This window comes from Xiphophorus maculatus, chromosome 19 (genome assembly GCF_002775205.1).
Source record: "Xiphophorus maculatus strain JP 163 A chromosome 19, X_maculatus-5.0-male, whole genome shotgun sequence".
NCBI lineage: Eukaryota > Metazoa > Chordata > Actinopteri > Cyprinodontiformes > Poeciliidae > Xiphophorus > Xiphophorus maculatus.
Window position 1 is genome coordinate 18,488,615 of NC_036461.1, and position 100,928 is coordinate 18,589,542.

A 100,928-nucleotide genomic window follows, 5' to 3' on the forward strand; every position below is an offset into this window, starting at 1 on the left:
TCAAATGTTTGTTGACAACAAACAAAGATAAAGTAATGGTAACAGGATCCACAAAATCTAAATTCCCAGAGGGTCATTTGATGAGATCCTTAGAAAAAACATTGCAACACTTATTAACCTTTTTGGGGGCAACACTTTCATTAACAAATTAACAAATTATTGTTAATTTAACAACAAAATTATTTTTAATTTCACAGAATCTAGGACAATTCAGTGACTTTAACACAAAAGCTGATTTCTACCCACCTACTCATTGTACTTGGCTAAATTGCCAGCGTTTTCAAAGGGCGACCTACTTTTTGTTCTTGTTACCAACTATAGACATTTTTCCCCCTGATGTCCTTTTGTTAAAAAAGGGAATTGTGTGAGGATTTGGATTGATACTTCATCTTTGTTTCATTACAAAGCAGGCTAGAAAGAAATGACAATAATATTGCTTTTGCTTTTTAATACAAAACATTAAACTAAATCAGTACAGATTGGTGTATTTTAGATTGTTTAATCAGACGGTTTGAAATCTTTTGTGGTTTTTGAGGAATTCAATCCTTACGGAGTTTCATTCATTTCTATTTTACTGAATTAATACATGGTTTTTTGATTAAATCCTCGCAGTAACTTCCCCTAGAGAGAATATTTTTGACCCTTATGGCTTTCCATACTGCTCGGACGCTATTCATGTTAGAGCCGCCACTGGAGACAACGCGACACATTAATCACGAAGTAAAAGAAGAAAAAAAAGAGGAAATGTTATTAGACAGAAAGCTTGGAGGATTGGGGGAAAAAAAACCCCACAAGTTTGAGAGCGCTTCCAGTTTGAGCAAAACCAAACCCCGCCCGGTGACAGGCGTGGTTTCCCGAGGAGGCAGTGCGCTCTCCTCCCGTCTACCCTTGCATACCGCCTGGCTGTCACAGCAGCAGCAGCAGCGCCAACAGAAGCCATCCATCCTCCGCAGCGCTTCACCTTTCCCAGTGTACCTCCTTACATCCCGGCAGACATGGAGCTGTTCTCGCCCTCCGCATTCCGCGCCTTTGCGCTTTAGCCGTGCGCTCCCGTACCAAAGCACTGCTGGGCAGAGCGAGAGGCACCAGTGATATTCTCTTGGTCCAGCACGAGAGATCACCGTAGAGCGGAGGGGAGCCCAGAGAGGAGGACCACACGCTCGGTCGTGACAGCAGAGGCCGTTCTCGGATATTTGGCAAACTAAGAGTGGCTTCTTTTTGTTGTTCTCCATCATGGCGTGTGACTCTCCAGCTCAGAGCCAGTTTGAAATCGACCTGTCGGCTTTGAAGGTGAGACGACATCCGCAAAATTCTCTTTTGGAAACATCTGAGAAATAGCTCTTTCATTTCTTGCACCTGACCGTGCAGCCTCAATGATAACAGCCGGCAGTAGAGTAGAGCAGAGGACTGCTTGAGGCGGATATGTGTGTGTGTGTGTGTGTGTGTGTGTGTATTGGGGGGAGGGAGGTTGGAGGCATTGCTTTGCCACAAACCTCACATATTAAAGATGACTTTTATAAATAGAATTGACAGACATAACACCTGGTTTAACATCTCGTCTTTACACAACAAACGTGATGTTTGATTGAGCATGTAGCTGTGATTTTTGCTGACCTGGATTTTGTTCATTATAGGTCCACCATTCTAAATGTTTTAGATAAATATAAACTATTTCTGCCACTCCCTGCTGATTCTCCTGAAGATTTTTTTCTTATTTTGTAAAAATGCATCTAGTTTTGCCCCAGTTCCTTTTTTTTTAAATGTTTTTTTTTTAGTAGATTAACGCTTGTGAGGGTGCTCCTCTAGCCTACCTGTGGTTACTGTAACCTCTTAGTGAAAGCTGTGCATTTGTGTGATGTAAAAGGATTCCGTTTTTGGAGTGTGTTTTTTGCACTTATCTAATGTGTCTGTGTCAATAGCAGAAGAACAAGGAGGCTGTAAATAGGATCTCTGAGAAACAAAACCACATCTCTACTGCCTTCTCTCACAGAGCAGTTGCAGAGTCTGCATGCAGTAACCTGATTTCCTATGCACTCGATTGCGCCTGTATGGCCATTTTTATGCCATTATTGGAAATACTGTAAGTACCTGCCTCCTCATGTGTCTTTATTATTTCAGAAGAGCGTATAAGTTCTTGCACCTGCACTCTGTTCCCCTTTTCTAGCAGTTTTGCTCCTATTTACTTCAGTTAGCCTTGGCTGGGCTTGATGTTAGTAGCTTTCCCAATCTGTCTATCAGCCGCTTCACCACTCTTCCCGAGCCGGTCAACAAAAAGAAAAATGTTTACAAGAGAGGTGTATCGTGTGTTTGAATAAAGAAAAGAGTGGCTAGCGTCGTTGAAAAGGCACCAAGGTTTCACTTGGAAGGATAGGGGACATGAGAGATGAAGATGAATGAGGAAGAATGGGGGAAGTGTCCACGCACTGGGACTCACTGCATGCATGTCTCGTTCTTTTACAGGGGTGTCAAACTCCAGTCCTCAAGGGCCACTGTCCTGCAGTTTTTAGATCTGCCACAGGTACAAAACACTGGAATGAAATGGCTTAATTAAATAGCTGGAGATAGGCACCAGCAGCCCTCCTGACCCCATTAGGGACAAGGGTGTAAGAAAATGGAAGGATGGATGGATGGACCTCCTCCTTGTGTAGATCAGTTCTCCAGAGCCTTGCTAATGACCTAATTGTTCTATTGAGGTGTGGTGCAGCAGAGGCATGTCTAAAAGTTGCAGGGCAGTGGCCCTCCAGGACTGGAGTTTGACACCTGTGTTTTAAAGGCATAATGCTAGACTGGCTCACTTGGTAGTCCTGGGGCCAGCTCCAAGGACACATGCACAAATTGCAACATTGAGATGATCATTTTACAAGATATTCAAAACTACAAATTGTCCATGAGAGTTCATTGGGGAATGTATTGTCTTCTTCTAGGCGTGCTTTGCATGCTTCTGCATGACAGGTGAGTGCAAAGCTCTGTATGAGAAACGGAGTGTGTCTAAGTGTTCCCTCTGTGACAATGTTTATTTATGTGGTTGTTAAAACAATCAAATATATCAAGACCTGAGTTATAAAGGCAACCAAATTGGATTATTTTGCCAATCAAGTTCCGGATAAAAAAATAGTACAGTATATTAATTCTAAGTTGAGTTCCAGAACTTGAATGCTCTCCAGATGGCAGTCATTGACTCCCTCCACAAGTGGGGTATCCAACGAAAGTCCAGTGCCTAAATAAGATGGCATTTCATAATTCATGAAAGGTTGAGTGGAAGGAAAAAGTGTGGAAGACATGCGGCACAAGCAGCAGGGAGTTGAAACGAATAATCCAAAGTCTTGCTTTCTAAACAAAGACTATTTGAGCATTTTTTTTATTTTAGGTTTGCTTTGCATTATAGATGATCAGATTAAAACAAAAGAAAAATCTGTAATGACTCAAGATTAAAAACTTTTATTGAAAAACAGTTTTAATTTAAATAACTGTGTAATGTGTAAAATACTGTAAATTGCTGTGCTCTCTTTAGTGTTTCTTTGGTCAATATTTCAAAGCTAATTTATTACTTAAATCAGTCTATATAAACAAAACGACAATGCTGAAAAATAAATTCAGGAAATCGTAACAACAACACTAAACTATCTTGTTATTGTGTCTGCGTCGACTTTTTGACACACTCTTTGGTCAAAGTGTGAAACTTGAACTTCGCCACCAATAGCTTGTGGTAGCTAATTAGCGGGTGAAAACATTACGTTTATTTTAAGGAACTGACTTGTTTTCTAGTAAGGCTAAAACGAACACTGCAACCCATTGACGTTACAACATGATATATAGGTGATATACAACATAATTCCCTCATCTTAGTGTTTCTTCTCTCAGACTTTGGAAGAAATTCAATCAAGTCTGATCAGTCCACTGTTTCTTTGTCAAAGTGGCTACCTGTAAAAACTAAAGAAGCCCCCTTCTTTGGTTAACACAGTTTTAGGTAGTAATTTTACACGTATTGCTACATAACTTTCCATTCCATCATTTGGGTTAAAGGAAGAACCCACAATTTTTTGTGTTGTGCTTATTTTTTAACTGGCATTTGCTAGTTGTGCGGAAATGTTTCTTATGTGAACAAATCTTAGGTCAACAAGAAAAGGTAGGATGAGTAATTTTGAGGCATTTCGGATAACAACTCGACATGCCAGAACATGTCCAGGATCTGAGCAGATGACAATACAGACACAGACCAAGACGAGCGCAGAGTCAACCGCTGCGCTGACTAGACAGGAAGTAGGTCAGCTGTGTCTGACGCAGAAAGGGTGGGGGTGTTCTGGATTTGTGATTGTTACTCTGGTTATGGTGCTGATGGTGGAGCGGGTCTGCTCCACCATCACTCACAGAAACGCCCAGGAAGACTCAGAGACAGAACCTGTTAGATAGCAATGGTTTTTCATGTTTTGCATCCTCTGCACTTTTTTCTTTTGTCCATGAGCTTTGTCAGCTTTCTATCTCTCTCTCTGTCTCTCTCTCTCTCTCTCTCTCTCTCTCTTTCTCTCCCTCTGTCTCTTCGACGTTTGCTGCTGTCTCACATAAAACCCCAGCAGCACCTGTTATAGATTCAGCAGGTTTCGCTTGAGCGGGAAAGGCCAGGTTCTTACCAGTCGTGGCATGACTCACAATGACAACCAAAAGACACAAAGTCGAGACGTGTCGTTTTTTTAAAAAAAAATCATTACTATTATTATTATTTGTTTATGTTTTTTTTTACAGACAGTAGTTTTTATTTATTAGGACACAAGTGTGGTTAGGTCAGAGGTGTCCAAAGCAGTGGCTCATCCAGTCAGCTGACGGGAGCAACAGATGGTACACCAGCAGGAAGTTCACAACACACACACACACACGCACACCCCAACACATGCACAGAAACTAGCGGTGGAGTAATCTGCTGTGCAGGGATTCAGGTGAGAAATCTGAGATGAAAGCAAAAGCAGGTTAGGATGAGGGATGAGTGAGATAGCAGACCCTATACTTTTTTCACAAAAGTCAATTGCCTTTCTTAAGTTACTGGTTACGTGACTTTTAAAAGCAATTAGTTACAAATATATATATTTTTTGAAGTTGTAAGCCGCATAGGATATGTGTTTGTCTAGCAGATAGTATTCTGATACACACAGAGGTTTGTGGTCGTAGTGTGAGAAAACTGTAAAAGGTTAGATGCGTGGAGACTTTTGAAAGGCACTTTCAATTCATTTCAATCAATTCAAGTTTATTTTGTTTGTACACTTTACAGCAGCAAGGCAGTTTAAAGTGCTTTACATCTTAAAAGTGTGAAACGAGCAATAAACATCACATTTTGTCAAACGTTACCATAAAAATCATCAATGCACATCAAATATGTTGACCAGTGTCCTATTTTCTACTAATCAAAGGCAACCCTAAACATGTTTAGTTTAGAGACACTCTAGTGTTTTATCTGTTTTGCTGTCTTTTGGAAGTTTGTTGCAGATTTGTGGTGCATAGAAGCTGAATGCCGCTTCTCCATGTTTGGTTCTGGTTCTAGACCCGAGTGGTCTGGAAGGTTTATGCAACAACAACAACAACAACAACAGATCTTTAATGTATTTTGGAAAATGATGTCGAAAGGACGGCTGCATAAAGAAATGATGATGTGAGTAGATGAAAAAAGATTAAGAGCAGAGTTAGAAAATGATAGAGTCTAGTCTCAGGCTAAAGGTGTTGATGTGACCAGTGACTAAAGTAGTGCAAGGCAAAGATCCCTCTTCAGAGCCTCTCTCTTCCCTCTCTTTGTTGCCCAGTAAGGCCACATTCCTCGGCCCCTGACCACAGACACCATAGTAACAGGGCCACAGCAGTGCCCAAGGCTTACACAGATCTTATTCATGAATAGTCTATATACTGTATGGCAGTTTGTCGCTGAGAAATGCCCCTCTTCCTTCCCATCCTCCCTCCCACGGTGCCTGCCTGCTTGTAGCTGACCTATTTTTTTCTTTTCCTTTCTCTCTCAAGTCTGGGATGGAGTTGCATTGTGTCCTCTGCAAGTATAAAATGTTTTAAATGTGTTGTTGGACATGTTTTATTTGTGCATGGAAAGTATAATTTCTGCTTAAAAAAACCCCATCAACAAACAGCCGTGCGTTGTGATTTAAAATGAATTCAAGCAGTTATTAAACAACAACATGCTTCAAAGGCCAGTATAATAAAGAGCGTTGTTAAATAGCACTGTGCAGTGGTGAATCGCACAAAATGATGCATGGAAACGGCAGAAGGAGAGAGTCAAAGATTAGGAAGAAAAGATGAAGGATGAGAGGGATGAATGGATGGCAGAGGGAGAAAGGTGTGCGATGACAAGTTGGCTGCGATGGATGGCAAGATATGAACAGCCTATGGGTTGTGTAGGAAAAACACGACAACAAAAAACCCCCCAAACAATTCTGGATCGTGAGTTGTCCTCGGCCTGCTGTAAATCTGTGCTCAAGAGCTGACTCCTGGTAATGTAAAGTACATGTCTGGGTAGGGAGCAAAGGGAATTAGGCTACAAGTACATCTTCTTGTCAAGTTGAAGTGGTTTTATATGAGGCATACCCGCCCCCAGCACGACTCCAATCATCCTCTTAGGGTCTCTAATTCAATCCACCCCAATTTCTGAAATGTGTTTTTTCTATAGACTTGAACTGTACTCCTCTGCAACCCTAAAGTAGAAACACATATAGTGCTATAGGTAGGCTGGTATGAAAAAAAATATATTTTTGTGCTAATAATAGCACAATAACATGCATATAGCCAAATGTAATACTATTAATATACATTAATAGCCCAATTAATGTGCATTTTTAATGCATATTAAAAATGCATTGGGCTATCTATTCTGGTAGCCTACATTCTGCTTCTTAGACATTTTGTTTACAGCTTGCCAGCTCAGCTGTAGTAAAAAAAAAAAAAAAAAATCGGTTGTGGTAATGGACCCAAACGCAGGCAGGAGGGAGACGCAATGATTTTAGAAGTTATCTAATGGCAAAACTTTGAAAAACAGGTAAGAAGGACAGACAGGGAAGACTTCAACAGGAAGCAAAAATGAGACTAAGATTGCAGGAAAACAGGAGAGTCTGACAATTAAGTACTGAATAAAAGGAGTATAAATATATTTGGAGGGCGATTATTGGGGTGAGGGTCATCTGAGTCCAATTAGCTAATGCTAGGGGGAAAAACTTAATAAAATTAATAATGTCTTTGCAAGAGTTTCAGACAGCAGTTTTGTAGTATGCAAGTGTGATTTATGTCATGGCTGAGAACCATTATCCCCCGAAATGTGCCAGGTAGATGTAAAGTATCACAAGGATTGCTGTGGATATTTGGAAATACGGCCAAATGTGGCACACTGTTTTTATGCGTGCCACTTCGCATAAAAACAGCCTCACTTTCTTTTAATCAAAGCTTCTGCAAGCTTTCTGTCATTATGTTTATTAGTTGTTCTCAAGAAACCTTTATGACTACATGCCTTAGAGATGAGGGTTGTAGTTTATTACCAGCTGACATTTTTATGGATGTCAGATAACCAGGCGGTATAAAGAATTCAGCCTTCAAATTCAACTCAAGTACAAAACATCCTGGGGATAAGTTAGGGGAAAAAAAATATGCAGTTTTCCACGGCCTCCATTTCACTGCTTTCAAGGCTCAAAGTTTACGTTGTCAATATTTATGTCTGTATCTACAATGACAGGCCAGTACGGTTATCCTCATGCGCATGAAGGGGAACTTTCTCAGTGTAAGCAGGTGGTTTGAGTGTTGTGTCTGTCGGCGTCCGTCCCTGCAGTTTTGCACTGTTGCTGTTTTGTTTTTTTTTTACCTTGAGGACTGTGCTCATTTGTCTCATGTGTGTTTTAGTTTGACGTTACAAATTTTAACGGAATGCTCAACTCACAAAAGAGCTGATAAAAAGACTTCTTAAAGTCTCATACTGACAGGACAGATGTTCAGATCAGAGATTGTGGCAACTAGAAGATATTTGTTTTAACATAAATATCATAAATTAATTTTAATGCCAAATGTATTGTTTATTAAATCTCTGCCTCTTTTTTTATTATTCACAAATGTAGTGTCCCCCTTCAAAGCCTTACCTGTACCTTTTAAAATCAGAGTTACTGCATTAGGCTTTTAAGAAAAAGCATATTTAAGAAGAAAATTGCATGTGTTGCTTTGTGTAACATTTTAAAATCATTATTAGGAATAGAGGTTGCATCCATGTGCCTCAGAGTTAGCAGTCTGTGATCCACAGCTCTGCAACTAACCCAGATTTTACTAATATTTTGCATAGAAATAACCACAACCTTGAAGCAATAGAATCTTGTATTAGCGATTAGCTTGATTAGTGCGGTTAGCATGAATAACGGTATTCCCTTCATGTGATTTTCAAAATAATGCCAGCATTTCCACATATAGCACAATCCACCACAGAACCAGGTGAAACGGAGTTACACCTTCAGCTTCCTGTTTTCTGTTTTGCTGAAGTTGATCCCAACGTGACACTTCGCATAAAAACAGCCTCACTTTCTTTTAATGAACCTTCTTCATATCTGGGTCTTCTCTCACTTCATTTAAACACATCCCTGACATTAAAGTTGAGTTTTTATCTTGTCAGTTCAACTAAGTAAGGTTTATGTATGGGGCATCAGAAAAAAAGACTGGATTTTTGTTTCTGATCACCTGATCACCAACTAGCATACTCTAGACATCCTTACATTTGCAATAAATTGCCTTTCTTAAGAACCCTTCTGTTAAAGTTTAGCTAAAAATAAGCACTATTTATGTTTTTATAAGTTAGTCAAGAACCTGTGATATCTGTGTAATAAAATGTGTGTTTATTATGGGAATATTAGTCATGAATGATTAACCAGACTCAAGGATTGAATGTTGCAACCAAGGCTTATTATCAAAATAGGGGAAGTTTCAGTCCACTGTGGGTTTGGTGAATTTTGGCTTACCACTGGAACAAAATTGATACATTATTCCCACATCAGGTGTCAGTTGGATGACTGCTCTGTCTCCCTCTTTCCGCCCTTATTTATTAGCAACTGTAAATTTAACGTCTAACTGGTTTTCAGCAGCCTGTTTTGACACTCACTATGATTCATCAGCCATGACTCGGTTCATGTGGCAGTCATGTGACCCTTGCAGACAATCGGCAGGGAAGCAAATATATGAGAAAAAAGAAAGAGGAAGGGGTTATAATTGTTGCAGCCATAGGCAACTTTAAATAAGAGTTGCACACACACACACACACTAACTAAGGCTGGCACGTGCTGAGGGCTCATTTTGCAAGTGGCCTATAAATTATGAATGGTACTGTGCTATATTTTCTCCAGCCAGCCTGAGGACATGTATGAAGTGGAGCAGCAATAGTACATTGTTTCTCATTCTGTGCATTCAGGAGAGGACCTGTAGGTATGCATCATGTGTCAATGTCAATACACACACACACACACACACACACACACACACACGCTCACCCCTTTACAGCATACTCTAGGCAATATTCTTTCCCTTTGTTTGTTTTACTCTGACCCGGTCCAACTGTTTTTGTGTGTGTGTGTGTGTATCACCGGCAAAGAAAGCGCAAAGTGCACCTGAAGTCTCCAGGGAATCCCTGTCAAAAGTGTGCATGCTGCTCTGACACTTGATTCAAACTCACGCATACACTTGCAGAGAGGCGAAGGAAGTGAGGGGAGCGAAACGTAGTCGACCTGTGTCAGATGAAGTCCTCGTGGCAAGACAAACAGATTGCGGAAGCTTGATTTCTGTCAGCGCTCCTTGACCGGCTTTACGTTTCGTGCCCACTCTTTCTCGTCGGAATGCTCGCACGGTAGCCCCCCACTCTCCTCCTCCCCCGTCCGCTTTGTGTAGGAGTGTGTTGTTTTTTTTTTTGGCACACTGCATGATATACTGTATGTGTGCAGGTTCCTGGTTCTGAGAGTGTGAATGAGCGAGACGGCGAGAGGATGTGCATGAGACAGAGTGTGAGAGAATGAGTTTGTCGATGTGTGTATGTGAGGAAAAGTGCATAGGGGTTGGTGTTAATAGCACACAACAACAAGGCAGAGGTGGGGGTTGGGTAAAAGAACAGGAAAAGGAAGAAGAGAAGGGGAAAAATGCACAAGGCTCTTCGTTCAGAAACAGCTGACAGGTTGACAGGCCTGCTGAGACCCACAGAAACAAACATGCGGAGACGGGGCAAGAGGCAGGAAGACATGGGGAGGCAGAGGGGGATAGAGTAAAAGCCCTAAGATGATCTGCTTAAAAAGGATAAAACAGGCAAACATCTTCAACCTGCTGTGTTGATAGGTTTTCCTTTAGTATTCGAAACGTTGTTTGAAAATGCAATTTCCACCCTCCCTCTGGCCATAATTCTACAGTTTCCTCTTTGTGGAAGCAAACAGAGAGCGGCTTGTGATGCCAGCAGACAAGTCATGAATGTGAAGTATATATAAAAAAGAGCAGGATGATGAAAAAACTTACTGAATAAGAAAGGGACATGTGATAACATTAAAAAAAAAAAATTTTAAAGCTTTTAACCGGGCAAGAGTTGTTCCGGAGAGTGTTATGCAATATTCTCTATTCAGTTTTGCATTTATTCAAAATGCAGTTGTAAACATTTGTATGGGTGACTGAAGCCTCTCGCTTTTGCCTCCAGTGAAACATCCTCAGTTCTGTCACTGTTAATGCTTTCGAATGGAGTTGCCCTGGAGTAAAAGGGAAAAAAAGCATCAACAAAGCCTGGATACACAACCGTCTCTGAACAAGATTCACAAAACGAGACAGGACTACACAGCTGAGTGCCCGGAGACAGATCTTAGCAAGTTGAGATGGATTGGAGTTACTTTTGATGGAGCAGAGAGGAGGTTATTTGCCTTGATTCTTTCTACTGGTTCACCACGTCACTAAAAACACGTGTGCTAGAGGATGTGTGTGCTGGCTGTCATTAAGATTTAGCCAGCTGTAGCTTTTGTTAGCTTACAGATAGTAACCCAAATATTAGCTGTGGGTGAGTTATTAGTTATCACAGTGTTTTCGAATGAGCGACACTCGAGCAGCTGATCACACATGTTGTTGCCAAATAGTGTTGCTAAACTGTCTCTGCGATTTGAATCTCTTTTGTAGCCCCAAACATTTCTGAATCCAGCTTGTTTCACTATAGACAGAAGTATTGAAGCTTAAAAGGAAAAAAACAAAAACAAAGTGGTATTCTGATATATATCTGCTCCAGGTTAGGTTCACTTCATTACAAATTTGACAAAATGTTCTCCAACTGTTGCAAGTGCCTGAATGAACAGGTGAAAAATCCAATTTCCTGTAAGGTAGCTGCTTATAGATATCAGATTTAATTAAGTTAACACCTTTCTGATACAAAGTAATTTCCAGTATTTCCTCACTCAGAAACCACTTCAACACCCAGGAGCATTCAAGTTAGCATGCTGTTAGTTCTTATGATGTATTCAATGATCTGAAAAAGATGGTATCTTTCAGCTTCCAAATGGGTATTCAAGCTGAAAACCTGCTGTTTCAGTCTCTATCCAGTGTGTTTGTATATGTGTGCTTTTTGAACATAGTATGTATTTTACAAGTTGTTTCTGTTAGTCTCAGTCCAATACATCAAATCTATCTACAAATACCTATGTGTGAATGATTAATATTGAGGACAATAATATTCCCACACTTTCTTGAAATAAAAACAATGTCCACAGTGCTCCATTCATGATTTTACCAAAGACTTAGAGGTATGGAAGTCCTAAGCCTTTGGGTGGACGGTCACTATTACTTGTGCCTGTCCATTCAGTCAGAAGTAATAGTGACTGAATTTACACTATTACTTGATTTAAATTACCGTAAGTACAAATTGGATCTTCCTTAACTTAGGAATCCTAAATTAGAATTTAAAAGTAGTTAAGCCAACAAACCGTTGAGCAGCATGTGAGACATTGTAGCTGACGTTACAAAAACAGCCATTCTAAATCGATCTAGTAACTGAGAGTACGACATTGGTCACTGAATATTTTATTTTTACTTATTTGTGATGGGCACATTTAAAATGTTAAGTCATTTACTTATCTTTAAATCCCTCAGATATTGAATTCTTTCACAGCGTTAGTCAGTTTGACAGCACTAGGGATGAAATATATGGCATTGTAATGTGTGATACCAAATGTGCCAAGAACACTTAAGAAATTGTGGACTATAAACAATGAAGTTTGCTGTTTATCTCTTAGGTCCATGGCAACAAGACTACTTTAAGACTTCGGTGATGCCCAGGATACAAGGGTCTAAAGGGTTTAAAGGGTCCAGAGACTTTCTGGGCCACTCAAACATATTCACTGTTGGAATGAAAAGAGTGTTGGCAGGAGGAACTTGTCCTGGAGTCTGTCAGGAGTGAAAGAGGGCTATGTAGATAAAGCAGGAAGCAACAGAGAGACATAGATGGACATCATCTGGTTGGAAAACCACAGCCAGAGAAGTGGAATGAGAGGAAAGAAAGGGAGAGAGAAGGAGAGGGTAAATGCCAGCTATTGTTGGAATGCCGTAGCAACATGCAGTGGAGAAGCAGGGGGGAGGTGTGTGTGCGGGTGTGCGTGTGTGTGTGTAAATTTGCAGGGGTCAGTGGGTTTCATGCTTTGTCCGAAGTTCTTCCAATTCTGTGTTGGCAACTTAGCGTCTACGGACTTGAATTATTAGCTAGTGTGGACGCTAGCCTGAAACAACTCAGCACTGCATTTCTAAACAGCAAACACTTGGAGAGTGGGTTGTGCAGGAACTTGCTGCTGAGTGAAAGTAAAGCTGTTAAAGGCCACCCTGTGGACCACTTCCTTAGGAAGACCCAGGATGTAATTACATGTTGATAGGAAAAGGTGTCCCTGTAATTTTAGCTCTTCCTTAAACAAACGGAATGGACAAACTCAGATTTGGGCTTTTGTCAGAGTTACAATAAAGCCAGGTCAGGTAAGCTGATAAAAACAAGATAACTGAATTATGATGAGAAGAGGTGGAATTGAGCTATACAAAGGCTGAATCTGACACCTTGGTGTTTTCCCATTGATTTCCAGACTATTTGGCTTCCTGGAAGATACTTTTCTTTCCTTGTTTCTGTAATAGTGGGTTTATCAGAGCATATGATGTAACAACTTTGAGCCTGGATTCTCTCGTTGATTAAAGTACATTGATAACTTGAAATTAGCTGCCTTTTAGCATAGATTCTGGTCCCTGTGATTAGTGTTGAGTTTCTTAGTGTGGTAAAAAAAAAATTAACTGGTACTGAAAACATGAGCAGAATGAATGACAGTCATTTTCTCAAAATTTCACAGTAAAATATGTGAAAAGTATTCTGTTGATATTGACAGGACTGCAAAAATAATAAAAGGCCATCTTTGCAAGAAAACTCTCCAAACCATATTCTCTCCTTATGATGCATAACATTCTGAAGGATACAGTGAGCTATTGCCCACCAGAGAATATAATTCAAAAAGAGACGAGGCAACTTTTGCCTTCTGTCACACACGCACGCACGCACGCACGCACGCACGCACGCACGCACGCACGCACACACGCACACACGCACACACACACACACACACACACACACACACACACCCCGACAAAACAACACATCTATTGAAGAGGCGTGCTGATCAGGCCCTTCCTGGCTGACAGATTTCTGATCATCTTTGAGGTCTGATCTGAATGTTTAGATTTTGACCAATTTCATCTTTTTTTAAAAAGGCTAAAAAACTAAAACATGAGTAGCTGTTTCTTTATTAAACCTTGGAGTTTATAATCTGACTAAAAATAAATGGAATATTTTTATTTATTCATACCTTTGGCAGATTTATGTCTTTGAGGTCTCTACCAGATTCAAGTCAGGGTTGTAGAGCCGGATCATTTTCATTATATACATAAATGTATATCATATACATGGGCAGTGTACTTTTTGCCATTTGTTTTTGTTAAACTAAACAACTTTCTCAAACACTAAGAGTTTGCTTTACTGAATCTTCAAAATCGTAATCCTTCCACTGTGTTTCCTTTGCATTTGCAGGATCCTTCGGGCATCTTTGACCTGGTTGAGCTGGTAGGAAATGGCACCTACGGCCAGGTGTACAAGGTAAGATGTCGAGCCCATCTTTTTTTTTCTTTTACCAGACTTTTCCATTTTATCAGCTTTTATGCATTCTGCTGGAATAAAAAGCAGAAATGTGACTGGAGGAAACGGCGTACAGGAAAAAAACACTAGACCTAAAAGCTAGCTTGAGAGAAATTGAGCGTGGGTAAATAAGTAGAGGCCAATTCTTTTTTTCTTTTCGTTTTTTTTAAGGAAATTTTCCCCTTCTGCTTTTGTTCATTTTACACACCTGTCTCTCTCTACATCTTAGCAGTAACTTTTTAACATTCACACTTCTAAGTGAGATCTTTGAAAAGTGAAAGAGGTGAAAGAGGAGCACATGCGTATGTTGCTTTGCAGTTGTGACATCAATGTGGTTTGAGCAACGTTGTTGTCAGATGGACTCAGCTGTTTTCCCACTGTTGCAGAAATCTTACTGTGTGTGTTACTGTCTGAAGTCCCTCTTCCCGCCCGCACCCCCACCGCAGCCTGTCAGTCTCGCTGCCCCTTTTCTGCTTCACCTCAGGAGGTGACACCAGGACGCTTCAAGACCCTTTGCTGTAATAAACATGCTCTTTCAACTGGAGGGCTGCCACTGATACAGGTGTGCCCCTGTGAGTGCATGCAGTGTACATATGCACGAAGCTGTGATTAATAGACCAGAGAGTCAAGGTCAGGCGGTGATGGAAAGGAGCTGTTGTTACAGTTGACTGGACTGAATGTAAGGTCAGACAGAGGTCAGACATTCATCTTCACACTTCTGGAAATAATCCGGCCGCCTCACATGTGCGTGTAGGTTTGCGACATACAGGATGTGGAGCAAAACAAAGAGAGAGCATGAAAAAAAAAGAGAAAAGTGTAACCACTTATGACTGATATGATTTCTGGCTGAAAGCTTACTTATCAGTCTCTCACACTACTAAGCCACAGACTCATCTAGTTGCCTGTTGGGTTTCAGGGCCTTAGTCTGATCCACACAACTGGGTGACTGAATGGTACAGAATGTATAAGGCTGTGGAGTAAGCTGTGGTCTCATCTGTGTACAGTATGTGTAAGAAAGTAGATTTTTGTTTGTTTTATTTCTTTCATTTAGTCTCTTTAGCCATTGGTACTTTATTCAGCTACTAAGCTAAAAAAAAACATCCTCATTTGGTGTTATAAAAATAGCTAACATTTCTTAATAGCACACTATAGTGAGCAAGAAATGTTTTACATCTCAGTTGAATTAATAAGACAAAATCGAAGGAAACCTTGTTTAAAGTAAGAAATGTAAGAAAATCCTGGTTTGGAAAGCTTTGGAGTTGAAGTATTGCCACATGTTAAAGTTTGGGTGCTTGTCTTGGGTGCAAATTGGTTGCCAAATTGATATAAAGGCTAGAGTTAATTAAGCAGTGTGCCCATGCATGTACAGCTCTTTGCAAATGTATTCATCATTTTTGATCAGTTCACCATTTTGTGACAGTGCAACTACAAATGTACTTTATTGGAGTTTTATGTGATGAAGCAACAGAGAGTAAGGTATAATCGAGAACTTGAAGGGAAACCATACAGCCAATCAGCGGTAAGAAAAATTAATGGTGCTCCTGGTGTTGCTTTGCAACTGCCAGCCAATAGCTCATCTAGTAGCATTATGTCCAGGTACTTGAGCTTTGCAAGCTGCTTTTTCTTTACAAAAAAATCACAATCAGGCATATTTTCTGTGAATAATGAGCTAAATTTGATGGGAAAATGTACAAATAGGTGAATTTGTGAATAGTGAACCTTGAATAGTTGGGGGTCTGCCGGATCAGGATCAGTTCCGGATCTGGGAATCTGTCGACATGATAACTATTAGTAATTTGTTTCACAGAGTTTTGCCTTTCCAGAAGAGTGGCAAGAAGGAAGCGATTGGTGAAAGAAGCAGTCTTTAGTCAAGAAGGGAACATAGCAAACATGTGGAGAAAGGTGGCCCGGTCAGCTGCATGTAGACCAAAAACGTTAATTTTTACAATAGTCTCTGTGTGTGGTGGAAAACTGACGGTGTTCAATATCTTTATACGTCACATTTCTGCACTGCTTTGTGTTGGTGCATCACTTCTGACCCCAGTGAAACACATTTAAGTTTGCAGAAACTGAATAACGAATGTGGCTGGTTTTGCAAGTCCCTATATATCACTTCATGGCAAAATATGATGTGTGTGAATGACTTGGAGGTGTAGTGCTCTGATATGTCTGTGTGCATATGGGGCATTTTGATATTTTCTACTATATTTTCAACTATATGCATGATTTCTTTTCCTATCACGCTACATATTGTTGCAATATTCACGAGAAGCCTAATGAAACATCATTTTTTGAGCATTGGCTACAGTTGTAGTTATTTAAGTATGCTGACATTTTAATCAGCTAATTTTTTTTCTTTTTCTTTTTGCTACCTTCCACCATATTGACATTTAAATTAGCCTGTAGAATATGATTAAAAGGTAAGACTCGACCCCCAAGAGGCTGGCATTTTTGACATTTAATTTAAACTTACAGAAAAATAAATCAAGGTGCAGTTTTTTAAATCTTTTTGTTTAGTTTTTTTTTTTTTTAGAAAGATTACTCTAAAGCTGCTTCTAATCCCTCTGCAGAATTAGGGTTGTGTTAGATTTGCAGGGTCACCCAATAACGCTTTCTTTTTGTCCTTACATGTTTCTCTAATGGTCAGCAATGCATTTAATCTTTCTGGTGATATTCCGTTTGCTGTGTGCCTGGGAGAGAGAGATAACAGTTTTATCAACCTTTCCATTACTCCATCTTGTTAAATGATACACATCGGCTCCTCTGAGCTCTTTATTTGCTATGTTATGTTTGCACGTAGAATTTTGTTTGTTACATATTCCCCGTCAGTAAACACATTTGTAACGGGGTTGGTGATAGGTGAGTAGCTGTGAAAAGATCATCTTAGCTCCACTCCATCTCTCTCTCTCTTTCCATGTTAGTCTTGTTTCCTTCCTCTCCCTCCTCTGGCTGCTCATCCATATCAGTTTTCATTATTCTTATTATTGTGCAGGCTCATTGTTTTGTCTCATTTCCTTCCTTTGCAAGTGATCTGGGCTTAAGGTGAGCAGCATGAGCCTGTGTATTGCCTGTATGCATATATATATATATATATATATATATATATATATATATATATATATATATATGGACTCAGCTGGCTGCCTTAAAAGGACCATAAATAGAGAACATGGGTATTGCTGAATAATTAAACACTTTATCTCTCCACTTCGCTTCCTCCCCATCAACCACTGTCAGTTCCTTCCTTTAGCCTTTTCTCTGTTGTCACTCTTGTCACTTGCCTTTCCATCGCTCCCTTATCAGTATTTCCTCTTATCATTTTGCAACATTCATCCTTTTCCTGCTCTGGGTTGTTAGATTTTCTTACTTTTGCTTTTGTTCTATTTTTTTTCTTTCTGAGGTCTCTGAATATTTATTGGGGCTTGAGGGCAATGGGCATCTCCAAAGTGAGAAACCTGCTCAGAGGAAGAGGAAGACTTCATAATGAATGAATGAGGGAACGAGTCATCATTCCTGGCCTAGATTTTGGAGCACACACTGACTGGATATTTAAATGTCCAGTTAAAGAGACAGGTTTATTTCAAAACTGCTAATTACAAAAATCCTATGTGTCATTTTAGAAGGTTTTGTTTTATTCAGATTCAGTGACCATTTCAGAGGACCATGTTGGGAATGTCCTTGTTGTTTCTGACACTGATCCAAGTCATTTAATAGTAGGGATTTGCCAGTTCCAATTCCCAGTCCGATATTTTACCAAAATCAATGCAATATATATCTATATATATATATCTATATATATATATATCTATATCTATATATATATATATATATATATATATATATATATATATATATATATATATATATATATATATATATATATATATATATATATACTGAAAGCGCAGTAAAATACCAATCCAATTGGTTTGCGAGGCATTTATCTCACTCAAAAATGACATTCCTGATCCTGCTGTTTCAGTTTGTCTTGACAGTCACAGATATTTTATCCTGACGGGACTTTCTGCTGGATATTCTTATATTTCAAAAGCCACCTGCGTCAATTAATACAGCTTGAGTCCCCAATAAACTCACATGTTCCAACTGACGACGCTTTTGTGCAGAGCTGATAAAGTGCTAAGCTAACGCTAATCTGTTTGCTACTTTTTGGTCTGTCCTGTTTGTCTCTGTGTTACCCTGCGACAGACTGGTGGTCAGTCCCGGATGAGAGCTGGTCATTGTTTGTGTATACGTTGTCTTCACATGTTAGCACACCGTGAATGACTTTTGCGGTCTCTATACAGAAAAGATGCAGCACAATGACAAGAGTTTATCTCCATGATGACAGAACACACTGACAGAGCTTCTCCTCAGACAAAGGGCTGCACACACACTTTAAATATTCACCATTCAGACCAAAAGACACACACACACCTGTGCTATAGCTAAAGTGATGTTGTCTGTATTTGCTAGTATGCGCTAATATGTTTTCCATTTATTTCACTAATGTGTCCTTCATACATATTGTAGATGTGTTACTAGAGAATAGTAATAGTTTGATTTTTCATTCCTTTTGCCATCTCAGTGGCCATTTTTACATTTTTTAAATGGACTGTGGTAGTCCCGCTGTGTTTCTCCTATTCCCTTAGTCCCTATTTTGCACTCTAAAATCCACTTCAAAGCTGTTTTGTTTTTTTAATCTCCTTTATCTGCTGGAAATCATTCTGCAAAGTACCATGGGCTATTTTTCTCTTTGTGTGCCTGCCAAATCTTTCTCCTTCACACAGTAACACACACAATATAAGCACGGTGTGAGGGACTATGGAGAGAGTGGTTGGTCCTAAAATAGGAATAGAGCAATCATTTCATTACTTTTATTTTCATTTAGCCACAGTTCTGTTTCAGACTAATGTAGGGCCCTATGGTGTCTTGCAAGAGGATCGAATGTTTAGAAACTTTGTTTTTTTTTAACATTTTGGTAACATTACAGTCTGAAAAGCATGGCATACATTGCAGTCAGCCCTTTTGAGTCAATGCATCTCAAACCACATTTAGCTACAGTTACATTTCTGAGCTCAAGTTCAGACAGATTAGCTGTCTGTGGACATTCATTTTTGAGTTCTTGCAAATGATGAATTTAAATTTAGGTCCTATATTTGACTAGGTCATTCGAGCACATGGATGTGCTTCAATCGAAACCATTCCATAAGGGTTCTGGCTGTAGGTGCCCTGCTAGAGGAAGAACTCCAGGCTCAAGAGTTCCTGTTCCATTCAGAATGGGAGTGCTTTGGGACGCCAGCTTCCTGTCTTGCTTAATGTTGATGTGCAAGACAGTTAACCGCTGGCTGTATACCAAAGTGCAGCATCTGAGGAGTTTTTTTATTGTGTCCGTTCTCTTGTTGGAAGAGGTTAGGTTAGGTGACTATGACTGTAACTGCGGTCTTAAAGTTTTGAGTTGCGTCTGTCACTAGAAAAGTACCACAGAACTACAGTCTCTTTGTCAACAAAAGTCACACACTTCAAAGAAGTGACAGAGCTTGATGTTCCCCTTTCTTTCCTCAAACTTAAACTAGTGTTGTACACATTTTTTGATATCAGACGCAACAGCGCCTGTGAAACCAAGGTATACCTTGATACCTGTAGCAGCCACAAGCTAGGCTAATGTTTTCCATTTGCCGTTCAGGTTGACTGTCTTCATGTTATAGAGATTTTCTTGCTCCAACAAACTTGATTCAAAGAACTGGATTAATTTCTTAGTATAGTATGAAGTTCTGCTGGAACCTCTCAGTGGTATTGCAGCATTAAAACATGCAAAATGTGCAAATCAGAGGCCAATAAAATAATGATGTGCATTATTTTATGTTTGTTATTAAGTTTTACTAATTGATAAAATGCAATATTTTCATTAGAACTGTAATACTGACTTTTTAAGTAGCAAATTCGGTCATGAATGTGCATAATTTATGGTAATTACATCGCTCCTGAAATATCCTCTTAACCTAAGTGGTGCTCTACTTGAAATAAGAGCCAGCTAATATTATATAAACCCGAGGTAGTGTAATAAAATGCCAACATGCAAACAAATGATGGATGCATTATTATTAAAGGTAATAAAATTACTCTTAGAGGGTCTCAGCTGTGCAGCCTGCAGCCAACAGGGTTATGATATGTTCTCATGTAAATACACAGTAATTCTTTTTGTTTCCTTTTTACAATGCAGTTGCTTGCTTGCAGAGGTTTACATTGTAAATTCGTCATTGCTTCGTTCTCATTGTTTGCCTTCAGACACGCAGAGTTCAATCTCTGGAGTCCTTACAGATGAAGTGTGAACCCCGACTGAGGTGGATGTTGCTCATTACGGTGGAAACAGCAGATGGGCTTGTTCTGTTCATGGATATATAGACACACTCACACCTGGCTGTGCGTTCATTAACCCACATCCATGCTGCGTGTTCCCCAAGGCCACGCGCCCCACTTACCCAGATGCCTCCCACCCATACCGGAGTCAATTAGCCATGCCTTGAACCAATAACAATCTCCTTTTCTTTGTTTTTGTTTTTTTTTTCTTCCAATTTTCCAGAGATGTACTATGAATTGAACTCCATCACAATATCACTGGTTGCAATATTGCGATTACAAAGTACAGCTTGAATGCAGGATTTTGTGGAATATTATATTTCAAATGGCTTACATGTAAATATTTAATACTGTTAATATATTGGGTCTGTTGGACAGACTTTCACCACCCTTGATGCCCACAGCTGGTGCATGTTTTTGTTGATAAGATGCTAAAGTTCACAGAAAGTGGTGGGAACATTATGACAAAGAAAATGAAGGGAAGGCATAAAAAAGTGTTAGTTGTGAATATCATTATTACAATACTTGCCAATAGTCCTGCAAGTTCATGTATTTCTTTCACCATTCAGTCCCATCATGTTGTCTTTATACAGTGTCTCCCCAGATGAACCTGGAACTCTCCAACTAATGCACATCATTAAGAACTGCTCTGCTGAGGCTTTCTTCTTTCTAGCTGAACAGATTATTGCCATTTGATATTTTATTCAATAACATGCATCAGTACTGAATCTCTCTATTATCCCTTATTGCCCCTGTAATCTCATTTTTTAGCCTCTTTTGTCTCTTGTTTTTGCTTCCCCTCCTTCCTTCTCTCTGCATTACCTGAAGTGCTTCTTCTACTTATGACTCCCATTCTTCTCCACAACCTTGTTCATCTTCCCCTCCTATCACTTTCTTACCTTCAGCATGCACAGTAAATCAGTTTGGCTGTTCATTTGACCTCTGGAGGTGCTGAAGCGTGATACCTCTGTGCTGAACCTGCCTGCTTGCTGCAACTCCCTCCGCCCCCTTCCTGCTTTCTCCTCCTCCAACTCATGTAGCACTCCCTCATGTCAGGAAGCCCTGATTCTCGTTTTCTGACTCGGACCAGTCCCACTGTATGCTTCAGCGTCACAGAAAGGGTAGACTTTGTTTCCTTCTGAGAACTTGCAGGAAGTGTAATTTACAGCACTGACACATTGAGTCGGTAATCCAGTACAAGTGTAAGATCATCGGTTTATCTATTTTCTAAATGGCCGTTAATCATACACCCCTCTTCCAACAATACAGGATATTTTTTTGCTTTCCAAACATTTTAATTCTAACAAAAAGTGCAGAAGTTTAAGCATCGTGTCAAAGGCTGCATAAGTTTGACCATAAAACGTCAAAACTGGACGAGGAACAAAGTCAGTTTTAGAAAACTGCAAGCACATATGACAGTTTAAACTTTGCTTAGATCAGAACTATATGATCCAAAATGTCTGATGCGCTCATCTGATCAGCACGAGGATGCGCCACTTTGCATGAACTGAAATGGGGCAACACTGCAATACTGATACTAGCAAACAACAGTTAGTGGTCATGTGGCTTCACCACTAAGAACGCGTTAGCTCATCCAGATTCAAACTAAAATATTTAATATTGGTCGTTTTAGTACCTTTAAGAATAGATTTCCCTGTCTGAAATCAGAATGAGCCTAAAATGTACCCAGTAAGAGTAACTTCTTTGTGGCTTCTTTTTAAAAGACTATAGAGTTAGCATTCCTGTTTGAGAAAATGAAAGACTTTGTGCCAGTTTTTCATCTGTACTCACCTGTAAGATGGTCATAGAGCAAAGTTTGAAGAATGTATTAACCTGTGACCTCATTCTTTTGTTTAACTCCACTGCCTTCACTCCTTGCCTGCAGCAGACTTGTGTAACGTAAGAACTGAAGTTAGGTGCGTAGACAACTTAGTAAAAATCTACTAGTTCTGATTGTTTGGACACAAGCTTTTCCCTCTTAATTAATCGTTTTGTGTCAAGTTCTGTGTTCAAAATTGACAACAAAAGAGACTTTATCTGTGTACGTTTTTCAATTACTGGAAAAAGCATCTTTATTAAATATGAGTTCTATTTTAGACACCAGATTCTGCAGCTGTTTTAATGGATTTAACAACACAGGTTACAGTGGGTCTGCTCATGCATGTGTGATTCACTTAATATAATCTGGACCACACTCAATAATACCCATCACAAATTAGTTTTGCGCACATTCATCCCGTAAGATTGGATCCAGTTAGTGCCAGTGTGTTTCCATCACATCAGGGATACATTATCATTTAGCTATTTTTGGATCTTACACTCACAGTATGTGTATCCACACTCGCCACTTAGCAAGCTTATAGTCTAGTCCAACTTTTTTTCTGTCCCAGAAATCTTTACTTACAATCAGTGTCATGCTTTTGTGTTGGTTACTTCTTTGTCTCAGCCTAAGCTATCTAGTGTGTGTTTTTGCCTATTTAGCACCCAGACCACTCTCCCTGAGCCCAGATTAGTCTGTTTTTTGATATTATTTTATTTTATGTGCTGGTTTGTTAGCATCTTTTTCTTTCAGCAGGGTTTAATGAGTGGCCAGGTTTCCCAGTGCAACATCCTTAGTTTGATATTTTTAATCTTCAATCATTTTTTTCAACCTTTTTCGATTTTTTATGTCTCTCTGCCTGCATATTGCCCCAGTTGTTAAAGCGTATCTCCTACATTCTCTTTAGTCTCAGTCCCTCCTTTCGCCTCCCTCCTCATCTTTCAACATAAGAGCAGCCGCAGGGTGCTTCTATATTTCCCAGATACTGCTGAAGTAGATTGGAATCGAGGCCTTTGCCATTTTTATTTACTGCTTTGCTGATTCCATTTGTGCATGTGCTGTTGGTATCGGTGCTTTTCGGCACGCACGGATGCTGAAACACTGCAGGTGTTTGAACTCCAGCGAGGTGTGTCGAGGAGTATTGCCTCTGTATTTCTTCGGAGTCCTGCGTTGTTGGTTAGCCATAAAAAGTGGCTTTTGTTGCGCGTCAAATGCTCCAATACCTTCAGCGACACCGTCTGCGATCGTAAACCGAGACTGAGGAAGCGGTGGTTGTCGTTATGAGTATTGGACACTAAAAGATTAGTTCTCTGCAGTGCTTTGACATTAAAATGGCTGGAAATAAGTTTATTTGAGAGTAAATGTGTGCTACAGCTGTATGTATATCTGATATCTGTCTGTAGAAGAGAACTCAAAAGTGGAGGTCGGAGACAGTTCCCTTAACCCACTTCTCCCCCCTATAATGCATGGAGACGGGTCCTGTGGCAGGGCGGCGATTCCCAGACGTTCAGTCAGTTCCTGCTGTTTGTGAATGGCAGTGTGGATTACCAGAAGGGCACAGATTGGGATTACTGGGTGACCCATTTCCTTTTTTACAAAACAAGAGGAACACAATCGGGCACCCTGCTCCATTTTTAGAGGGCTTGCAGTAACATACCTTTTTTTGGTTCTCTAGTGGTTCACAAATGTTTCAGCTCTCAATCCACAAAATAACAATAATAACGAGAGACTTTGACCGACACCGGTTGAAACCTACAAATGTTTCTACTATTCATGTCAATAGGACAAAATGACAAAACAACAACCGTTAGAGGTATGTGGATGTTTTTTTTTTGTTCAGCAGATAGCATTTTTAAAGAATTTGGAGCAGAAGATGCTACATTTCAGACATTTTTTCTGGCTAAAATGACTGAGCAGATCCTTTCTCCTGTGGCTCCTGATATCTGGTAGTGGAGACATTTCAGATGGTCTGCATATTTTTTTTTACAGATCTGCTTTGAGTCACACACAGCCTCCAAAGAAGAGAAATTCCCCAGTACAAACAATGCTGGAGCGACCTTTCACAGGTTGGAGCTCATCCGTACACAGAGATAGGGTCTGATTTCCAATCTTAAACTTTAGGAGCGGACTTTACCATCATATTAGCAATTAGTCTGGCTGGTTTGTCTAATATTACAAAATAAGTAGTGGCTGTGTGTATTCTCTAGAGCAGTTTTCTCCCACCCTGCTTTTCAATTCAAATATGCTATATAAATAAACTTAATAAATTGATTGATTGATACCTACACAGCAACTGGTACGTGTTGACAATTCTCTGGGGAAATCTGTGTTGACATCAAAATAACAGCAGATATCTTTCAAATTTAAAGCTACCTCAAAAGACAGATAATGTTATATAATTAGGTTTTTGCTCTTTTTGTTATGACAAGAATAACGTCAGCATTTTATATTTGGTTTGATTTCTGGAGATTATCTCAAGTATCCACATTTTTATTGAAGGGAGCCTGTAATGACTTCTAGAATCTGTTGACTGCACTGCTTGCAAAATGCAAGTTCTGAGCAGCGATAAGTTCTTCATACAATGTTTTTGGAAAAAAGGTTAACCGCGCTTTATAAGAAAACTAATAACCAAAATTCTCTGTCTTCGCCATTCCAAATGGCAAAGAAATGCATGCAACACGTGAAGTGGAAAACAAAACTTATCTGATGGAACTGTGGAAACACTCATAGGAAAGTATTTGTTCCTAGAAGGAAAAGTTTCCAATTAGGCAGCCAAACTGTCAAATGCTGCATGTGACCGTGTTCAACACGTAAACAGGTAGAGCAGCCTTTCACCACAGGAAGATGGTAAGCAGAAGTGCGAAGCCTCACAGATTACCGCTGCTTCTCTTGTAACAAGCAGAGTGAGCAGCACAGTGTTGCAAAGAAAAGTTTTCACAGTTTAAAGCACAGACTTTGTTTAGTGGTTTAAGTAGGTGTGATTTTTCGTTGACAAAGCTATATTCAGAAAGTAATTTGAATTCATTTCCGGGCCGACATTATACTTTGTTAGAACTTAAAACCGATTTTAGACTCCTCCAGTTGAGTGCGCTCACATCTAAAAGATGAAATATGTGGATAAGAGAGATACCATGATTTGCAATCTTTACAATCATGGTAGTAATCTTTTAATTTACCACCATGTTTCTTTTGACTTGAAGTAATGTTAATGTTAATGTCTTGTAGTGGCCTCATGAGTTATAAAACTTATTCTGTTTCTACTAAAGAATCTAAAGATCAGCGAGATTGCAAGGAGGACTGCTAACCTCAGAGACTTGAAGCTCATCACCAACAATAAATTATCAAATACCAATGGAAACAATTATAAGTAAGCAACCATAAGTCGCCACGGTGGCTGGTCAACAAGTATAAGTGTCTGTTCCAATGACAATACAGAATTTGCCACTGATTATTGAGAAGGGTAGAAATACTTTTTCACATGTCTTGTTCAATTAAAACTGGTTTCCTTCGTCTTATTGTCTTTTGAGAGCTTTGGCAAGCTTACTCTTAAAGTTAAGCATCAGATTTATTATGAAACTCACTCTCTCTGCATTTCAGTGGTCCTAATTGACCTTGCATTAGGACATTTACTCTTTGCAGTGGGAAGTGAAGCCGGCTCCTCCACTCTTCACCTGGTGCCCTCTTCTTAACATAGACTCACAAATCAAGACAATAGTCACTTATACCCCTGTCCTTTTCTCTTTTGTGTATGTGTGCTTAAGGGTGCATATTAGTGAGTTCATGTACGTATATTTAAGTGTCCTGCCCATTGTGATCCGGCGAGCAGGGACTGTTGCTAGGCTACAAGAGGAAGTGTCCTGCATAGTCAATGTGTCCAAGGGGGGTGTGGATGTAATTGACTTGGCAAGGGCAGTGATGCGAACACAGAGAAACAAAAATCTAAGCATTCTTTAAATGCCTTGTATTCCCAGTGTCAGAGACTCACTGATACTTTCGGGATCAAGATGTACACCGGCGGATTAAATTACACAAGCATTCGCCATGTCTGTCTCTGAGGCTGACAGATTCCCTTTGCTGTGCAAAAGTGAATTTGTGCTTTGAACGTTCAGCAAACCGGCCTCAACAGAAGCTCCAAAAAGAATCACCACACGCAGCGACTATTTCTTCAGCCTGAAATACACAGGCTAGTTGCTGTCACGGCATGTATCTTCAAACAGGCTACAAATACTTTTGTGGGTTTTTAGTTCTGCTTTGCAGAGACTTTTAATTAAATTCACATGCAGATGGTAATGACTGTAACAATATACACTTGTGATATTCTCACACCTTCTCTAGTAAAAGACAACTCAAGAGATAGGGATGAGAGGATGCATGATCCACAGTTGTAATGTCTGAACTACAATTAGTTTTCTGTCTACTACAGCAAATATGAGAATCTCATTAAGTTCAGGTTGCACTACTGAAGTAAAAGTGCTATTTATTTCTGTCTCAGGTTTTGAGAACTAATACATTTTTGTATTTGTCTGCACATGCACACACAGAGTTGACTTATTTGGTTTTTGTAAAGCTACGACCTGCCTATATCAGTTGTTCCCAAAGTGTGGGGCGCGCCCCCTAAGGGGGGGGTGGGGGCACAATGCCATTAGTTTAAGTCAAATTGATTTGAAGCAATATTATCACAACTACTTCATCAAAAGTTTAGTCTGGCAGCCTAAACATGGCTGGTCTCAGAGCTCCTTGTGGATGTGTCTGTGACTGCTGCTGTCACATTTGGTCAAAACATCAAGAACAGGAGAAAAGTGACTATGTGAACATTTAAAGAATGATGTATCTTCATTTTAAAGGGCATCGTTACCGGAATAATGACCTTTAAGGTATATTACATGGGGTTTCTTGTTTTGCTCTGAGTACATGCTAAGATCCACATGAGTGCATTGTGGTTTACAGAGTGCTTTAGATGCATTAGGGGAAGCAAAGTGGAGGGGATGCAACGAGCCTTCAGTTCGTGTCATATTCGCCTGCCGAGCTCAAAGCAGAATGCTGTTCCTCTGGCATTAACTTTCAGCTCAATCATGTTCTTGTAAGACCTGCTTTTCACAGGCCACTGGGCCATGCTGGGAGCCATGAAAGTGACGAAAGATGGAAAATACGAGGAGCGAAGAGAGGGGGGAAAAAAACGGGTGAGACGTTGTGAGATCTAATGAAAAGGCATAAAGAGGAGATTGTGGGGAGCTAAGAGGGTTTAGATAATGAGAGTGCAAATCAGAGGGACAAGAGAGGGAAGGAGAGTGAGGAAGAGAGGCAGAGGGGGGAAAATGTGGATCTAGGTCAGAGAAGCAACACTGTCAACGAAACTAGTGGAGGAAAGGATGGGCTGGCCTGTGAGATTTAATGCCGATTGGTCTGAATGGGATAGATCAGAGCAAGTGGACCATCCCTATGAGAAAACGCAAAAAGGATGACAGCATGAAGTGTGAAATCCATTTTATAATTCATTATTAGAGCTGCACCTATCTTCATTGCTTATTTAGGGAATTGCATAAATAAATGTATGACAATATATCCACAAGGAGCTTTTAGCATCTCAGGTTTTTGGTATCAGTGATTTGAAGATGTCCTCATTTCAGGGATGAAAATGGGCAAATTGAGGTTTAGTTTTAAAAATTATCACTAGGTAGAAGGATTTTTCAGTTTTGCATTTCCAAATGCACTTCCTGTTAACACTTGTTCTGCTGTCATTCCTGCTCCATCGTTGTGTCACACCAACAGAAACACCTTGTGTGAGGTTGAGGTTGTGTAAGCAAAATCTACCAAAGCATCTTAATCAATTAACTGCTACTCTATTATTCTCATGTTGTTCCATTTTTTATAGTTAGTATGTTGAGTTTACTGGTATCAAAAAGTCAGTAAATATACTAAAGGAGTGTTTTTCTTGTGTGTGTGTATTACTGAGTCTGTAATTTTTTCCATTGCTCCAGCTGTTGCCAGTATCAAAGATCCTTTCTGAGCGTCAACGGTGTGACAATATTTCTCTGTGAATCTGTATGGCCTGTTATTGAGAAGTAATTTTTTCTTCTACCCCACTCTGAAGAAGTTTGTCAAATTTCTGCCACTTTTAAATTAATCTGTTTGGAAAGACAAAGTACTGATGTTGAATTGAACTTTTTCAATTGTATGAATAACCTTCATACTAGAACCATGTCCAAGCGATTATCATCAGAGGAAGTTGTAGTTTGCTTAATGGTTTTTTTTTTTTACAATTGGTTATAGAGAAAGTTGCACCCCTCATTTACACTCAGACTCCTGAACACAACGTGTTGCTGTTAAGAAAATGTTACATGAATAGTAGCAAAGGACAAGTTAATAGAAAACCCCCTCTCCAAACTTGAAAATAAATAAATATGTATCTTCATATTGGAATCCATTTGGGTGGATGGTAGCTAAAGCAATTTGGTTCCTATTAATCCCATGTTATTGCTAACTCTACAAGAAAGCTATTTTCTATAAGGATCTAATAAACTCTGTTTAAACAGCAAACTTGATTAAAGTGGTGTGTTTGCTACTGCCAAAATATGTGTCGAGTCTGTTTTAGATGGTTGAGGATTATCAATAAAATCTCTGGCTTGTAAGCAGTTGACGACTGCTGAAGGGCAGATTCCATCATCAAGACAAGCTGGCAGGTAGAGACGCATGGATACACAGAGAACAGGTTCAATGAAGCTCCTGACAGGTTGCCAAACATTTAATTGGCTCTGCCATTGACAATATAATGACAGATTTATTGAAAACCTTTTAAAAAATAAGGTGCAGGTATAATGGCTGCACAGAGGCAGCCACGCCAAGAAAACAACAAATGCAACAACAAGAACATGGAGGACAAAGTCGGGTCACAACAACCCCAGTGATTAATGTCATTGTTACATAATGTTATCATAGTAAGGAGTGGCTACGTGTGTCTACTGGGAAGTCTGTATGGGGTCATTCGAAGATGTAGACTTATTTGTCCCTCTACATTTTTTGAAGAACTATTTCTGTAGATGGCAAGCTAGTTTGTGCATATGGAATGGAACCTGTTCATCTGATCTGAAAACTGTGATGTGTATTTGTATTTGTATTTACCCTCCTTATTTTTTCTTATTTAGAACCACCTTTGGCTTCAAATACAGGTTCAAGTTGTTTCACAAGGATGTAAATATTTGCCAATTTTGCTTTACAGAATAATTTGACACAAATACACTCATAAGAGAATGAATCATTTTGTATCTGTGAATATCAGGTTCGGAGTCTTGCCTCGTGTTCTTAATTGAATTTACATCAGGACATTGATTGCGCCATCCTTACATGTGATCTGAACTAACACACTGTAGCTCTGGCTATGTTTAGGGTCGTCATAAAGCTGGAAAGTGAACATCCGCACCGGTTTCAAGTCTAAAATGGTTTCCCTTAGCTAGTTCCATCAGTCTTTCTGATGACTCTGATCGATTTTTCCTGTTTCTGTTGGGAAAAACTCCCCCAAACATCCAAACAGCCTGTCAATGTCACCTCAACCAAGCTTAAAGGTTTGCAGGGTGTATTCAGGATGACGAATAATACATTTTGTGCCACTAACAGCCAACAATTTAGACTTTTGTCTAATCTATTAGAGCAATGTCCTTCATGTTTGCTGTTTGACTTGCATGGTAAACCGCTAATAGGACTTTTTATGGTTTTCCATCAGAAATAACTTTGTTCTTGCTACTCTTGCGTAAGGGCCTTTTTTCTTAACAGATTATGGACTAAACGGTGCTCTGTAAAAGGCCCAAAGTGGCTATTATTACTTTAAATGGGGCTGAATGTACTGTGTGTGTGTGTGTTTTATACTATGCAATAATTTTACTTCGCTTTACAATTATATACAATCTTGTGTGTCACATTAAATCTTTATAAAATATTCAGATTTCTTAATGAGGCAAGATTTTTGCAGGGCACCATAACGCAGCTACATCATCCTCTTAAATTAACTGGCTTGGAAATGCTATTTTTGTGCACCCCAGTCTCATTTTCAAATTTGCAAATAAATTAGGAGGAAGCGGGCAAAGACAGCAGTGAAGATAACGATGAACAGACCGTGCTAATTTCTTTCTGATCCTCCTTTCCAAAACGGTCATTTAATAAGCCTGGATGACATTACTGCTCCTGGAGGAGAGATAGCGAGACACGGAGGGAGGACGGCTGTCAACTGGTTCAGACAAATGAATTTTTAGCTTGCTCCGATAATATCCGTGTCTCATATCTGTTTGACACATTCACCATTTCCCGCTCCCTTGGTCGTACTTTGACCTAATCAGTCATCCTCTCACCTGCCTCTCCCCCTATCGCTTACATGTGTGGGATTTATAAAGAGTTCTTCTTTCTGTGAGAACGATAGAAAGATAGGAAATCTTTTTTTCTGCTTTCTGTGTGTCTGTAAGTGTTTGAGTTTCTGATTTGTGAGTGGCTCTAATTCTTTTGTTGGTTTTTGAACAAAGCCGGTGCTTGTGCTTGTGGAATTGGGGCAGTCTGATCCTAATGAGAAATCCCTGGTCAATCTTCCCAGCTCTTTCACTCGCACAAAATCCGAACTGGTTTTTTTTTGTGTGTTTGTTTTATTTTTTGATACTTGTGTGTGTGTGTGCGCGTGTGGGCGTGTGTGTCTTTGTGTGAGAGCGGTTGATCAGTGTTCAGCCACCCAGTGGGGCTCAGTTTGCACGGTGAGCAGCAAAATTACCAATGTAAAAATCCAAGCTTTCTTTTAGCATTAAATCAGCAAATTTAACAGTGGATCTATATAGTGGGGACTTTCCTCTTTTTAAATAAAAGTTGTGTGATCAATGAACACATTTCTCTGTGAAAACATGAAATCAGGTTAAAACAATATGAGGTTATCTCTGCAGCCAGTGTCTGCTATAACTTTTCACTGTAATTTGGCGTCGTTGAGCTATGTCACATGTCCAGTCAATCAAAGTCTTTTTGATGTACTGTATAGGCAGCTAACTTATAATGCTAACTTGTTTATTATGAATTGAAATACACGTGTTCTTGCTCCCTGTCTGTTGCTATGGATTTGTTTCTTTGTTGTCCGGTTGCTAAGTCACGCTACGTACTTCAGCTGGAGGGAATAACCAACAGTGGTTTTAGTATTTGTTTGTACTTTCTCCGTTAATCACAGCCACGCATGCTCCATGTGCGAATGATCCCTTTGTTTATTTCCACCTTTCCTCCTGTTCTTCCAGGCTCCTTGTTCACTTATTTCTTCAAGATATCCTTCCCCTTACAATACCCTCTGTTCCAGTTAATGCGCTTTTTGTACAATATTGGAGAAGATTTACTGCTAGGATTTTTGTGGCTAACTTTTTGTACACAAGTGGGACATGGGCCAGAATTAGATTCTCAAAATGTATCTGTTACTTGTTGTATATTGTATAGTGTGTGTGTTTTTGATACGTGCACTTTTGAAATACCTTACCAAGTCCAACGGGCAATCTACAGTATATTAACCACCTCAGTCACACAGCTGGAAACCTCAAGAGCTTCTTCTAGTCAAACATTAAGATAAGACAACTAAAAATCCATAAAGCTTAAAGCATTCACTCTCATCCATGGGGATCCATAATAATAGCTTGAAACTGCAATGGCAGTTAAATAGCACTTTGTGAGATAGATATCAGGTTGATTGAAAAATTTGTTTTAATGTCATTTCTGACCATCCTAAAGTGAAGCATGTTGTTTTTGTCCTCAGAAAAGATTCAAGTCAACTCATGTTTCTTCTCTTTTCTGTCTTATCTCCCCCTCTGTTTTCTTTTTCATTCCATCTTCTCCTGCATCTTTCCTTCCTGCTCCCAGGGTCGCCATATTAGAACAGGACAGTTGGCAGCCATCAAGGTCATGGATGTCGCTACGGTAAGACACACGAATACACACTCCCACATATTCATACGCAGAAAATCCATCTTGAGCTTTTAGACTAAAGTCAACCATACCATCTAATTAAGAGCGATGAGTCACCGCTTGTGCATGTGCGTAATGTGGAGGAGATGAAACGAGGACAGGCCCATCGCCATGGTAATATCAGTTGGAATGATTAGGAGACGAGTGTGGTCTCAGGCATGTCTGTAAAGCAGGAGGGAACCGCGGCTATTTTTAGAAATCCTCACACCCCACGCATCCCTGTTAGCACTCAGCTGCCGGCAAAACAATGAAGAATAAAAAAACAGGAATTAACTACTGTGACATCCTATGAGTGAATAACGCAACAGAAGCTTTGGCAAACCTGCAGGATGTCGACTGCTTGAGCAGGAAATGAAAAGACTGTTTGCATTAAACTAGCACAAATAAATAAAAGAAATTACAACAAATTTTTTTATACAAGAGGCTACAGACATTTTATCTAATTAACAACCACCATAACAACTTGTTTCAAACAACAGCTTCTGGCACTGTGACAGGATCCCTCTGGAAGTGGAAGTAATTAAAGAGTAATGTTGTTAGTGTGGATAATTTAGAGGCCAGCTGTGTGCACTAAAGCATTAGTTTGTATTCATGTATTTATTTTAAAGATTTAATAAGATTCGGCGTGATAATTAAAGATCAGTCGGATTAGTTTTGCTCCGTCAACAACCCGAGATGCGAGTACAGCGTCGGAAATGAAAGGTCTTAAGTTTTAAATATTATATTTCTGTGATTGCAGGACGAGGAGGAAGAGATCAAGTCTGAAATCAACATGCTGAAGAAGTACAGCAATCACAGGAACATCGCCACTTACTTTGGAGTATTCATCAAGAAACAGCCTCCTGGCATCGACGACCAGCTTTGGGTAGGACACCTTTTTTTAATGTAATGAATGTCATTTTTTAGTTCTAAGCTATTTTTATCACTTGTCAAACTCATTTTTTGGCAGCCCCGGTAAAGATGACTTGAAAGGATTAGAAGAAAGACAGTTTCCCCCCCTGGACTGAAAAGAAATGGAAAAATATCCAGCTTTTTTTTAACAGAAGCGCAAGTGTCAATATTTTGTGCGTTCCCTATTGCGAATAGGGCAACATTTCATGTTTTCATATTACATTTGAGGAAGTTGGAGTATGCACAAAAAAGAAAAAAGATTTCCCTTGCTCTTTGCACAGTCTAGGTAGAGATCATCTAGTGTCTTGGGTCTTGTATTATATTTTCTTTTCTTTAGCTCCCCCCAGAGGTCCTCCAGATGTGGACATGAGGGGCTTTTCCACACAATAATCAATTGTGCTACGTCAGATGTACAAGGAGTGTTCGTTAACAAGCTCAATATTAGTCTCATCTTAGTAAAGCACATGGTTCCAATTTAAATGATCAGACTTCTGCAAACTCCACAAGTTTATGTCTGTGACCGTCCTGCTCCCTCTTTGTTGTGGCAAGGTCAATGTCGGTCCTAATTTGGCCTTTTGCCCAGCAGCTAAAACAAATGGGTCTTTGTGTCACATCAGAATGTCACTGTGATCAACAAAAAAAGTTACATTTTAGGTAAAGAAAATGATTCAGTTGTATTTATCTTAAATTGTTTGGGATATCTTATAGCAGTAAGAAGTTTGCTCCCCAGCATCAAATTATGCAAATTTTTTCACTTATACCTTTTAAGTCTCAAAAAAAGAGAGAACACATCGTGCATAAAGAACCTGGATCTGCATCAGATCATATACTAACGTAATCTCTTCAGTAACTCTATTCTGTCCGGTCATATTGTATTTCTCGCAGTGCAGTGGCAGCACAAACTCATATGTGGACAAATAGATTCGCACTAAAAGAGCCAAACCTGCTCTCTGTATATTTCTCCCTGATAACAGTCACAAGTGCGTGTTGTTCTGTTCACACCTGCAAGTGTGTTGCTGTGCTGTGTCTTGGTAAATGCCCGCATCCTGGGCAAGAGCAGGTCGGCTGCTTCCCGCGTACTGCTGCTCTTACTCTGAACAAGAGGGCCGATAAGAGGGGAGCTTGAAGCAGAGCCAGGATTCACAAACTGAACTTTGGTTCACCAGTCTCCATGGATGCAGCACAGAGATGAAAGAATAGAAAGGGAAGGGGGGGCGTGTTTGGCTACTTTTTCTCTTGCGTATTTATTCCCTCTTTGTGAAGGTTGTTTCCTTTTTTATTAATTATACAAGTTTATTTCCTAAATGTGGTAGACAAGCATAGGTCAGTGTGTGACTCTCATGGAACTCAGTTCACAGTATTCAAACAAAAAATTGAATTGAAAAATAAATTCTTATTGTACGTTTCTTTTTTTTTTTTTTACATATTTCAAATATTATTTTAATGTCAACCCCATTGAATAGTTAAAATACACAAATACATTAGACTTTCTCTAAAAATGCTTAGAACTGCCTATTTTAATAGTTTAAACACCAAGTATCCCTTAATATGCACAGTATAAACCATCTTAGCCCTACCACAGAAGCCAACATCTGCGTTTGGGGTACAGCCGGCCAGCGTCGAGGAACGTGAACGTTCTTATATGATATAAGTGTATGTACCTTGGTGGATATCCTGCAGTGTGCTACTTGTAGCATGGCGATTGTATTAACTCAATAAAAGTGATTATGGTAGACAGCTGACCGTCTGGGTACACCAAAAGGTAGGGAGATGGCAGAGATGAATTACTCTGTGCTCAGTACAGCTGGAGAACGTTCCAGTCTCTTCAACGCTCTCTGGCTTCCCGTTACAATGACTTTACATCAGATGACAAACATTTTCTAACACTTTTGACACAGTGTGATTTTCAAAAACTGGATCTCTTTATTTAGAATTTTCTTGAAACCAGCTCTTTTAAAAAACATCAATTTATATATATTTTTTGTCAGTTCTTCACACCGTTTAACTTGGCACATAAAGTGAATAAGATCCAAGTGAGGAAGATCTTTTTGCATAGTGAAAAGATCCCATTACAGTCTGAATCAAGACATTATCCTGCTTCTGTTGCTGTATTTCGCTTATGGCTCCAATGAGGCAGCTTATGCTTGCAGTTTATGTTTTCCCTGTGTGTGGAGAAAGCGGTTGTTCAGAGATGCTTTTCAACCACACAAACATTAAGTAAGCTGTGCCGAACTTAATTATTCTATTTATCTGTCAGCTATGCGCATATTATCACATAATACTGTGTTGTTTTTTGGGGTGTAGGGAGCTGTAACTGTGACAGTCTAAAAAGCCAAGCTGGCTTATACGCTGAGACCAATGTAGAACCAGCAGTTATACATCATGTATGTATCTGGGCTATTGATGGAAACCCACTGAGGCGCTGTTGAACATGCAATCTATGACGGGGACAACCGCAATGCTGGCAGTCGAGTCTTTCATTCTTTCTAGCCAGTGAGCTAAAAATATTTTTCCAGCTTTCAAGCTACATAGTTGACAGCTTCAGGTTTCAATTTGCCTAGCAGATAAAAAAAGTACCTCAACTATAAAATGGTTGCTGTAAGTTGTTGGAAAACATGCCGACGCTTTTGCAGCAGTTCCATTTTGGCGCCAGCGTTGTAAGTTTCGAGTGGCTCGAGGAAATTGGTAATTAGTGTAATAAGCATATTTTAATAATTCCATTTGAAATCAATCTCTTGTGACTTGTTGTTTCTTGGTCTTGCTACCACCTGACGTTCTTTTACAGGTATTTCAGGCTCCTCTGGAACAATTCTCGACAAGGCTGCCTTCTTAGGCAGAGCAAACAATTAAAAAAGAAAAACCATGTCTTGTGTATTTTAGCTTGTCATGGAGTTCTGTGGAGCTGGCTCGGTGACAGACTTGATCAAAAACACCAAGGGCAACTCGCTAAAGGAGGACTGGAATGCTTACATCTGCAGAGAGATTCTCAGGGTGAGTTCCAAATCACACCTTGTACTTTTTTTTAAGGGTAAATAAGCACCTCCCCCTACACCTGAAAGAATCACGGCATTGTTTCAAAATCGCTCTTCACCGGTATTAATCACAGTTCAGTTGTGCTCTAGCATTTTTCTGTAAACCACGAATTGGGAGTTCTAATCATTGATGTCTTTACTAGAAAGATGTGAGTTCAGGCTGCATCTCTGTCTCTTTATTTGTCAGCAGTGCTCTGACAAATGGCTACATTGACAATTTCATGGTCCAACACACTTCAATCGTGGCTTTTATAAAACTTAATAGCATATCGAAGATGTAATTAAATCATTTGATTCAAGTGTGCTGGACCAGGAATGCACCTAAAACCTGCAGGGCAATAGATCTCGAGAACTTAGTTTGGAGACCCATGCAGTAGATGGCGGAAAACTAGCACTGCAGGTCAGCCTGAGTGCACCGTCCCCTCTGTGGAACACGGTTGTGGAAGCATTAGGCTGTGGGGACACTTTATTTTTTTTGGCAATATCACAATCGGTTGCATTTCACGGGAAGCTAGGAGGAGATAATTACAGAGAAATCCAGGAAGAAACCCTGTCAGAGGCAGCAAAAGACGTCTAGGTAGGTCCTTCCAACAGGACTGCAACCCTAAAACTGAATCCAGAAACACGATGAATAGCCCAGTCAGAGTCCTGGCCTTATTTTAGTTGGGAAGTCGTCATCGAACCTTACTGTGCTTGAGCTATTTTGCAACGAATGGGCAAACATGTTGACATGTTCATATAGATAGATATTTTCCCTTCACCTTACAAAAATAAACATCCTTGTTTTGGTCTGTCACATGAAGTCCCAATACTATATTGAAGAGGTTGTGATATGATAAAGAGTGAAAAAGTTCAAGGTGTATGAATGTTTCTCAAGAAACTAACTGATACTGTCACATATCAAATAGCTTTTTGTGATACTTTATAAATTTTTCCATCTCTCTACACTTTTATCTTTTTTTAATGACACATTTGTGTCGTTGCATAGCTGTGTTTACTCAATTAATCACAGCTTTTTAGTGCGGAGATTCCTCTTGAAATGTAAAAAAAAGCCTCTGCAGGTGAGAGGCTTCAGGTCAGCCGAGGAGCAGCTTCGCCGGGGTTGCTGAAGGACACCTCCCTGTTTAACCCTGAGCTCTTTCTTGAATAATAATCACAACTTGGCTCCGTTTCCTTCATGGCTCATATCTGTCTGCATCCGCAGGGTCTGGCTCATCTACATCAGCACAAGGTCATCCACAGAGACATCAAAGGACAGAACGTGCTGCTGACTGAGAATGCCGAGGTCAAGCTAGGTGAGCCGGTTCCCTCCTACTTGACTAAATAGCTTTGCGTTTGGAGGATGTATGAGATTTCGTGCTTGCGTGACTTTTGTGGCTTTTCTTTCCATTCTCAGCTTAGTCATCTGTTTGTGGCTGTCACACTGTTCAAGATGCAAAATGCTGAAGAAGGGAATCTCGCTGTCTTTTTCCTTAGATTTTATTGCTGTGTATTTTTAGATTGGTCGACATTATTCAGACAGATTTGGAGTCTTGTATTGAGGCTTTTTGTGTGTGTGTGTGTGTGTGTTTGCAGTGGATTTTGGCGTTTCGGCCCAGATGGACAGAACGGTGGGAAAGAGGAACACATTTATTGGGACACCATACTGGATGGCGCCAGAGGTTATTGCCTGTGATGAAAACCCTGAAGCCACCTACGACTGCAAGGTAAAAACTGCCTTCATCTGAAGATGCCTTATACATACACACACACACACGCACACACCTATATATATACTGTATATTTTGAGATTTTGATCGCCCTGATGTATGCTTCCTTCATTGCAGAGTGATTTATGGTCCCTGGGGATCACAGCGATAGAGATGGCTGAAGGAGCGCCTCGTAAGTGCCCAATCAATACCCTACATCTCTGTTGCTGTTATTTTCTTACGGCTTCAGTGGGATATTTTAATCAAGAGGCAGATTGTTTGCTCGAATGCGTAATGCTGTCGATGGAAAAAGGCGTGGATAAAGAATTAGATGTCAGATATTTGGACTGATGTCTGTTCTACCTTTTTTAATTCATGCTTTCATTTCTCAGAGGTGCACAGTTGTTAAAATTGGCGACATTTGTTTTCACTTTGGTACAGCTGAGGCATGTCCCATGCTGGATGTTTTATTCCCATTAAACATCTGAGCCAGTTAAGATTGGATCCATTTTGTCTTGACTGCGACAGCAGCCAAAAAGAGTTTCTTCAGAACAAACTGATGGCTTTAAGGTTTGTGGCAGTGGTACAAACCTATTTTTTTACAGCGAAATAGCTCACACCTGCTAAAATACAGTATTATTCAGTGAATATATTTTTTTGTTACACTGCGATACGTCTATAATAAACTTGTCATCCGAAAACATTTCATTAGTTTGATTTTTTTTTTACTCAGACGCACATATGGAGAATAATAGAATACTGGTGTGAGGGTTAACCGTCACTTTGTACTTTTTGTACTGATTTACCAGTCAATTTCTATCAAATACATGTATTGGGGAAACACCAACACCAAAAGCTTTGCAGGGATATACAGTATATCGACAGCTGAGAGCAGATCACGTGAGCAGGAGCTGCAGGAGCAGTCTCTCCTTCAATGTGAATATCATTACAAAGATGTAAAACTTTTTTATTGAGAGGCAACGCCCAGGTTCCCTGGGGGTTCGGCAGACATAAAATACAGCAAGCAGCAGCCATCATGTCTAGCAAAGCCAGTTATTCTGACACTGATCCACCTCAAAATAAAAGCTTCCCTGTATCTTTCACTCGGTGAGTCAAACAAATTAAAAATGGTTGAATGTGTAGACATGCTAGGAGATTTAAAAAAAACACAAGTGTTGCATACATTTGGTGTGAATTCTCTATTTGATTTATGAAAGAACACAGAGACAAGGGCGCGTTTGGGTAAAATGAATTAACTCTTTGTATCAATAGCTTATGCGTGCCTGTTGGCTTTTCATGTGCATCGTGATAACATCTGTTATAATACAATCTGAAGAACAAGTCACGCTTAATTTCCCCATCGTTTGCCTCCTTAGCGCTGTGTGATATGCACCCAATGAGAGCCCTTTTCCTCATTCCACGCAACCCAGCCCCCAGACTCAAATCAAAGAAATGGTGAGTGTGAATTATATATATGTTTATATCTGTATGTCTGTTGGCAATTCTGAGCAAGACAAAACACAGAAATTAGTTAGATTTTCAGTTCTGACTTGGATGTATTGGATTTTAGGTCAAGGAAGTTCCAGTCATTCATTGAAAACACTCTGGTGAAGAGCCACAGCCACAGGCCCAGCACAGAACATCTCCTCTTGCATCCCTTCATCACAGAGCTTCCCAACGAGAGACACCTCCGCATCCAGCTGAAGGACCACATCGACCGCACGAAGAAGAAGCGAGGAGAGAGGGGTGAGGAACGACTCCCGCTGTAATGTCTAGATGCGTCACAAAGTAGTTGGGATTCAGATGTTGTAAAAGGCTGGAGGTGGGTGACATTTAAAAGAGAATTAGAGTGTTGGCTAGAAATTGATTGCAGACATCAAGAGCATGAATATTTTATTATTGTGGGGCCATAAATGATGCCTTTGAGTCCTTCTTTTTCATTTTAGTAAGTTTCTGAGAAATGCGAAATTCTGGCTGGATATTTCATCAGTGTTATCATAATCGTTAGAGGTATTGGTGAGTTTAGTTGGCTAGCATCCTCCTAATCTATGAGATTAAACTCTTCTCACTGTGGAGAGATAGATTATTATTTTTATTTATTTATTTTTTTAAACTGATGGTACCGATATAATCTTAATAGGTCACTAAAGTTTTGAATCCAGCTCATAAATCTGAGTGGATCACAGCAAGAAGTTGTTTATATGTGGCAGGTTCAACACCTGTTTTTTTTGTTTTGACAAAGTGACTGCCAGCACTCAGAACCTTTGCCAGAGGGAAATGCATTCCAAGAGCACAATAAGCTTAAACATTCTTCAAAAAACACATAAGTTGTTGTTGAGAAGGCCAATTATAGCCTTGCACACAATCCCATTGCAATTCACTTGGCAGCAAGAGATACAAGTCACAGATATGTGTGTGAAGCTAATCTTACATAAGCTCAAAGTAGAGAAAAGCCCCACCTTAACCGCTCCAAGGAACAACGTTCCACTGGGGGTTTTATATAAAAGCACCCTGCCGGTGTTTTAGTCTGTGAATGTCTCCAGATGACACTCTGTCACACCCTGAGAACAGGTACATGTGGATCTGTAGTGAGGAAGAGCTCAGCACTTTCAATGACCATTTATGCCTTAAAGCCCCTTTTGGACTGAAAGAGCTCTCCAGCTAATGTTCTCCACCTCGCTACACCCGTTAAAACTTCAATTTACGCTCTTATTCAAAAGAGCTCAGGAAAAAAAAAAAGAGAGAGAAAAAGAAAAGTGCCTCGGACAAATGAGAATGTGGGAATGCCGACGCCGGTAATGAGCCGGGGTGATTCAAGTGGAACGTCTACGGCACGAAACGAAATGGGTTTCCTCTCTTGCTGTTGTTACATTTTCTCACCTTCTTATCGTTCAAACCCCTTCAGATTTTCATGTTTTGGTAATATTACAACCACAAACTTTAACTTATTGTATCGGAGTGCTATGTGATAGACCGGCACAAAGTAGAGCATCATTGTGAAATGGAAGGAAATGTATAAATGGTTCTCATTAGAGCTTTATGTCCCTGAAATGTTTATCTGTTCTTTTTTGCAAAATATCTCAAGCTCAGTCAGAGTGGATTGAACTCCACGTTTCAAGTCTTGCTGCAGTTTCTCGATTGAATTCAGTTGGTTTACTTTGGGTAATTTTAATAACTGAATGTGTGTTGATGTAAACCTGTCGGGGAAATTCTGCCCTAGCATGCGTGTATTCTGTCCCCTTCATTGTTTGCAGCAAACTTTAAATTTAGCTTTTTTTCCCCCCAACAAATACTTTCTGTCAAATTTTAGAATTTCATAGTGGATAACAATAGTTGTTTTATGGAGAGATTTTCCCTTCCAGACCCCCGGGTCTCCACGGCGCTTCCAGAGTGGAAGCTCCTTTTTGTCCTTTTGGCTGCATCCCTGATTAATGCGCCACTTAAACCTCACTTCAAACCTTTCAAGTATCTCTAACCTGTCTGATTTAACAGATTTATGCTTTTGGTGTCTGCAATCAATTTCTTAAGAGTACTAAACATTATATTCAGCAATCTCAGTAGTTATACTGAGATAAAATTATTCAATTGTGAATTAGACGACTTCTAAAGACAATTGGGTCTTTATTAGAGGTATCAGAGTGCGTAGGGGTGTGGATACAAATACAAATGCCTGCCACACTTTTAAATTTTTTTAAATGTAAAAATTCATTTCTGCTCATTCGTACAATGTCGTCTCAAGGCATTTTACAAAAACAAAATCCAATTTAAATACAGGAATAAATTGTCCTTTCGATCCATTCATACAGACGGATTTACAGTTTAGAGCTAGTTGCAGAGAAGAAGAGCCTGGAAACTAAACGATCTGCTTCCCGGTCAACCTTTGAAAGTCTAGAAAAAAAATCCATCTTCTACTCCACAATTATGCAATACCGCGTGCCAATCTGTCATCTAAAATCCCACTGAATGGGAATACATTTAATGTGAATACCATGCTTGATTTTTCTCAAACCACTTTTTCTTTTCTCACATAAGACGAGACAGAGTACGAGTACAGCGGCAGCGAAGAGGAAGACGAGGAGAGGGATAAAGGCGAACCAAGGTCAGCTGTTTTCCTCAAATCCACACACTTGCAAAACCATCTGTGCGGCCTCACCCCCCGCACATTCAGGATCTCTTTCCACCGACTCTAAAATGATGCCGCCTCTTCCAGCTCCATCATCAACGTCCCGGGGGAGTCGACCTTAAGGCGAGATTTCTTGCGCCTCCAGCAGGCCAACAAGGAGCGCTCGGAGGCGCAGCGGCGGCAGCAGCTGGAGCAGAAGCAGAACGACGAGCACAAGCGCTTGCTGCTGGCTGAGCGGCAGAAGCGCATCGAGGAGCAGAAGGAGCAGAGGAGGCGGCTGGAGGAGGTGAGGCGGACTGGAACGAGAGGGCGACTCGATTGCGTTTGTCTGCGGCGAAAATGCCGCACTCCTTTGATCCCTCAAGCTGAAGTGTGCTGTAAATAAACTCCTTTGTTCTTGTCCCGAGTATTGCAAATTAGCCGATTCGGTTGAGGAAAGAAAAAGAGCAGAAAAATTCACATGCGGGCTTTTCCCCTCAGCGTCCCTCCTTTAGTTCCAGAGAGCAGGCTTCTGGGAGGCTAAATCCTCAGCCTTTAATCTCTGTGCTCTCTGTGGATTTCTCCCAGGGCACCAGTGTGTGAGAGCCCTTAAAGCTCCCATTTCCAACTTTAATCTATTGTTGGAGCTTTTTTTAAGGCACAGGGTTCCTTTGGCTGCTGGAAAATTATAATGATTTGATTTCAATTTTTTTTGCAGCTATGGATTAGAATGGAAAAACAAAATGAGTTTCTGTCCCATTGTCAAAATGTTGTGTCCTTTTTTCCTGGTATACTCCATTGTCCTATTTCTGTTCTTTCCTTGCATATTTTCTTCTTTTCTTACTGTCTTTTCTTTCTATCTTTTTCTCCTTCTTTCCTTGCTTCCTTGATTCCTTCCTCCCTTACTGTTTCCGGCTTTTGGTATAAACCCTGCAAACTAGAACTATTTGCAATAAATTCTTTGGAAATTTCAGTATTAGATGTTTTTAGATCAAATGTAAAATGCACCAACAGAAGCTGTATAGGAACCTTGACAGCAGATGGTTGGGATGTTGTTGTATAGCTTTTCTTGCCTAGGATTTTTGTTTAGAAACATTTTTTAAAACTTTGTACAGAACCCAAAGTTCTTTATGTGAACCTTCATGAGACTCTGTTCTGCGTCAACAGCAGCAGCAGAGAGAGCGTGAGCTGAGGAAGAGGTTTGAGGAACAGGAGAAGATCCGAAGGGAGGAGGAGAGGAGGCAAGCGGCCAGAGAACAGGTTCACATTTTTAATAATTGATTCTTTTCTGACTTCCAATTTGCTCGATTTTTTGGATTTGAAGGTCTTGTGTTTGCTGTCCAGTAACTCTGTCTTGAGTTTTTGGAAGCCATGAATCTACACCAAGAGGGTTCTTTTCTCTTTATATCAGACATGACATGGAGAGCCAAAACAATTTTGGAATAGCAGAAATACATATTAAGTAGCAATCCCAAACTCCAGTGTATTAACGGGGACTTTTGCGACAGACCAACACAAAGTAGTGTATAATTGTGAAGCGTGGTGCTTATGTTGAGGAGTGACATATATTTACATGTATCTTTATCTTTTTGGATTGCTTTGGATTTACTTGCGTCGAACTCCTTTTCACATGTGACTCATATTTCTGCATTAAAACTATAAGAAAATATACTGTCCCACAGCATGATATCACCGTACTTTACAATGGGAATTGGGTGATGCACAAGGTTTTTTTTTTTTCACACACTAGATCACCTCCTTCCGCTACATGGTTTGTGACAAACTGACAAACAGGACTTAGTATAGCTTTCTTTTAACTCATCTATAAAGATAAAGGGTTTGGTTTAATGTATGGGTTATACATAGTAGAGGCCTAAACACATCTGTATGTCAGTTATTTTTTGGGGGGGAATTTTCTAAAAAATAAAATAAATTCACAATTCTGCATCACTTTGTGTTGGTCTATCACATGGAATCATAATGTGATTATGTACTTCAAATACTTAAAATACTTTGAAGTTTGTGGTTATCATGTAGGAAGTTTAGATTTTTTTTTGCTAGGTACTGTATATACAGCTCTGGAAAAAATTAAGAGACCACTTAAAATGATCCGTTTCTCTGATTTTACTCTCTATAGGTATATGTTTGAGTAAAATGAATATTGTTCTTTTATTCTATGAACCACTGACAACATGTCTCTGAAATTCCAAGAAAACATTTAGTATTTATTTGCAGAAAATGAGAAATGGTCAAAATAACGAAAACGATGCAGTGCTTTCAGACCTCAAATAATGCAAAGAAAACAAGTTCATATTCATTTGAAACAACAATACTAATGTTTTAACACAGAAATAGTTCAGAAATCATTATTTGGTGGTATAACCATGAGGTTTTTAATGGGTTGCAGTGCAGTGGGCACTTAATTTTTTCCAGAGCCGTATGTCGTTCTTTTTCCTGTCCTTTCTGTGAATTGTAACTTCCTTTTTAAATCATTTTCTGTGTGTCTTTCTATTTTGTCTTTATTACTTCGGTGCTCTCTTGCACATTCTTTCTGCTTTGAAACCGTATCTCACTTTCTATCGGAAGTAAAGACATCGTCGTCTTTACTTCATCCGGACCCACTCTTATCTCATCTCTCCTCCAAACGCCACCTCAGGAGTTTATCTTTTCTTTTCCTCTCTCTCTCTCCCTGTCCCAGTCCTTCCTGCTCTGCCTGTGTGAGGGTTTTTTTTTTCTCCAGATTTTCAATTTCTGTCTTTCTCCCTGTGCCAACATGCTGCTCAGGAGTATATCCGTAGACAGCTGGAGGAGGAACAGAGACAGTTAGAGATTCTCCAGCAGCAGCTCCTACAAGAACAGGCATTATTGCTGGTAAACTATAGTCCCTCCATTACTGCTCCTCATCTGTGGCGTGTGAACTCCATCCCTGCTGCATGCACCCAGGGGACAGCTGAACACAGCACACTGACTGTGAGGGAAAACCCTACTCTGAGCCCCTGAGCTCGTTAGCTTCAAATGTGTGTAAACCAATGTAAATTCTTGCTTTTGGAGTTACTGAAATCAATTGTTGCATGTTTATGTGTGATAAATTGGTTGGATCTCAAAGGATTACCCGAAGGAAGTACACAGAATGGAATATTCTTGTACAGCACTTAATATCTTTACCTTGAATTGAATTGCATTTGCTGTTCTGTTTTTTTGAGGAAAAAGGGCTTCTGAGATCCTACCAGCACGAGCTCCACAAGCCAGAACTAAGATCCCAATCGCTAGAATCTCAACTTTTATTATGTTTATACTGTCAGTCATCAGTCAAATAAGCAGTTAGCCTAACAGTCATGTTTTTGGATTATGGGAGGAAGTCGGAGTAGCCAGAAAGAATGCACGCATGAGCAGGTTATGCATACTCAATGCTGAAAGACCCCAGGCCGAGTTTGGGACCTAAACATTAAATGCAGTTCAAGTGAATTGTTAAAAGCCTAAACAATGAGATTCATACCAGTGATTAGCATATGTGAACTTCTGACAGCCAGTGTAAATACTAGTGTTGTAACTAGCCTAATGAACTTTGACCCGCTTCGTTCCGTATTCCTCATTTCCAGACATTTCGTTGTATTGTGACTCTGTCACCAACCCACCTTGTCTTTTAGCCCTTCAGCAGCATGCCATGTTTTTCATTCGTCCCCGTTTCTTTCTCTCGTTAGGAGTACAAGCGTAAACAGATCATAGAGCAGCGACAGGCGGAACTCCTGCAGATGAAGCTCCAGCAGGAGAGAGCCTACCTGGTGTCTCTACAACAGCAGCAGCAGCAGCAGCAGCAGGAGGGGAGGCAAGCGGAAAAGAAACCGCTTTACCACTTCAAGGATGCCAGTCATCCTAATGACAAGCCAGCCTGGGCTAAGGAGGTAAGTGGAAACCAGGAATGCAGGATTTAGAAAGTGGTTCTTTATGTGTTTATTACATGAAGTATGATGATGATTTATTCCGGAGACTTGTCTAATCATACGTTTTGTGTTGCAAAATAAGTGTTGCCGTGATAAAAATGCCTGTTGTACTCCTACTTACTGTGCTTTGACTTTGACTTTGACTCCTAGGTCCAGAAGCAGCCAATTGCTCCTGGTAAACCATCTGCACAAGCACTTAAAAATCTCCCCTCTAGAGAAAACAAAGCCCCTCAAAAAGCACAAAGAAGTAAATCCTTTGGCGAACCCAGGGTCTCTGAAAAACCAATTAGAAGAGCCCATAAGAAGATCCCAGAAATATGTGTTTCACCAGAAGACTGGACACCCCAAGATAAACGGGTCACAAATCAGAACCAGATTACGAACCCAATTAAGAACAATGCTGGCAAAGGGGCCTTTGAGAATCCGAGAGTTAAACTCAAGCAGGCACCCAAAGATTGGGCTAGTTTTGCAGAGTCAAAGGCACCTCAATCTCACCCCCAGGCTTCCGGACAGATCCAAACTCCACAGCACCTCAAAATATGTGTGTCAGTAGCAAACAATCCTGACAAAGGGCCTTTAGAAAATCAGATGGGGGGAGCTGGGCAACTGCCCAAAGAGACACTTGGATCTGAAGACTCAAATATTACAGCTCTTCAGCCTCATCCCCAGGCTTTGGGACAGACTCAGACTCCACAGTCTGGATCCTCTTCTAACACTTGCCTATCGGTTAGTCCCCTCCCCGTTCGGAGAGCTCACTCACCTTGCCGTAGACTAGATATAGTAGTAGACCCTGAAAGCAGTTCGCAGCCTTTCCACCTGACAAATGCATCTGGCATTTCCTCAGGAAATTCACAGCAGCACTGGCAGAACGATTTTTCCAACCAACAACACTTGAAACCACATCAAAATGCCAATTCAAACCCCTTTGCAAGAAATCTGAAGACTGCTGTCAGCCATGAGAACTTGAGAGCACGCTTGGTTTCCCAGGACAGTGAAGAAGTAGATCCCCTTTCGCGTTCTTTCCCCGCACATGGCTTTTTAAATTTTGGTAGACAAAGAAACTCGTACTCCCCTGACTTCACCCATGGCAATCGCCTCATTGTCCCTGGGCAGGATTTTAAGTTAGACAATAATCTGTCTCGTTGTCGCTCCACCGAACAGTTGCAAGCCCATTCTCCGTCGTCGCCATTTTCTTGGCTAGGCCTCTCTCCTCGCACATCGAAACAAAACTCCCCTTGTCACTCACCTTTCTCCCCGCAATCACGGTCCAGGAGTCCGTCTCCTGGACACATTGGGCCCCACAAAATAAATTCCTCGTCTCCTAAGGACACAAGCTTTACTAAAGCCATTTCAAACGTTCTAGGTGGAAATCGCTCTCCTAAAAGCAGTTCCCCAAAGTTAATCTTTGGGAGTTTCAATTAGGCCTGTCAACTTAAGAAAACTTAGAGCAGAGTACTTTAGAGTACCTTGCTCCAAAATGCACATTGATTACATCACTCACTCACTCACTCACTCACTCACTCACTCACTCACTCACTCACTCACTCACTCACTCACTCACTCACTCACTCACTCACTCACTCACTCACTCACTCACTCACTCACTCACTCACTCACTCACTCACTCACTCCTAGACACACACATGTTTGTATTTCTATTTAAGTGATTCATTTATGTATTCTTTGACCCTTTACTGTTGTTATCGTTTCACACCACATAGACATTTTCTCGATTTAACCTCTTTCGTTTCTTAAAATTCTCATTTCCAAATGCGCTCTCTGAATTCTCTAAGGCTGACCATACTTGCCAAAGGTAGAAGTCCAAGAGAAAGGTGCAGACAACGTGTAAAATAATGTAAATATGCTGTGAATATTTCATATTTAAAAATAGTGCTCTAAACTGGACCTGAGCTTTAGAGGCGAGATGCAGAATTTAAGATGTAGGCTGACATTGACCCGATCTCGACCCTACAATCCCCCTTTCACCTTCATCCCCAATCAACAATGTTCAACACAGTGAGCCGCTCACACACACATTTGGGCACGATGTCATCAGGAAATCCCACCCATCCCAGTATGTTTTTAGGTCAGTAAAGCACTTAAACTGGCTCCATTTTGGTGACTGGTGCAGGCCAATTGGTGGTGGACTTGCTCTGTAGAACAGAATTGAACAGATCTTTCACAAGCCTGTTCTCCATCCTTTCTTGGTGGTTTCTTATTCAGTTTCAGCGGTGTCCAGAATTAATATCCTTATTTATTTGTTTTCTTTTGAAGAAGGAAGAAGTTCTTGGGTAAAGATTTTAGCAGAGTTACCCAAAAGCTTGTTTCTTGTTCTACTAACAACAATTTTTCGGTTTCTTGTAGGACAGTCAACCTTACACTAACCTCTACTGCTTGTCGTTTTCAAAGAACATCTTGTGACTTCTTCCCAGTGTTCCTTTTTCCATTGTTGAACGTTGTTTCATTTATCAGTTTAATAATGGCTTGTCACATTAACAGCTAACTGCATTTTCGGGAACTACTCCGCCTGGAGAGATGGCAAAGGGCGTCTACTTCCTTATAGCCAACTCCCTTAAGCTGGCTTGAGAAATGACACAGCTTGGCATAGTTGCCTTGAAAACCTATTGGTGTACTTTTTTTCAAAATTTGTCAGGTTACAATCACAAACCTCTACGTGTTTTTTGGTGGGATTTTATAAAAGCTAAACAAAAACAAAGTCTCTCATAACTGTGAAGATGAAAATGCAATGTGATTGTATTTTGTTTCTACAAACAACAATTTGAAAACGGTGGTATGCACTTGGATTCAGGATTTATCTTATAAACCTACAGAACAGCTGTATTTATTCTGGGATTACATCACACACAAGTGGACTATTTCTGAATTTGTTGACTTCTCAACTAACTGCACTGGATTTTCTTTAGGGGTATCAAAAAAGCATCTGGAAACAATTTAAGGCAGCAGTTTAATAACATTTTTTAATAATTAGTTGTGAATAAAACTGTGTGTGAAGTTTCAAAAAGCCTCAGAACGGGATCGGTTTCTCCCCACATGTCTTTTTACCTTGAAGGTTTTGAAACTATGCCCTGCCGAGCCATGATTCAGCCTTTAACCTGCTGTTGAGTAGATTGTTTAGAGTAGTCGGGTGTGATTTTGGCAGCTGGGAGCTTTCCCTAGAGATTCTCTTGCAGCGCAGCAGATAATCTGCTAATCAGATTACACTGCTCAGAGGAGCTTTCTGCCTTTTTCATACAGATACGTAGTGTGTCTAAAAATACTTTCATTTCTTTTTATTTAACATTCTTAGATACTTAGAGTACTGATAAATTGATTTGCATTTGTGACTCTTGCTCCTGCACAAATTCAAAATCTTTATCATGGTTTGAGTATGAAGCTTGCTAAAGGAGATTAGGGATAACTGTTGACCTTTTCTGTCAGCCACAAGACTCTTTTACTCCTCGTCTCTTATGTGGGGCCTAATAAAAGTGGTAGTTAGTGCTCCATTTGGCTTTTTTGCAAGTTACTTGCTAGTTGTAGTTTTAAAATGATGTTTTCTTAAAAAGAGTAATGGATTATGTTGTTTTTTGTTTTTTTTTGCACCATCCACAACATGACTGCAACATAAAATTTTAACAAATTTCAAACTTTTGATCCTGGAAAGTAGACCCAGGTCTATTGAAGAGTATATAAAAAAAGTTTCATTTAATCGAATTGAATTTGACTGGGAGAAAATTAGTTTTGGCAGTTGGTTTGGAGTGAGATCAAAACAAGCAGGAGACGCATTGGTCACATTCCTGCTGTCAGTTTAGCTCTTGCATAACTTTTAACGAGGATTTCTGTTGCACTCTGGTTGAGGTTATGACAAGGAAAATGAGACTTACGACGAATCCCTTGAAGGCATAGCTATGTAATTAAAGACCGGAAAAACCAGACTATTACCCTTTAAAAACCGAAGGACTTTAAGAGCGTCTCGTGGCTTACAGAGGTGGTGCACGGGGAAACGGGGGGGTTGATAAACAGTGGTAGGTGAAGCATGGTGATTGATTGTGCTGCGAGTGACTGTGGTATGTGGCCTGTCTCAGGTGGAGGAGCGATCTAAGATGAACAGGCAGAGCTCGCCAGCGCTGCAGCACAAAGTGTCCCACCGCATCTCCGACCCTTCCCTCCCTCCCCGCTCCGAGTCGTTCAGCAGCGGAGGCATGCAGCCCACCCGCACCCCTCCCATCCACCGCTCCATTCAACCACAGGTGTGTGTGACTGGGTGTGTGTGAGCAGAAAGAGTCGTATAAATGTTTCATGTGCTCCCATACAAATAATTACACACCCTGTTTACATTATTGCTTCAAAAGCTTTGTGCAACATATGATTTGGTAATTTGTCTAACGTTTCTGTCTTCCCCCCCCATCTCTCTTTTTTTCATGTCTCAATTCAATACCATTTCCATCCATTTTCATACACTTACATTCTCCTCTATTCTTTCCTCCCATCCACCTTGTCAACCTTCTTTACTGGCATGCGTTCCGTTGGTCACTCCGTTCATTGACTTCACCTCAGATGGCCCATCTCATTCCCTCGAAGGCCCACTCCGGCTCCATGTCCGGCTCGCCATCTCTCCAAGACCAGACGGGCTCGGCACAGAGTGAGGGGGCTGGCGTGGCGTCGCCGAAGCCCGAGATGCCCCTTCAGAACTCAGACCCCAGCTCTGATACCCCAGAGCCCCAGCAGCACATCAGCAGCAGGGAGGAACGAGATCGAGACAGGACTGCTTGGTTGAGGGAAGAGGATATCCCCCCCAGGGTTGGTATTTAATGAAGGCTGAAAAGAACTGATTCTTGATTATAATTTTGTGAAGTACTGATTTATTTGAATTGTGTTTTTTTTCTTGTTTAACTTATGTTTCACACTTCATCATGTTTTTTTTTTTCTTTAATTTTGTGCTTAAAAGCAAAGATTACAGCGGTAGTGATTAAAAGACAGACTATCCTATTCCTGGCAACAGATTCACATTCTACGATCTTTCTCACATTTGTTTTAAACTTAAATGCTTCTTTGTTTTTTTTGTGTGGTTTTGCTTATCCAGGTTCCCCAGAGGACAACCTCCATCTCTCCAGCCCTTGTTAGAAAGAATTCCCCAAATGGTGGTGTGGGTCTGGGCCCTCGCTCTGGTTCCCAGCTCATACGGGCCAGGTAAAGACCAAAACAGAAAACTGGCTTAGCTACCCCCCCCAAAAATATGTACCGTGTTCACTCTTCCTTTGTGAAAAGAGCTAATATGTTGCTTTTAATTAGATAGAAATCCGACAAGGAGACCCACCAAACCTCATTGACTTTATTAGGTGTTTTTTAACCTCTTGTCTCTGATGATGTTAAGTTCGAAACAAAGCAATTGTGCAGCTTCCTGCCCTGTTTTCAGTAATCCGGATCTGCGCCGTTCTGAGCTTTCCCTCGATGCCATGCTGCAAAGGACGTCCTCTAACTCGTCATCATCGTCTTCTCCTTCATCTCAGGGAGGCTCTTCCGAGAGGAGAGGTATTTAAAAGGAATAAACATACAAGCACACATCTACGCTGCATGCCGAGGGTTGCAGAAAGTCTAGCGTAAGAGTAAGATTTCTTGCGAAAACGCAGACGGAAAACAACAACAAACAGAACATCCACTTACTCTCTGAGGCTTTCAGCAGGATATTGTCGTTTGCTGCTGTGCTCCGATCAGCTTGTCTGATGTGTCCTGTTACTCATAGTCTATGGAGAGATACGGGGCAGGAAATGAGTGAGGGAGATACAGGGAAGTGTCAAACAGAGGGCCGGAGGGATGGTTTAAACACAGCATTCTCAGATCTCTGTCTGCCACAGAGGCGGTGATAGGATGAAGCACAGATAAGTCGTTGCATTTTGTAACCACAGGCAAGCTTTAAGAACTGTGGGACAGCTCAGTAAAAAAAAAAAAAATAAATAAAAAAAAACATTTGCAAGAATGAAATCAATGACAAGGTCCTTGTAATCAGAAAAGTTATGCTGATACAGAGCCTTGTGCAGAGCATTTTCACCTGTTGTAAAATCAAATAAGTACCAGGATTTGGGGAATTTTTTTTCTTCTGCTGCTGATCAAAGTAAAACAAATAATATATATTTTTATTCATTTTCTTGTTCAAAGTAATGTAAATGCAGTGAACATTTATGGTGCACTGCATTTTTTTTAAATTTTGTTTTGTTTGTTCAGACTGATTAAGTTTCTAGATCAAAAACTGACTGCTTTTGACATTTAAGAATTGAATTTGTTCTTTCTGGTAGGATACTGTTAGTATTTATAAAATTGAGAAGCTCTTTGTTTTCAATGGGTCACGTAGCTTTTATGGCTTTCAACACATTTTATTTAGCAAGCCCAAGGACAGAAATGACCTTTGGGTTGTAAGTGTTGTAGACCTCTTGATGTAAACTTACAGGCTGTACAAAGAGAACATTTCTGAAAAAGAGAAGCAGGCAAGAAGCCTGCTGGAAGCCCCTGGTAACCAAAGAGTAATTGTCGGCAGAACATATTTTAATTGTGCATTTCCCAAACCTGGCCTTTTTGGAATAATGGTGAGAGGAAAGCTATTGTTGAAAGAAACCCTTAAGAAGTCTAATTTTCTGTTTCTCACAAAACCATAGAAGATGTTTTTTTTTTTTTTTCTTAACAATAGCTTACTTCTAAATTCTTTGCAACAAATCCCTTTAATGTAAACTGATGTTTAAGGTCGGTTTTTTGGGGTTTTATAGGCCAGACCAAGAAGGTCGGAACTCCTCCTGGAGCCAACGAAGAGGTCAAACCCAAACAGGAGGAAGGCCGGGAATCAGCCAGACCCAGCAGACCTGCAGTGAGTCCAGCAGGAAACAGACACACACTTATTTTCCATCTCCTCTCTTGGAAGCTTTTACTTGCCTCCTCCTCTATTTTTCTACTGTTCACCTGCTCTTCTCTTTCTGTCTGTGCTCCTCTGTCTCTTTGCTATTCTTCAGAGCTATAAGAAAGCCATAGATGAGGTTAGTGACAACTGAGTCCCCCTCTCTTCTTTTCTTTTTTTTAATTTTAATCCCGGTCATCTTTAGCCGAAATTGTGAGACTTCCTCATCCTCTCCTAGCATGGTGAAGTTAGTTGGTCTCACAGGAAGTCAAGTGTTTCTCCTTCCAGCTCTGAAAATCCAGGGTGCTATGGCAATGTCGGTGTGTGTGTGCGTTGACACACACACCTAAGAGAGTATATGTGGGCTGGTACTGGAGCGAGTTGCATACATGCATGATTTGTGTGGCTACATCCAAGAGGGGAAACGGGGGTAAAAGACAAGCTGCCGAGCACCTGAACATCCTCTGAATCATTCTTTCCTGTTTCTTTGTTGTCGTGGTAACTGGTCAGGAGGAGCTGGTAAGCAGTCCACCTCGCCTCTGTTTGCATGATTGGTCCGATCCATCGGCTTGACCCCTTGGGTTGGTTGGCATGTGGATGATGGTTAGAGAGCGAGGCCGAGAGATGCTGCCCTCTTATGGAGCATCAGCCCTGAAGCCGCTGTGTCTCTCTTCTTCTTGAGCGAATAAAAGTGCTGATTGTTAAAGCTCACGAAGTTGTGTCGAAATTAGTGAGCTAAAATGAAATCGGTAAAATCAGCACTCTTGTTCCACACATTTACAGGCCTGGCTGTGTGTGGGTGACAGCACATTTATTGTCCTCCTGTCATGCTGCTGAACCCTGTACCCTCTTATGTGATTTACCCTCTGCCTTTCTTCAGGATTTTTGGTGAATGGTAGAGGAAAAAGACGTACTAAAGGATTTTGTATGCGTCTTCTCTTCTGTCCTCTGTTAAAGGACTTAAGCGCATTGGCTAAGGAACTTAGAGAACTGAGGGTAGAGGAAGGAAGTCGGCCTCCAGTCAAGGTACGTGGACATTTTACAGAAACTGATAAGTAAAATATATTTGCAGATTTTTATTTATTTTTGTTTGTTTTAGCTTGTGATATTCTATTGACTTTCTGCGGTTTACAAAGAGGATTAGACCTAACAAACAGTCCAGGATTTTAAGCTATTCTGTTTTTGTTTACTTAATTGCTCTTCCCTAAAATTCTGGTAAAATAAATGTGGTTGATTCATCTGGTTGTGTACGGGTTTTGAATTAACTTTTAATTATCAATCTATGACTTTAAGTTTCTCTCAGGTTTAAGGGGAAGATAAAAAAAAGACTTTTATGTCTTACTTTTAAGCTACACAAACACTTTGGGTGGGTTCTCGGCAGTTTAATAGAAATTTTGTGACAAAAAGAAACCTTTTAATGGTGCTCCAAACACAATCAGCAGTCTTCTATGCTCCTCTTATCCCAATTTTCATGCATTTATGGCTAAAAACTATAGAAAGATGAGAGAACTCAATACTGTAGACTATCTAGTGTTTTCTTGCTAAAGGAGATTAGCAGTGCTCACAGCAGGAGTACCAATATTTGTGGCACTTATAGTTTTTTTTAAGAAATTGGTTCTTAAACTTATTTTTTTCCCCCCCTCACTGAATTAATGTCCTAAAATTAAAAGGTGGATTGTCTTAAAATATCTCTGTGAGATTATACTACCTCAATAAAAGCATAATTAGCTTTAAGGTAATTTACAAACAATTACAGGGGGTGCCAAAGAGATATAGCAATCTTTGAATATATGACTGAACCTCTACACTCATTTGGAAGATTGCCAAATGAAATAAGAATTAAGGTTTGGACTTGTTTTTGTGCCAAAAACAAGTCCAAGAGAGGATGGAGGTTTTAGGGCACTTTAACATCAGATCTGCTTTATCTGCTAGCGTAACGTTCCTATAAATTAGATCGGAGGGTGCTGCTTGCTTGCCTATTTATATTATCGTTCTTATACCAGTAGCCACATCGGTCACAAACCCTGAGGGAAAGCCCAGTCCCTGCTATAAATTATCAGCTTCACTGGTCAAAGCAAAGGAGAAATCTCTTGTAGTTCATATCATTTTTGGAGGAATTTAAAACAGAGCAAATTGTTTTATTTGAGGCTGAATTCAATCAGTGTAGAAAATAGGAATATGAAAAAGCACTTGAAGAAAGTAAACAACGAAGAACTTTAAACATACGATAGCCTTATTCGATACAGTCCTTGTAATGTAAGTGTTTAGAATTGCATTCTTTTGCTTCCAAATTTTTTGAAGAAAGAACTTTAATACAAACTTCTGGAGCAAAATATATTTCCAAATAAAACTCGTTTAATGATACAGAATTGTTCACCCAAGATATATAATTTTTTTTATGTAGATTCTTTTTGTGTTTTGGTCTAATAAATCTAATCTAATCTATAGTACATTGTTAGGCGACAAAGTTTCTCATTGATCTTAATTCTTGCTGTCGTGATAAAGGTCACAGACTACTCATCCTCCAGCGCAGAATCGGAAAGCAGCGATGAGGACGGGGAGGTGCTGGGGCACGACGGGACCGTTGCCGTTAGCGACATCCCCCGCATCATGTAAGCCGCCATCTCTATTTTAATTTTTCTTTCTTTGTATATATATATAATATAATATAATGTACTGCAGTCCGTCAGTTTTTGTTACTATTAAAGATTTGCACGCATTTGGAATTTGCTCTGTGCCAAGTGAGTGCAGGCGCGGTTTCAGCAGAAATTGTTTGTAAGCGATGGAGTCTGTGTGTGCACTGCAGGCCGGGAGTCCAGAGCAGCTCTGAGTCGTACGGTGGGCTGGCAGAGGACGCTCTGGGAGACTCCTATAATAGCTCCAGGGACAGTACTCTGATGATGAGAGAGGTGATGAATGTGAAAACACGCACACACACATTCTCAGTAATGCACACACACAAAATGCATGAAGCCCTTGCAGAGTTTCATTTAGATTTTTTTTTGTCATAGATCAAAACAAATTAGCACTAAATTTTACATGTTTTTTTTTTTTTTTTAAATATTGTACAAATGAAAATCTGAAACTCATGCTGCACCGTTGTGTTCAAACTCACTGATTCAATACTTTGCAGAACTATATTCAGGTCAAATTTCACTGTTGTAAATTAGTTGTATTCAAATACGGGGTAAAGTCAGAACAAATTCACACAATAATTCTCAGGTGTGTAAGAAAGTTTTATGCTGCTGTCTGTTTCTCTGCCACATATAAATCAAATGAAATTTTTATGTGAAAACATTGAATCAGTTTTATACTTTTGAATAGGAATAGTAGATGTAAAAGTATCTCGGGATAAAAATGTGGTTTTGTTTATGCTGTGCTCTCAATTACCGATCTTCTACAATCTGCACACTTAAGATTCAAATGATCATCTACTTCTGTCACTCAGGCCAAGGAAAGGAGGAGAGGTGGCCACTCCGAAAGCAATGGTTTTAGCAATCACAGTAACCATGGCAACCTCCCTGACCTAGTCCAGCAGAGCAACTCTCCCAACTCCACACCCACCACAGCTCTGCAGGAACTTAGCAACATGGCCGAGGTCAGGCTCGAACACATCACCACGGCCGCGCTCATGAACACTCAGCCGTGCGTATTGCCGATCAATGTAGGCCACTGTTGACCAATCAGGTTTGGTGTTTTTGCAGTTTGGTTTGAGTGGGTCCAAAGCATCGTTTACTCCCTTCGTTGACCCGCGTGTCTATCAAACCTCCCCGAGTGAAAACGATGAGAGCTCAGCAGCAGGTAGAAGAAAAGCTTCAGACGTTACTTTTGCTGCTACGACTCTGCGCTCTCGAAATATTTAACCTGACCTCTTTTCCGATCTTCCCGTCCCAGCCATGTTTGCCAACGAGCTGCTGAGGCAGGAGCAGGCGCGACTAAACGAAGCCAGAAAGATCTCTGTTGTTAATGTGAACCCCACAAACATCAGACCTCACAGCGACACGCCAGAGATCCGAAAATACAAGAAGCGGTTCAACTCAGAAATCCTGTGTGCTGCGCTCTGGGGTAAGGAGGAACACGCTTTATTTTCTCCAATGCATCAACAAATCCCTCCTTTTATTAACCCCTCTGTGTTTGTGTTGCATTCAGGTGTGAACCTCTTGGTCGGGACGGAAAATGGTTTAATGCTGCTTGACCGAAGTGGGCAGGGCAAAGTCTACAACCTGATTACAAGACGGCGGTTTTTACAGATGGATGTGCTGGAGGGTCTGAATGTGTTAGTCACCATATCTGGTAAATACTATGTGTCTTATAATTTATGTGTTTATCTGATCACCTCTTTTCAGAAATTTACATCAGGTGTTTGTTTGTTTTTTCTTCTCCTCTCTCTCAGGGAAAAAGAACAAGCTGCGTGTTTACTATTTGTCCTGGCTGAGGAACAGAATATTACACAATGACCCAGAAGTCGAGAAGAAACAGGGTTGGATCACTGTTGGGGAGCTGGAGGGCTGTGTGCATTATAAAGTTGGTGAGATGCTGTTTTTAATTAATACAAATGGCTAGATTTTTTTCATTCATTCATTCAACCTTATGAAATAGCTTATCCAGGTAAGCTATTGCGAACAAGTTCATATTTACAATTTGATCGGATTTTTAATCTTAAGTAATGCGTTATTTCTTTAAATATTACGAAATGTGAAACTGGCACTCTTTTAAAAATTTGTGTGTTTTATTTTTTCTTCTGTCTCCAGTAAAGTATGAGAGAATCAAGTTCCTGGTGATTGCACTTAAGAACTCAGTGGAAATCTACGCCTGGGCACCAAAACCTTACCACAAATTCATGGCCTTTAAGGTACAGCATGAACATGTTTTCATTATAAATGCTAGGGTGGTAGCAGTAGCAACACATCAAGCACACAAGCTTAAAGAGATAGGTCGGGAATTTTTAAAGTGAATTTTTGTTAATAAGTTGAAGTTGTAAAGAGAGCAAATATTTTCCCTGCAGCCAGCTAAATAATTTTGGCACTTTCATCTAGCATAGATCCAGATTAACTGATGGCATATGCAAACATCTCTTACCATAGCAACTGATCAGATGTTAAGGTAGTGTAAAAATCAATTTATCATTCATCTGTACCACTATGATATATTTACTTTTTTCAATTTATTTTTATATCAGATAGCTAATTTTACCGGAAGCGCTTCATATTCTTAACACATGTTTCACACAGGCCTACCACCTCCATTCCCTGGGACAGCTTCTTTTTACTTAGTCGTCACATTTAATGTGATTTGATGACTCTGTAATGGTTCATATAGTAGCATTCGCAGGACTTGAGAGGTTTCTGAGATTCTGCTTTGGGCCTGACCTCTCTCAGACTAGCCGTTAGCTTGAGCCTCTAGGGTAATCTCAGTTTATACCAAATAAATGTGGTCTTCTACGGATCCAATATTAATTTCTCATATTCTTTTAAAGAATCTCACTTTAAATATTCAAAATGCTGAACCATTTGTTACAGCTGCCACTTGCCTTTTTTTAAATTAGTCTAACGATTAATTTTGTGAGACTGTTCTAAATGATAATTCTTTCTTTAAAAAGCAATTTTGTCTTATTTTGACTTTCTTTTGTATTTTGTGCAAAAATACAAAAGAAAGTATTTTTGCAAGTTAAATAAATTGCGACTAATTTAGAGAATGAATGTTTGAATTGTTTATGCATTCAGGGAAAAAAACAACTTTTATTATTATAATAAATTCAAATGCAAACTATTTATTTACATACAAAAAAATTCCTGATAGTTTGGTGTGTCAAAAAGGATGAGAATAAACTGGAAATAAGTGAAAATAACTCAGTTCAGTCAGAGAAACTCTAAGAAAAAGTTACACTTTTTTAGTTAAAATGTCATGATATAGACTGTAATTTTTAAATACTAGTATTAGGTGAGGAGACTCTTAATGAAATAGAGACAAAACAAAAAAAAATATGTTGACCAAAAATCTTGATGTTGACTGGTTTTTATTGGGTTTTCATTGTCATTGATGAAGTTGTTACATTTTGGCAACTCTAAGTCTCTAACTTTCTTTATGTTCAGGGTTCTTAGCTCAGACGAATTATTTCCACCTGAAATGATGTTGACATAGCAACCAAGTTACTTTGACAAAAAATGCACTGTGTTTTTAATACCACAAAACGTTGCGGCATGGAGGCTGACTCTACTCTTGCTCATCGATGAAGGTTTTCATGCTCTTTTCCTTAACTATTCTTTTCCTCTTTTTCAGTCGTTCACTGAGTTGCAGCACCGTCCTCAGCTGGTTGACCTCACAGTGGAGGAAGGCCAGAGGTTAAAAGTTATCTATGGCTCTTGTGTGGGCTTCCATGTCATTGATGTGGACTCAGGCAATCCCTACGACATCTACATCCCCTCACATGTAAGATTAAAATGCCGCTTCTATGCGCTTATCTTTTTCGCTTGAATAAATCATCTTCACCAACGGGGAGCTTCCGATTTCTCCATGCTTCAAGTCATTCAGTATTAGCTTAATCCCAGTGATGAAGGTCATCAGTAAGAAGAAATCTTGAAACAACCTTTTTAATTGATTTACTGAGGCGCGGTAGAGGGATTGATGTCAGCTCTGCTTCCGTTTTATTTTTAGTTTGGCTAAATTTGGTGCTTGGACCAACCATATAAAGAGGACAGAATGCACACATTATTGTACTGATCATATTGCAGGCCACAAAGATAGAATTGATCCCTTTTGGGGGGTTTTTATGTCAACTACAACACAGCATCAGTTGTCTGAAGCAGTTTTTGTAGCAAAGCTGTTTTATTGTTTTTCACTATACAGGAAACAAACATTAAGTTCAAAAGGAGTTCAGTCATACGCTCCATTTAACAATGTGACAGAAACCAACCAGATCAGACCGAATGCAGATGAGCGCAACTGCATCAACCGCACTTAACTTGATAATGTTTCAGTAGAATGGAAATGTTAGGACTTCCATTTTTTATTTACTTTATGCAAAAAGACTAAAGACTCCATTATAGAATAATCCAGTTTGGTCTGTCTACATATTTTAGCCTATGAAATGCTGCAGTTGAAGACTATTCTTCAACTGCAGCATTTATTTGTTTACTTGTGTTTTTGTTAACACAAGTAAACAAAAACAGAATAAATATGGAAGAGGGCAAATACATTTTCAGTTGTGGCTTAGAAACACCTTGGGAATGAATTGAGAGAGATGCTTGGTTCTGCTGTTGGAGGTCCACAACCTGATCTCGGGTAAGTGGGGGGAAAAAAAATTGATGGATGTCAAAGAGAGATACTTTAACTGCATTTATTTCAGAAGTGATCTGACTTAAGCTTTCAAAGAACCAGAACAGCTGGCGTACACTTACCCAAACCTTTCCAGTCAACATGAATGAATGTTTGTGGTTTTCTCATTGTTTCCATTTTTTTATTAATGTCCATTTTCTCTTCTTCCTCTCCAGTGTTCCAAACACATGAAGGTGACATGCTGCCCTGTAGTGTAGACCAATAGATGTGTTTAGTAAAAGTTCCCCCGTTTAACGTAGAGCAATATTACATGTGTCCTTGTCGTCCACTATAGTGTAGCTATTAACACAAAAGTTGGTCAGAAATTAACAAGTTGGAATAGATTTCTCACACCCATGAAGCATAACACAAGGCTCAGAAATATTCTTACTGCCAAGCGGAATTATTTAAACCAAGTTTAACAACATGATCCTCATGTTTCAGAATTAGTCATGCTAACTTTCCAGTGAAATTGTTTCCAGTTGTTCAGATTATACTTCCTGTAAGAAAAACCTTCATCTTATTTTTAATTAACTAATATTATGACACATGTGGGCAGGTTTCTCTTCCCTACTGTTGACAGAAAAAGCAGAAGTGTGGCAACAAGTTCTATTAATTGAGCTGTTACGTAAAAGTGGTGCTTTGTGGGTTGAGACAAGGTTTTGCTGTTCTTGTTACAATGCAACTCTTGAGTGATCATTTTCTGCAGGCTAAAGGCTGTACATTCTGTATAATTTTCTATATCTCTTTCTAGATATAGAAAGGGCTGAAGTTAAGGGATGAAAGAAGGACCAAGACTTCTATTTTCTTAATTTCAGTCTAAAAATGTGGCATAGCAGTTTCTTACATTTTCTAAATCTTTAAACCTTCATCTCATCTAACATTATTTACAGAGAAGTCAGGTTGCACAATATTATTTCAGAAAGAACTGTTTACAGAATGAAAGGAAGAAAGATATTTAAGAAAGTGTGGGGAAAAAAGAAAAACACTGAACCCTGTGGTACTCCATATTTGATAGATGCACCATCAGTGCTTCATTATTAACTCGGCTGCCTGAGTTAATTACATTTTTATGGAATATATTTGGTACTGCTTTTTGACAGCATGAATTGGTATGCTGATGACACTTAGTTATATGTAATCCATTAAGTCCAATTCAGTCAGTCAAGTATAGAACTAGAATAACTTCAAAACATCAAGCCTAGATTACTTTTTATTTCCTGTTTATAAACTCAGACGTGACAGATTAGAGAGTAATTGCCAAGAATCTCAACTTTAAAATTCTAAATTATCTGAGAAAACATAATCAAAACGTAACTTTTTGTTGTTCTGACGCTTGCTTTGTGCTTGGCTCCTCTTTTCCAGATTACAGAATGTAGGCAGAGAAAACTAAAGATGCATTAATGCCTGTTATACTCTAACATCAAGTCAATTAGGATCAACTTCACCACACTCTCTTAAGTCCTACATGCTTTTGGTTGCGTTTATCTTAGATCCAGAGTCAGGTGACGCCCCATGCTATCGTTGTTCTCCCTAAGACTGATGGAATGGAGATGCTGTTGTGCTATGAGGACGAGGGGGTCTACGTCAACACGTATGGACGCATCACCAAGGACGTGGTGCTACAGTGGGGGGAGATGCCTACCTCTGTTGGTAGGTATTCCTTAAATTTACACGTGTACATGTATTATGCGAAATCTAGAAAAGGATGCTTCTTTGAGTGGAAGACTTCAAGTATCTTGATTGGTCATGCATTACTTTAGAGTGGAGACGGTGGATTTACTGATGGATTGGGGCATCGTCTGCTGTACACCAGGTGCCGCTCCCGATCTGTTTTGGCGAAGAACGAACTTATTTCAAAAAGCAAAGTGGCCAATCTAGGTTTCCAACTATGGTGATGAGACATGGATCATGGCATACAGAGCCACATTCATGTGCAGTCATCTTCAGTAAATTAGAACATACATCCCAATTGTTTTTTTTTTGTTTTTATATTGTTCTGATGTAATATTTTAATTTTAAATCTCATATCTTCATTAGCTTAAAGTGGGAAATCGTTACAATTAACAGAAAGAAAGGCTTACAAACACCCATTTCTGTGTAATCAATCTACATAATCTGTTTCACTTGTGACAAAGTTCCTTAAATAAATTAGCTTTTCAATAATATTTGAATTTCTTGAATGAATCTATATAAGGAGTGCTCAGCCTGTGACATGTCTGTGGAATGTGCTGCTAACTTTTTTTGTGCTCTACTTCCCTCAAGTGGCAGCCAGGGACATTACACATGTTGACCAGAATCATAGATTTTCAAATTGAAGCTTTAGAGGACTGAATCCACTGCTTTGTTTAACTTTGTTTTGTTTTCTTGCTTTACAAATTTTTTAAATATATGTATCTTTTCATAAAAGCTTGTTTATGAATTTGCTTCGGAATCGACCTTTGGTTTCAAGGATTGCTCAAAAGTTGGTTCTTACTGTTGACATAATGTTCATTGCAAACTGAAATAATTGTACTATATTTTATTATTTAACTTAACTAAAGACACTTTGCATCTTTTTCCAGCCTATATCCATTCTAATCAGATTATGGGCTGGGGGGAGAAAGCCATAGAGATCCGCTCCGTTGAGACGGGTCATCTGGACGGCGTGTTCATGCACAAGAGAGCCCAGAGACTTAAATTCCTGTGTGAGCGGAATGATAAGGTAATTACTCCATAATGTAAGCTCCTCTCAGCCATGCTATTTTTTTCTCACTCTGCATTTCACACATAAGACAATTGATTGCAATGTGACTGCAATATACAACAATTTCCGGATAGAGGATTGATCCATAATAGAAAGCAACAAATATGTTTCCTATGGTTATACAGAATCAGTAGATGATTTGCATAATTGCCTGGCAAAGATATCGACATTGCTTAAGTTTTTTGACATTTTGTAACATTACAACCTAAAACGTCATTTTATTTGTGGAAAAGTTTCAGTTACAGTTAGGTAGTGTAAATGAAGTCAAAATTCAACAGGGTTTTCTGCCTCTACATATGGTGGAAAACTAAAACCACACATCACCCTGAACGCACCATCGTCACGGTGAAACATGGCGGTGGCTGCTTGTTGTCAGGACAGAGAAGCCTTTAATGATTTGTATCTGTGAACGTTTTGATAACTTTGGAAAAAAAAACAAGTGGTTTACATTAATGCTTTTAAATGCTTTAAAAACCCAATCTAAGCTTCTTGTTTAAGTGTTTTTTCTTTCTCCACCTGTTTTCCAGGTATTCTTTGCGTCGGTGCGTTCGGGAGGTAGTAGCCAGGTGTTCTTCATGACCCTCAACAGAAACTCGATGATGAACTGGTGACCTTCCTCCCTGTCCACTCTGCCTCGCTCTCCCATTGGCCAGTACAACAACCCTATAGTTTCTCCTGCGGGCTAATGCACCACAAATGAAACGAACCCAACTGACCTGGATCGTTGCAAATGGACTTTTCTTCTTTTTTTTTGCGCTCTAAAGACAAATGCTGAGTTTGAAAAAAAATTGTTCCAGAAGAGACTAAATATCCTAGATTGATCTGGGTCATGGAGAAGCCATTGTTACGTAACTGACTGGCACTGACTTTCCACATTTCCTCTTTCTTCGTCTTTTCCTTCCCTGTTGTCTCTCTTCTTTTTTGACCAGTGGATTTAAGAGTTTACCTTTTTACACCTGCCTCCTTCTACCAATCCTGTTTCCCATCATCCGACTGCCTTGACTTCTGTTTTCCTCTCATCCATCTTGAGTGAGCTCATCCACAAACAGCTCTGAAGGCCTTTGATCAAATCTGAAGATGTCACTATTGGAAAGGCAGCGCCAAGACAAAACTGATGACAGGACTACAAATTTATTCTGAATGTCGGTAATCAAAGCTGACAGCCTGTTTGATTTTCACTCACATCCTCTCTCACTTCCTCTGAGCTCCATCTTTCTGTGCTCTGACCAAACTACCTTCTTATTTCACGATCGATCACATTTCTCTTGACAGAGGCATTGGTATACTCCGCTGTGAAATGGATCGTAACAATATGCAATACGTTCTCTTTTTCTGTTTCTTCTTCTTCTTCTCCACTACCCTCCTCGTCCCTCTCTGTACTTTTTAAACTCTGAAGGTGCTGCATCAGATTTACTGTAATCTTAAATGAACAAAAAGGGGTCCCAGGCGGGAAACATTCTGTTAGCTTCTGTTTTCATTCTGTGGAAGATTTCGGAGTTTAGTGATTCCTTAATGTTAGTGGAAACATACAGCACATCTGAGTCTCTGAAATTGATTGTGGGTGTGCGCGTGGGCGTGCTCATGTGTGTGTGTGTCTTTGACTTGTTACAAAAGTTTAAATCAAGCCAGAATCGAGGCTAGACGTTGATATCAATGTCAGGCTGCAGTATTTCAATCTTTCACTCGACACGATCAAAGAAAAAACAAAAAAACATCGAGTTTGTTTACATGCACAGATATTACATTATTTCATAGTGTAAAGTTTATGAGTTTCTGCATCTGAGCAGTGAGCATTTAAAGAATGCAATATGCAGGATGATTTTGTTTCTTTTCATTTTCTTAATAAGGTGGTTGTTGTTGTTTGGTTTTGCAAATCCTGAACTCAGCCTCAACAGGATCTGAACTGCTGTCCCCAACTACTGTGTGCATGTGTACAGCATTCACTACTGAACACTGTGGGATCCTTTTAAATCATGCTCCGCCTCCGGTTGGCTCATCTGATTTTTGGCTCCTAGATGTTTGTACAGTGCCGAGCATGATGTAAGCGAAACTTAAAAATGGAAGCCAAAAGGGTAGTAAGGATTACTGATCACTTTTTAACTACTGTCTTGTTTTTATTGTTATTGCTGTTGTTTGTTTGTGTTTTTACCTCCAGTAGTGATTTTTACTTTTTTTGGGGGACTGTTTTTATTTTAATGTAACACATTGCTGATTACCTATTTTGTCTTCGCAGACAGAGATATGCATTAATAAATTTAAGTCTAATTTTCTTGTTTTGGAAAACATTTTTTTCCTCAAAATATCAAGCACATAAGTATAGTACAGATGTTGATTTTCTTTCTTTTTTCTTTTTTTTTTTTTTTTACCGATTTCACAACGTAATGCTGAACGTTCTGGAGCTGCTGGAGTAACTAGAGGATCTTTTGCCATATGTTATATTTCGGAATAAAGTTACTCCTAAGCAGGATTTTAAATCATTGTCTTGATTTGAAATTGGTTTTGAGTTTTACCATCACATTCAGTGAGACCCTTGTGTTTACACTGTGTTTATATGATTATCAGATTTACCTCAATAGTGTGTCAGGTTTGCCCAGATTTTTTTTTTATTTATCTGAAATTGTCCCACATCCAACATCATCTGTTGTCCCAGAATTTGTGAGTGAAGCACACTATGCATACTGAATGTGTCTGCCACTTCTACATTTATTATGGGTGTTGGGATTATTTTCACTTTAATAAGGTTAGTAATTATTTAATCACTTGGGGGCACACAAAGGGCAGAGTATAAATTATTAAACTTTTAAAAATTAGTATTTTGGATATTAGGCTCACTGAAGGTCTCCAAGAGCTTACAACTTTTCATTTCCTCCAGGCCTGTCTTTGAGTCACTTTACTCCTGCAAACAGCCGTAAATTGTTTTATAGGGTTAACAAGAGATAACAAGATACTAACTCAACCATAATTTTTTTAAGTGCATTTTTCCCCCCCCTTTTGAAATCTTTTTAGTGTGTTGAAGAACTTTTTTTTATTATTATTTTTAAACATTTACACTGTAGCCGTTTTCTGTGCGGCCGTACGCTGCATTTCGCTGATCTGAGCAGGCGAAGATTTTAGCAATAAAGCGCCAAGCTACAGACCGTCTTCCCTGGGATGCTCACGCTTTGTTCGAGCATAAGCGAGCGCATTAATTGTCACCATGCTAAAATCTCTTCTTTCAAAAACCAGAACCACTGTAGACTTTTAACTGTTCAGTTTGTGTTTTTATTATTTTTCAAAAGAACATTACTAATGTTTTGGGGATTGATTTATTTTTTAAAGTGATGATGGAAAATAAAAATAAAAGAGACTACCATAACAGTAGCCTGTTTGCCTATTGAGCATTTTTTTGTCTTAATTTTGTGTAAACATGTGTATCAGCGTCGACCCTCAGACTTTGTCCATGCCTTAGTAATATATTAACAAAATGTCACACACATACAAGTTTGAGCGTGTTTGCACGTGTAAGCGCTCAGAGAAGTTTAATGCAAGTATTAATGTACATTGGGGGAAAAAAAGTAACTATTACACAAAGTAACTATGCAATCTGAGGTTTAGTACATTATTATTGAAGTTCTATTTAAAGTTATAACATATAGAATGTCCTAAAACCAGGAGCTAGTAAAACAATATTTTACAAACATACATATTTCTGCATGAGACATAACCTAAGACTTCCCTTTGGGGATAAGACCTATCTAGGCTGTCAATGCTCACATGAATCTGAGCGTGTGTGCGGGGGTGTGTATCTGCGTGTTAGTTGGTCGATTAGAGAGTGGACACTGTGTGATCAGGCATGTAGATTTCATTGATCATTACCAGCCTCAAGGGAACACTCTCGACGCATCATGGAGACGGGAAAGGTACGAGAATTCCTGAAAAAATAGGCTCTTTTTATGCATTTTAGAAATTTATCCAAAAAACATCCAGGATTCTTCTAAAGTTTCTACTAGTAGTTTTGTTATGAAACATTAACTTGCTTGCTGATGTGGTGGTGAACGTGAAACTGTGTTTGGATCGCAGCAATTGACAGGTACACTGGCTATCGCAGTGTTCACAGCAGCTCTGGGTTCCCTGCAGTTCGGATACAGTCTAGGAGTCATCAATGCACCCCAGAAGGTAACATGCATTCACTTTTACCGAGCAAATGAACTACTTGATTTTTCACACCCTAAAGTATTTGCTCTTAAAGAAAAATGTGTGTTTATTCTCATTTACGGTGTTGCTTCAAAACAATAACAAAACCCTTAAAAAAAAAAAAAAGTTACTTCATTTCTTTCATTTTTTCCTACTAAAAATAAGTACGGAAGAGGATTAGGGCCACCGAAAAAAAAAAAAAAAATTTTTAATCTCAGAATTCTGACTTTAAAGTCAGAATTATTTTTTTTATTTTTTCCTGTGGCCCTAATCCTCTTCCGTAAATAAGCAAGTTGCTCTGTAACAGTTTTTAAAAAAAATCAAAGGCACAACATGTGTGTCAGATGACACATGACTGTTTTTACAAGGACAAAATATTCTTCAGGACAGATTACACAAATGCTGCAAACCCTTTTCAGTCTTCTAAAGCATTTGCAATGAAATATTAACTTAATATTTCCATGATCTGTGTAAGGCCTTGCAAAAACATCTACATTCATCTAATATTTCACATTACAACCTTTAATGTATTTTATTGGATTTTTATGTGATGCGCTGACTCAAAGGAAGAGTGGAAGGAAAGTGAAGATTTTATTGCACCGCTGCAAACTTGCAAAAACCAGGCCAGTCAAGCAGCGCATAATCTAGAGAAGCTGCAAAAAAGCTTTGGAGGAGCTGCAGAGATCCAAGGCTCAAAGATCTGTTAAAAGATATAAACTATAAATTATACCAGCCAGTACTAAAGAAATACCCCAAGAAGTGAAATTTATAAAATTCATAAAGGTGTTTAGTTTTAATGTGATGAAAGATGAAAAAGGTTGCGGGATTTAAACACTTTGCACTATTCATTTGCTTTAGGCACATTTTAGAATCACCTGACCAAATACGGTGCTGCAGTTTTATTTTCTTTCTATGCCGCAGGTCATTGAGAAGCACTATGCTCTGTCTTTGGGCGTGTGGTCCGAGAGGTCAGCACTGCCAGAAAACATCACAGAGGGAGAAAGTCCCCCAGAGGAACAAAAGCATCCTTCCGTGGTCATGTACTGGTCACTGTCGGTGGCCATCTTCTCCATTGGCGGGATGGTGTCCTCCTTCCTGGTGGGATTTATCGGAAACTTTAAAGGAAGGTCAGAGATTTCCAAGAGTGGACATCACATTTTCACGAAAGATGAAACAAAGAAGAGGGCAAACATTCCTATTTTCTTTTCTGTTCTGCAGGGTGAGGGGCATGCTGATGGTCAACGTTTTGGCTGTAGTGGCTGGACTGCTGATGGGTCTGTCCAGGATGTGGAAGCCCCACATCATGGTCATTGCGGGCCGCGCCATCATGGGCTTCTACTGTGGTAAACCCACACATATGGAATCGCCTTCACTTCACAACTAAGGCATTTTGCAGGAAAATGCTGTAATCTGTTAAAATGTATGTTTCAGGTTTAACATCTGGATTGGTACCGATGTATATTGGAGAAATTGCACCTAAAGCTTACAGAGGAGCTCTGGGAACGTTACATCAGTTGGCCATTGTCATTGGCATCCTACTCAGCCAGGTAGGTTAAACTCTCACACACCTAGACCAGAACAGGGCATCATTTGTGCTTGAATGAAACATACAGTATTTAACCCATTAATAACATGTATTTGTATGCAGGTAATAGGTTTGGATTTTATTCTCGGTAACGATGAAATGTGGCACGTGCTGCTTGGTCTGTCCGGAGCTCCTGCGGTATTACAGTCCATTTTGTTGCCGCTTTGCCCCGAGAGTCCACGCTACCTTTACATCCTGATGGGAAAAGAGCAGGAAGCCCGGAAAAGTAAGAACCAACACATGCAAACACAAGCAGAATTAACTGTTTTAGTTTGTTTTGTCTCTCGTGTAAATACGACTTGCATAATATAAGATGAGAAAAATGGCACCAGATTCCCCTCTGTCCTCCAAATGGAGGTCAACAGTGAGCTGCTGGTAAGTGTCAAAGCAGCGTAGCGAGTTTTGCAAAAATCAGCGTAACTTTATACCAGAGTTTGTTGAACACAGCTTGCAAAAATGCAGGTCGTTGATGAAAATGATCATTTGTTCTTAAACAATGTACCTGGTAAAATAAATCAATCAATAAATAAAGCAAACATTTTTGCATGAGCAAAGGTTCTGCTGGGATGTGTTTCAACAGCCATATAGAAAATAAGTGTTTTAATATTTTGTTTTCATACTACCTCCAACAAAAATAACTGAAACATTTCACTCACAGTGGAGAAATTGTCATTTCAGAAGAGCAACTTTTATTTAAGCAAAAGATTTCAAGAATGTTGCCTGTTACTGCATGAAACTAATTTCTGCAGGTTTTTGCTCCTGAGTGTTTTCATGCTGCACTTCTTCCTCAGGTCTGCTTCGTCTAAAGGGGGCGTATGATCCTGCTCACGATCTGGAAGAAATGAGGAGGGAGAAGGAAGAAGCAGACAAAGAGCCGAAGGTGTCGATCCATTCTTTGGTAGGTTTCTCTCTCTACAGAGGTGAGCACTGTTTATGGAGTTACACAACTATAAACTTGGTTGATTTAGAGTGCTGGGGAGGCTTCAGGTAGTATGATATTTTGCTTCACTGGGACATAAATATGCTATGGAATAGGGGCCCATCTTTTTTTGGCCTCTTTTCAAAACAGAAAAAATCAAAAGAGTGTGTCCCTACATCTAAGGCTAGATGTGAATGGACCTTCATGAATCCAGAAAATCCATGAAAATAGGAACTGGTTGTAACTTATTGCACGCAGAACAGCAGGAAGAAAGCTTAAACCCCTGAAACTGTGAACAGACTAGGAAAAAAAACAAACAAACAAAAAAACTCCAAAGTTCATTGTTAGAGAATTGCAACATCGTCATTCGTCCAGCTTGAGGTTATGCTACTGTAAAAAAAATTCAGTTTTAAACAAATAAATAAAAAACAAAATTTACCTATACAATAAATATTAATTTACTGGTAATAACCTGTGTGTTTACTGTTAGTTTGTGTTTGAACTTTTGCAGTTTGTCAAAGTTGTGCTCTATTAAATTGGTTTGTGGACTTTGGGACTGGGCTGGGTTACCATGCACTCTTCTGATTTAGCCACTACACTAGCTATTCTTGTCTGGAATTAAACTTTGGATTTTTGGAGTTTGACCTGCATTGTTTTTTGTTCCACACCTGCTTGGGGCAATATAATATATTATATTAAGATATAAATAATCTGATTATTTTATTAGGGACATCTCATGAGAATTATATTAGAGCTCCTTTCAGTATTCCCTTACTTTTGGGATAAATTCAACAAAACGCTGGAAATTTTCCAGGTATTTTTAGAGGTATTTTGTTATATATTGCAATGCCATACTAACATGACAGCATTGCAAAAATGTTCCATTTTTCTGGGTAGCACCTTCATGTTGTGGGTTTACCGTTCCGCCATATGCTACTATTGCTATTTTATTATATTATATCATATGCTATTTTTGTCTCTCTTTTCTCTCTTAGATCCTCTCCTCTGTATATAGGAAGCAGCTGTTTGTTGCCCTCATGATGCACCTTTCACAGCAGCTGTCTGGCATTAACGCAGTAAGTGTAAATTTTTATTTATTTATTTATTTATTTTACTTAATACCAAACTGTAGTGATTTAATCTGTGTAGAGGTATCAACAGAAATGTTTAATAAAGTATAGCAAACCGCTAAAATGTGACTTTAGTAATGTTGGATAATGGATTTTTTCTTTTTGCATTCGTCTGTCAGATCTTCTACTACTCTACAGCCATCTTTACCCAAGCTGGTGTCAGTCAGCCAGTCTATGCCACGATAGGAGTGGGGGTCATCAACACGGTCTTTACTTTGGTGTCTGTAAGTAATGCGCTCAAATGTGCAACACCAGCGTCACGTGTTGTATGATTTCAGTCTGTCTGTAAGCGTGCTCTGTGTGTCCCAGGTTGCACTGGTGGACAGAGCCGGGAGGCGCACTCTGACTCTGGTTGGTCTGGGAGGGATGTGCTGCTGTGCTGTTGCCATGACAGTGGGTCTCAAATTCCAGGTTTGTTCGACCAAGTGGAAGATCTCCAGTCTCAGCTAAAAAAGACCGCAGGGGTTTATGAGACACCGAGGCAAACTGATACACAAGCACAGATTCATTTCACACAGTCAAATATTTCAAGTCTTTATTTCTTGTCATTTTGATGAGTATGGCTTACAGATATTGAAACATCAAGATTTGGCGTACCAAAAAAAATTAAAAATTTGTCAATTAAAATCCATTCAAGAATTGAATTCGTGCAAGCATGAGGTGAATGGCAAAAATCTGCTCTTTTCTCTCTAGCATGACTACTCCTGGATGAGCTACGTCAGCATGGCAGCCATCTTTCTGTTTGTAAGCTTCTTTGAGATTGGCCCCGGTCCCATTCCTTGGTTCATAGTGGCTGAACTGTTCAGCCAGGGGCCTCGGCCGGCCGCCATCGCCCTCGCAGGCTGCTGCAACTGGACCAGTAACTTTATCATTGGCATGACCTTCCCATACATACAGGTAAGGAGCCAGATAAAGTATGTGCACGGTGCCTTGAACTACCGCAGACATCATGTCCCACAATCAAACACCGGCTGCATTTTCAATAAATATTTTTCTGCATTCCTCACCAGGCTTGGATGGGCTGCTATGTGTTCATCCTGTTTGCCGTGTTGCTTCTCTGCTTCACCATATTCATTTATTTCCGGGTTCCTGAGACCAAGGGCAAAACGTTTGAGGAAATTGCCGCCGTCTTCCAAAAGAAAAAGAGGATCCCCAAAGACAATGCTGAACTGGAGCAGCTCAAATCGTCCAGTGATGCTTAAGGCAGCAGCAGCTACGGTGGCTGCACGGCAACATTGCTACCAACTGTTTCACCGTGCATCCCAAAGATGTCAAAGAGGTCAAAACCTCTTGACCTTATTCACGTGTTATCGAGTTACAACAACACACTTTAAAGTGTTTTATTGGTCATGTATATGATAGACTGATTCAAATTAGAGCATAATCGTAAAGGGAAAAGACGAATATGATTGGAAATTAGTTAGCATGAAGCTAACCAACTTCATGCTAACTTCATGCTTTGTAATGTTGGTTCTTCAGTATTAATTTCTAGGAAACCTCTGAGGCTTTCTCATAACAGTTTAATTTATAGATATCAATTGCTTAAGTGACTTTTATTTAGGTGTTTTAAAGTAAACGGGGCTGAATACAAATACAAACAAAACTTTTTTACATGTTTATAGCAGCGTTGTGTATTGTTTTACTTCCACAGCACTGTTAAGCACTACTTTGTGTCGCCCTATCTCATAAAATCCCAATTATGTAAAAGTTTGTGTTTGTAACATGACAAAATATTTTCCAAGAAGTACCGTTTATTAATGACATAGTACATTCATTTAAATATATCCCTCGCCCACTCCCCCCACTTTTTTTTTCTACACAACAGCATCAGTTAAATTTCGCAATGTTTACATGTAACCGAATTCAAATTTTTACTACAGTAATGAAAGTAAAAGTTTACTATTATAAGTGCTTTACAATGACAACAAACCATATACCCACCATATAGGGGAGAAAAGTTATAAAATTCGTTAAAGCTAAATATCTGTAAACGTAGAATGGAAACAACACATAGCAACAGTAATATGTACATTAATCAAAACATTTAAGTCTTAAAGAAAAACTGCAAAACAGTTGTTGAAGGAGTAAGGACACTATGAGCAAAAACTGTGCCAGCTCCAATTACAGCATGGTTAGCTTGTGTTATGTGATCAGCAATAAAGCTGGTCTAAATGAGGGATAATATAAAAAGCATAAAAACTGGAAGGCAAAGCCGACAAGTAAATGAATTACACCGCTCTGTCTAAAATCTCCTGGAAAATTTGACACAATTCTTCCCTGTGTTGAAGAATTTGATAAAACTTCCATTTAGTTAGTGGAGTCCAATGCAGTTTACTTGAACAGGTTCAATATTTGAAATAAAAAAAAATATTTTTTTTATTTTTTTTTCCACCTAAGTCGTTGCTTGAGGGTTGTGGTTTTCCAAGGGCAGATATAATTTGAATTGAAGTTGAAATGGAATTTTTTTTGAGTAACATTCCAGAGGTTCTACTGTCTTGTAAGATTTGGGAGCAAAGTTCAGAAGCATCTCTCAAATCTTTTTAAGAGACCTGTTACCTTACTGCTTGCTAGAAAAGGAGACGCCTCACAGAAGATTGCAACTTAATGAGTGGGTGGAGCAATGTCTGCTCCACCCTCTGGATCAAACAAGGAAGATAATGCACATTTCTAATTAACAAGTGAGGCAGAATTTTTAAATTGTTCTAAAGCATCATATTAATTGAAATAAAATTTTATTTCACAATAATATTGAAATCTTAGGAGCAACAGGGTAAATGCTGATCATTATCAGACGAAAAACATACTATATTTTTTTTTAATGTTAAATCAGCTTTAAATGTATGTTTATTATTCAACAAAGAAAAACTTTCAGGGTATCTTTGGACATTTTCTGACTTCACACAAGCTTTAAAAAATGTTTTATGCAGTATCTATGTCAGAAGAAAACATTATTTTGTACTTCAAAAGTGTGACCTTTAAGGCATGTAGTTTTATCACTTTGTCTTTCTGCAGTATAATATAAAAAACATCTGAAAATGTAAGCTTTCAATATTTCTTTTTCTGTATGAAAAAACAATAAAAGCATTCCTATTGTACTTCACTAGCTTTACTTAGTAGGTTTACTTGTCATTTCCCAGTTTTATAAATGTAATGATACACCTAATAGTATTAATATGCTTGACACTTTTACTTTTATACTTTGGTTTTTTTATATTTCAAGTGTATATTTCTATTGTTTTGATGATTATGGAAAACCCAGAGTTAAGACTGCTGGAAAATGACATCAGGATCTCCGTAGCACTTCGTGTTTCCCATTAGCAGAAGGAAACATGAAGAACTTTAAAGTTTGCTGGTAGATATCTAGGCTGACTTTGGACTTGATAAAACACAGTGAACAAACATTAAACGACCAAAATTGTGTGGTTTGTGTGATTCTCCACTCTTCTTCCAGAATCTGGAAAATGCACCTTTATCTGAATAGCAGGATGCTCCTGATGCTGTGAAGGTTGTAGCTTATGTGCTAGTTGCACCTCTATGTAGCTCTTGAAACTCACTCACCTAATAAATCTCCCCCAAAGTCTTCAGTGGGCTTTGCCTCACATTAACTGTTGCCTGTGCCCACACGTTTTCCTTCCACTTAACTTTCAATGAATTTGCTTGGATAGATCTTTAGAAATGACGTAAGGTGCCATAACCTCATTATGGAAGCTGTCACTGGAGAACTGTTAGTCTTCCATTTGATTATCTAGGCCACAGGTGTGAAACTCCAGTCCTCGAGGGCCGCTGTCCTGCAGTTTTTAGATGTGCCACAGGTACAAAACACTGGAATGAAATGGCTTAATTACCTCCTCCTTGTGTAGATCAGTTCTCCAGAGCCTTGCTAATGACCTAATTATTCTATTCAGGTGTGATGCAGCAGAGGCACATCTAAAAGTTGGAGGACAGCGGCCCTTGAGGACTGGAGTTTGACACCCCTGATCTAGGCCATAAGATGCCTATATACCATAACGTCTCTGTATCAAAAATCCATTTTTATTGGCCTTATTTAAAATTTAAAATTTCTTAGAAAATTGAGAGTGATTGATAGTGCACTATCAATGCTGGTAACTCGACCCTTATTAAAACGAACTGTTTGCTTATGTGTAACGAATATGTAACGTTCATGAGAAATATATTGTGCTTAACCAAACATGAGAGTTTTAGCTGTCCACGCGCTCAGTCAGGGAGGAGCGCTGCCTCCACTACGTCGGCGCTGCCCGGAGTTCACCGCTCACCTACATCACTCCTCCACGAAACTCCACGCATGCGACGTGATTCTCATCTTTTGGTGTAAGCGACACAGAAGGTAAGCCAGGCAGACTCCTAATAACACGTTTTGACAGTAACTGCTCATTAAGCAACATGATGGACACCGGTATAGCATAGCTTCGTCTAATATTTGATAATAGGTGGGCTTCGTAATCACCGGCGCCCCAGCAGTGATTTGTGCGAATGAAATGAGAGGGTGGTGCTTTAGCTAGCATCTGCAGCCAGGCTGGATGTACAGTGAGAAAGCTAGCAGGAGTAACTGCGAGAAATTGAGACGTTGGAAGCTGAGATTATAGTTTCTAGTTTATACTCTTTTGTCTAAATTGCCACGTCGTTAATGGGTTTAATTTTATCAGTTGTTTGTACTGCTGAGAAAGGACTAATGTAACGGTCATTGTTCAATTGAACAGTGACCACAATAAAATGGAGCAATTGGCATATTGTTGTACAAACACGTCTATAGCAATAGGCTATTGGCTTGTGGCCTGAGTGCCCAACACAGTCTTGGTTGCTCCTCCTGATTGAGAGAAATAAAAGCTGAAATTTCCCTTGACTGAAACGTGTTTGTATCATCCTAAAGTGCAGCTTTAAATTGACGTTGTTTTAGATGACGAACATGCTAGTTTGGACAATCATGGAGAAGAAAACTGACTTGACAACAATGTAACAAACTGTCACAAGGCCCTCCACAAGAATGCTGAAAGATCAATTATGAAAAGTTAAGTGGAAGGAAACAAGAGGGGTAGGTGCACATTGATAGGAGTTTTGAAGCAAGTCCCATTCCAGATTTTTGGGGGAGATTTGCAAGGCGTAGGATGCAGCAAGAGTTGGTGTACCATTTAAAAGCATGAAATCAAAATCAAATGATTAAGATCGTGTGGCTTGCATGATTCATACAAGAAACCTTTGTATTTGAACAATATCAATATGAAAAGGTGAAAGAAACAAGTAAAATAAATCTGCCATTTATCAAAGAAAAAATTTTTTAGAGACACTGCAGTTCACTGAAAATGTTGGCAACGGTGTTAGAAAAAGAAGCAGAGAGAAATGTGATTAATTGCAACAAGAAGATCAATTCATCACAATTCTATGATCTCCTGATAAAAGGCAGCCCCAGTAGAGCTCTGATTTTAATCAATCAGTTTCCATGTGTTCCTCCATGTTGCTTTTATTAATTTTCCTCTGTTTAACACAGTCTTATCCACATCTACTGAAACAGAAGTTGTTACTGACATATTTAGTGGATTTCTGATGTTGCATAGCTTTCTACATGTGTGAAATATTCATAAAGATAAGTTTTTTTCCTTGCTGTTAGATGTAAAGAAAGGTACTAACTTCTTTTCCTTGGTGCCTGGAGCAGCCCCTGGCCCACTATGGCAGATGATGACTTCTCCACCGCAGATGCTGGCGCCTCAGCTACATTCCCCATTCAGTGCTCTGCACTGAGGAAGAATGGCTTTGTTATGCTGAAAGGACGTCCCTGTAAGATAGTTGAGATGTCTACCTCCAAGACGGGAAAGCATGGGCATGCCAAGGTAAAACCTTTCTCCTCCATTGGCTTCAGAGTGAAATAAATGTTTTATTTATTTAGGGTTTTTTTTATCCTTGTTTGTTCTCAGAATTTATTGTAAGACCCAGGTCTATTTCTTTAAACTTTTTTTCTGGAAGTCATATTTTAGTAAAGATGAGTATTACTCTTAGGTGCATCTTACTGGAATCGACATTTTTACTGCGAAGAAGTATGAAGATATCTGCCCCTCCACACATAACATGGATGTCCCAAATGTGATAAGAAAGGACTATCAGGTGAGAGAACCCTTTTGGAGAAGGTTATGGTATTTATGAAATGTTTGTACGACCTAGAAGTAGTTGCATCAGTCGAAGCGACATTATATTCCAGTACCTGTTCTCCAAATCAACATAGCATCTCTGCATAATTTCTAGAGCCATGTTTCAGTAACTTCTTAAATTGCATTTTACATATAAGATCCTGTATGAAGGAGACAAAGATAAATCTAGCAATCAGAGGGGTATCTTTAATATTAGGCCAACAAATCAAGCTTGTTATATTGTTATATCAGTGACACAATATTGATATTGTTACCAGTTTATCTCATCAGAACATGTTTGCCATATTGCTGAGAGAACATTTTGAGAACTTTGAAAACCAGATTCCTATTTCTTCCACCTCACAATTACCTTCTTATGTCTGTCGTGAATTTTAAACTTGAACTGCCAAAAAATTTTCCCCAGATATATCGGCCAGTTTTATTTTATTTGTGCTCTCTGTTTTCTTGGATGCTTTGCCTGGAGGCACATTTTAGGTTCTTGATATCATAGACGGCTTCCTGACCCTGATGGAAGACAACGGAGAGACCAGAGAGGATCTCAGGCTGCCAGACGGTGACATGGGCAAAGAAATTGTGAAAAAACTAGAGAGTGGAGACCAGTTTCTGGTAAAGATTTCCTGTTTTCTTTTTTACACAAAGTCGTAGCTAATTAGGATCTGCAGCATATACAATACAGTCAGAGGTTAACATACACTCATTATCAGCACGAATGTCCCATTAGCACTGAGCTTTTAGTGTATGGTTCTACAGAACTGAAATTAAATCTCAACCTTACTCAAAATGTGTGGACTAGATACAAACGTCCGTCTCCATTATTAAAGGACATTCATGCGAAAGATGATGGTATGTACATTTCTAAATGGCTCTGTAAAATGTTCTTCTTGAGTAATAAGGTGATTCTTGATTTTTTTTTTTTTTTTTTTTTCAGGTGACTGTGTGGAGAGCTGTGGCTGACGAATCTGTAGTTGGCATTAAGAACATGACTCCTATTTAGACCATGGCAACAGTGTAGACCTCAGATTCCTATCGCCCTCTGTGGTTTTAAAGCTTCACCAAAGCTACTGGCCTTCACCACACAGCTCAACCGGTGTCCCACTTCGATCCGATCCTCCCCTGCTGTAAGCTGAAATTCTAGAAACTGGACTCAGACAGCTTCAGCTGCACTTCACACTCAGACCAAATTGTCCATTCATTGCTTTCATAGCACCACTGTGTAGCACATGCCAGGTACTATAGGAGGAGTCTTTGGCCATGTTCCACAAAATCATATCATTCCTACTCGGGTGCGTTGTTCGCACGCCAGCTAGCTAACTTCAGTTTCAATAAAAAAAAAAAAAAATCTTATTAGCTGTATTGCAGCTCCCCTCCGCTGAAAATCTGTCTCTGTTTTCACTTTGCATTCACACAGCTCCCTGTTTAGCATCTGTGGGTTTTTATGTAGATCACAGAGTTTCTTTCTTTTTCTCCACTCGCACTGCAGATCTGCAGTCAAGTTTTCTACTGCATGTAGCCCGGTCCCAAGGTCAGTGCTTTCCAGCTGACAACTGTGCTGTCTCAGCAGCCCAAACAGGCTGGAGCAGACAGAGGTAGGCAGAGTGAGGCAGTTTTCTTCCTCTATGCTATGAAACTTAATGTTTTTTTGTTTTGTTTTTTCACTTGAGGCCTTCACAAGTTGGCAAATGTGTAGAAATTATTTTGAAGAAAAAAAAAAAGAAACGTAACAAATCGTTGTTAAATGTACATATAAATGTTAGCAAATCTTATGTAAAGCAAACTGCATCTGCAGAAGATAAGATCGGAATGTGTAGCAAAAAAAAGGAGGAAATGACGTTTTTACATTTGCATGTTGCATCCATAGTTAAGGGGAAGCGAAGGAATATATTGTCGCTGATTGGCGACTTGTGGGAGAGCTGTAGGAAACACTTTAGAGAGTTTGTGTGCAGAGTTTGCACTCTAATATATGACTGCACAGAGACTCTTGGACTTGTATAAAAAATAATGCTAGTCTTTTTTATTTTTCTTCATTTAATTTACCTACACTGTTAAGGGTGACAGTAGATAAATGCAGGACATTTGAGTCTCCTGCTGAACAGTGCTTTGGAGATATTTTAAACTTTTTCACATTACAACCTCAAGGTTCAGTGTTTTTTTTTTTTGTTTTTTGGAATGGACCAATACAGAGTGGTGTGTGGTTAAAATCTGAAGAGGACAAGGGCAACTTAAAAAGTCACACCATTAAGATTTTCTTTGTGGAGAATACATAATTTGTGTCGGTCTGTCACATAAAACCACAATAAAATGAAATGTTGAGGGTTGTAGTTGTAATTGGACAAAATCTTCAAAGAGTACGTCGACTTTTGTGAGGTGCTGGATCCATTTGGGTGCAAGAGAACCTGCTTTTCCAAGCATGTATGTTTACCCTACCTCCTGATGAAAACCCAAATTAAAAATATCTTCTAATTGTGTTAATAATATCTTGGAAGCAGTGTAGCCTAAGGATTATATTTAGTTGTGGTTTAGAGTGCTCTGACAGAAGCATAAAATGTTTTGAAGGAGTTTGCATGTGTTCAGAAGAGACAAATTGCTGCCAGTGAGATGTGGGAATGACGCATTTAGATTTGGAGGAAGTTCTTCTGCTGCACGAGAAGGAATAAAAGCAATACTTTAAGGTACTTTTAAAGTTTTCCACCATAATGCTGTTTTTAAATCCTCTTAAAAGTTTTAAGGTAACTGGTTTCTGTAGCAGAATCTCTCAATCCTTAAGAATGGGTGAGGAAAATGTTTACATGATGCTTAATGACATCAGGTCACTGCTCAAAAGTTAATCATAAATGGATTTTTTTTAAAAATTTGTGTAAAGATGCAGATTGTAATGGGGCATTTGAAGGTTTTCTGTTCAGTTTTTGTACAACAGCAGCCGGTCTGTTACTTTTGCCTGGGCTTCAGGTATCCTAAAGTATTTGATTTTTAGTTTAGTTTTTTTTAATTATTATTATTCCACCAAAACACCAAAATAGTTTGGTATATTTTTTTTATTTGCGATCATTCTAGTTTATTTGCTTTATTTACATAACATTCTATAAGGAATTTGTAGCTTTTAATTCGAAGCACCAGTTTGATACTTGTAAATAAATCTGAGAAAGTATGTCTATGAGCCCTCATTCTGAACTTTGCAAGATGAATAACACATGTTAATTAAGCACTCTCTAGCACTTTGCCGTGTCCGATTTTATTTTAAGTATTTATTTTGTGTGTACATGTGCCTGTACAAAAATTAAGTTTTGCCTTTTTAAAAATGTATTACAAATTCCTAATGTCGAAGTAACTTCTATTCTCATGGCATCTAAAGAAGAGGTGTCTTCTTCAACACATTAGTGCTCATCTGTGTATGTGTAAGAAAGTAGATTTTTGTTTGTTTTATTTCTTTCATTTAGTCTCTTTTGCCAGACGGTTTCATTATTCAGCCGTAAGGAGAAGCGTCTCTTTAAGCTGCCTCCAAGTAACTAAAATGCCAATCTGGACTTCCAGGAGTTAAGCTAACTTTGTGAATCATCTAGAACGCCGCATTAAATGTTTGTCTTTTAGTTAATAAAACACAAAGGTGGTGTGCAACGTCCTCTTCAAAAAATGGTGACTATTATTTGTTTAAGCATTTTTTAACAACCAAGACTGGAGACGCAGGCTTCTGACCACAGATCCATGAGTTGTCGCTCCTTCTCACTTTTGTTTTATCCACATCCAGCGTCGATGCTGAATAATGTACTAATGGCTAACGTCCAGTATTCTGTCTTCAGTCCAATTTGGTGTGCATTATTGGTTAGAATTGAGGAAATGTAACTCACTGCCAAGAGGCATAGTCGACCGTTAGGACACTGTTGACTCGCCACCTCAGAAACATAACAACATAAACACGGCGGTATTACATGTCTTGCGTATGGCTCAGGGGAATGCTGTGCGTTGCAAACTAAGGCTTTTGGGTAAATCACAGAGCATTCTGTAAAAGGACACAAGACCTGCAATCCTGACTGATCGACTTGTATGATATGGAAGAATAAAGTAAACTATAATGGCGGCTTCATTGTTACGTGTTTATTGCGAAACTGTGATCTGAAACGGGCTAAAGAGATGACCAGAAGGCTTGAGAGTGTTTTCTGAACGTGGCTGTTCACTTTGGTAAATGGTTTCATCATGATCTCCTCTTAAAGCTGCCTCTGGTTGTTCAGCTTCTTTCCACGTTTGAGTGCTCATGAATTAAAACTATCAAATCATGCACAGCTATGTTCCAGCTGGGTTTTTGCCTATGACTCCATTGTCTGCTGGTTGTAAAGACCCTTGCTTCCTTTAGTCATGTAGCTAACTAAGTCGACCTTCAAGGTCAAAGGTGTCCAGAACATGTATGTTCAATTTGTGTGAATGGTGAGAGTTTTTGTTTCAAATGATCCTACAGAACATCTTCTGTAGCTACGACCCACCTCCAAGCTACAAATCCAGCTTACTCGTTTGCTATGTACATCAACCTTCAGGGGGTTTTGGTTGCTTCAGAAGATATAAAAGTCCTGACATGAAGTGTTTTTGTGACAGAAGCTCTTGGGATGGCTACCATGACTGCTTTTGGTTTTGTTTGAGATCCTTTTGCCTTCAAATAATGATCTTGTGAGTTTTCTAGTATTTGCACAATTGTCTGTCTCAGATGTAATAGGATTTGGACTTTGCAGATTATTTTGCTTTTGATAGGGCTACTTCTATTTGTCAAAGCAAAACTGGCTCATATGTATGTTTGGATCGTTACATACTGTATCTGAAAGTGGAAAATAGGCAACCTATGCTGGAGTGTCATACATATTTGCAGTTTCTAGTGGGGAAATTGACCTGCTCTGGAAAATATTTGGATACCTATTTTCTCTATTCTGACTAATGTTTGGCTGCTGTCCTGAAAACACTTTCTTTTCATTGTTTTGCAAAATAAAGTCCCTTCAGATGTCCCAGTCTTTGCTTCACTGACAAATTATTTAATCTTGTTTTATTGCAATAGAGTTGTTCTCCATTCATCTCTCTTCAAAATAACTCCACCGTCTACCAACAAGATATTTATAAATTAAATTGAATTTGTCATGTAAAGTATGGATTCAGTCCAGTTTCAGAATGGTTTTCTAGTGCGCAGTTGGAAGGTACTTCTAATACTGCAACTACTATGAAGTGAAAAATTCTGCTCCATCAAAATGTTTATGTCCATCAATCAATCAAAATGTTATGAAAGAAGATTAGAGCCAGTAGGAAAAATAAAAAACTGACTAAAATCTTCTGAAATCAAAAGTCAGAATTCTTTTGATTCTCTTTCTAATTCTCTTTTGTAAAATGTAAAAGAAGAAAAAAGGATGAGCTGTCCGAACTATTAGATTCTCTGAGTTCAACAGTAGATGGCAATAACACATCACTTTTCATGTATATACAATCTTTTGTTTTTAGTGGTAAAAGTGTTTGCACGTCCTTGACGTGAGAGTAAAGTTTTTTTTGCGTGTGTGTGTATAATTAGACAAGATTTTAAACATTTTAATGCAACTCTCAGTGACACCCAATTTTATTTGTGCCTAAGCCATGAATTTTATAGAGAAAATTGTCTAAAAGCAGTGAAAATACTGCTGCAAATAGCCACAAACACCCTTTTAAGTGCATGTAAACAGTGATCCTTCCCACAGGACGAGCCGCGTTGGATTACCTGTGAGGACGGGCTCAGTAACACAGGCTTCTTGGTCATTACAATGGAAACTCCTGCACTTATTCCTGCCAAGAATGTTTTGCCGGGATATGCAGAACTCTTTCAAGGCTCACGTGGGAAGTGAAGCCGGGATTGCACAGAGGATTGACCGAGGTACTACAAACCATCCCGCAGAACCCTGAACCTGTTTATGCAGACGGCAAACCTGTCGGATTCCTCTCTGATTTATGAGAGAGATGAGCCGGACTGAAATGGCTCCGCATTTGATAGAGTTTTGTGGCACAAGGCTTGTCTTATAAGTCGGGGAAAGAAGTGCTCTACACACATCGGCTGCTTACATCAACAGTGAGGTTGGGTCAAGCATAGGAAGGGCCCTTCCGTAACGGCGGGATCTGTTTCTCGAAACAGCGTGAAAAGGGGAGGCAGAGGAGATCAAAGCCCGCGTGTGAACCGTGCTTTTATTGAAACTATGTGGGATTAACCAGACTTGTCTTTCTGCGTGCATGAAAGGGAATGCCCATAAAACTTGAAGAGAATTTTTTTTTATATATGTTTTCTTTCACCTCTTTTCTGCTAGTAGGTTGAATCTACTATAGGATCCAAAAGGATCCAGATTTTCTTTTGGAATCAAATCAAGTGGAAACCCTGTCATCTTTGACAGCAATCAGGAGGATTGATATAGGATAGAAGGAGGCATTTTGGGCTCCTTTCATGTGCTGTGTCCCACTGAGAGACAAACAGCTGGGGGAGGTTTGTGTGCCAGATGGGAGGAGAAACGAGCGTATTGGTGAGGAGCCTTTGATGGATGGTGATATTTTTACATAAGTGACCATTTATCACTCGCCGGACAGCTTTTTCTCCCCCCCTCCCCCTCTAACGACACCAGTTCATTGCAAAAGTTTTTATGGCTCTCCAAGATTATTGCGCATTTTCCCTTGATACAACAAACTTCTGTGTATTTCGTTGAGATGTTAAATGACAGACCCACACAAATTAGTGCATCATTAGGAAGTGGAAGGATAACAATACACGGTTTTCAAAATGTTGGAAGACCCCCCCAAAAAGAATATGTCTAGGAAATTATCTCGAGGAGTGTTAATAGGGAAAGCAGTTGAGAGGTTTGTGACTCTGGAGGGGCTGCAGAGATCGCGAGCTCAGGTGGAAGACATTTTCCATTTTGTGAATTGTTTAATTTGTGCTTAAAAATGTTGGTCTAATAAACCTGCATTAACCGTCTGTGGTGAGGGGGTCAAGCTGGACCATTGTAAAATTGCTGTCTATGTCTGCTGAAAATCAAGTGAAGACTTGGAGTTGGAATTGCGAGAAAGATGGCTTCTCACGTATCACCTTGGGAGGACAAATATAGATGCAGGATACTACTGGAAACCATATATCTAGTTACTTTAATTTTGCTGGACCTGCTATTTTCTTTTCTTTTCAACTATGTCTCTGTGTGAGTGGTGTTCAGGAAACTGTGATTAAGACCAGAAGGGAGCTTTTCATCAAAAAATGGCTATGATAACAGATGTGTTCATTTGAGTAAGGGGCTCGCAGCATGCTTCGTATTTTAATCTTACTCTCAGATAGCTGTGAAGATGTTCTGTGCAGCAGTGAAGGAATAACTTTACTTTGTGGGTAAAACAATTTAGGAAAGCTAAATGCTACATTTTAACAACTACTATTTACCTCAAAGCCTTAAGCTAAGTTATTGCATATTGTTAATTTGTCTAACGTGCATTATTTTCTTTTGTGACAACACATTGCAGCTTTTCTAATTTATCCTCAGCCTGGTTAACAATGAGGCTTCTGTTTCTGACTGGTTGTCTCGGTTGAATCGAGTCTGATCCGGACTGTAACCTCCCGCTGCTGCATGTTGTTCCTGGCACAGCTTTGAACTTCCCTGTGTGTCTGCGGCGTATGTACTGTGTGCAAGCAGCACACAGAGTATGAGTGTATATTTGTCAGAGCAGGTAGTAGACTTAGTAGCTGGAATGTTCGGAGCCGGCGTCCAACATCTGGAGGCTGACTCCAGAAGAAGCATAAAGAAGAGCTGGTGGGTCGGACAGATCATTATTCAAACCAGATGGGGGTAACTTCTCATAAAAGTGGTATATAAACAAAAAAAACCCCACCACGCTGTATTTTCTTTCACTTTTATTTTGTTCAGCTTAGGAGTAAATGGCCATTCTTCTCTAGTGTGCTCTATAAAGTAAGATATTTTAGGAAAAATAATGAATATACAAGAAACACGGGATAATTCTGAATTCATTGGGAATTTTCTGCTTTGGAGTTCGTTTAAATAAGTTTTGTCATATATTTGAATTTTAGGTTCGGGTTAGTCTATGACATTTGAGTTAGTGTGAGGTCAATGCACACATTTCAGAACCTGAATATTAGCCTCTTTATTCATTCCTACACCACTTTTGATGTGTTTCTTAGACCCTTGTTTTTATGTTGATGTTCCAATTGTCCCATTTAACCCTCCTTTGTGCAATGCACCAGCATGATGCTGCCATCACCATGACCACTGGTGTCGTGCTCTTGGATTCGAAAGCCAAACCATAAAATGTTTCTCCAGAAGGCATTTGTCTTTTGTCAAATGCAAGTGTCAGTGGGCCATCGGGATTATTATTAAAGACATTACAAACATGTCCGATTGTTATCTTTGTGAGTTATTTGCATGAAATCTAGATTTGTGTGAGTGCAGAAATATGGACAGGACAGCTGCTGGATGCAGAGTGCACCAGCGACATATTTAAAAAAGTAACATTTTCTTTGTGTGTCATTTACAACCCGTACAATTTCTATATTGCATTTGTGGACGTGCAGACACACAAGCTACATTTTTCCTTAAGGTGGCGCTCAGAAGAAAAAAAAACAAACAAACAAACAAAAAAAAAACCAACCAATCACTTAGATTCGAAAGAGTGCAACAAATAGGTCCAACGCAATGATTATTGACATACTGAATCAGGTGGTAATAAGGCCATCTGCTGGCCATAGTAGTGATGGTATCATTTAAAAAAAAAAGAAGTAGTCCTAAAAACATTTATATCCTTATCCAGCTCAGATACAGTTGGATCCACAAGAATTACACATTTAAAAATCTACTTGTTTGCGCGAAAGTTTTCTTTCAGGACAGTCTGATAAAATGTAGATGCAAAATAAAAGATTTATCTTCCTACTTCCTTTCTGCGTGTGCGTTTGTTGTTGGGATTTATGGTCTGCCAAGCCAAGAAAACAATCTCAAGGATATCCAGTAATTTTCCATTCTTTGTTGAAATGAACCAATGTTGTTTTGTCTTGTCCCGAAGGGGAGCGCCGTGAGAAAACAGCGATGCAGCTGATGCACAGCTCTTATCTTTGCTGTTGGAAGTAACTGTAATAGTGACTAATGCTATGTAGACACACATTTTTCTTCATCTGCACCTGTGGATGGAGCTGACGTTAACTGTAAAGAATGACAAAGAGGAAAAGCCCTGATTCCACACAATGACAGACGCACTGTGTGCCTGCTGAATGGACGCCTAAGCTAGATTTTCTCTTAACAAACTTGAGCGCAAACAGTTTTGAGTGTGTTTATGTGTCTTTAGGTGTTAAATTTGGAGGCGCACTTTTTTTTTTATTTGTATTTTTTCTGGCATGTGTGTACGTGTGAGCTAATCAGAATCTGATGCGGTGCATATGTTCGGGGGTTGTGTATGTTTACGGACTGAGGGGATGGGAGCGCTTGGGAAAACAGCGTTACCCAGGGTACAGTTCCCCTGGATCACAGGTTACAGCCCCAGGGGATTGTGGGATGGGTTGGACCACTGTAGGAAATGGATAGTGTAGTGAGTTGTGTATGTGTGCGTGTGTGTGTGAGTATTTATGTAAGAATGTTTTACTGACCATAAAAGAGAGAGAGAAGAGGAGGTGAACATTAGTGACATCACGGTAAATCAGATAAAGCTGTTCTCAATTGTCTTTGCTGATATCCTTGCTCCTGTACTTGTGTCCAAGCTGAAAAGTACAGTACATATTAATGAAAAGTATTTGCTGGCAAAGCTGCAGTTCAAAATTCCTCTATCTATTTATTTGCTCTAGTAACTCCCTCTGGAGTGGCTTCCTGCTGAAACACAACCTTTTTTTTTTCCATGGATTAGATAGAAAGTATCCAGTATGAAGGCCATAAGTCCATTGCAACAATTCCCTTTTCACGTGAGATATTAGCCAATCTTAATAGAGAACAGATATCCATTGCAAATAAAAGCTTTCCAGTTAACACTTGTGGTTCAAGAAATTCTGTCCTGTGATGGATTTTGGGGAAACTAAAGAATATAGAATCTTTTTGCGTGGAGTTTCCATACTCTCCATGTGCATGCATGGCTTCTCTGACATGATCATTATGTCAATCGGAGTCTTTAAAAATGATCCTCAGTAGTTACGTATCGTCTTGGCCTCATGATTTCAAAATGTGAACAACATGATGAGGATGACTGTTTAGAGTCCAATTCTGATTCAAGCGATTTATTGGCCGATTCATGGTGAATTGTGCCCTTAAGCTACTTATATTTTCAATAAAGATGAAATGATGACAAACTTCCTTGTTGTTTCACTCATTTTGGATGTGTCAAATATTTTTTTTCTACTTCACCAGTGCGAAGTAGCTGTACTAAAAGACACAAAATAGCTTCCTGAAGCCATTGTCACAGCTATTCATCCAGCAGGCCTGGCATAAATGGCGACTCGGTTTGATTGAGGTTGCCATGTTTTGCCTGTTCTGCTGTTGAGGAGAATCAACTATTTAGCCATCCATGCTCAGCTCTAATGAGAACTGATGCAACCAGCAGCAGAGCTTTATTTGAACAGGCAAAATATGGTGACTGTTCCACTCAGAGTCAGAATAGGAACTGTCAAATGTAATAAGAAAGGGAGGGCACCAAAATCTGTTGTCTGTGTGCCATGTAAGCACCCCAAGCTGTGAAAGAGCAAGGGAAAGCGGTATTTCAGACATTTCCCCGTTTTTAACGGGGTTAAAAACAGTATTTACCTGCATCAGTGAAAATGAACGGATTCTAGATTGATGCTTTGAACTGTGATCTCAAGTTAATCTGCAGCACAGTGCAAGAAAAGGAAAAAAAAAAAACGTCCATACTTTCCTCCATAATTCAGATACATCGGGAAGAATCAGACTGCATTGTCTAGAGCCTCGTTTAATCCACAGATGTAACTTTATGGTAAATGTTATTCCTGTTTGTGAATGAATGATGTTCAGAATGTACTGAAATTCTGATTATGCCCTCTCACAATCTATACTCTGTTTCTGAGAAGTTCAAGTGTTTGCAGCCCAAGGACATCTGCACTGATCATTTGTTTGACTGCTTTGTTTCACTAAGGCATTCACATGTAAATATGTAAAAATGACATGTAAATATGAAAGCCAAAAGTAAAAGGTACAGTTTTCCATCCATCCACCTAGAATCCATCCTTTCATTCTCATTCTGCTCCTATCAATTTAGTGAAGCAGGAACTTCAGCAGATCCCTCCTTGACTATCCATGCTTTTCACCAACTCAGTCAACATGAAGGAAGTTCATTTCTACTGCTTGTGTCATCTCCTTCTTGTGGTCTTGACCCACAGCTCATAGTTTTACGTTCGTGTTGGAACGTAAAACAACTGGTAAATTACTAATTTCTCTCTGCAGTTGTTTCGGTTTTGTTCCCGTATTCTGTTTTCCTCCGCGGATCAAAAGTCAAAGATAATTGAAAACCTCCATTTTTGAGGTGGGGACTCATGCTCAGCCCATTGCGACAGACACGTTATCATAAAACTGAAACACAACATAAATGATATTAGTCTACCAAGTGTATCAAGAGACATTTTAAAACTCTCATCATAGTAACTTGTTAGCGTTGGGCTGCACATAATGAAGTAAAGGGCTTTTATCTGCCGTTGTTGGTTTCTGTTTGCACAAAAGGCTGGATCATACTTGGGGCCTCTCTGAATCATTGTTTTCCAAATTGTGTTGCCGTGGCAGCGGGAGGACTGAGGGTTCTGCCACAATGAGTCACATAAATCTACACTTTAAAGGGAGCAGCCCTGTGCTGCACCTGAGTCTGGTCAGAAACCATTCAAGTGGGATGTTTACACCTAAAGGCTAAATGTGATTGGAAGTAACAGCCAAGGATATTTTCTCTTTAGAACTACATTACATATATAGTGATTAAATAAAATTACTGTTAGACAGCTATGTACGTAATTGTATTTTTAAAGTAATTTTTTATTTTTGTTTCTTTTGACTGTAAGTATTATGAAAGCATTAGAGTGGCCCACCAGGGTCCTGACTTGACTTCTGTTAGCAAATTTATAGGTGGGGTTAAATATTCGGGAGTTGGAAAGAAGTCTTTCAACCTCAAAGACTTGCAACTCATCACAAAAGACAATTGATCAAAATACCAAAAACAGGTCAACAATTACAAGATGGTGTTGCTATTGTCAAAATATATTTTTAAATGGACTGTTGTGAAGGGTATCAATAATTGTGAGCCTGCCATTTTTACTAGAGTCACATTTTGTTAAATGTGATACTTCATCTTAGTCAGAAATGATGCTCTGTTTGAATGAAAATAATTTTAAATGCATTTCTTCCAGGGCTATGGATAATTCTGGGCTTAACTCCAACAAAATTATGTAAAAGCTGAAGAAGCAAGAGCTTCCAGAAAACAATACTTGATTTATCATGCTTTTTTTAAGTTTTAGGCTTATTTTTAAATGCCCACGCACATTTTCAGGCCATCGAATGAGTTGATGGAGCTATGGTAAACCGTTTTTGCAATCTTTTTTTTTTTAAGTCATCTACTGATTCAGGACATTTTGTCATTCTGTTGCTCTTCCATCTCACGTCTCCTTTTCACACAGTCAGACACATTGTTTCAAGCTCCTGTTTTCAGAGATTTTGAGTTGACTTTAAATCCAAAGATGTTATTACCCTTTACTTCAGTTAAATAAAACATTGTTTCAAGTGGCAAAGTTTCCCAAAACTTTGATGAAGAAGCTTACAAAGTTTTAGATGTTGATATTCTGTCATTACTTTTGTAGAAAGCTACATATATGTGAAAAATTAAGAGGAGAAAATGCAGTTTGCTACCTAAAGGCCAAAAAAAAATTATTATTACACATTAGCGTAGTCTTTGTTCAGATACTTTGATATCACTTTTACACACATGAAATGAATACCCAAGCTAAAGTAACTTTTAATTACCTATGTGTCTAAAACAGTGTTGGTTTTACTTTCAGAATTGTTTTTCTTGAAGCGCCGCTTCTCTTGAGAAGTTCCAAAAGGTTCTTTTCTTTGGCCAACTTTTTTTTGGTCATTTGGCACCCCTTTAAGAAAATATGTATTTCATAAGTATTTCTGATAGCAGACAAATATTTATGTAGAAAACACAATCATTCTTTTTTTCTCTGAAACCATTTTTTGCCAGACACTGAAACTTTAAAGATGAAAAACTGAGTAAGTGCAGTGCCCCTCATATAAATCTTCTTAGCTTTTAGTTTTATTTTACAAAATCTCCTGCCGAAGACTTGGGTGTGATTGAATGAATATCACAAGTATTTGCCAAGAGAGTATACGCCTGCGCAATTAATAGAGAGTAGAGGGTAGAGTGACTTTTGTTTTTCAGTTTTTAGAGGAAAAAGTCAAACCAAGAATTGCTGGTTCCTCTGCTGAACGTGTGTTTTACCCCACACCTGTGATAGCCTCAGGCTGTTAGCGTGAAGGACGTGGAAGTTACACATCAATTGAAAACTAGTTCCCTGCCTTCTATTGCTAAACTGCCAGTCTGTCTGCATCTAATAATAAACATAAGTTACAGTGTGTCTCTGTGTGAGCTGAAGGTCAGTGAGCAGCCTCTCCTTCACTGAATTCCATAATAAACATTTAGGATGTACTTGACACAACCCAAAACACGATCTTCTGCTCACTTGACGAGGTCTCTGACTCTGTATTTTTTGTCTCCCCACAGTTGGATGAAAATGGCAGATGTGGGAGTAGAGCTGGGATCGCTGATTAGATGTGTCTCGCATATTGGGACATTGCAACATGTGAAAACTTAGCTGTGATATATTGCATCTTGTATCTTTTAGTGTTATTTCTGAACAGTATGTTTTGTTCAGTTGAATCAGCAGGATTTTAAGGGACACTAATTTATTATCACCTCTGAGTAGTTTTTATCAGCGGGAAACATTTGTGATAGTTAAATGCAGATGAACGCTAATATGAGCCTAATCAACCCAATGTTTTAGGGTTTTGAAAATAAAAACACGTCACTCTGGCATATTTGCTGTGTTGGATGTATTGCCTCTCCTTTAATGTATGTCTTTTTTTACTCATTTGAGAATGTTGTCCATCCATGCTTATGCTTATTTTGTCTTTTTCATCCTTTTCCATATTTAAAAGTGGAGCAGACAAACCAGCAAAGTAAAACAACTGAGTTGACATATCTTCCTGAAGATACTGCATTTTCTTGGAAGTACTTTCCAAACTCTCGATGTTGTGCAAACTCTTTTCATTGTTTTGGAGTATGATTCTTTTATTAAATTTAAACTTTCTAGTTACAGTTAGGTTGAAAGGTTAATATATATATATATAATCTGTTATACAGGTTAGACAAATTAGAAAAATAACAGCTTAGGGGCCAGTTTTGTTTGTAGGTTTCTTACTCTCCCTGAATCCCAGTGGCTGCATTAAATAGTTGCTAATAACTATCTAGTACCCTCATTATCCAGATAAAATTATGACATAATTTTTATTTTCTGGTGGAGGACAGCCAACTTGTCTTTTAGATTTCTGAAAACTGATTCCATTTGCTCTGACCATGTTCCAGGTCATTAGAATGTTATTGAAAAGTCAACTCACTAAGTAGAGCAGATTATATAGATTACTTACACACGAACTGGTGTTTTCAATCCCTTGATTTCTGTTAATTATGATGATTTTCTGCTTGCTGCTAAAGAAAGCATAATATTTAAGATTAGAATATGGCACCAGACCAACAAAAAAAGATACAGAAATGTCATCTTAATTAAATTAATGTCAAGTAACAGCTTAAATGTTTTTAAAAAACAATTTTGATATGTAATCCTAATGTGACAAATGTGCCTTGTCATATTGCATATTTTAATTTATGGAACACGTTAATCTCTGTCGTGGCTGTTGCTAGGGCGACAAAGCCCCCTTCAAATTTTATACTGAGATCCTGCGTGAGAAGACCTTATTGCAGACAGTGAACAGTGGGAGATTTACTTGGTTTGAGGAAGAATGACTCTATGAAAGAAAGAAAAGGAGGGACTGTGGCGGATGGGAAAATGTCAAAAGGTTAGATGTTTGGTCTGTAAGGGGCCTAATCAAATTATGAGACATCTGAACTATCAAATCTGGAACATGCAACGGATATTAGACCTCTGATTTTTCACCAGAAAAGGATCATTATGGCCAAAACATGAGTAAGTCTTTTTGAAATGCACTTGAACCAGATTTTGTGTAGCTCAAGTTGTACTGAGTAGTGGACCTACTTAGAGAAATATTTAAAAACAGAAAATGAACATAAAGCAGAGGAGGTAATTGTAACAAGGCGCCCTTTTGTGGCTAGATTTTACAGTGAGAATGAAAGGTTGAGGCAGAGTCAGGTGGAACAGCAACAGTTTATTCTTCTCACAGCATCAAGAACAATTTCACAGGTGAAACTGCAGCCTTAAATAGTCCCAGCTGTGACAGACCAAACCATCTTTAATTCACAGGGGGATCTCAATTCACCAATCTCCACCTATTTAAATAAAATACCTTTTAACAAATACAAACATTTTCACTTACTTTTTATAAATATTTTGTTTTATCATTACACCATAACGAAACATCACAAAAACCCATAAACAATCCTCCCCCCACTTTTCAATGGCCTCTCCCGGAAACTATATATGGTGTCTGGACCCCCAGGGCAGTATTTGTCCAAACACCCTGGAGAGAACACCGAAAAGACAGGTAGGTCACTTCATATTAGCACTCCACACTAAACAGATTATGCACAAACATTTGCTCATTTTTACCCACCAGTAGCTCATTGCTCTGAGTACCAACTATCCTCCCTTCACAGGCAACCACCTCACTTCTCAATGAGGAGCAGCTGTGCAAAGCCCAGAACAAAAAGCTACATGCTAACCACTAAAAATACTCAATAAATACAGTTAAAACTTATTGTGTGCAAATTGTTATTTATGTGCAAATCTATGCTTAGAGTGCAATGCTAAATACAGTGCTTGTTAATAAAGTGCAAAAAGTGCTTTTAAAAGTGCTATACAGTGACTTAAGTAAAAAAATAGTCCCAGTAATGAAGATGCCTTCATTACAGTTATTAAAAGATCATCAAAGATTTGGTTAAGTTGTAGAACTCCTGTTCTCTGAAATTACAGCTGCAAATGTTTTAGGGGTGTGTCTCTATCAGCTTTGCACAACCATAGACTAAAATGTTTATCCATTCTTTTTTGCTAAATAACTCAAGTTTAATCAGATTGGATTATGTGAACCTTAATTTTCAGCTTTTTCAACATATGCCAAGGCAGACTTTGGTCTGGACTTTTGCTGGGCCATTCCAACACATGAAAATGACTCCATTTAAGCTATTCCGTTGTAGCTCTGGCTGTATGTTTAGATTCACAGGCAGGCGCACAGTTTCCCTGATCTCAAAGGTTTTAATTAATGAAGTCACAGTAATGTGAGCAAACAGGTTAACAAGGCCTGCTGTGTGTTTGTAAAAACCTGAGTTACCCACTCATCCGCAGAATGTAACCTCCACCTCAGGCTCTAGTCGAACAGATTTTCGTCCTGGATTGTTTTTTATTTTGCTGCACCCTGCAGAAGAAAAACAAAAGCAGAGATTAAAAAAAAAACAACTTGAAGATAGTGGGTCCCCTGGTTATGTGCAGTATTCATTTTCTGTCATGCATCACATTTCGATAAAATCAAAAAGCTAAACCTTGGCCTGATGTAACCAGAGCATATTCTTCCACATGTTAGGAACTCTTAAGTCCTTTTTTTTTTTCAAAAGTTTCTTTGCTTCTGATCCATGAAGGACAGATTTTATTTAATTTTTTTAAGAGTAAGGAAGAAAGTTAAACACTCAACAGAGCTGTGTAGGGGTGGATCACCACAAAAATGAAAACCTGTTTTCCTCGGCAGGCTGTTTCACACAGCCAGGTTCTGGGTCTGAGAGATAATAGCATGCAAAGTGTCAGTTCCAGGGGCTTTATTTGTGGAGCGGGGCTATCTCTTTGTGGCCCTGTGTGTTTATAGAACAGCGTGTGCGTGCATTTTTGTGCGTGTGCTTATCTCAACATGCTCGCCACAAATATACCAGTGAAAACACGCCTTCCACCACCGTGCACTTTTTACACATGGAAGAAAGTGCGGGATAGGAGCCAAGCATATGTCCAACACACAAAGTAAGTGGTAGATTGTTAAATTCTCTAGTTGTTTACTTTGGTTCCCATTACTTTTTCCCTTTCCATCCCTTTATTCAGTTCCTTCTTTTTTCCTCACTTCATGTCCAGGCACTTTAATGATCAAAGCCTGACCTCTCCCTTTTGCTACTGTTTTTCATGTTACACCATAGAACAGAGGTATCATCAGCATCCTCACTCTGTCTGCCACGCTCCAACTTTCAAACTCTTTCATGGACATTCGGGACTTTTATTTGTCATATTTTCACACCAAAGACGGGTACATGCGTTGTCACTCAGAGTCTAAGAATATTTCATTCTTATGGATTGTCACTTCGAACTAGCACAGAACAAAGGATTCCTCTGAGAAAATAAAAGGCGGTAATGTTTGAAATCTTGTCAATCCGCAAAACAAAAAAGAACAGCAAAGATCCGAAACCGTTCCTGTTGCGTGTCCACAACATCTCCTCTTTAACCCATCTGTGTTTTAGGACTGCAATTTGTTAATATAGTTCAGGTTTAGAGACATCAGCTGTTACTACTTTTGTAGACAAAACAACATATTGTTACTATGGTTATTGTAACAATCATCTAAATTGCTTTTGAATATTTGCAGTAAAGGTAAATGCAAAACGTGGAACAGTATCCAAACATTTTTTTGTCTTCACAAAGCAAAAGTTACAATAAAGATCTCCGCTTCTGCTACCAAACTTCTTTTTGTTGTTGTGTAATTGCATAGATACTCTTTTCTTTATGCCAAACCTTACTGAATTCGGAGTAATTACCTTTAAAATGACAACTTAACTTGAAAAACTACACCTTGATCTTGTTAGGTGGTCATCAGGTCTAGGCCTGAGCTGCAAGTTTAATAATACTCCTTGGTCTGCAGACTGTGTGTGTGTGAAAGGAATATAACACTCCGCAGTGGTGATAGCATCTATACTTGGCGAGTTGTATAATATGATTCTCCTCAGTCTGAGTGCCTATCAGTGCCAGTGGAGGCATATTTTAATGATTTATATTCGGCCATTTAAATGTTTGCGCGAGACGTCGTAGCAGTTTGGGAATGAGCGTAAATAAATCATGAGGAATTATGCGGCTATATTGGTTTTTATTTTTATTGTGTGTTTGCTCGCACTGTTAGTGTACTCATGTTGGCAGCCTGCTTGCTATGCTAGTCTGGCTTTAGTGCTGATGTTTATCAGGCAGCTGCTTTGTCCACTACCAAAAAGATCAAAACTACAGATGTTATTCTACAACAAAAACAGTTATTCGGAGACACCATTTTGCAAACTTATACACCTAGTGTGTTGTATGTACACACGTGCAGATGTTATGCCAGTTGCTACTACTTCCACCTCGTTCTCCCTCTCTGATGCATTCTTTCGTCTGTGTTGACCTTTCAGCCTGGAGATAGCATCTCGGGGGATGTTCTCTACTGGCTGAATTTTTCTTGAATTGTTGACTTAGTAATAGTAATTGGTTTGCATTTAACTTCACAGAGACATTTCACGGAGGGCTGTTCACCACAGATATTTCTGACACGGAGGCTTGGGGGATTTTACCTCCCAATATGTTTGTCTTATTCCTCGCCTCAGGCATTTTTAAAGGGAATAAAGATAAGCACTTTTTTTTTTCCAAGTACAAGCAATACACTCCTGAAAACTAATTACCACAGACATGTATGTTGCGGTAATTAGCGTGTTAGCCACACACGGACTCCGTTTAGGTGAGTTTTAAGAGATGGAAAATCTATGGATGCAGCATTTTCACCCAAAACCGGCAAAAACTCGCATGCAGAGGCCTTACGGAGATACACATGTGAAAACACAGTCTGAGCTGCAAGTCAAGTCTCAGCCAATGTAAGCCGATCCCTCTCATCTGCTTTTGGTTTAGACAGACCCCCATTTCAAGACTGATTTGATCAAAGTTCCCCTGGTCTGCTACTCACTCTGCTTTTTTAAGCTATACAGCAAACACACACACACACACGCACACACACACACTGAGTGCTTGCATTGGTAGTGGGACCAAAAAGAAAAAATAAGAGAGATTTCCGGCACACTCACTTCTCAATTGACCCCATGTTCCAGGATGTTAATGATTTTCTGTATAATCAAATGAAGTGGGTGAATTCGTTGACTTATTAGATTAGTGAAACTCATTTCATGTTGGAGACTAAACATGACACAAGTGGAAAATAAGTTTAATAAGTTTAATTCCTCCGTTTCCTTATTTAATGAAACCTATGTGATTGGTGCTAAACCTCTATAGTAGCTAAACCTCTAATTTTCCAAATTGTGCTTTTTCAGTGCAATTTGGAAAAGATTATTCGCTGATACCAAGTCTTAATCCAACATTTTATTAAAATTAGCATAGTGCCATGTATGAACTCCAAAGATAACAGCGTTAAAGATGTACATAATTACATTGTAATTCATCAGGATTACAATTTTTACAATTTTATTTTGTTGTTTGAGTTTGATAACGTGGGACTTACTTCAAGAGTTTGATGACTTTAGACTTGGCTTCTTGGAATTAGAAAAAACTTGGGACTCAACTTAGACTTTAACGCCAATGACTCGACTTTGCTCCAACTTCAATACTTTGACTTGTAGATATTTGATTATTAAATTGAATTTGGTCAAGGATGGTCATACAACCATTTAAGAACATCATGATTAAAACCCAGAGCTGATGCTGAGGTTCAAATCACAATATTCTAGTTTAATAATGCGCTGTAAAATAAACAAAACAAAAAGAAAGTAATTTACGGTAAAATACCGGCAGCTGTGCTTGCCAGAATTTTCCCGTATTTATCCAGTAAATTACAGATGTCTTTCTTTTTTTCTTCTTAAATTGTGGTGTTTGCTAAATTTCATCCTCTTAATATCAGAGATACTAAAGTTCTTAGTTGTCATTATAACCAGAAGAAGTGATGTCACTACAGGAGACAGACAATTATTTAGATAATTAAAAACATTGAATTCTCATAAATTAATGCAAGCAAAACCAGACCAACGACTAATAGAAACGCTCTGAAACATAATACTAAAAGCAGTTGGGTTCAGGAGGGACAAAGCAATTACTGATAGTGATCCTAACATCCATGTTTTGCTGCTTCCAGTTTGACCTCTGACCCTCTCTGGGCTGCGGTCCTAATTCCTTCCTCCTGCTACCTAAACAACACTGGGTCAGTCTTGACCCCCTCGGGGTAAAGATGACCAACTGGACATGTGGTCACATTTGAAAACATTACAACACCTACCAGAAGAACAACACGTCTGTTGAGTTGCTCTTGATGTGCCTAAAAGTGATTATTTTTAACCTTCAGAAAACATTGGCTACCATGACTGCGTGTGTCCGGACAGAGGACACACAAGCTTCACCATAAGATGTTCTGGTTCATTTATTCATAGAGTGTTGGGGTGAGTAAAAGTAAACAAACAATCACGGCAACAACATGTAGCTATATAAACCAGAGGATCATCTACAAGCAGAGGGGAAGAAAAAAACCCAAACAAAACAACAACGATGGTTTACAAGAGCTGCTGAAAATAAGACAGAAATAAGACTCTTTTTGTTTGGTTTCAGGGGTTGTAATGAGATCCTGACAGAACTGTTTATCCGTTTGCACCTGGCTTGGAAGCATAGACATGGGTCTGGGAGGCAGATGTTCAATGACCCAGTCTCTTTGTGTGTGTGTATTTGCTTTGGTTGAGCATAAATGTGAGCATTTAACAAAAATCCCGCGCTATGATTCTGTAATATATGTCTTTCATCAACAAAAGAATGTCTGCCTTGTGTGTTTTGTAATGGAGGTTTAGTTTTTGGTTCTTTCCTCAATGCATGTCTCAATGCGAATAAACAAAATCACATACAGCACCATTCTCATTCTGACTCGGTTTGCTGTTGCAGTACAAAGATACTTATCGTCGTGGCAGAAGCTCGATAGCAACCTAACAAACTGGCAGTCTATCCAGGAAATTAAATGCATAGCATATCCAGCGCAGTGTCTCTTTACATCACGACTGGCCGCATGTGATCAGAACTGTGATTTAAAAAATAAAACTTTGGAGGCATTAACACTTCACTCTTTTTAACCACCGTGTCACTAAAATGCTTTGTATTAGTAATTCATGCAGTAGTTGTGTTAGGGTTGGTCTACTGTTAAACTGATTTCAACTGAACTGGCAAAACTACCTAAAATAAATGTTACACCTGTGATGATATAATCTGTTGTTTAATTCAAATATGAACAACAACAAAAAAGAAAAAAAACAAAGTTGCTACTACTGCCAAGTGAATGAACATGTAGGAGAAATGTTTGCCTACTGCGTGAATCTTACTCAGAAAGGATGCATGAAAATAAATAATTGCAGTAACATTTGTTTTTTCTTAGATAATTAACTTTTTGCTTCTAAACAACGTCCATGGTGATCAGGTTACTCACAGAAAATGAGGCGCGTGTGTACACAAAAGCAGTAGTCCATACAGGATATGAAATCAGCCGGCGTAGACGATAAGTCTGGCTTACTACTGCAACTCCAAAAGAGGAAACGGGGGAAATTAAGCAGAAATAAATTGATTGATGTCTAACAAGGAAGGTCTGAGATAGAACCCTGGACTTTGAAATTCTTTTTGTGAAAAATGTCGCCGTTTTCTGGGAAGTTGTGCTGCACCAGTGAGGTATGAAAAAGCTAAACTTCTTAAGAACATATTACTCAGGCTGCTGGAAATAGGATTAAACAGAGTATTATGGAAATGGAGCATAAAAAGTCCTACAAGGTGCACTGCTGACTAATATCCATGTGTACTTGTGTCTACTTAAGCATTTAATGCACTTTACAGCAAACTACTACAATTTATGGAGCTATTCACTAGATTATCTTACTCTTAAAAGATGCATTTTAAATAAAATGGCTTATTAAATTAAATTAAAATTTCTGTTCCATTAATTCCTAAACAACAAACAGATAAACCAGTAAGTTTAACATTAAAACAATTTCAAAACAGAACCAATAAAGGCCATGGGTTTAAAATGACCAGAGCAACCCTAGAAACATCCATGTTTTATTACAAATCAAAGAAGTTAATCAGCACTAAGATCTTGTTCATGTGTGTTTGTGTGCACACATGATGGATAGAGCCGACTCCTTCGTTATCACTCAGGTTAAACGAGTCACGTTTGCCTCCGGTGGATTTCATTAACTGGACGAGCAGCATCTATATTTATCTCAGTGATCTGAAAACAAGATGATGAGACAGAAGAGGGTACAACAGAAGGAGACTGGAGGTTTAAGTCCAACGTGGCAACCTGGCAATGAAAACTGTGCAGAAAGTGGGATGAGACGGAGACATCAGGAAGAAAAAAAAAAAAAGACGTGAACGACAGGAGGGGAGACTCCAGACGTATTAAAATAGTGAATGATGGAACGCCACCAGCAATATTTTATCCACATTTTAATCAAATATAACGCCCCCCTCTCCTTTGCCTACGTCTCCATGGTGATACGTAATCTGAGAGGGTGAAGATACTTAGAGACAGATGAAAACAAGCAAAAATATTAACAGGTTGACATGGAAAACATAGAAAACAAACTAAGGTGAATGTTTTTGAAACATCAGGCTTGCGTTTGGAGTGTTTTAATCATCTTTAGGCATGAACAATTTTTTTATTTGAAATTAATGTTAAAAAGAAGAAAAGAAAAGGTGCTTTAACAAGTCCACCGGTGGACAACAAATGGAAATATATATGTGACAGCACTAAAATTAACTGCAAAATTCCATAGAATATCATGAAATACACTGAGAAAAGACTATACTATATAATGAGCACCTTAGTCCATAGTCTTCATTATCTCCACTCTTAGGAATACAGCCAATCAGAGCCTAGGAAAATGAATCTCATTCCTTGATTGGCTGCCTTGCATATGCCAGCCAGTAGTGTGTCAAGTAACTGTGTGTTAGTATTTCAGCTTCCCAAGTTGCATTTTCTTTTGAATATTTGAAATGAGCTCTAGACAAAATTGTTCTAATCCCCTCTAATCTATCTAGTCTAGTGACCCCCCAAGTACGAAAAATAATATTACCTCTTTAATAAACCATGTTAACCACAGGTTTAAAAAAAAAAAAGAAAGTTGGTAACCAATATGTACACAAAAGGATACACAACATGAAGATTTCTGCTATATCTCAGCAATTGTGACACAAAAGCAACCCCAGTGCCTTTAATTCAAAAAATCATGTTTGTGTCACTCGCACCTAATTTTTCTCTCCTGCTGGTTGTACGTCACGCAGCTGCCAGCACGCACCGTGTCAGCACCAAATCAATAGGAAGCTTGTCGGGAACATTGACCCTTTGTCTTGTCTCAGTGAGATTAAACAGAGGACAGTACATGGAGAAATAATGCCCCAGATGAATGAGACACAGCCACACCCACGGACACTAATAAGCTGAAATCCAATTGAGCCATCCATTATATTGAAATGTTCCTGCATATGGAGCAGTGAGCTGCATGTTGCTGACTGCAGCTACAGGAAGTCATAAGGTTTTGTCAATTGCCACTCTGAAAGCGTAGAAGAAAAAAAACTAACAAACTGATAAATAAATTTTAGTTAAATTGAAAACTAAATTCCCTAAACAATTTCTTGTTATGCAAATTTATATGTATATACAAAATATAGATTTTTATATATATAAAATATATATTATAAATATTATTAATATATAATATATATATATATTATAATATTTATATAATAATAAATATATAATATATTATATATATATATATATATATATAAATATATATATTATATATATATATATATAGTATATATGTATATATATATATAATATA

General features: G+C 39.1%; 3 protein-coding genes across 14 annotated transcripts; all 3 read left to right on the plus strand.

The window, feature by feature from the left end:
* The first annotated feature begins 886 nt into the window (after window positions 1-886).
* Window positions 887-65,174, plus strand: tnik (TRAF2 and NCK interacting kinase). Of its 12 annotated transcripts, none has more exons than XM_023352191.1 (35): window positions 887-1,290; window positions 14,069-14,134; window positions 32,211-32,267; window positions 33,055-33,180; window positions 36,087-36,197; window positions 37,443-37,533; window positions 37,814-37,944; window positions 38,065-38,119; window positions 39,303-39,381; window positions 39,497-39,672; window positions 41,959-42,025; window positions 42,137-42,335; window positions 43,196-43,288; window positions 44,813-44,899; window positions 45,730-45,930; window positions 46,120-46,695; window positions 50,052-50,216; window positions 50,524-50,766; window positions 51,050-51,156; window positions 51,383-51,498; window positions 52,725-52,822; window positions 53,807-53,875; window positions 55,355-55,461; window positions 55,656-55,758; window positions 56,298-56,447; window positions 56,554-56,650; window positions 56,744-56,914; window positions 56,999-57,142; window positions 57,243-57,377; window positions 57,601-57,701; window positions 59,129-59,278; window positions 60,340-60,357; window positions 61,657-61,816; window positions 62,728-62,867; window positions 63,437-65,174. In XM_023352191.1, the coding sequence occupies exons 1-35, from the start codon at window positions 1,234-1,236 to the stop codon at window positions 63,518-63,520; spliced, it is 4,530 nt and encodes a 1,509-aa protein (XP_023207959.1). In that variant the 5' UTR covers window positions 887-1,233; the 3' UTR covers window positions 63,521-65,174. The 12 variants fall into 12 exon arrangements, with proteins under 12 accessions (XP_023207959.1, XP_023207960.1, XP_023207962.1 ...); XM_023352192.1 differs by having other exon boundaries at window positions 43,199-43,288; XM_023352194.1 differs by lacking the exon at window positions 60,340-60,357.
* Window positions 65,175-66,696: 1,522 nt separating this feature from the next.
* On the plus strand, window positions 66,697-73,816 carry slc2a2 (solute carrier family 2 member 2). Its single transcript, XM_005809334.2, has 12 exons — window positions 66,697-66,808; window positions 66,969-67,064; window positions 68,004-68,209; window positions 68,301-68,425; window positions 68,514-68,629; window positions 68,731-68,893; window positions 69,459-69,565; window positions 70,582-70,662; window positions 70,836-70,940; window positions 71,026-71,127; window positions 71,410-71,613; window positions 71,727-73,816. Exons 1-12 carry the CDS (start codon window positions 66,794-66,796, stop codon window positions 71,916-71,918), a joined length of 1,512 nt encoding a protein of 503 aa, XP_005809391.1. The 5' UTR covers window positions 66,697-66,793; the 3' UTR covers window positions 71,919-73,816.
* Window positions 73,817-74,978: 1,162 nt separating this feature from the next.
* LOC102219766 (eukaryotic translation initiation factor 5A-1-like) lies at window positions 74,979-85,241 on the plus strand. Its single transcript, XM_005809333.3, has 5 exons — window positions 74,979-75,061; window positions 76,385-76,559; window positions 76,726-76,830; window positions 77,349-77,480; window positions 77,803-85,241. Exons 2-5 carry the CDS (start codon window positions 76,398-76,400, stop codon window positions 77,866-77,868), a joined length of 465 nt encoding a protein of 154 aa, XP_005809390.1. The 5' UTR covers window positions 74,979-75,061; window positions 76,385-76,397; the 3' UTR covers window positions 77,869-85,241.
* The last annotated feature ends 15,687 nt before the right edge of the window (window positions 85,242-100,928 follow it).

Excerpts from the sequence above, each read along its gene's own strand:
- LOC102219766 (XM_005809333.3), top strand. The coding sequence starts at position 76,398 with ATGGCAGATGATGACTTCTCCACCGCAGATGCTGGCGCCTCAGCTACA. Across the intron at positions 76,560-76,725 it reads GAAAGCATGGGCATGCCAAG|GTGCATCTTACTGGAATCGA; the intron begins GTAAAACCTTTC and ends TATTACTCTTAG. Across the intron at positions 76,831-77,348 it reads TGATAAGAAAGGACTATCAG|GTTCTTGATATCATAGACGG; the intron begins GTGAGAGAACCC and ends GGCACATTTTAG.
- tnik (XM_023352191.1), top strand. The coding sequence starts at position 1,234 with ATGGCGTGTGACTCTCCAGCTCAGAGCCAGTTTGAAATCGACCTGTCG. Across the intron at positions 39,673-41,958 it reads GAAGAAGCGAGGAGAGAGGG|ACGAGACAGAGTACGAGTAC; the intron begins GTGAGGAACGAC and ends TTCTCACATAAG. Across the intron at positions 57,378-57,600 it reads CTGTGTGCATTATAAAGTTG|TAAAGTATGAGAGAATCAAG; the intron begins GTGAGATGCTGT and ends TTCTGTCTCCAG.
- slc2a2 (XM_005809334.2), top strand. Across the intron at positions 70,663-70,835 it reads AGCTGTCTGGCATTAACGCA|ATCTTCTACTACTCTACAGC; the intron begins GTAAGTGTAAAT and ends TTCGTCTGTCAG. Across the intron at positions 70,941-71,025 it reads CGGTCTTTACTTTGGTGTCT|GTTGCACTGGTGGACAGAGC; the intron begins GTAAGTAATGCG and ends TGTGTGTCCCAG.